At 44.7% G+C, this 144,179-nt stretch overlaps 6 protein-coding genes and 1 long non-coding RNA gene across 7 annotated transcripts; 4 read left to right on the top strand and 3 right to left on the bottom strand.

Moving 5' to 3' along the window:
* Positions 1-54,441: 54,441 nt before the first annotated feature.
* On the top strand, positions 54,442-58,955 carry LOC127302947 (fatty acyl-CoA reductase 1). The gene is made up of 10 exons (XM_051333683.1): positions 54,442-54,520; positions 54,685-54,788; positions 54,944-55,146; positions 55,685-55,785; positions 56,165-56,363; positions 57,018-57,179; positions 57,335-57,416; positions 57,545-57,811; positions 57,915-58,042; positions 58,654-58,955. The coding sequence occupies exons 1-10, from the start codon at positions 54,442-54,444 to the stop codon at positions 58,820-58,822; spliced, it is 1,494 nt and encodes a 497-aa protein (XP_051189643.1). The 3' UTR covers positions 58,823-58,955.
* Positions 58,956-76,816: 17,861 nt separating this feature from the next.
* On the top strand, positions 76,817-86,361 carry LOC127302946 (ABC transporter G family member 36). The gene is made up of 19 exons (XM_051333682.2): positions 76,817-77,212; positions 77,324-77,778; positions 78,637-78,713; positions 80,340-80,393; positions 80,490-80,580; positions 80,680-80,981; positions 81,072-81,353; positions 81,453-81,769; positions 81,875-82,035; positions 82,119-82,385; positions 82,479-82,705; positions 82,792-83,124; positions 83,204-83,494; positions 83,670-83,753; positions 83,839-83,972; positions 84,843-85,070; positions 85,160-85,331; positions 85,447-85,701; positions 85,798-86,361. Exons 1-19 carry the CDS (start codon positions 76,851-76,853, stop codon positions 86,053-86,055), a joined length of 4,350 nt encoding a protein of 1,449 aa, XP_051189642.1. The 5' UTR covers positions 76,817-76,850; the 3' UTR covers positions 86,056-86,361.
* An 11,014-nt stretch (positions 86,362-97,375) lies between these two features.
* LOC127298412 (enoyl-[acyl-carrier-protein] reductase, mitochondrial) lies at positions 97,376-99,616 on the bottom strand. The gene is made up of 9 exons (XM_051328272.2): positions 99,424-99,616; positions 99,098-99,336; positions 98,870-99,013; positions 98,671-98,773; positions 98,498-98,597; positions 98,310-98,386; positions 98,145-98,223; positions 97,800-97,918; positions 97,376-97,692 (listed from the first exon to the last, which is right to left on the bottom strand). Exons 1-9 carry the CDS (start codon positions 99,546-99,548, stop codon positions 97,581-97,583), a joined length of 1,098 nt encoding a protein of 365 aa, XP_051184232.1. The 5' UTR covers positions 99,549-99,616; the 3' UTR covers positions 97,376-97,580.
* A 5,495-nt stretch (positions 99,617-105,111) lies between these two features.
* LOC127302944 (fatty acyl-CoA reductase 1) lies at positions 105,112-109,240 on the bottom strand. The gene is made up of 10 exons (XM_051333681.1): positions 109,045-109,240; positions 108,854-108,957; positions 108,509-108,711; positions 107,851-107,951; positions 107,515-107,713; positions 106,698-106,859; positions 106,463-106,544; positions 106,059-106,325; positions 105,826-105,953; positions 105,112-105,461 (listed from the first exon to the last, which is right to left on the bottom strand). The coding sequence occupies exons 1-10, from the start codon at positions 109,121-109,123 to the stop codon at positions 105,293-105,295; spliced, it is 1,494 nt and encodes a 497-aa protein (XP_051189641.1). The 5' UTR covers positions 109,124-109,240; the 3' UTR covers positions 105,112-105,292.
* On the top strand, positions 107,708-109,500 carry LOC127302945 (uncharacterized). Its single transcript, XR_007853198.2, has 2 exons — positions 107,708-108,395; positions 108,427-109,500. It is a non-coding gene; the product is annotated as an uncharacterized lncRNA (long non-coding RNA).
* Positions 109,501-126,310: 16,810 nt separating this feature from the next.
* Positions 126,311-128,063, bottom strand: LOC127302943 (benzyl alcohol O-benzoyltransferase-like). The gene has a single exon (XM_051333680.2). It carries the CDS (start codon positions 127,971-127,973, stop codon positions 126,567-126,569), a length of 1,407 nt encoding a protein of 468 aa, XP_051189640.1. The 5' UTR covers positions 127,974-128,063; the 3' UTR covers positions 126,311-126,566.
* A 13,657-nt stretch (positions 128,064-141,720) lies between these two features.
* On the top strand, positions 141,721-143,270 carry LOC127298411 (benzyl alcohol O-benzoyltransferase-like). The gene has a single exon (XM_051328271.2). The coding sequence runs from the start codon at positions 141,743-141,745 to the stop codon at positions 143,168-143,170; it is 1,428 nt and encodes a 475-aa protein (XP_051184231.1). The 5' UTR covers positions 141,721-141,742; the 3' UTR covers positions 143,171-143,270.
* The last annotated feature ends 909 nt before the right edge of the window (positions 143,271-144,179 follow it).

Here is a 144,179-nt window from a genome sequence, read left to right as displayed (position 1 = left end):
TATATTTGATGATAGATTTTTCTAAAAATTTGATCAAACTTTACTTGGTTTGACCTTTCAAAAATATATACTACGTAAGTCTTAAGTTTTGGAATGAAGGTAGTATGTGTATGTGGTGAAACTCTACTTGATGTTAGTTCGAAACATTGATTTATGCCAGGTTCACGTCTGTGTGCAGCGCCATTTATGTGATGGCTTCGTGCAGTACATGTAAGTTGGACCTATCTTGTGTTAATGTCTAAGCTATTATCATGTCTCTTAACTACATAAAAATATTAATGTCGCAGTTAATTAAGGAGAAGAGATGATTTAAATAACATATGTGGATATATACCTTATCACAGTGCATACTATGAGAAAAGTTAATATCAAACATATCTTGTATACTACCCCATTTCAGGCTTATAAAACCGACGCGTTTACTAGGTTGTTAATTTGACCAAAAGTTTGTAATTAAACTTTCACAAAAATCAAAAGTTTGTAATTAAATTTTCACAAAAATTCAGATTGAGGCGGCTAGAAAGGATAGGGTGAGAGATAAATAGAGGATTTTGTGTCGCTGGATCGAACAAGATCAACGGTAGGTAGAGGACAGATCTTCGTACATACCTCTGGATCGATCACAACGCACCACTCCCACTTACCTAATAAAACACCTTCTACACACAAGAATAAGTGCGTTTTCGGTATCTTAATCCTCATTTGTAGTTTTTCATGGATGTAGGTCACATAAGCTAACAACTTGCGAAGGTTTCACTTTGGTTTTTTTTAATTAGTTATGCTAAATTTAATGGAATCGGCAATAACTTCCATAACTTTCTAGGACAACATAAGATTGTTTTCACAAACATGTAATAAATAATCTGTGTCGAGTATGTGGTCTATTATGTTTCTACCATATTGTGCTTCACTTTGGGTTTTCCTTTTTGGTACATGCTTTACAAAAAAATCATTACTAAGAAAATAGTATAAAATAGGTCTTAATTAGCAGAAAATGGAAAATCCCTTCGTCCAATGTTTTTTCATTCCAAGGTACACTAGTGTGAGAAATATGAACTCAATCAAACAAACTATTTATACTTAAGGCCATTAGCTAGATCATTCAAATCGAAAGGCATGCATCTTCGTATCAACTAGCTCATTTGTAAGAAGGAGTTTTCGGAAAACCTTAAATGCCCATGTTTGAATGCTTTTAGGGGTTAGGTCACATAAAATAACTTCACTTGAAGGTTTTACGTTTTTTTATTTTTTGAATTAGTTATGCCTCACCCTAGCCCTAAACCCAACAAATCGGCAAAAAACTTCTATAAATTATTATGAAAGAATATTTTTTTATCTTCAAAATCAGGGTCATATGCACACCAAAACTTGTATGCTATTTTTTGTATCTTGGGGTGTTCCTCCAGGGTACCATTTTGCTGGCCGTTTTAAAACCAAACCTAGTTTTGGCACTTAGAAGTAAAAAATGGGGTTTCCGTGCCCTAAAACACATCTTACTACCTAGATAAACATTGTTAGAAATTACAAAATACATACGTGTGTGCAGAAATTTGACTTAATTTGACAAATTGTGCTATTGTTTAGGCTATGATCTACCTACGCCCCTTAACCCTAGGCCTAACTCTAACCACATAACCCTGACGAGGGTAAAAATGAGAATTAAAATAAAACAAAGGGCAGAACCGAGCATTGCACAAGGATGTCAAGCTCATCTTCGAGACGTTATCGCAGGCGTTCGACAAGAACATCGTCGATAAGGAGGAGGAGGTAAGTTACGATTCACCTCCTCTATCCATGGTTTTCGATTAGTGTCAGATTCTTTTAATACTTGTAAGGATTGATGTGTAATTAGTGGTTGTGAGGGATTATTGCTAGCTAGGGTTTGATTAGTGTTTTCTCAATAAAAAAAGGTTTGGTTAGTGATAAGGGATTAACTTGTCAATGCCTACGGATTGTAGACTAGGGTTTAGTTGGAAGTAGAGGGCAAGTAGATCTCGAGGGTTTCAGCCGAAAAGTACTCGACGACTAGAAAACTAGGGTTTAGTTGACAATGATCTCGAGGTGGAGCCGAGGGTTTCGTATTACACACGGTTACATATTCCGGGAGACTCTCTGAGTTCCACCCGTAAATTTACAGGGCATTATTCCTATTACAACTCTATGTTTCCAAACTACCTCTTAACTGGACTTCCGGGCTTCATAAAACTTCGGGTCGTGGGCCTTCGGCAAACCCCAGGTACTATCTTCGACAGGCCCATTGGGGATGCCTATGTCAGTAGCCCCCGAGATTTTGCTTGAATCGGAGAATAGGGAAAATCTCTAACTTTATAATTTCAATACAACTTCACAACTTCTTCGAGTTAACATATATTTTTAAATATCCAATCATATATTGTACAGGGATAATGGTAATTGGGGCTAGTTCATCTGACGGATCAGGTACTAGTTAACTGCTCTTGTGGCAATCCACCAAAACCTACTTCAAGATCACGTCCCTGGACATGATCTCGGGATACTGGTGTAATTCGACATGCGCCGCTTAAGGTCTTACCAAATGTCGAATTCCAGTCATAGTTTTATCGGGTACCTAACGCGTCCGTTAAGATTTTTCTTCGCATCTATTGACATGGAAAAAAGTAGCAAAACACCGTCAGAGGCGGTGCCATGCCGCACAGGACAGATCCCGGGGACTTACCTTCGCAAAGTATTGCGGCATTCAGAGAATAGTTTGCGACTGAGGCACTCTGAGAATATATTGTCGAGTACTTTTTCGACTGTTGGAATAGCACATTTACTCGAGTCATCGATGACTCGTATATTTTTATCTTGTCCTCCCGATGGGAGTATATGAAGAGTTATTTGTATAACTCGAAATATGCTCACCATGCTTTTATAATATCATCGGGCACGCGAACAGCGTTTCCGATGGGAGTAGCCACCGAGGCTACAACCCAGTGCTTGCGCTTGGTTGTAGGCTCACCGTTTTAACATCTCTTGTCGTTATATTGATAGCCTTTCGAGATCTTTCATATTTATCGGGTGTGCGACCAGCGCTCCCGATGGGAGTAGCCCCCGAGCATATGGTCAAATGCCTGCATTTGATCATAGGCTCTCGCTTTTTCTTTCTTGCCATACTCGAGGTTTCCTTCTTTATAAAGTAGCCCCCGAGCATTTGATCAAAAACTTGTATTTGATCAAAAGCACTCGAAATTATCATCACTTCTTCATTGTCACCAATCTTCATAACACCACAGTCGAAATTTCTTCTCTTTGAAAATGACATCAGTGCTGACGATACCCACGACTGCTGTTTCGCGAGAACACGAGTTCTGTCATTTCACTGACCTGTGGACCCAAAGTCCGCTTTTCCTGGCACGCGCGCTGTAGCGTCTGTCCAGTTCCATCGCAGTAAAAATACCCTTTTACCCCATGTACCACGTGTAACGCATCAAGCACACCACCGATGCATCCAACGGTGCGTCGATTCGCAAGATTCCTATAAATAATCGTCTTCCTCCTCCGTTCTCCCCTTCGCTGCGCCGCACCACTGCTCTATCCCTCCAAAAATCCTCCACTGCAACCAAAACCTCCTGCGCTCAACCACACTCCCACTCTCGCCTTCGCAATTGTTGATGCCACCGCGGTCGAAGCTCACAAGACACAACACTCCCGAAGCAAGCATGGTGGCGCAAGATCTGGTGGCTGCTGAGTGGGAGAGGTCCAAGATCTCCAACCAGGACACCAACTTGATGAAGAAGCTTGGCCTAATGAACAAGAAGGACGCGCTGATCTTCCCCAGCGAGGAGAGCTTTCCATCACCCCCCATCCAATACCGGGTCAGTTTTGTCGACCACCTCATCCGCGGTCTTTTTGCTCCAATCCACGAATTCCTTCGTGGATTGCTCTTTGTTTATGGGATGCAGCTGCACCAGCTGACTCCCAATTCCATTCTCCACATCTCCATCTTTATTACTCTTTGCGAATGCTTTCTTGGGACCCAACCAAATTGGGCCCTGTGGAAACACATCTTTTGCCTTTGCCGCAATGGCTCCCACAACATCACCTATAACATAGGTGGTGTTATTATCTGTGTTCGCCCTGATGTCGAGTATTTCGACGTTAAATTCCCCGAATCCGTTCAAGGATGGCGCAAAAAGTGGCTCTACGTTCGCGAGGAGTGTTCCGACTCGCAGGAATACAACATCGCTCCTTTTGATGGCAGCGCCGAAATTCTTCGCTGCCACTCCTGGGATGCAGAAGCTACCGAAGAAGAAAAAATGGCGACAGAAGCGCTGATGAAGCGTATCCATGAACTGCAAAATACCCGAGGCAAGGAATTGTCGGGTATCCAAATAACTGCCTATTTCCTGAGGATTAGGGTGCAGCCTCTACAGGCTCGCAAGAACCCTATGTGGATGTATGCTGGCGAGAAAGATGTCGACCGCCTCTCCAAAGATCTTTCTATGAAGGACTTGGAAAAGCTTGTTCGGCGTGTTTCATCACTGAGCAAGAAGGACACCATTCCATCCTCTTGTCGCGTGGAGCCGTATAGCGGCACCAACGCCCTCCCCAATATAAACTCTTTGTCCTTCTGATTTTTTTTTAAAATTTGTCGACTGCTATTTTGCTAACTTATATGTTGACATATCTTTTCTGCTTGTAGAAACATCAAGTTCTATCTTCTCTTCCTCCCCTTCCTGAAGGCGGGGAAGTCGAAGAACGAACCGTCGTTACCGACGAGAACCAGGGCACTTCTCGCCCTGAGAGTGAAGTTGCGGGTTCTCACAAATCCGCGGCTTCCTCTGAAAGAGAAGTTGAATCTGAAGCTTCCGAGTCGACGCATTCTCTCCCTTCTGCTGCTTCCCCAACAAACAAGAGGAAAAGGGATGAGGTCGCAGACTCTGGCACCTCTAAAGTGGGGAAATCTCCTATCGAGGAGACTTCACCCGAAGAAGAGGGGATAGCTTTCAACCTGTACGACGATGCACTCGTTAGCTCGTAAGTCCCTGTCTTTATTTTGCACCCGATATATTGCCTGTTGAGCGTTTCTTATACTATTTCTTGATGCATAGTGGCGACGAGGAAGAAGATCCTCCTGCTAACGTGGCTGCTCTAACGAGCACGTCTCGTACTTTAGTTCTTTCTGAGACTCGGCCTATTACGGACGAAACCTCGCCTCCTCAATAGGACATAGGACATTCGATTCCTCTCGTGAGCCCCCGTGCCCCATCACCGAAGAGAGCAAGGATTGAAACGGGCAAAGAGTCGAGTCTCTTGACTGGTAGCTCTGCGACTCCTCCTATGGACGATGTAAGGGCTCTGCTCATTATCTTTTTGCTGTCGAACTTTTTCCCTATGTTGATTTTCTCATCCATGTTACTTTTCATCCTTTGATGAAAGAATTTATTCGTCTTGGTACCCAATTTATCGGGTACAGTGATCACGCTGATAAATTGAAAGGAATTCCTCTCTTGCCTCTTTTCATCGAGTAGATTTTCCTCTGCTATTTTGTCATAACATTGTCATCTTTTGTTTTGCTAGAGGCCCTTTCTGAGGCTAACAAGCGTGCCGATGACCTTGCCCTCAAGCTGGAGCAAAGCGAAAAAGCTCGCGAGAAGGCTGAGTCAGATGCTGCCGCTGTCGAGGATCTTCGAAGAAGACTTCATGACGCGGAAAATGCCTTGAGCGAGAACATAACTCGACAATCTTCTCATGAGGAAGACATCATCGCCCGCTTGGAGTCGCAAAATCGGCGCTTCGTGAGTAAGTACTCTAACCACTTTGCTTCTTTTGTGAACCTTTGCTCTTTCGTATACTTGTTGACAACCCGACATTTTGTTTCAGCAGGGAGGATGCACCAGGACTTTGAACTCGAAAAGCCCGAAGATGATCGCCTTCTTGACGCTCTTTCTCTTCTTGAGATTCATGGAGATGAAGTGCGCCAAAGCATCTGCGATGCTAAGTCAGCGTTTTCTCAGCTCTTTCCCTACTTCTTCGCGAAGAAAGAGCAGCCCGACACCTTTGCTGCCTTGGCCAGGCAATTCATTCCCGAAGAAGATCTTGGGCTTGGCGTCCGGCAAGAGGGCTTGAAGATAGGCGTTGAAGGCACCATTGCTTTGGTTGCTGAAAGCCAACAAAGCATCGACTGGGCGAAGGTTGGTGATGTCAAGAAGATGGAGACGAAGAGGTGGCAATCCTTGATTAAGGCTGCCAAGCCGAACTCGAAGAAGATCCTCTCCTTCCTTGGATGCAAACCAACTCCTTCCCCTAGTTCTACAAAGCCTGAGGTCAAGTAGATCGTCTTGTCCCTGTTTTTTTTTTTTTTTTTGCTTTTTTCTTCCTCTTTTGTTGCTGTCGCCGTAGTAGCTTTTGCGACAGCTGACCATTGGTTCACTAGGGGCCCTCTTTTGTAATGCTCATGTAAATATCTGAATGAATCAATGGAAAGATATTTTGCCAAGTTATTGATATCAAAATTTTTCCTCTCCAGTTGGTTTTTGATAACTATACTGCGGATCCTCATTCCTCGAATGTCTTTCCTGCTTCTTCCATCTCGAGAAAAACTTCTGGTAAGAATCTTGCCGGAAATTCTTCGAGTGCGGGTCCAGAAGAGGACTTGTACGAACTCCGACAGCAGCTACAGGCGATGAAGAAGCAAGCTCTTGTAGTAATGGAACAGTCGCGAAAATCATCCGATAAAGAGAAACTAGCACTTCAACAGGCCCAAGAGGCTTTATCTTTAAAGGAAGCTGCATTCGCCGAAGCTGCACAGGCTGCTTCTCGAGAAAATTATATGCTCGAGTTGATGGCTGACGCCAGTCTAGATATGGCGGGTACGTTTCTTATCTTTGAGGTTGTTTCCTTTTTACTTACTTTCTATGTCTTACCACTATGCTTCCATGAATTAGGTTCTTTTCTGGATACTGCTGCCGAAGATCAACGAGTAGAAGCCAGGTCAAATGTCCTCATCAATCTTGCTCTGGATCATGGGTCGAATTTCTAGGTTACGCCAGATCGTACCCGACAAATCGTCAGATTTCAAGATCGCGCCAGTCAGGTCCGCGGTTTTCTTGATTTCTGCACCAAGACGCTGGCCTTGGTTTTCAATGCCATGTTTCCTCGCAACTCTCCGCCGAAGACTCTTCCTGATCTGATGAACAAATTTCGGGATGCTCCTCGAATCCATGAATTTGTGAGGGCTCAACTGACTGCTGGAGCAAGGTTTGCCATGATTATGCTACAGATCAGCTACCCGAAGTTAGACATGACCAAGATTGTTGCAAAATGTCAAGCCAAACTGACTAGGAGTAGAAGAAATATCGGCAAGATCAACGACGCGGTGGCCCCAATAGCCGAAGAAATGATGGATGAATTGCGTCGACTAGACGCTGAATTCTTCGTGAGAGGTAGCTATGCTGAACATAGGAGTGGCACTGCACACAATGAGAGGATAAACATAGACGATATAATAGGTGATAACTGAAAGTTTTTTGTCGATATTTCTTGTCAATGAAGATCTGTATATTGTAGATACTATGTATATTGGAGAATATCTTAAATTTTTCTTTCATCAAGCCCCCGAGCTTTTTGTTGACCGCTGTTTTGTATCTTTATTGGTGTGCGAGGTGTTTTCCACCAGGGCAAATATCTTTGCGGATTGTATTTTGCGGAAGTGTATATATATATTGTTACTGTGGAGCGCTAGCCCCCGAGCATGTCGATAAAAAGATGTATATCACCGATATCTTTATTATATTGCAGCACCGCGAGTCCGCCTCATTAAAAACCTTCCAGCCCCACTCGGTGCCCTGAAAGGAAAAGAGTGCGTCTGAAAATTCGCGGGTGTTTCAGTACATTGTATGTTTACACAGATGACTATATTTCGACTTTAAGCGTAAAAATGCCTAAGTTGCGCCACGTTCCAAGGATTTGGCTCGACGATCCCCGTCTTCTTGTCCTTTATCCTGTACGCTCCTCCTTCAATTACTTCTGTGATGATGTAAGGCCCAATCCATGGCGATTCGAGTTTCTCATGGCTAGTTTTCGTGAGCCAAAGAACTAAATCGCCTACTTGGAAAGATCTTGGTCGCAAACGTCGACTATGGTAGTTTTTCATATCTTGCTGGTACTTGGTGACCCTTGATAATGCCTCATCTCGAGCTTCGTCGAGTGCATCGACGTCATCTTCCAATGCCTTTCTCGAGGTTTCTTCATTGAATTCCACCACTCTCGGTGACATAGGCATCCCCAATGGGCCTGCCAAAGATAGTACCCGGGGTTTACTGAAGGCCCACTACCCGAAGAATAAGAAGACTCGGAAGCCCAAGATATTATTAAGGAAAGCTAGAGTTGTAATAGGAAGTGTTATTTGTAATCTTGCGGGATGAGTTAGAAACCTTCCCGGACTCTGTAACTTGTACAATACGAATCCCTCGGCTCCGCCTCATATATAAGGGGGAGTCGAGGGGCGAGAAAGGCATCGAATCATTGTTGAGTAAACCCTAGTTTCTATTTCGTCGAGTACTTTTCGGCTGAAACCTTCGAGATCTACTTGCCCTCTACACCCAACGAAACCCTAGTCTACTACTTGTAGGCATTGACAAGTTAATACCTTGTCAATTGGCGCCGTCTGTGGGATTTAGAGGCGACAAGGAGCTGATCTCGATGGCACGTTCAGGATCGTCGACTTCATCGGCAGCAAGCAACATCATGGACAAAGGTAAACAGATCGAAACTGGTCTCGTTGATTTTGTACCTCACCCGCCCTCCCGTTTGGATGCATATACATATCTGGAGGAGCCCATGGAGATGACGTTCGGAAGGTTCCACTTTCGCGTCGGGAAGGAAGGAACGTATCGTCTCAAAATTCCGACCTTCTCGAGGTTTTCTGTGGAACACACTGAATCTTCAAGCTCGGCATCATCGGTCGAGTCAGGCGACGAAGGAACTTCTTCGCCACGCTTCATCAGCACTAAGGCAAGCAAAAAACTCACCAAGATCTTCAGCGACATGTCTTTCGAGTCGTCTGCGGACTCCTATGTAAGCAGCGATTCTGAGAGCATCGACAGCTTCGACTTCATCGACAAATCCATCACCATTGGAAAGGTTTTCACCAATCTATATGATGGTGTCACCGAATCCAGCAAGGCGCAGAATTCAAAATATCATCAAATCTACGTCATTGGAGAAGCAAGTCGTGATCAGGATGAAACGTCGGAGGCTTTCGACGGTTTGGGAAATCCATACGTCGATCCCTCTGACCTGAGGCGAGGTTTAGGCAACAAATACGTCGGGCCTACACCACGTATGAGAGTTCAACTGCCACAAGCAGCATGGGACAGAGCCGCAAGAGCTATGGATGGGTCAGAACCTATGGCGACAACCGCCACGACTGAAGAATTGCAGGCATACCAATATAGACTCGCTCGAGCTGCAAGGCAATTGGAAAAACAGACAGCTGATTTGAACAGAAGAAAGGAGGCAGCTTCCGCGTCAAGTAGGCGAAGGGCAGACCTCAGTCGACATTCAGGAACTTCGGGAGATAGCCACAGAGAAGCTCGGAACAGAGCAAGGTCAAGGTTGCAAAACATACCTGAGGCAGAAAGAGAAAATCTAGTCCAAAACCCCGACATGTCCTTTATGTCGATAGACACAAGAGGGAACATCATCCCCAAAACACCAGAAGCTGGGTATATGGCGACACAAGCCTTTATCCTCGCATCTAGGCCACCTCCTGGAGATCCAAGGGAAGCGTTGTATAACATGGCCATGGCAGGTGTTGGAGCCATGGGAACAGCGTTCGCATCGACACCTCCTGAAGGATCAGCAAGGCAAAATAGTCCACGACCTGCGGTCGCAACAGTAGTTCCCGAGAGAATAGGCGAAGCAAGGGATGCAGAAACTCAGGCAAGGGTAGACAGGGCACGACAACATAGAAGGGAACATCGACACTCTCCAGACATAGCCGAAGAGGATATGTGTGGGCTACCATGTTTTACACGAAGGGTCCGAAAAACTCGGGTGCCTTCAGGGTTTAAGCTACCCGATAATTTCAAGAAATTCGACGGGTTGCAGGACCCTGAGGATTGGCTAGTAGATTACCTCGAGACGGTGAAGTTAATAGGCGGGACCAGGGCAACAGCCATGCAAAGTATCCAAGTGCACCTGAGTGGAGCTGCGAGGTCTTGGATCAAAAAGCTTCCCTCAGGATCAATCGACAGTTGGACTGATTTTGAGGACATATTCATCAAGAACTTTCGGTCCACCTGCAAAAAGCCTGCGACGCTCGAGGAGTTGAGATCATGCCGACAAAAACATGATGAATCAATGAGGAAGTACATCCAAAGGTGGAACATCATCAAAAACTCGGCAGAGAACATATCTGACGAGAGAGCAATAGATGCGTTTGTTGCAGGAGTTCGACGAGGAGATTTCGTGGAGGACTTGGGAAGAACTAACCCAAAAACAGTATCAGCATTAATGGAGATAGCAAACAAATGGGCAGATGGTGAAGATGCTGTACACAACAAGCGACACAGGTCACCAGAGGAGGACCGCAGTCGAAATTATCAGGGCAGGCGACGATTCTCTCGATTTTCGAGTTACGATCCACCCGGTCAAATCTCGGCTGGGTTTCGAGCAGGCTCTGGAGGAAGCAATAGAGATAACTATCAACGAAGTAATGAGCAGCGAGGTGACAACAGAGATGATTCGCGAAATAACAGGCCAAACAATGGACCTAGGTTCCAGAGGCCCTTCGTGTCCCCTGAGGATATGATGAACGGTCCATGTCAGATGCATTTCTTCGTCGATAGCAATGGGGTAAGGCAGTCGGGACATTTACAGAAAGATTGTCGGAATTTTCAAGCGACGATGAGGGTTGCCGTGCAAGCCCATGCTCAGGAAACAAGTCGAAACCCCCAAGGACCTAGGAGTGAGATCCACCTACCACCTCCTCCCGCAATTACGGAAGAAAATCGACATCAGCTTAGAATAGCGGCAGCACCAGCACCACCACCAAATGTCGATCCCAACTCCCATGGAGCGGTCTCGATGATTCAGAAAGGCAGACCGTCCAATAGAGCTCAGAAAGTAATTTCGCGGCAGGTGTTCATGGCAGAGAAGATGCCTCCACCAACAGTTGAGTATCTCAATTGGTCGGGACAAGATATTGGTTTCACAATTGCGGATCACCCGCAGCAAGTTCCTCGACCAGGGCAATCAGTACTTATTTTGCCAGCAGTGATCGCAGGATTCAATGTATCTCGAGTTTTCATCGACGGAGGAAGCAGTTTAAACCTTATGTATGCAGATACATTAAGGAAGATGAACATATCCTTGGCAAACCTCAAACCAACGGATACGCGTTTTCACGGCATCACACCAGAGAAGCCAAGTTACCCATTGGGGAAGATCAATCTCGACGTTCAGTTTGGCACCCGAGAGAATTACAGGATTGAAAGGCTGGAGTTTGAAGTCGTGGATTTCCCATCACAATACCACGCTCTGTTGGGGCGCCCAGCATACGCTAGGTTTATGGCAGTACCACATTACACATACCTGTTGTGGAGGATGCCTGGACCTAAAGGGCCAATTACAGTCAAAGGAAGTTTTGCGCTTGCCGATAAATGTGATAAGGATTTTCATCGGCTCTCAGAAACCTTCGGGATGCAAGCAGAGTATATGGAGTCAAGACTCATGACAGACTACGACGTGCTACCAGACGTGGGGAGACCTAGCAAGGAGTCGACCTTTAACACTGCAAAAGATTCCAAGGAAGTACAGATCCACCCGACAGACCCGAAGAAAACGACGTCCATCGCGACAAACATGGACCTCGCATAGGAAAGCGCGCTCGTCGAGTTCCTCCGTGAGCACTGGAAAATCTTCGCATGGTGTCCAGCTGACATGCCAGGAGTACCCAGGGAACTTGCCGAGCACCACCTACAATTGGATCCAGTCGCGAAACCAATCAAACAACCTCTACGGCGTTTTTCGGAACCAAACCGCAAGGCTATGCTGTCGGAAATTAATAGACTCAGAGAAGCAGGTTTCATCAAAGAAATTCATACAGAAGCCACATGGGTAGCTAACCCAGTGTTGGTGCCGAAGAAAAACACGAAGGTCCTTCGCATGTGCGTCGACTTTACGTGCCTTAATAAACATTGTCCAAAGGATCACTTTCCCCTCCCAAGGATCGATCAAATTATCGACTCCACGGCAGGATGCGAACGTCTTTCCTTCCTGGATGCTTATTCTGGTTATAACCAGATCAGATTGAAAGAAGATGATGAGGTGAAAACAGCGTTCATCACTCCTTACGGCGTGTTCTGCTATCGAACAATGCCCTTCGGTTTGAAAAACGCGGGAGCAACATATCAACGGATGATGCAGAAGTGCTTAGCAACACAGATCGGGAAAAATGTACAAGTATACATCGACGATGTCATCATAACATCCAAAAAGGCGACACGCTAATTGAGGATTTGAAGGAAACTTTCGACAACCTCGATAAGTTCTGTCTCAAGCTGAATCCGACAAAGTGCTCTTTTGGCGTCCCTGCAGGAGAACTTCTCGGGTTCTTAGTTTCAGCAAGAGGGATTGAAGCAAACCCCGAAAAAATACAGGCCATCGTAACAATGAGGAAGCCAACGAAGTTGAAAGAAATACAGCAGTTAACCGGGCGAGTCGCAGCTTTAAGCAGATTCGTCGCCAGGTTAGGAGAAAAGGCGTTATCACTCTACGCCTTGATCAAGCAGGGAGATAAGTTCCAATGGAACGAAGAGGCAGACAGAGCCTTCGAGGATCTCAAACGCAAAATTTCGACACCTCCAATCCTGGTGGCGCCGAAAGAGAAGGAACCTCTGCTGTTATATATTGCGGCCACACCTCAGGTGGTCAGCACGGTACTTGTCGTTGAAAGAGAGGAAGAAGGGAAACTACACGGAGTACAGAGGCCAGTATACTTCGTCAGTGAAGTTTTATCGCCTTCAAAACAAAGGTACCCTCAATATCAAAAGCTAGCGTACGGAGTGTTCACAACCGCAAGGAAATTGCGGCACTATTTTTCGGCACACCCGATCATAGTGGTTAATGAAGCTCCCTTGTCAAATATACTCAACAATCCAGAAGCTACGGGTCGTGTCTCTCTTTGGGGAATAGAACTTTCCCCTCGGGACATCACGTATGAAAAAAGAAAAGCAATCAAGTCGCAGATTCTACCAGACTTCATCGCAGAGTGGATGGAGCTGCAAAATACAGGACCACCGGATTTATCGAGAACTTGGACCATGAACTTCGACGGGTCCAAGAGATTAGAAGGAGTTGGCGCAGGCGTGATACTAATATCACCTGAAGGCGACAAATTGAAATACGTTCTGAGGATGACGTTCCCAAACGCGTCTAACAATGAGGCAGAATATGAAGCCCTCATACATGGGATGAAGATGGCGAAAGCCTGCGGTGCAACTCGACTAAAAATCTTTGGCGACTCACAGTTGGTAGCACAGCAAGTCATGAACCAATGCGACGCTGATGTCTACGGGAGCTTCTATTCTTGTAGACAGTGTTGGGCCTCCAAGAGCAGAGGTTTGTAGAACAGCAGCAAGTTTCCCTTAAGTGGATCACCCAAGGTTTATCGAACTCAGGGAGGAAGAGGTCAAAGATATCCCTCTCATGCAACCCTGCAACCACAAAGCAAGAAGTCTCTTGTGTCCCCAACACACCTAATAGGTGTACTAGTTCGGCGAAGAGATAGTGAAATACAGGTGGTATGAATAAATAGTAGCAACGGCACCAGAAAAGTGCTTTGCCCAGGACAGTAAACAAGCAGTAGTAACGCAGCAGTAGTAACGCAGTAAAACAGTAAACAAGCAGCGATAGCAGTATTGGAAACAAGGCCTAGGGATCAGACTTTCACTAGTGGACACTCTCAACATTGATCACATAACAGAATAGATAAATGCATACTCTACACTCTTGTTGGATGATGAACACATTGCGTAGGATTACACGAATCCTCAATGCCGGAGTTAACAAGCTCCACAATTCAATGTTCATATTTAAATAACCTTAGAGTGCATGAAAGATCAATTCGACTAAACCAAGTACTAACATAGTATGCACACTGTCACCTTCACACTATGTAGGAGGAATAGATCACATCAATACCATCATAGCAATAGTTAACTTCATAATCTACAAGAGATCATAATCATAGCATACGCCAAGTACTAACACGGATGCACACACTGTCACCATTACACCGTGCAGGAGGAATAAAACTACTTTAATAACATTGCTAGAGTAGCACATAAATAAATTGTGATACAAACACATTGCAATCATAAAGAGATATAAATAAGCACTTCACTATGCCATTCATAACAGTGAATAAGTATTCTGTGAAATATAGCCTAAGAGACCCACACGGTGCACACACTGTCACCTTTACACACGTGGGACAAGGAGTCTCCGGAGATCACATAAGTAAAATTCACTTGACTAGCATAATGACATCTAGATTACAAGCATCATCATATGAATCTCAATCATGTAAGGCAGCTCATGAGATTATTGTATTGAAGTACATAGGAGAGAGATGAACCACATAGCTACCGGTACAGCCCCGAGCCTCGATGGAGAACTACTTCCTCCTCATGGGAGACAACAGCGTTGATGAAGATGGCGGTGGTGTCGATGGAGGAGCCTTCCGGGGGCACTTCCCTGCTCCGGCAGCGTGCCGGAACAGAGACTCCTGTCCCCCAGATCTTGGCTTCGCGATGGCGGCGGCTACAGAAGGTTTCTGTGGGTTTCGTCGAACGTATCAGGGTTTTCGCGACGGAGGCTTTAAATAGGCGGAAGGGAGGCGTCAGAGGGCTTGTGGGGCCACCACACCATAGGGTGGCGCGGCCAGGGCCTGGGCCGCGCCACCTGCATGTGTGGGGCCCACAAGGCCCTCCTCTGGTGGCTCTCGGGTGTTCTGGATGCTTCCGGGCAAAATAGGAACCTGGGCGTTGATTTCGTCCAATTCCGAGAATATTTCTTTACTAGGATTTCTGAAACCAAAAACAGCAGAAAACAGGAACTGGCACTGCGGCATCTCGTCAATAGGTTAGTTCCAGAAAATGCATAAATATGACATAAAGTATGTATAAAACATGTAGATATCATCAATAATGTGGCATGGAACATAAGAAATTATCGATACGTCGGAGACGTATCAGCATCCCCAAGCTTAGTTCCTACTCGTCCCGAGTAGGTAAACGATAACAAAGATAATTTCTTAAGTGACAATGCTACCAACATAATCTTGATCATACTATTGTAAGCACATGTAATGAATGCAGCGATCAAAACAATGGTAAATGACATGAGTAAACAACTGAATCATAAAGCAAAGACTTTTCATGAATAGTACTTAAAGACAAGCATCAATAAGTCTTGCATAAGAGTTAACTCATAAAGCAATAATTCAAATTAGAAAGTATTGAAGCAACACAAAGGAAGATAAAAGTTTCAGCGGTTGCTTTCAACTTGTAACATGTATATCTCATGGATATTGTCAACAAAAAGTTATATAACAAGTGCAATATGCAAGTATGTAGGAATCAATGCACAGTTCACACAAGTGTTTGCTTCTTAAGGTAGAGAGAAATAGGTGAACTGACTCAACAATAAAAGTAGAAGAAGGGTCCTTCAAAGAGGAAAGCATCGATTGCTATATTTGTGCTAGAGCTTTTATTTTGAAAACAAGAAACAATTTTGTCAACGGTAGTAATAAAGCATATGAGTTATGTAAGTTATATCCTACAAGTTGCAAGCCTCATGCATAGTATACTAATAGTGCCCGCACCTTGTCCTAATTAGCTTGGACTACCGGATCATTGCAATACACATGTTTTAACCAAGTGTCACAATGGGGTACCTCTATGCCGCCTGTACAAAGGTCTAAGGAGAAAGCTCGCATTGGATTTCTCGCTTTTGGTTATTCTCAACTTAGACATCCATACCGGGACAACATAGACAACAGATAATGGACTCCTCTTTAATGCATAAGCATGTAGCAACAATTAATGTTCTCATATGCGATTGAGGATATATGTCCAAAACTGAAACTTCCACCATGGATCATGGCTTTAGTTAGCGGCCCAATGTTCTTCTCTAACAATATGCATGCTCTAACCATAAAAGTGGTAGATCTCTCTTACTTCAGACAAGACGGACATGCATAGCAACTCACATGATATTCAACAAAGAAATAGTTGATGGCGTCCCCAGAAACATGGTTATCGCACAACAAGCAACTTAATAAGAGATAAAGTGCATAAGTACATATTCAATACCACAATAGTTTTTAAGCTATTTGTCCCATGAGCTATATATTGTAAAGGTGAAGAATGGAAATTTTAAAGGTAGCACTCAAGCAATTTACTTTGGAATGGCGGAGAAATACCATGTAGTAGGTAGGTATGGTGGACACAAATGGCATAGTGGTTGGCTCAAGGATTTTGGATGCATGAGAAGTATTCCCTCTCGATACAAGGTTTAGGCTAGCAAGGTTATTTGAAACAAACACAAGGATGAACCGGTGCAGCAAAACTCACATAAAAGACATATTGTAAACATTATAAGACTTTACACCGTCTTCCTTGTTGTTCAAACTCAATACTAGAAATTATCTAGACCTTAGAGAGACCAATTATGCAAACCAAATTTTAGCAAGCTCTATGTATTTCTTCATTAATAGGTGCAAAGTATATGATGCAAGAGCTTAAACATGAGCACAACAATTGCCAAGTATCACATTATCCAAAACATTTTAGCAATTACTACATGTATCATTTTCCGATTCCAACCATATAACAAATTAACGAAGCAATCAACTTTCGCCATGAACACTAAAAGTAAAGCTAAGAACACATGTGTTCATATGCAACAGCGGAGCGTGTCTCTCTCCCACACAAGCATGATGTAATCCAATTTATTCAAACTCAAACAAAAATAAAAGCACACAGACGCTCCAAGTAAAGCACATAAGATGTGACCGAATAAAAATATAGTTTCAAGAGAAGGAACCTGATAATTTGTCGATGAAGAAGGGGATGCCTTGGGCATCCCCAAGCTTAGACGCTTGAGTCTTCTTGAAATATGCAGGGATGAACCACCGGGGCATCCCCAAGCTTAGACTTTTCACTCTTCTTGATCATAGTATATCATCCTCCTCTCTTGACCCTTGAAAACTTCATTCACACCAAACTTCTCATAAACTTCATTAGAGGGGTTAGTACATAATCAAAAACTCACATTTTCAGAGGTGACACAATCATTCTTAATACTTCTGGACATTGCTCAAAGCTACTGGAAGGTAATGGAACAAAGAAATCCACCCAACACAGCGAAAGAAGCAATGCGAAATAAAAGGCAGAATCTGTCAAAACAGAACAGTCCGTAAAGACGAATTTTAAATAAATACTTCCGTTGCTCAAATCAGAAAACTCAAAACTAATCAAAGTTGCGTATATATCTGAGGAACACGCAGGTAAATTGGCATATTTTTCTGAGTTGCCTACAGAGAAAACAGCCCAGATTCGTGACAGATAGAAATCTGTTTCTGCGCAGAAATCCAAATCTAGTATCAACCTTCTATTAGAGACTTCACTTGGCACAACAAAACACAAAACTAAGATAAGGAGAGGTTGCTACAGTAGTAAACAACTTCCAAGACACAAATATAAAACAAAGTACTGTAGCAAAATAACACATGGGTTATCTCCCAAGAAGTTCTTTTCTTTATAGCCATTAAGATGGGCTCAGCAATTTTAATGATGCACTCGCAAGAAATAGTAGTTGAAGCAAAAGAGAGCACCCAGAGGCAAATTCAAAGCACATTTAAGTCTAACATGCTTCCTATGAAAAGGAATCTTGTAAATAAACAAGTTCAAGAAGCATAATGCAACAAGCATAGAAAGATAAAACAAGTGTAGCTTCAAAAATTTAAGCACATAGAGAGGTGTTTTAGTAACATGAAAATTTCTACAACCATATTTTCCTCTCTCATAATAACTTTCAGTAGCATCATGAGCAAATTCAACAATATAAATATCAAATGGAACATTCTTGTCATGAGCTTCATGCATAAAAGTATTACTCTCCACATAAGCATAATCAATTTTATTAGTAATAGTGGGAGCAAATTCAACAAAGTAGCTATCATTATTATTCTCATCATCAAATATAGGAGGCATATTGTAATCATAATTAAATTTATCCTCCATAACAGGCGGTACCAAAAGACTACTATCATTATAATCATCATAAATAGGAGGCAAAATATCATCAAAGTAAATTTTCTCCTCAATGCTTGGGGGACTAAAAAGATCATGCTCATCAAAACCAGCTTCCCCAAGCTTAGAATTTTCCATATCATTAGCAACAATGGTGTTCAAAGTATTCATGCTAACATGTTCCATGGGTTTTTTAATTTTCGGATCAAACCATCCATGTTTTAAATCAGGAAATAGAATAAGAAGCTCATTGTTGTCCATTATGCCAAACTAGTGTAAACAAGAAACAAAAAGATGCAATTGCAGGATCTAAAGGAAATAGCTTCGAGCACAAACACAATGGCGCCAGAAAAGTACTGTTACCTGGAACCGAAGTGTGAGTGCCTTTTACCTTTCCTTCCCGGCAACGGCGCCAGAAAAGTGCTTGATGTCTACGGGAGCTTCTATTCTTGTAGACAGTGTTGGGCCTCCAAGAGCAGAGGTTTGTAGAACAGCAGCAAGTTTCCCTTAAGTGGATCACCCAAGGTTTATCGAACTCAGGGAGGAAGAGGTCAAAGATATCCCTCTCATGCAACCCTGCAACCACAAAGCAAGAAGTCTCTTGTGTCCCCAACACACCTAATAGGTGTACTAGTTCGGCGAAGAGATAGTGAAATACAGGTGGTATGAATAAATAGTAGCAACGGCACCAGAAAAGTGCTTTGCCCAGGACAGTAAACAAGCAGTAGTAACGCAGCAGTAGTAACGCAGTAAAACAGTAAACAAGCAGCGATCGCAGTATTGGAAACAAGGCCTAGGGATCAGACTTTCACTAGTGGACACTCTCAACATTGATCACATAACAGAATAGATAAATGCATACTCTACACTCTTGTTGGATGATGAACACATTGCGTAGGATTACACGAATCCTCAATGCCGGAGTTAACAAGCTCCACAATTCAATGTTCATATTTAAATAACCTTAGAGTGCATGAAAGATCAATTCGACTAAACCAAGTACTAACATAGTATGCACACTGTCACCTTCACACTATGTAGGAGGAATAGATCACATCAATACCATCATAGCAATAGTTAACTTCATAATCTACAAGAGATCATAATCATAGCATACGCCAAGTACTAACACGGATGCACACACTGTCACCATTACACCGTGCAGGAGGAATAAAACTACTTTAATAACATTGCTAGAGTAGCACATAAATAAATTGTGATACAAACACATTGCAATCATAAAGAGATATAAATAAGCACTTCACTATGCCATTCATAACAGTGAATAAGTATTCTGTGAAATATAGCCTAAGAGACCCACACGGTGCACACACTGTCACCTTTACACACGTGGGACAAGGAGTCTCCGGAGATCACATAAGTAAAATTCACTTGACTAGCATAATGACATCTAGATTACAAGCATCATCATATGAATCTCAATCATGTAAGGCAGCTCATGAGATTATTGTATTGAAGTACATAGGAGAGAGATGAACCACATAGCTACCGGTACAGCCCCGAGCCTCGATGGAGAACTACTTCCTCCTCATGGGAGACAACAGCGTTGATGAAGATGGCGGTGGTGTTGATGGAGGAGCCTTCCGGGGGCACTTCCCTGCTCCGGCAGCGTGCCGGAACAGAGACTCCTGTCCCCCAGATCTTGGCTTCGCGATGGCGGCGGCTACAGAAGGTTTCTGCGGGTTTCGTCGAACGTATCAGGGTTTTCGCGACGGAGGCTTTAAATAGGCGGAAGGGAGGCGTCAGAGGGCTTGTGGGGCCACCACACCATAGGGTGGCGCGGCCAGGGCCTGGGCCGCGCCACCTGCATGTGTGGGGCCCACAAGGCCCTCCTCTGGCGGCTCTCGGGTGTTCTGGATGCTTCCGGGCAAAATAGGAACCTGGGCGTTGATTTCGTCCAATTCCGAGAATATTTCTTTACTAGGATTTCTGAAACCAAAAACAGCAGAAAACAGGAACTGGCACTGCGGCATCTCGTCAATAGGTTAGTTCCAGAAAATGCATAAATATGACATAAAGTATGTATAAAACATGTAGATATCATCATAATGTGGTATGGAACATAAGAAATTATCGATACGTCGGAGACGTATCAGACGCAGTCAATGACAGTATGATAGCATACAAGGAAGTCTACAACGAGCTCGAGAAGTTGTTCGATGGATGCGAAGTAAGTCACATCAGCAGATTGAGCAATGACGAAGCCGACGTTCTCCCAAATATCGGGTCGCAATGCCTCGCAGTTCCGCCAGGAGTGTTCTGGGAAAAGATAGCAGAGAGATCCACGAAGACGACAAAACCAAAAAAGAAGGAGAAAAAACCCTCGGGGGCTACCAAAGAAGTACTAGAGGAAGAAGAAGAAGATCAGGACCTGGTTATGATGATACAGACACCATGGATGCAGGTGTACATATCATACATCCTGAAGAAGGAAATACCCGACGATCCAGTCGAAGCAAGGCGAGTTATTAGGCGATCAAAAGCTTTTACTGTGGTCAAATGGGAGCTATACAAACGAAGTATTTCGGGAGTACTATAAAGGTGCGTCACACCCGAAGAAGGAAGGATGATCCTGAAAGATGTACACGAGGGAATTTGTGGTCACCACGCGAGCAGCCGAGCTATTGCTGCCAAAGTTTTTCGAGCTGGATTTTATTGGTTAACAGCAATAGAAGATGCAAAAGAGATAGTACGAACCTGTGATGCGTGCCAGAGGTTTGCCGCAAAACCTCACTCCCCGGCAGCAGAGCTGATGCCAATACCATTGTATTGGCCCTTTGCTCAATGGGGCCTCGATATGGTGGGTAAACTACACAAGTCCTGGCCAGGAGGAAAGGAGTATATGCTCGTAGCTGTCGACAAATTCACGAAGTGGATAGAAGCAAAGCCGATAAATTCACCGGATGGAGCATCCGCCGTCAAATTCATAAAAAGTATCATCTTCAGATTTGGGGTGCCTCACAGCATCGTCACAGACAATGGCAGTAATTTTACATCCCATGAATTCAAGGATTACTGCGAGGAAGTGGGTATCAAGCTACACTTTGCGTCGGTTGCGCACCCGCAAACCAATGGTCAAGTCGAGAAAGCCAATGGCATCATCTGCAACGGCATCAAGAAACGCTTATTAGCACCACTGGAGAAAGCTCGACACACCTGGCCAGAGGAGTTGCCCAGTGTGTTGTGGAGCATACGAACAACACCAAACACAGCGACACAAGAAACTCCGTTCTTCTTGGTCCATGGAGCGGAAGCAGTACTGCCAATTGAGATAGAACACGATTCTCCACGAGTCGTGGAATATGACGAAGAGGTGTCGAGAAAAGCATTAGAAGATGACGTCGATGCACTCGACGAGGCTAGGGTAAAAAAGTATTTTTACATTGGAGGAGTTACGGTACGTGCGCCAGGAAAAGCGGAGGACGTGTGTCCCCCACTTGCACGACGTGTCAACGTGGTAGAAAAAGAGGACCCACAAGGCAGAGAGAGAATATTCCTCAAAACATAAATCGTGGCTATCGTCACTTATAAGGTTACTTTGACCAAGGGAGAAAATTTCGACGGAGAAAATAAAGGAGATTTGGCGACAAGGAAAATTATTGAATACTTCGGGAGCCTTTGATCAAATACAAGTTTTTGCCCAAATGCTCGGGGGCTACTTCGAAAAAAGTAAATTTCGAGTATGACAGTATAGAATTTGCGGGAGCCTATGATCAAACGCAAGCTTTTGTTCATAGCCTCGGGGGCTACTCCCATCGGGAGCGCTGTTCGCGCACCCGAGAGATAAAAAAAAGAAGAAAAAAGAAAAGTTCGAGAAGGAATGACAATACAGCGATGCGGTGCACTAAAATGTTGAGCCTACAACCAAGCACAAGTCCTTGGCTGTAGCCTCGGTGACATAGGCATCCCCAATGGGCCTACCGAAGATAGTACCCGGGGTTTACTGAAGGCCCAATACCCGAAGAATAAGAAGACTCGGAAGCCCAAAGGTGTTGTTAAGGAAAGATAGAGTTGTAATAAGAAGTGTTGTATGTAATCTTGCGGGACGAGTTGGAAACCTCCCCGAACTCTGTAACTTGTACAATACGAATCCCTCGGCTCCACCTCATATATAAGGGGAGGTCGAGGGACGAGAAAGATCATCGAATCATTGTTGAGCAAACCCTAGTTTTATTACGTCGAGTACTTTTCGGCTGATAACCTTCGAGATCTACTTGCCCTCTACATTACACGAAACCCTAGTCTACTATTTGTAGGCATTGACAAGTTAATACCTTGTCAATTGGCGCCGTCTGTGGGATTTAGAGGAGACAAGGAGCTGATCTCGATGGCACGTTCAGAATCATCGACTTCATCGGCAGCAAGCAACATCATGGACAGAGGTAAACAGATCGAAACTGGTCTCGTCGATTTTGTTCCTCACCCACCCTCCCGTTTGGATGCATATACATATCTGGAGGAGCCCATGGAGATGACGTTCGGGAGGTTCCACTTTCGCGTCGGGAAGGAAGGAAGTTACCGTCTCGAAGTTCCAACCTTCCCGAGGTTTCCTGTGGAGCATACTGAATCTTCGAGCTCGGCGTCATCAATCGAGTCAGGCGACGAAGAAACATCTTCGCCACGCTTTGTCGGCATCAATGCAAGCGAAACACTCGCCAAGATCTTCAGTGATATGTCTTTCGAGTCGTCTGCGGACTCCTATATAAGCAGTGATTCTGAAAGCGTCGACAGCTTCGACTTCATCGACAAATCTATCACCATTGGAAAGGTCTTCACCAATCTCTATGATGGTGTCACCGAATCCAGCAAGGCGCAGAATTCAAAATATCATCAAGTCTACGTCATCGGAGAAGCAAGTCGTGACCAGGATGAAACGTCGGAAGCTTTCGACGATTTGGGAAACCCATACGTCGATCCCTCTGACTTAAGGCGAGGATTGGGCAACAAATACGTCGGGCCTACACCACGTATGAGAGTTCAGTTGCCGCAAACAGCGTGGGACAGAGCCGCAAGAGCTATGGATGGTTCAGAACCAATGGCGACAACCGCCACGATCGAGGAATTACAGGCATACCAATATAGACTTGCTCGAGCTGGAAGGGAATTGGAAAAACAAACAGAGGCTCTGAACAAAAGAAGGGAGGCAGCCTCTGCGTCAAGCAGGCGAAGGGCAGACCTCAGTCGGCATTCAGGGACTTCGGGAGATAGTCACAGAGAAGCTCGGAACAGGGCAAGGTCAAGGTTGCAAAACATACCTGAAGCAGAAAGAGAAAATCTAGTTCAAAACCTCGACATGTCCTTTATGTCGATAGACACAAGAGGAAATATTATTCCCAAAACACCAGAAGCTGGGTACATGGCGACACAAGCTTATATCCTCGCATCCAGGCCACCTCCTGGAGATCCAAGGGAAGCACTGTACAACATGGCCATGGCAGGTGTTGGAGCCATGGGAACAGCGTTTGCATCAACACCTCCTGAAGGATCAGCAAGGCAAAATAGTCCACGACCTGCGGTTGTAGCAGCAGCTCCCGAGAGAACAGGCGACGCAAGGGACGCAGAAACCCAGGCAAGGGTAGACAGGGCACGACAACAGAGAAGGGAACATCGACACTCTCCAGACTTAGCTGAGGAGGATATGTGCGGGTTACCGTGCTTTACCAGAAGGATCCGAAAAACTCGGGTACCATCAGGGTTTAAGCTACCCGACAATTTCAAAAAATTCGACGGATTGCAGGATCCCGAGGATTGGTTGGTAGATTACCTCGAAACAGTAAAGCTAATCGGCGGTACAAGGGCGACGGCAATGCAGAGCATTCAGGTGCACTTGAGTGGAGCCGCAAGATCTTGGATAAAGAAGCTTCCAGTAGGTTCCATCGACAACTGGACTGATTTCGAGGATATATTCATCAAGAACTTTCGGTCTACTTGCAAAAAGCCTGCAACACTCGAGGAATTGAGATCATGTCGACAAAAACATGATGAATCAATGAGGAAGTATATCCAAAGATGGAATATTATAAAAAACTCGGCAGAAAACATATCTGACGAGAGAGCCATAGACGCGTTCGTTGCAGGAGTCCGGCGAGGAGATTTCGTGCAGGATCTGGGAAGAACCAACCCAAGAACAGTGTCAGCATTGATGGAGATAGCAAACAAGTGGGCAGATGGTGAAGACGCTGTGCACAATAAGCGACACAGGTCACCAGAGGATGACCGCAGCCGAAACTATCAAGGCAGGCGAAGATTTTCTCGATTCTCGAGTTATGATCCACCTGGCCAAATTTCGGCTGGGTTTCGGTCAGGCGCTGGAGGAGGTAATAGAGATAATTATCAACGAAGCAACGAGCAGTGAAGCGACAATAGAGATGATTCACGAAATAGCAGACCAAACAATGGACCTAGGAGGCCCTTTGTGACCCCCGAGGATATGATGAACGGCCCATGCCAGATGCACTTTTTCGTCGACAACAATGGGGTAAGGCAGTCAGGACATCTACAGAAGGACTGTCGAAATTTTCAAGCAATGATGAGGGTTGCCGCGCAAGCCCACGCTCAGGCAGCAAGTCGAAACCCCCAAGGACCCAGGAGTGAGATCCACCTACCACCTCCTCCCGCAATTACGGAAGAAAATCGGCACCACTCAGAATTGCGGCAGCACCAGCACCACCACCATATGTCGATCCCAACTCACATGGAGCGGTCTCGATGATTCAGAAAGGAAGACCGTCCAATAGAGCTCAGAAGGTAATCTCGCGACAGGTGTTCATGGCAGAGAAGATGCCTCCACCAACAGTCGAGTATCTCAATTGGTCAGGACAGGACATCGGTTTCACAATTGCGGATCACCCCCAGCAAGTTCCTCGACCAGGGCAGTCAGCACTTATTCTGCCCGCAGTAATTGCAGGATTCGACGTATCTCGAGTTTTTATCGACGGAGGAAGCAGTCTAAACCTTATGTATGTAGATACATTAAGGAAGATGAACATATCCTTGGCAAACCTCAAGCCAACGGATACACGTTTTCACGGCATCACACCAGACAAGCCAAGCTACCTATTGGGGAAGATCAATCTCGACGTTCAGTTCGGCACCCGAGAAAACTACAGGATCGAGAGGTTGGAGTTCGAAGTCGTGGATTTCCCATCACAGTACCATGCTCTGTTGGGACGCCCAGCATACGCTAGGTTCATGGCAGTACCACATTACACATACCTGTTGTGGAGGATGCCTGGACCAAAAGGGCCAATCACGATTAAAGGAAGTTTCTCGCTTGCCGATAAATGTGATAAGGATTTCCATCGACTCTCAGAAACCTTCGGGATGCAAGCAGAATATATGGAGTCATAGCTCACGACAGATTACGACGTACTACCAGATGTGGGGAGGCCTAGCAAGGAGTCAACCTTCAACACAGCAAAGGATTCCAAGGAAGTACAGATCCACCCGACAGACCCAAAGAAAACGACGTCCATCGCAAATAACATGGACCTCGCATAGGAAAGCGCGCTCGTCGAGTTCCTCCGTGAGCACTGGAAAATCTTCGCATGGTGTCCAGCTGACATGCCAGGAGTACCCAGGGAACTTGCCGAGCACCACCTACACTTGGATCCAATCGCGAAACAAATCAGACAACCTTTGCGACGTTTTTCGGAACCAAACCGCAAGGCTATGCTGTCAGAAATCAACAGACTCAGAGAAGCAGGTTTTATCAAAGAAATACATACAGAGGCCACATGGGTAGCTAACCCAGTGTTGGTGCCGAAGAAAAACACGAAGGTCCTTCGCATGTGCGTCGACTTCACATGTCTCAATAAACATTGTCCAAAGGATCACTTTCCCCTCCCAAGGATCGATCAAATCATCGACTCCACGGCAGGATGCGAACGTCTTTCCTTCCTGGATGCTTATTCTGGTTATAACCAGATTCGACTGAAAGAAGATGACGAAGTGAAAACAGCATTCATCACCCCTTATGGCGTGTTCTGCTATCGAACAATGCCCTTCGGGTTGAAAAACGCGGGAGCAACGTACCAGCGGATGATGCAGAAGTGCCTAGCAGAGCAAATAGGAAAAAATGTACAAGTATACATTGACGATGTCGTCATAACATCCAAAAAAGGCGACACCCTAATTGAGGACCTGAAGGAAACTTTCGACAACCTCGACAAGTTTTGCCTCAAGCTGAACCCGACAAAATGCTCTTTCGGGGTTCCTGCAGGGGAACTTCTTGGGTTCCTAGTATCAGCAAGAGGGATTGAAGCAAACCCCGAGAAAATACAGGCCATCGTAACGATGAGGAAGCCGACCAAATTAAAAGAAGTACAGCAGCTGACCGGGCGAGTCGCAGCTTTAAGCAGATTCGTCGCCAGGCTAGGAGAAAAGGCGTTACCATTTTACGCCTTGATCAAATAGGGAGACAAGTTCCAGTGGAACGAAGAAGCGGACAGAGCTTTTGAGGACCTTAAGCGCAAAATCTCGACACCACCAATCTTGGTGGCGCCAAAGGAGAAGGAGCCGCTGTTGCTCTATATCGCGGCCACACCCCAGGTGGTAAGCACGGTACTTGTCGTCGAAAGGGAGGAAGAAGGAAAACTCCATGGAGTACAAAGGCCAGTATACTTCGTCAGCGAAGTTTTATCGCCTTCAAAACAGAGGTACCCTCAGTACCAAAAGCTAGCATATGGAGTGTTCACAACCGCAAGAAAATTGCGACACTATTTTTCGGCACATCCGATCATAGTGGTCAATGAGGCTCCTTTGTCAAACATACTCAACAATCCAGAAGCTACAGGTCGTGTCTCCCTTTGGGGAATAGAACTTTCCCCTCGGGACATCACGTATGAAAAAAGAAAAGCAATCAAATCACAGATCTTACCAGACTTCATCGCAGAGTGGATGGAGCTGCAAAATACAGGACCACCAGATTTATCGAGAACTTGGACCATGAACTTCGACGGGTCCAAGAGATTGGAAGGAGCTGGTGCAGGCGTGATACTGATATCAGCTGAAGGCGACAAATTAAAGTACGTCCTGAGGATGACATTCCCAAACGCGTCCAACAATGAGGCAGAATACGACGCCCTCATACACGGGATGAAGATGGCGAAAGCCTGCGGTGCAACTCGACTAAAAATCTTTGGCGACTCGCAGTTGGTAGCTCAACAAGTCATGAACCAATGCGACGCAGTCAACGATAGTATGATAGCATACAAGGAAGTCTACAACGAGCTCGAGAAGTTGTTCGACGGATGCGAAGTAAATCATATCAGCAGATTGAGCAATGACGAAGCCGACGTTCTTGCAAACATCGGGTCGCAATGCCTCGCAGTCCCGCCAGGTGTATTTTGGGAAGAAATAGCAGAGAGATCTACGAAGTCGACAAAACCAAAAAAGAAGGAGAAGAAACCCACGGGGGCTACCAATGAAGAGCAGGAGGAGGAAGAAGAGGATCAGGACTTGGTCATGATGATACAGGTACCATGGATGCAGACGTACATAGCATACATCATGAAGAAAGAAATACCCGAAGATCCAGTTGAAGCGAGGCGAGTTATTCGACGATCAAAAGCTTTTACTGTGGTCAAAGGAGAGCTATACAAGCGAAGTATTTCGGGAGTACTACAAAGGTGCGTTACACCCGAAGAAGGAAGGCTGATCCTGAAAGATGTACACGAAGGAATTTGCGGTCACCACGCGAGTAGCCGAGCTATTGCTGCAATAGTTTTTCGAGCTGGATTTTACTGGTTAACAGCGATAGAGGACGCAAAGGAGATAGTACGAACCTGCGATGCGTGCCAGAGGTTCGCCGCAAAACCTCACTCTCCAGCAGCAGAACTGATGCCAATACCGTTGTCCTGGCCTTTTGCTCAATGGGGCCTTGATATGGTGGGCAAGTTACACAAGTCTTGGCCAGGAGGAAAAGAGTATATGCTGGTAGCTGTCGATAAATTCACGAAGTGGATAGAAGCGAAGCCGATAAACTCACCAGACGGAGCATCCGCAGTTAAATTCGTAAAAAGTCTCGTCTTCAGGTTTGGCGTGCCTCACAGCATCGTCACGGACAACGGCAGTAACTTCACATCCAATGAGTTCAAGGATTATTGCGAAGAAGTGGGTATCAAGCTAAACTTTGCGTCGGTTGCACACCCGCAAACCAACGGACAAGTCGAGAAAGCCAATGGAATAATCTGCAACGGCATCAAGAAACGCTTACTAGGGCCACTGGAAAAAGCTCGATATACCTGGCCAGAGGAGCTGCCCAGTGTATTATGGAGCATACAAACAACACCAAACACAGCGACACAAGAAACTCCGTTTTTCTTAGTTCATGGAGCAGAAGCAGTGTTACCAATTGAGGTAGAGCACGATTCTCCACGAGTCGTAGAATTCGATGAAGAGGTGTCGAGAAAAGCGTTAGAAGATGACGTCGATGCACTTGACGAGGCTAGAGATGAAGTCCTCTCTCGAGTAACTAAATATCAGCAGGACCTAAAGAATTATCATAGTCGACGTTTACGGCCAAGATCCTTCCAGGTGGGAGATCTAGTCCTTCGGCTCACGCAAAAAAGTCATGAAAAGCTCGAGTCACCATGGCTTGGACCTTACATCATCACAGAAGTAATTGGAGGAGGAGCGTACAGGATAAAGGACAAGAAGACAGGAGTGGAGGAGCCAAATCCCTGGAACGTGGCGCAGCTCAGGCGGTTCTACGCCTAGGGTCGAAATATAGTCCTTGTAAAGCTTCAATGTACTGAAACGCCCGCGAGTTTTCAGACGCACTCTTTTCCTTTTTCGGGGCACCGAGTGGGGCCGGGAAAGGTTTTTAATGAGGCGGACTCGCGGTGCTGCAATATAGCAAAGATAGTTGAGACATGCATTTCTTCAGCAGGCTCGGGGGCTCATGCCTCAGACTTGCAAAGTATATTCCTGACAAAATCTCGCCTTGGTCCGCAGACTCCGAAGCTCCCAGATCCGCAGCGGCCATGGAGGATTCTGGTGTGTTGTGCCTGGTCAAGCGGCGCGGAGGCATTCACAATGGCGCGGGAATGCAAGGTTTGGAGAATTGGGGAAGTGCAGGAGGATTTGCGGAGGAGAGTATAGCAACGGCGCGAGCGGAGGTGTCCGAGGAGGAAGAAGGAGATCTTATATAGGGGTGCGGCGAAACGGCGGACCATTGGATGAAAAAAATGCGTCGCAGATGATAGCCACGTGGAAGCAAGGGTAAAAAAGTATTTTAACATTGAGGAGTTACGGTACGTGCGCCAGGAAAAGCGGAGGACGTGTGCACCCCACTTGCACGACGTGTCAACGTGGTGGAGACATTAGACCCACAAGGCAGGAAAATTGCGACTACTAATAGCAGTGACATAACTTCGCTTAAGGGAGAAATTTTCGATAAGAAAAATACAAGAAGATTGGCGACAGGAGAAGTTATTGAATACTTCGGGAGCCTTTGATCAAATACAAGTTTTTTGCCCAAATGCTCGGGGGCTACTTCGAAAAAAAAGTAAATTTCGGGTATGACAATATAAAAATTGCGGGAGCCTATGATCAAATGCAAGCTTTTGTTCATAGCCTCGGGGGCTACTCCCATCAGGAGCGCTGTTCGCGCACCCGAGAGATAAAAAGAAGAAAATATCGGCAAGAATGACAATATAGCGACAAGGTGCACTAGAATGTTGAGCCTACAACCAAGCACAAGTCCTTGGTTGTAGCCTCGGGGGCTACTCCCATCGGGAACGCTGTTCGCGTGCCCGATGAAAATTATCAAGAAGGAAAAAAAAAAAAGAAAGAAAGAAAAAGAAGAAGGAGCATATTTCGAGTTATAAAGATAACTCTACATATACTCCCATCGGGAGAACAATATAAGTCAAAAATTGACTCGATGAAATGTGCTATTCCAACAGCCGAATAAGCACTCGACAATATATTCTCAGAACGCCAAAAGTTGCGAATTCTGAATGCCGCAAAACACTGCGAAGGTAAGACCCCAGATCCGTTCTGTGCGGCGTGGCATCGCCAAAGACTGCGCTCTGCTACTTTTTTCCACATCAACAGATGTGAAGAAATATCCCAGCGGACGCGCTGTGGACTCGATAAAAATGACTGGGACTCGACAGAATGGTAAGACCTTAAGCGGCCCCTGTCGAAGTTTACACCAGTATCACCGAGATCATGTCCAGGGACGTGATCTTGAAGTAGGTTTTTGCGGATTGCCACTAGAGCAGTTAACTAGTACCTGATCCGTCAGATGAACTAGCCCCAATTACCATTATCCCTGCACAAGTGTAGAAATTCATGTGAAAAATATAAATAAGTTCAAGTTGTCGAGTAAAAATAAAACAGGGGAGATTTTCCCTGACTCTGCGACTCAAGCAAAATCTCGGGGGCTACTGACATAGGCATCCCCAATGGGCCTGCCGAAGATAGTACCCGGGGTTTACTGAAGGCCCAATACCCGAAGAATAAGAAGACTCGGAAGCCCAAAGGTGTTGTTAAGGAAAGATAGAGTTGTAATAAGAAGTGTTGTATGTAATCTTGCGGGACGAGTTGGAAACCTCCCCGAACTCTGTAACTTGTACAATACAAATCCCTCGGCTCCACCTCATATATAAGGGGAGGTCGAGGGACGAGAAAGATCATCGAATCATTGTTGAGCAAACCCTAGTTTTATTACGTCGAGTACTTTTCGGCTGATAACCTTCGAGATCTACTTGCCCTCTACATTACACGAAACCCTAGTCTACTATTTGTAGGCATTGACAAGTTAATACCTTGTCACTCGGGGGCTACTCCCATCGGGAACGCTGTTCGCGTGCCCGATGAAATTATAAAAAAAAAGAGGGAGAAAGAAAGTAAAAGAAGGAAGAAGGAGCATATTTCGAGTTATAAAAATAACTCTACATATACTCCCATCGGGAAAGCAATATAAGTCATCTGATGACTCGATAAAATGTGCTATTCCAACAACCGAATAAGCACTCGACAATATATTCTCAGAACGCCGAAAGTTGCGAATAAATTCTGAATGCCGCAAAACACTACGAAGGTAAGACCCCAGATCCGTTCTGTGCGGCGTGGCGCCGTCTCTGACGTCGGTTTGCTACTTTTATCCGTATCAACAGATACGAAGAAAAATCCTAACGGACGCGTTAGGTACCCGATAAATTTGACTGGGACTCGACAAAATGGTAAGACCTTAAGCGGCACCTGTCGAAGTTTACACCAGTATCCCGAGATCATGTCCAGGGACGTGATCTTGAAGTAGGTTTTTGCGGATTGCCACTAGAGCAGTTAACTAGTACCTGATCCGTCAGATAAACTAGCCCCAACTACCATTATCCCTGTACAATATAGAAATTCATGAGAAGAAATATAGAAAAGCTAAAGTTGTTGAATAAAAATAAACAGTGGAGATTTTCCCTGATTCTATGATTCAAGCAAAATCTCGGGGGCTGCTAACATAGGCATCCCCAATGGGCCTGCCAAAGATAGTACCCGGGGTTTACTGAAGGCCCACTACCCGAAGAATAAGAAGACTCGGAAGCCCAAGATATTATTAAGAAAAGCTAGAGTTGTAATAGGAAGTGTTATTTGTAATCTTGCGGGATGAGTTAGAAACCTTCCCGGACTCTGTAACTTGTACAATACGAATCCCTCGGCTCCGCCTCATATATAAGGGGGAGTCGAGGGGCGAGAAAGGCATCGAATCATTGTTGAGTAAACCCTAGTTTCTATTTCGTCGAGTACTTTTCGGCTGAAACCTTCGAGATCTATTTGCCCTCTACACCCAACGAAACCCTAGTCTACTACTTGTAGGCATTGACAAGTTAATACCTTGTCACTCGGGGAGTTGTGTTCTATCTCTATCGGCAACACTGCCTCAGCTCCATGGACTAGAAAAATCGGGGTTTCCTGTGTTGCTGTATTTGGTGTTGTTCGAATACTCCATAATACGCTGGGTAACTCCTCTAGCCACGTGTGTCGGGCTTTTTCCAATGGTGTCAACAGGCGCTTCTTGATGTCGTTGCAGATGATGCCGTTCACTTTCTCGACCTGACCATTTGGTTTGCGGATGCGCCACTGAAGCAAATTGTAGTTTGATGCCTACTTCTTCGCAATATGTCTTGAACTTCTTGGATGTGAAATTGCTGCCATTGTCTGTAACGATGCTATGTGGGACTCCAAATCGGAAAACGATACTCTTGACAAACTTGACTGCGAATGCTCCATCTGGTGAATTTATCGGCTTCGCTTCTATCCACTTTGTGAATTTGTCGACGGCTACGAGCATATACTCGTATCCTCCTGGCCAAGCCTTGTGCAATTTTCCCACCATATCAAGACCCCATTGAGCAAAGGGCCATGACAACTGTATTGGCATCAACTCCACTGCCGGAGAATGAGGTTTCACGGCAAACCTTTGGCACGCGTCGCAAGTACGCACTATGTCCTTTGCATCCTCGATTGCTGTCAACCAATAGAATCCTGCTCTGAAAACCTTGGCTGCTACAGCTCAACTGCTTGCGTGATGTCCGCACACCCCTTCATGTACATCCTTCAGGATAATCCTTCCTTCTTCGGGTGTGACGCATCTCTGTAGTACTCCCGAAATACTTCATTTGTATAGCTCTCCTTTGACCACAGTAAAGGCTTTAGAACGTCTAATAACTCGCCTTGCTTCAACTGGATCGTCGGGTAGTTCTTTCCTTAGGATGTATGTTGTGTAGGACTGCATCCAAGGAGTTTGCACCATCATTATCACGTGTGGTTCGTCCTCATCTTCCGATGATGCTGCTGGAGCCCCCGAGGCTTTCTCATCCTTCTCCTTCTTCTGCTGTTTCTTCGCCTTGGTTGATCTTTCAGCTATCTCTTCCCAGAACACACCAGGTGGTATTGCTAGACACTGCGACCCGATGTTTGCAAGAATATCGGCTTCATCGTTGCTAAGTCTGCTGATATAATTTACTTCGCAACCGTCGAACAGCCTCTCGAGTTCATTATATACTTCCTTGTATGCTATCATACTGTCATTGACTGCGTCGCATTGATTCATCACCTGTTGAGCCACCAGCTGTGAGTCACCGAAGATTTTTAATCGAGTTGCTACGCAAGCTTTCGCCATCTTCATCCCATGTATAAGTGCCTCGTACTCTGCCTTGTTATTAGATGTGTTTGGAAACGTCATCCGTAGCACGTATTTCAACTTGTCGCCTTGAGGTGATACTAGTATGATGCCTGCTCCAGCTCCTTCTAATCTCTTGGACCCGTCAAAGTTCATAGTCCAAGTTCTCGACAAATCTGGTGGTCCCGTATTTTGTAGCTCTATCCACTCTGCGATGAAGTCTGGTAAGATCTGTGACTTTATTGCTTTTCTGTTCTTATACGTGATGTCCCGAGGGGAAAGTTCTATTCCCCAAAGGGAGACACGACCCGTAGCTTCTGGATTGTTTAATATGTTGGATAAAGGCGCCTCATTGACCACTATTATCGGATGCGCCGAAAAATAGTGTGCAGTTTTCTTGCGGTTGTAAACACTCCTTATGCTAACTTCTGGTACTGCGGGTACCGCTGTTTTGATGGTGATAAAACTTCACTGACGAAGTATACCGTCCGCTGCACTCCGTGGAGTTTGCCTTCTTCTTCTCTTTCGACCACAAGGACTGTGCTAACCATCTGAGGCGTGGCTGCGATGTATAACAGGAGAAGCTCCTTCTCCTTAGGCGCCACCAAGATTGGCGGTGTCGAGATTGTGCGCTTAAGGTCCTCGAAAGCTCTGTCTGCTTCTTCGTTCCACTGGAACTTCTCCCCTTGTTTGATCAAAGCGTAAAATGGCAATGCTTTTTCTCCTAGCCTGGCGACGAATCTGCTTAATGCTGCGAATCGCCCAGTCAGCTGTTGTATTTCCTTCAACTTTGTTGGCTTCCGCATTGTCACGATAGCTTGGATCTTCTCTAGATTGGCCTCGATTCCTCTTGCTGAAACCAGGAACCCGAGGAGTTCTCCTGCAGGAACGCCAAAAGAGCACTTTGTCGGGTTCAGCTTGAGGCAAAACTTGTCAAGGTTGTCGAAAGTTTCCTTCAGATCCTCGATCAAGGTTGACCCTTTCTTTGTTGTTATGACGACATCGTCGATATATACTTGGACGTTCTTGCCAATCTGCGTGGCAAGACACTTCTGCATCATCCGCTGGTATGTTGCTCCCGCGTTTTTCAGTCGAAAGGGCATTGTTCTATAGCAGAACACGCCGTAGGGTGTTATAAAAGCTGTTTTGACTTCATCATCTTCTTTTAACCTGATCTGATTATAACCAGAGTATGCGTCCAGGAAGGAAAGACGTTCGCAACCTGCCGTGGAGTCGATAATTTGATCGATCCTCGGGAGGGGAAAGTGATCCTTTGTACAATGTTTATTGAGACACGTGAAGTCGACGCACATGCGAAGGACTTTTGTGTTTTTCTTCGGCACCAACACTGGGTTAGCTACCCATGTGGCCTCTGTATGTAACTCTTTGATAAAACCAGCTTCTTTGAGTCGATCGATTTCTGACAACATAACTTTGCGGTTTGGTTCCGAAAAACGTTGCAAAGGTTGTTTAATTGGCCTCGCCATTGGATCCAAGTTGAGGTGGTGCTTGGCAAGTTCCCTGGGTACTCCTAGCATGTCAGCTAGACACCATGCGAAGATTTCCCAGCGCTCATGGAGGAACTCGACGAGCGCGCTTTCCTATGCGAGTTCCATGTTTGTTGCAATATATGTCATTTTCTTAGGATCTGTCGGGTGGATCTGCACCTCCTTGGAATCTTTAGTAGTGTCAAAGGTTGGCTCCCGGAGTGGCCTCCCTGCATCTGGTAGCACATCATAGTCAGTTGTTAGCCTTGACGCCATATACTCTGCTTGCATCCCGAAAGTCTCTGACAATCAATGAAAATCCTTGTCGCACTTATCAGCTAACGCGAAACTTTCCTTTACTGTGATTGGTCCCTTGGGTCCAGGTAGTCTCCATAGCAAATATGTATAGTGTGGTACTGCCATAAACCTGGCATAGGCTGGTCGTCCCAACGAAGCGTGATATTGCGACGGGAAATCCACGACCTCAAACTCCAATCTCTCTATTCTGTAGTTTTCGCGGGTTCCAAACTAAACGTCAAGGTTGATCTTTCCCAGTGGGTAGCTTGGCTTCTCTGGTGTGATTCCATGGAAACGCGTATCCGGTGGTAATAGATTTGCCAAGGATATGTTCATCTTCCTCAATGTATCTGCATACATGAGGTTTAAACTGCTTCTGTCATCAATGAATACTCGCGAAACATCGAATCCTACGATTACCGCGGGTAAGATCAAAGCGGACTGTCCTGGTCGTGGAACTTGTTGCGGGTGGTCATCTATAGTGAAGCTGATATCTTGTCCTGACCGGTTCAGATACTCTATTGTTGGTGGAGGCATCTTTTCTACCATAAAGACTTGACGTGATATTACTTTCTGAGCTCTATTGGATGGCATGCCTTTCTGAATCATCGAGACCGCACCACTGGTGTCGATATAAGGTCCTGGTTTGGGAGGTGCCGCCAACTGCAACTGGTGTCGATTCGCATCTGTAATTGCGGGTGGAGGCGGAAGGTGGATCTCGCTCCTTGGCCCCTGGGGGTTTCTATTCATTGCTTGCGTGTTGGTGTGCCCTGCAAATCTATGCAGTGCTAGAAAAGTTCGACAGTCCTTCTGCAAATGCCCTGACTGCCTTTTTCAATTGTTCTCAAGGTAAAAGTGCATTTGGCATGGTCCGTTTAGGAGATCCTCGGGTGAAACATATGGCCTCTGGAACCTTGGTCCATTATTTTGTCTACTGGGACGGGAGCCGTCCTTGTATTCGCTATGCTGCTCGCTACTCTTTTGATAATCATCTTGATTGTTTACGCCGCTATTTCCTCGAAATCCAGTCGATATTTGGCCAGGAGCATCATAATCTGAAAACTGTCGAGGAAATCGTCGCATATTTTGAAAGTTTCGGCTGCGGTCCTCCTCAGGCGACCTATGCCGCTTGTTGTGAATAGCATCTTCTCCATCTGCCCACCGATTCGCTATCTCCATTAGTGCTGATATTGTTTTTGGGTTGGTTCTTCCCAAGTCCTCGACAAAGTCTCTCCTTCGAATAAGAGCCACAAACGCATCTATCGCTCTTTCGTCAGATATGTTCTCTGCCGAGTTTTTGATGATATTCCACCTCTGGATATACTTCCTCATTGACTCATCGTATTTCTGCCTGCAAGCCCTCAACTCCTCCAATGACGCATGTTTCTTGCACGTGGATCAAAAATTCTTCACGAATATATCCTCGAAACTTTCCCAGCTGTCGATAGATCCCGGAGGTAGCTTCTTTATCCACGATCGTGCGGCTCCACTCAGGTGTACTTGGATGCTCTGCATGGTTGTTGCTCTAGATCCACCTATCAGTTTTACCGTCTCGAGATAATCAACTAGCCAGTCCTCAGGATCTTGCAAGCCATCGAATTTTTTGAAATTATCGGGTAGCTTAAACCCTGACGGGACTCGAGTTTTTCGGACTCGTCGCGTAGAGCACGGGAGCCCTGATACGTCTCCAACGTATCTATAATTTATGATGTTCCATGCTTGTTTTATGACAATACCTACATGTTTTGTTCACACTTTATGATGATTTTATGCGTTTTCCGGAACTAACCTATTGACGAGATGCCGCAGTGCCAGTTCCTGTTTTCTGCTGTTTTTGGTTTCAGAAATCCTAGTAAGGAAATATTCTCGGAACTGGACGAAATCAACGCCCAGCATCTTAGAATTCCACGAAGCTTCCAGAACACCCGAGAGCCATCAGAGGGGGGCCACACATGCAGGTGGCGCGGCCAGGGCCTGGGCCGCGCCCCCCTATTGTGTCGTCGCCCCGTCAGCCTTCCGACTCCGCCTCTTCGCCTATTTAAAGGTCCCTGACCTAAAACTTCGATACGAATAAGCCACGGTACGAGAAACCTTCCAGAGCCGCCGCCATCGCGAAGCCAAGATCTGGGGGACAGGAGTCTCTGTTCCGGCACGCCGCCGGGACGGGGAAGTGCCCCCGGAAGGCATCTCCATCAACACCACCGCCATCTTCATCACCGCTGCTGTCTCCCATGAGGAGGGAGTAGTTCTCCATCGAGGCTAAGGGGCTGTACCGGTAGCTATGTGGTTAATCTCTCTCCTATGTATTTCAATACAATGATCTCATGAGTTGCCTTACATGATTGAGATTCATATGAGTTTTGTATCACTATCAATCTATGTGCTACTCTAGTGATGTTATTAAAGTACTATATTCCTCCTCCATGATGTAATGGTGACAGTGTGTGCATCATGTAGTACTTGGCGTAGTTTATGATTATGATCTCTTGTAGATTATGAAGTTAACTATTACTATGATGGTATTGATGTGATCTATTCCTCCTTTCATAGTATGATGGTGACAGTGTGCATGCTATGTTAGTACTTGGTATAATTGCAATCATCTATCATGCACTCTAAGGTTATTTAAATATGAATATCGAATATTGTGGAGCTTGTTAACTCCGGCATTGAGGTCTCTTGTAGCCCTACACAATTAGTGGTGTTCATCATCCAACAAGAGAGTGTAGAGTGGTTTTATTATGTGATCAATGTTGAGAGTGTCCACTAGTGAAAGTATTATCCCTAGGCCTTGTTCCCAAATACTGCAATCATCGCTTATTTACTGTTCTGCTGCATCTCTACTTACTGCACGCCAGCAAGCACTTTTCTGGCGCCGTTACTACTGCTCATATACATTCATACCACCTGTATTTCGCTATCTCTTCGCCGAACTAGTGCACCTATACATCTGACAAGTGTATTAGGTGTGTTGGGGACACAAGAGACTTCTTGTATCGTGATTGCAGGGTTGCTTGAGAGGGATATCTTTGACCTCTTCCTCCCTGAGTTCGATAAACCTTGGGTGATCCACTTAAGGGAAACTTGCTGCTGTTCTACAAACCTCTGCTCTTGGAGGCCCAACACTGTCTACAGGAATAGAAGCGTGAGTAGACATCAAGCCCACACATATCTTCTTCATCAACCTCTGGTGAATGCCGACGTTCCCTTCTTTCTTGTCGCGATCTATCCACCCTTGCTTGAGCCGCTGTGTCTCTTGCCCCACTCGCTCTCGCAGGATCTTGCACCGCAGCAGTAGGTCGTGGACTATTTTGTCTCGCAGATCCTTCAGGAGGCGTACTCGCGAACGCTGTTCCCATGACTCCAACTCCTGCCATGGCCATGTTATACAACGCTTCTCTTGGATCTCCGGGAGGTGGCCTGGATGCCAAGATGTAAGCTTGTGTCGCCATGTATCCTGCTTCTGGTGTTTTGGGAATAATATTCCCCCTCGTGTCAATCGACATAAATGACATGTCGAGATTTTGAACTAGGTTCTCCCTCTCGGCCTGAGGCATATTTTGCAGTCGAGATCTTGCCCTGTTTCGAGCTTCTCTATGACTGCTTCCAGAAGTACCTGATTGTCGGCTCAACTCTGCTCTTCGCCTGCTTGATGCAGAAGCTGTGGCTTGCCTTCTATCCAGCTCAATTTTCTGTTTTTCGAGCTCCCGTCTGGCACGGGCGAGTCTATATTGATATGCTTGTAACTCTTCAGCTGTCGCAGTTACAGTCATTGGCTCTGTGCCATCAATAGCTCTTGCAACTCTATCCCACACTGCCTGCGGAAATTGCACCATCTCTCGCGTTCCAGGTCCAACATATTTGGTTTCCAAACCTCGCGTAAGATCAGCAGGGTCGACGTTCGAAGTTCTCTGATGTCGCCTCCTGAGGTCGGCTTGTATCTCCGATTGCATAGATCTGATGGTATTTTGAATTTTGACTTTTAACGAAATTGGTGACACCGTCATATAGATCGGTGAAGACCTCTCCAACAATAGTGGATCTGTCAATGAAGCCGAAGCTGTCGATGCTATCGGAGTCGCTGCTTATATTGGAGTCCGCAGACGACTCGAAGGACATGTCGCCGAAGATCTTGGCGAGCTTTTCACTTGCCATAGTGTTTATGAAGTGTGGCGGTGAAATCTCCTCATCACCTGTCTCGATCGATGACGATGAGTCCGAAAAATCGGAATCGACAGCCGACAATCCCGACGAAGCCGGAACCTCGAGACGATACGATCCTTCTTTCTCGACACGGAAGTAGAACCTCCCGAACGTCATCTCCATAGGCTCCTCCAGATACGCATATGCATCCAAACGGGAGGGCGGGTGAGGAACAAAATCGACTAGATCAGTTTCGATCCGTTTACCTCTATCCATCGTGTTGCTTGCTACCGAAGAAGTCGACGATCTTGAACGTGCCATCGAGATCAGCTCCTTGTCGCCTCTAGTTCCCACAGACGGCGCCAATTGACAAGGGATTAACTTGTCAATGCCTACGGATTGTAGACTAGGGTTTAGTTGGAAGTAGAGGGCAAGTAGATCTCGAGGGTTTCAGCCGAAAAGTACTCGACGACTAGAAAACTAGGGTTTAGTTGACAATGAAATCGATGCCTTCTTCGTCCCTCGACTCCCCCTTATATAGGAGGCGGAGCCGAGGGTTTCGTATTACACACGGTTACATATTCCGGGAGACTCTCTGAGTTCCACCCGTAAATTTACAGGGCATTATTCCTATTACAACTCTATGTTTCCAAACTACCTCTTAACTGGGCTTCCGGGCTTCATAAAACTTCGGGTCATGGGCCTTCAGCAAACCCCAGGTACTATCTTCGGCAGGCCCATTGGGGATGCCTATGTCAGTTAGTGCTTAATTCATATCAATAGGTTTTTAAATTAGGGTTAGATTTGATTAATTTTTGTTGATCCCTGGATTATTGCTAGCTATGATTTCATTAGTGCTTGATTTATATCAATACGGTTTTCAATTAGCGTCATATTCGATTAATATTTGTTGATCTATGGATTATTTCTAGCTTATTCTTAGTGCTTGATTAGTGCGGTGGTATGGCTATAGTTATTGTTTTATATATGTGGACTATTCATTCATATTTCTGAATTATCTGCTTGATCCCTTGATTATTGTCTGTTATTAGCTGTCGAGTGATATATGTTGCTTCCTTTGCTAGATATTTAGTATTAGTTGCAACAACTACATATTTGATTCACATGTTTATTTTGCATGTATCAAGTTAGTACTGATGATGTTGGTAGCGATGTCGAGTCGCGTCATAGGAAGATCAGGACAACTCTCAACAAGCTTAAGAGTTAAGACCGGAAAGTTCGACAAGTACTAGAGTGAACCCTAGACTAGCTAGTGCCAAGAACAGTTGCCCATTCTACAAAAGGAGCATACGAATGGACTTCCAAAGTGTCATGCAGCATGCCGAAGGTTGTAGACCCAGCCATATGAATGTTGGGAAAAATGTCGACCTCGCTAGCTTCATGGCCAAACACACGGCCTTCGGGATCTTCCTCAGGAAGAAATAGAACTAAGCTATTGAGCTTGGTCGTGTGTCTGCTCCGACGGCCAAGTAATTATTGTGCATGTTTGTGTATGCTGATGCTTCAAAAGCAACATATTTTGATAAACTCTATGTACGTTGTTTGCTGAGAAGCATTTGTGTTGAACCTCTAGCTTAAATAGTTTGTGCTGAACCTTACTTAATTAGTTACTCATTATATGCTGGTATTTCTAGAACCTAGATGTTAAATTATATCTATATTTGTTTTTATACATGTTGGTGATGGATTTCCGATTTGGGGAAAGTTGAAAGGGTGTAGATTTTCTACCAAATTTGGCAAAATGGAAAGGATGAGGTGTGTGTGATGTAATAATAATCTTGAATAAATAAATATTAATTTTTTAATTTATATTATAATTCTTTTTAAAAAAATTTAATAATTTTTTTTGTAAACCTGAAAATTTGAAAATCTAAAAATTGGCTAACTTTATAGTTAAGTAATAGTAATCTTTATGCAGGATGCAATTATTAATTTAAAAAATTAAAAATATAAAATTCTGAATTTCTAGCAAATACTAAAACCTGAAGAAATAGGTCTGGAGACCCTTTAGTACCGGTTCTTTATACGAACCGGTACTAAAGGTGCAGCGCTGGCCTCACCTCCACCTTAAATTTGGCGCGAAACCCTTTAGTACCGGTTCTAAAGATCCCAATCGAACCGGTACTAAAGGCTGCCGGCGCCCGAATTAGTACCGGTTCGTAAGGAAACCGGTACTAAAGGTCAAATCCTTTGGCTAGTTTTCTACTAGTGTGTGACTTGTTGCATATATCTTTGCACTTTTTTTTATCTATATAGTGCTTAAATAATGTCCAGCCGATGTACTGCTTAAATACTCTCTATAGGAGGAGTTCCGAACTTTTCCGGATGTTCTGAATATTATGGTACGCATTAATAACTCTGACTCTATAGAGGTTATGCCAGGTTGAAAATTGCACCCGTCTCAGGATCCCAGAGAAGGGGGTCAACCAAGAAACAAAACAATATCTGCTATGAAAATTACTGAACATGGTGGAAAACAGGAACCGTCTCACCTGGCCATGGTAGCAGAGACGGTTTTTATTTATGGCCGACTAAAGGATCAGGGTACTAGAGCCGCTTGACTGAACCGGCTCTAAAGGTTACCGGCTTTAGTGGTGGGGTTTGTACTAGTGATTGAACTCCTATCGCGTGTATTTCTAGATGTGAGAATTTATGGCACGAGCTTTAGGTGATATGTTCCCCCGAAAAGTGGTTTCCACTAGTGGAAAACAGGCCTTTTGATCCGGGTGGTTAGGGCCTTTTGTCGCGGGCGGCCAGCCGCGACAAGCAAGGCGCGATAAAAGGGTGGCCTTTTATCCCGGGTCACTTACGACCCGCGACATAAGGTCCACCACGTGGCAGCCGCGGGGCGCGCAGGGCACAGGCCCTTTTGTCGCGGGCGGTATTACCACCCGCGACAAAAGGCCCTCTACGTGGCGCGCGCACAACGCTTCTGCTTTAGGGTTTGAGGGGTGCAGCACCCCTCCCCCCCGCCACCGACCGCCTGTTATTTCATTTTTTTCGTCCGAAAATAAAAGTTGCATATATTTGTACGCTACTAGAAGTTGTACACATTCATTCATTATATATATATATAGATCGATCAAACAAATATTGGAAGCAGAAGTCGATTCCCCTTACACATATTCGTAGGTTCCCTACATATATACATGGAGCTCACGATCGACAAACGGTACTAACGACCGTCTATTTGGAGGTAGAACAACTATCTGGACTAAACAAGCCTTTGTTGTTTATGACTTCTCTAACCAAAAGTCCCGCCAGTTCTTCCGCGATTCCTAGTGCGTGTTCCTTTGGTTGGAGTCTGTCCCGCATGAAGTCGACCTATATACGAAAATGAGATGAGTATGACTATATCAGTCTTGATAACGAAATATTGATGATAATAAATAAAGTTGTGAATGTTATTGCTTACGTCGAATTTATTTCTGTTCTGCTTCTCAGTGGTTAACATGCGAATGGACTCGCAAACGTAGTATCCACATAGATTCGTCCCTTGTGGCTGCTGGGGGCACGGTACAGGATTAAATGTTAGCTTCTTTGCAAAGGTAATCTCCTTATGAACATTCTTCAAAGCTTGCCAAGCCCTGCCATGCAAAAGAATGATTGAATGAGTGGATAATTAATTGATATCTCACGAAAGATAAAGCGCGGCGATGAAGGAAATTACACTTGGAGCAACACGCAAGTCCTGGAACCCGTCCAGGCCTCTACTCAGTGGGTCTTTTACTTCAACTATTCCCTTATCAGGTTGAATGTCTAGTAGAATCCAGTGGAAGCTGCACATGTTATGCATATACGTCAGGAATTACACTTAACATCGAGTAAGAAAAATTGAATGTGCATATATAAAAGATCATTAAGACTCTCACTCGTAGTTGTAAGGAAACAATATTGAATCACAGAAATATTGCTGCCCCAAAAACCTTAGTAGGTTTCCCCCCGTTTCTTCGCGTTTATGCTTCACCGTTTCAACATGTATTTTATCTGGGTCAACAAACCCAACATTGATAATATTATTACTTTTGCACTCACTGATCTTCAGTCTGCAAAAGAGAACCCATAAGATATAATGAGTATATATATGCAATGAAAACGAACATGAACTGAATGAAAATGAACTTATATGTAGTTAACAACTTACAAGCAATAGCAACTCATGAGAGATTTGTCGAGGGCTTCTAGATTGAATAACTGCCAGAGTTCATTCATCTCAATATGGATCTCCTCCTTTCGGTAGTAATATTCCCATGGTATACTCGCCACGATGTACATTTTTTTCTCCTTGCATGCATCAAGGTACCACTGATGCAAATTCCGCATATGTGTTGGCAGTTTATGCAGCTGCTCTCTGCTGACCAAGTCGGCCCCGTAGACAAATTTAGGAGCTATATCAGCAGTGGGTAGTGCAGCATCTGCGGCACCAAACAATTCGTCCACGGTAACTCCACATTGAGCCGCTAGAGTTGCAGCTTCTTCCATATTGACACCACCACCATGTTCCTCGTACACCTTGGGAACATTAAACACTTTGAGTGCTGGGATCGATTGTTTGGGCTGAGCACCGAGGAGGGGAACTTCCTTTCTCTTTTTGCCTTTTGTCGTTTGCTTGGCCTTGAGGGGTGCACTTGTTGAACTTGACCTTTTCTCATCTGCACTTCTAGCTGATGATTTGCTCGTGCCAGCAATGTCCTTCTCCTTAGCCTTTTCATCCTTCTTTTGGTCAATTACCTTCGCAAGAGTGCGTGTATAGTCATCCTTCTTCTCGTGTAACTCATACTGCGATGGTGTGTTCAGAAAACTAGTAGCATATTCTATTTGCTTCTCTGTGTATGGCTCTGGCGCTGGAGGTTTTGGCTTATGGAAATGATCATAGTTGTGTTTCGCAACAGCGGCCGCATTTTCCTCGACAGTAAGATCCCAAGGACGGGGGGGAGGAACCTTTGGTACTTTTGGGAGGGGCGACCTCTTGGGGATAGGACTCTTGAAACGCTTCCGGCTGGGTGCATTCCGAGTCTTAGTGGGCGGAGGCGGCGGCGCTGGAGATGGAGATGGACTACCGATGTCGTGGTCGACGTCGTACCCACGGGGTGATGGTGGCGACATGTGATCAGTAGGAGGAGGTGATGGTGGCCTGCGATCACCTGGAGGAGGTGATGGTGACCTGCTGGGACGACCGGTACTAGGTGCTACCCAGCCTGGCAGCCTGATGTTCTTCTTTTCCCAGAGAATGATTTCTCCCAGCACCTCTCTGAGTGTAAGCCCCCCATCACCTCCAGGGATATGGAGCTCCAATGTCTCCCACAGCGGGACAACTGAATCCACCCCGACACGAGCATAGCCAGCTGGAATCGGATTGCCATGCCATGTTGCCGGCTCACCTTCAGGTCCAAATGCCGGTAAGACATAGCCGACCGCCACCTTAACAGAAACCTTCCTGAACACCTCATGGAGATCACAAGGTGTTGTCTCCTTGATTCCATCCAAGGGGTCGCCAGGACCGGCATCTATCATCATCCGTGTAGGAGGGGCCTCCGAGTCGGCCACGCTGCTGTCTCGTTGCTGAGATATTTCAGCGGTATTATCTGGCGGGCGTTGTCCTTTTAGTTCATTTATCTCCCGCTGCTGCTGCTGAAGCTCCCGCTGCTGCTGGTCAAGTCGGCGTTGGAACTCGGCCATCCGGTCATTCTGCACCTCCACCGGCGTTGTTTAGCTCTCGCTCGGCTTCTATAAGTCTCCGCGTCGGCCGGAAACCCAAGCGACCACGGAACACTAGGGCCGAAGCCTCTTGTTCGTCCTCCCTTCTCAGGATTACCGAGGACAAGCGTCAGCAAGTCTTTCTCTCTATCGGGAGCAAACTTTAGTTTTCCCGCCTTTATATCTGTCGTCACTTCAATCCATTTTTGCCTGGGTACCCTAACCCTGGTGTCACTTTCAACAATGTTCCCTGTCTTCATGTCATACTCACAGCCATGCGCGAGGAACCAATTTCGAGCCCTTATGTCCCATCCTTCTCGCGTGGGTTCTGGAGTGATCCCGTTCAGCTCCATCTCAGCCTCTTGTGCATCCCACTTAGGCATGGCTCTTCCGTAGCCCCCTCGCCCCGTATGATGGTGATATTTCTTCTCGCTTGCATTCTTCTTGTTTTTCGCTGACAGGTTCACAGCCTCCTCTGATTCTTTGTACCTCACAAATTCTTCCCGCTTATGCTCCTGCTTCGCTAGGTAGTTCTCGAATAATGGAGGCTTCTTGTCTTTCTTATAATTTTTCCATAACCGGTTCTTATACGCCCGGAAAAGTTCCCCCATCTTCTTAAGAGCCCATTTCTTCACTAGCTCTCGCTGCTTAGCATTCTCAGACTCCGATCCCAAATCTGGCAAAGTGAAATGTGCCATCAGGTCTACGAAAAGTGTGTCTTTGTACCTATCGGCAACCTGATTTTCGGACACATTCTTCGTCTTGTTCCATTCTCTGACAGTGATCGGGACACGATCTCTAACCACAACTCCGCACTGATTTTTGAACTTCACTCCGACATTCTCGGGTACCACCGGTTGGCCTTCCGGTGATATAGCTTCAATTGTGAAGTGGTCTTTCTTGGTCAACTTCTTTGCCGGGCCTCGTTTCTCTATCTTATCTTCGGAGGCCTAAGAGAATACATATAGAATTGCATTAATGCCTCTATACTAATGCCTCAATACATATGTACATATAGAAATCCATTAATACCTCGTCACCGGAGCCGTCGTCGGCTTCTCCGTCACCGGAGCCGTCGGCTTCTCCGTCACCGGAGCCGTCGGCTTCTCCATCACCGGAGCCGTCGGGTTCTCCATGACCGGAGCCGTCGGCTTCTCCATCACCGGAGCCGGCTCGGTCGGCTTCTGTACCATCGCGGATTATGTCCGCGAATATGTCTTCCTGTTCCAAGTCCCGTTCGAATTGATCCATTGTTTCTGCAAAAGAATTAAATCGATAAGTAAATGTTCAAACACAAACCAAACCCTAACCCTAATCAAACACAAACCAAACCCTAACCCTAATCGGCGACACGTGTTTGCGAGAGGGAGAGGGGTGTCGGCGACGCGTGTTTGCGAGAGGGAGAGGGTCTCGGCGGCGCGTGTTTGCGAGAGGGAGAGGGGTGTCGGCGCGTGTTTGCGAGAGGGAGAGGGTCTCGGCGGCGCGTGTTTGCGAGAGGGAGAGGGGTGTCGGCGCGTGTTTGCGAGATGGAGAGTGCGCGTGTTTGCGAGAGGGAGAGGATGTCGGCGGCGCGTGTTTGCGAGAGGGAGAGGGGTGTCGGCGCGTGTTTGCGAGCGGGAGAGGGCGCGTGTTTGCGAGAGGGGTGTGTCGGCGGGTGTTTGCGAGAGGGGTGTGTCGGCGGCGGTTACGACAAAATTTAAACTACAAATTTGAACTAAGTAATTACATTTAACAAAAATAAACTAACTAATTACAACAAAATACTTACAAAATTTAAACTACAAATTTGAACTAACTAATTACAACAAAAATAAACTAACTAATTACAACAAAATACTTACAAAAATGAACTAACTAATTACATACTAAAATGTCTATATACAAAAATGAACTAACTAATTACATACTAATTATCTAACTAATAACTAATTACTAAAATGCCTATATACAAAAATAAACTAACTAATAACTAATTACAAAAATGAACTAACTAATTATACTAATTATCTAACTAAGAAAAAAATTAAAAAAAGAGGGCCGGCCGGGCGCCGCCGGCGCTGCGCACATGGCGGCCGGTTTGTACCTGCGGATCGAGGCGCGGCGGCGCGCGGCGCGGGCGGCGGGGCCGGCACGGGCACAGGGCGGCGCGCGGCACGGCGGCAATCGACGGCGGCAGAGGCGCGCGCGGCGAGAGGAGCTCGAGGAGGCCTACGGCGGCGACGGCGCGGCAGAGGAGATCGACGGCGGCGGCGGCGCAGCAGATCGACGGCGGCGACGGCGGCGATGGCGGCACGGCGATCCGGCAGCCTGGCGGCGTGATTTGGCTAAGTGCTGGCCTCCGGGAGTCGCGGGTGGGGGCTCCGCCCGCGGCGGTAGGCTTGACCCGCGACAAAAGACCCCCCTTTTGTCGCGGGTCAAGCCCCACCCGCGACAAAGGGGGTCTTTTATCGCGGGCCGTGGCTCGACCCGCGACAAAAGGGGTGGGAGGGGGAGGCGGCCGATCCGCGTGAAGCGCATCCAACGGCTCCGGCCGTTTGAATCCAACGGCCTGGAGCCGTTGGACGCGGATCAGGCCTGGACCGTTTTTGTTTTTCTGTTTTTTTCTGTTTTTTGTTTTTCTGTTTTTTTCTGTTTTTTGTTTTTCTGTTTTTTTTAATAAAAACTATTATTTCAATAACTTTTAAATGGTAACTCAAAAAGAAAAGTGTTATATATGAAAATTGATCAGAAAAATCCAATGAACATGAATATGACATCCATAGAACTATTTGCATCTCGCATATATAAATGCTGACACGTGCCTCGCCCCGCCGACGCCGGCGTGCGACGTGTAGCCACCGCTGACACGTGGCTCACCCCGCCGACGCCGGCGTGCAACGTTTAGCCACCGCTGACACGTGCCTCGCCCCGCCGACGCCGGCGTGCGACGTGTAGCCACCGCTGACACGTGCCTCACCCGCCGACGCCGGCGTGCGACGTGTAGCCACCGCCGACACGTGCCATGCCCCGCGTGCGCTATATAGAGCGACGAGTGCGGGCGCAACCACACGTCGCCACCACCTCCGCTCATTCATCTCCGGGATGCCTCCATGTCGTCGAGGGGCGTCCGGTTTCCGTGGCGTTCGAGTGCATCCGAGCGGTAGGTTCACCGCCGAGATACGCGCGGTGGCTTCCGCCTCACCCTCGGCACGTACAACACGCCGGAAGAGGCGGCGCGCGCCACGACGCGGCGGCGTGGCGCTTTCGGCGGCCAGGGCACGACATGAACTTCCCGGATGTTGAATCGCTAGAGGAGGCGGAGTTCCTCGCGCCACCGCCGTGCCTCGTCACCGACGAGGACCGTCACCGGCATCGCCAGTGCAGCGCAGATCGCCATCGCCGAGCGCGACGAGCAGTTGATGCGCCAGTGGAGGGCGCGGTCCCCCGACGCGTTCTTTGCTAACCTTAGGGCACAACGCAGGTCCAACAGGCGCCACCGTCGGGCCGTCGCCGCCTTCGAGCTCGAGAACTCGAATACAACTTGGACCGAAACGACCCTCGGTGGGATGACCTTTGGACGGAGACAACCTCCGACGACGAGTAGAGACTAGACTAGTAATTTATCTATTTTATTGTAATTTCAATAAAGTCGTTGTCGGTTCTATTAGTTTAAATTTAGTTTATAAAGTCGTTGTCGGTTGTTTTTGTTCAATAAAGTGGTTGACACGAAATTTATTACGATTGAACTGAAATTAAAGTACAGAGCTCAACCGAAAAATAAGATACATGGCCAGATTCGAATGTTGGAGCCATTCAATCATAGTCGTGCCTAGTCCTATACACGTCGCCACTGTAGTCATCAAAGTCGCCGACGTCATCGTCGCTAGCATCGGGGTCGCGGTTGTCGAACCTCGGCGGATGACCACGCGTGGGCTGGGATTGAGGGTAGCGCAGGCGGGGGCCACGATAGGCCAGGACGCTCTAGAGAGTCCGGCCGCGCCACCACATCCGACGGCCGGCCTCGTTGAAGTTCGAAGGAGGCGGGCCGTCCTCCTCGTACTCGGCAACCGCCCTCTCACGCCGATTGATGAAGAAGCTGTCCCAAGTCGGGCTGTAGTCGGGATGCCACTGGGGATTCCTCCGCTGCTCAGGCGTGAGCTCGAAATAGTAGTGGTTCGTGATGGCCATCTCGCGTGGCACACCTACAGGGATAGGAGGGACCGGTACGCCTCCGACGCTCAGCAACCAGCCGGTCGGGACGCGGTAGCCGGGCGGGCAGGGGTAGTTCGAGGCGCAAGCGCCTCCGCCTCCCGGGGTGTTAGACATACGATGGAAGCCATGGGAGAGAGTGATGAGGTTTGCAGATATGAGAGTCCAAGCCTACATATATATAGTGGAAAAATGGCGGGAATGCGGGAAGAAAATAGGCGGGGAACGAAGTGGCGCGCGAAACTTTCATCCCGGGTGGAGGCTCAAACCGCGACAAAAGACTGGGGGAGGCTTATCTAGGAGGGCCTTTTGTCACGGTTGGTGGCTGCAACCGCGACTAAAGATGTCGGCAGGATAATAAGGATGTGTCGGTAACCTTTTGTCACGGTTGGTGGCTGCAACCGCGACTAAAGCTGTCGGCAGGATAAGGATGTGTCGGTAACCTTTGTCACGGTTGGTGGCTGCAACCGCGACTAAAGGTGTCGGCAGGATAAGGACGCGTGGGTGGACGCACCGCTCGATGAGATAAAGCATGTAGCGCACGACGGCTTTGTCGAAGGAATAAGACAAAGTAGAAGCGGTGCCGTGCCTATAAAAGGAGCATCGATACGCCTTGCCAAGCAGATCAACAAGTCAAGCACTGTTTAATCTTCATTATTACATAAATGTAGAGATTGTCTTGGGAACTATATATGAAGAATACATTATTACATCGCCATCTAGTGTTGTGATCTTCTACGCCGTAGCCATGGAGAATCTTCATCATTTAGCAAGATGCTTGGGTCAATTTTCACCGTGAAGGGCGGAATTTCTTTAAACTTATTATAATCTTCTGACATGTCTGTCTTGTCATCCACTCCCACGATGTTTCTTTTCCCCGAAAGAACTATGTGGCGCTTTGGCTCCTCGATTGATGTATTCTTTTGTTGATTTCTTTTTCTTGATTTGCTAGACATGTCCTTCACGTAGAAAACTTGAGCCACCTCGCTGGCTAGGACAAAAGGCTCGTCTGTACGCAAGATTGTTGGGATCCACTGTTATCATACCGTACTTATCGTCAATATGTATAGCGCTGAGCTTCACCCATTTGCACCGAAACAAAGGGACCTTAAAAGTGGGACCATAGTCAAGTTCCCATATCTCCTCTATGTATCCATAATATGTGGTGGTCTGCCCATTCTCGTCTGTTGCATCAAAGCGGACACCGCTGTTTTGGTTGGTGCTCTTTTTATCTTGGTCGATCGTGTAAAATGTATTCCCATTTATCTCGTACCCTTGGAATGTACATATGTTTGAAGATGGTAACCTGGCCAACAAGTACAGCTGCTCCACCGCAGATGGGTCATTAATGAGATGTCTTTGCAACCAACTGCCGAAGGTATTCATGTGTTGACGTGTAATCAAGGACTCGGGCTGGCCCGGGTTTATTTCTCGTAAAACATTCTTATGTTTCTCGATGTACGGAGCCACCAAACTGGAATTGTATAGAACTGTGTAGTGCGCTTGATTGAAAGAAATCTTGTCCCTCCACACCGTTGCTTTCCTTCCTAGTGTGCTTTTTCCAGTCAGCCTCCCCTCATACCGAGATTCAGGAACACCAATCGGCTTAAGGTCGGAAGAAAGTCAACACAAAACTCAATGACCTCCTCGGTTACGTAGCCCTTTGAGATACTTCCTTCCGGCCTAGCTCGGTTATGAACATATTTCTTTAAGACTCCCATGAACCTCTCGAAGGGGAACATATTGTGTAGAAATACAGGACCGAGAATTCTAATCTCTTCAACTAGGTGAACGAGGAGGTGCGTCATAATATTGAAGAATGATGGTGGGAACAACAACTCGAAGCTGACAAGACATTGGACCACATCTTCTGTAATCGACAAAGTTTCTGGATCCATTACCTTCGAGAAATTGCGTTCAGGAATGCACATATCTTCACAATGGCTAGTCGAACATTTTACGGTAGAAGTCCCCTCAATGCAATCGGAAGCAATTGTGTCATAAGCACGTGACAGTCATGGGACTTCAGTGTTCTGGAATTTTTCTCCTTCATATTTACTATCCCCTTTATATTCGACGAGAAACCAGACGGAACCTTGATACTGAATAGGGCTTCAAAAAGATCTCCTTCTCTTGTTTGGTAAGAGCGTAGGCTGGCAGGCCCTACAAACTGCCCTGGATGATTGCCGTTTCGTCCTTTATGAAGTTCCTGGTCCTCCCGTGCTTCGGTGTATCTTTTGTCTTTCCATACACGCCCGTAAAACCTAGAATATTCACACAAAGATTCTTGGTCAGGTGCATCACGTCGATTGCAGAGCGGACTTCCAGGACTTTCCAATATTCTAGCTCCCAGAAAATAGATTTCTTCTTCCACATGGGCGCGTGTCCGTCATCGTCTTTCGGAACAGGTCGACTGCCTGGACCCTTTCCAAAGATAACATTTAAATCCTTGACCATGTCAAATATATCAGCACCACTACGGGGGACAGGCTTCGGACGGCGGTCCGCCTCGCCATCGAAATGCTTGCCTTTTTCCTTAAGGGATGCTTGCGCGGAAGGAAACGACGATTGAACGGGTACACAACTTTTTCGCTTTTTCCCAAATATTTACTTTCAGTCTCATCTAAACAGTGTGTGCATGCATTGTATCCTTTGTTCGTCTGTCCCGAAATGTTACCGAGAGCAGGCCAATCATTGATGGTTACGAATAGCAACGCTCGTAGGTCAAATTCTTGCTCCGTGTGCTCATCCCACACACGTACACCTGGTTTGGCCCACAACTCCAAAAGCTCATCGACTAATGGCCTTAGGTACACATCAATGTCGTTGCCCGGTTGCTTTGGGCCTTGGATAAGCACCGGCATCATAATGAACTTCCGCTTCATGCACAACCAAGGAGGAAGGTTGTAGATACATAGAGTCACGGGCCAGGTGCTGTGGATTGCAGCTCTGCTCCCCAAAAGGATTCATGCCATACGTACTTAGACCAAAGTATAAGTTCCTTGCCTCACCTGCAAAATCCGGAAACTCTCTCCCGATGTTTCTCCACTGCCGACCATCAGCGGGGTGCCTCAACATCGCGTCTTTCTTACGTTCTTCCATGTGCCATCGCAACAACTTGGCATGCTCTTTGTTTCTGAACAAACGTTTCAACCGTGGTATTATTGGAGCATACCACATCACCTTCGCAGGAACCCTCTTCTGGGTGGCTCGCCCTCAACATCACCAGGGTCATCTTTTACGATCTTATACCGCAATGCACCACATATCGGGCATTTATTCAAATTCTCGTACTTCTCACCGCGGTAGAGGATACGATCATTAATGCATGCATGTATCTTACGCACATCTAATCCTAGAGGGCAGACAAGCTTCTTTGCTTCATATGTACCGACGGGCAATTCATTATTTCTTGGAAACAGCTTCTTTAATATTATCATCAATTTCTCAAATCCCGAGTCACCACACCGACCTCTGCCTTCCATTTCAGCAATTCCAATATGCTACCCAGCTTTCTATGCCCATCTTCACAACCTGGGTACAACAATTTGTGGTGGTCCTCTAACATCTTGTCGAACCGCAACCTCTCCTTATCCGTGTCACAGTCTCTTCTTGCATCAGAAATGGCCCGACGAAGATCATCATCAACAGGATCATCTGATGCCTGTTCTTCACCTCCTTCTTCTTCATTGTCGTCCATTGCGGTATCAAAGCATTCAGAGAACATAGATCGATAATACTTCTCATCATTATCTTCTTCCTCATCGCCGTCTTCCATCATAACCCCTTCTTCTCCGTGCATGGTCCACACATAATCACAGGACATGAACCCAAACCGAAGCAGGTGGCGCGTAAGATCACTACAGCAAGAGGAATCCTTCGCGGTCTTACATATTAGACATGGACAGCACATAAACCCATGCTACGACTTGAGGGCCTCGGCCACACGCAGGAAAGAATTCACGCCCTCTCGAAAGCGGAGCACATCGGTTACCGTACATCCATGGATGACTCATCCGCATCATAAGCACAATTATATATGTATCGATGCAATCACCTTGCTAAAATTAATATTGTACGGACTATGCATATATATATAGTCGAGAAAATAGTTGCTAACCTTTTTGGATCAAAAAGAGGAGAAATCTTATCAAATAAAACCAAGTGGCATCCCTCTCACAAGCATTCCATCAAACACCTCTTGTGCACATGTAGAAAAAATGAGCTAGCATACACCTCCACCTTCACCACCAAGGAAAAAATGAGGTGGGGGGGTGGCTGGCTGCTTCTATATATATATATAGGGGGGGACATTTTGGCGCGGGCCGTATTACGACCCGCGACAAAAGGGGTGGCCACGTCGCTCCTACCCCTTTTGTCGCGGGTCGTAATACGGCCCGCGACAAAAGGCCGCGACAAAAGCCTCCGCGCGCTCCACATGGTTTCGGGGCGACGTGGCCAGGCCATTTGTCGCGGGTGCAGGCGCGCCCGCGACAAAAGGCTCCCACAGAAGCCCTGTTTTCCACTAGTGTTCGGGGGTACCCATTCACGTTTTCTGAAATGTGGTAATCCAAGATCTAATAGAGATGATGTAAGAGAGTAAAACACTAGAACTGTAAGCGGCATACAACTAAGCAACTAAGCTAACAATATTATTCTAATAAATATTACCAACATGACAAAAGGTAACTCCAGAATACCATTCATTCAGGGTATAATGTAATAAATAATAAACAGAAATTATACTAACCACATAATACTAATCTTCCTAATCAATAATCCTACAGATGCATAAACAAAAAACTGTACTTTTAAAACTGTTGGACACCTAGGTTAGCAAGAAAACCCCAACATAACAGATATCAGAATGATACACACCAGACTAGTCGAGGCATGAGAAAAACGACGCTCGGGGGCCAAGTCGGGGAGACGAGTGGGATGCTCTAACAGATATCACAATGATACACACCAGACTAGTCGAGGCATTCATTCCCTCATTCCAATAGTGGCGTGCACATGTCTCCAGCGATTATAAATACCAACCATACATCCCTTGCCTCAATCCAAGCACAGCCACGTACGTCCTGGCCGGCGGGTCGCCTTCTGTAGCTTCCAAGAGAGACCAATTTGCTTGTTCCGCTAACCGATCTGGATCTATACATTAGAATAGCTGGCAATGGACACAGGTATGGTGACTGAGTGCTTCCGGAACAAGACCATCCTAATCACAGGATCCACTGGATTCCTCGGAAAATGTATGCACATACTTTTATATGCACTATATACATCAATTCTTTGCCTTGCATTCTATGTACATATACTGTAAATCAAATACATACGGTGTATATTTTTCGGCCGACATAACTACGCGGCCTATCGATGAAGATGCCCATTGATTAGTTGGCTTATATACACGCAGTGCTGCTTGAAAAGATACTGAGGGTACAGCCAGACGTGAAGAAGATCTACCTGCTGGTCCGTGCCCCAGATGATGCCTCCGCGGAGCAACGTATCATATGCCAAGTAAGTCGAAACCATGTCACTGCCTCAGACAAACGCAGTCCGCAGATACAAATGTCATGCCTCATATGAGCAGGTTGCAGCCTTGCGTGTATACTTGATAATTCCTCACCTCCTTCTGTATTCATTTGTTCGATCGGTCTTAATATCCCCTGCAGGTGCTGGGGAAGGATCTGTTCAACACGCTGCGGGAGAAGCATGGCCTTTCTGGCTTCCAGGAGCTCATCAAAGAGAAGATAGTTTCTCTAGCTGGTGATGTCGGGACTCGAGACTTCGGGCTAGACAGCTCCAGAATGGAGGACCTGTGTGAGGAGATCGATATTATCATCCATGGGGCAGCAACAACTAGCTTTTATGAAAGGTAAAACAATTGTGTGGTAACTTACGACAAATACAAGTGAGTATATCATATGTTTATAAACGACACCCAACTACAGATATTTCCAGAAGAACTTCTATACATAAATTTCTATATATATATATGATAATAGTTTTTCAAGCAACATGGCATACACAAAAATTTCTTTGAGAGATTTTTGTTGTACCAAAAATTTGAAAATCAGTATGTACACATTATAGTACAAAAGTTATATTGATCTGTGAAGTTTGATTTTAATATGTTGTGCCATTTCAGAGAAACAAAAAAGACTAAATCTGATGAACTTTATATTCACATTGTATTTGCTACCACTTCTTGTTTTGTGTAGGCCACATACTACCTCTTGTCTACATATGTCCAAATTTTGACAAATCTAAGACATCTATTTATGGACAATCATTTCTAGAATTGCACTCTGCCTACATAGGTTGACATACTGCGAGGACAGAAGTAGAACGGTTATGCTATTACAGCTTTTTTGTTAACTGTTGCATGTTCATTAATTTTATTGTATATACAGGTACGATGTAGCTTTGGCAACTAATGCATTAGGAGCGCAATATGGATGCGAATTTGCAAAGAAGTGTCCTAATCTGAAATTGTTACTTCATGTTTCCACAGGTACGCATGTGTTTATTCATATCAACAAAGTTGTCCACATAGTGCTTAGTCCATTGGAGCAGAACCAAATCAATATGATAAGTATATACCCTCCGTCCCAAAATATAAGGCACGGTTTTTTTTGCACGGTCTTCGATGCACAACTTTGACAACAAATATATACAAAAATATATGGACTGCGAATGTGAAAATGGTATTGTTGCATTCATCTTTCAAAACATATAGATATGCAAATTTTGTGAACATATTATAAGTACAAATTAGAGTCAAAGTTATAAGTCATTGACTAGCGAAATGTAAGGGGCCTTATATTTGGGACGGAGGTAGTATATATATAATCAACTATAGTAACAATGTATTTTTTTTTTGTCTATATTAGCTTTTGTAGCTGGTACCCAAGAAGGACTTTTACTGGAGAAAGCACTCCAGATTGGTGAAGCACTACGGCCAGGTTACCACTTGGACATTGATGCTGAATTACAGCTGGTTGAGAAGGTTAAGACTGAACTCACAGCGGCTAAGAGTGGTAGCTCAGACCAATATGAGAAGACAACCATGAAAGAACTTGGCTTAAAGAGGTCTGACCAATCTAAATATGTTAGACCCCTTGTTTTAAGAACATATATGACACTTTGGATATCAGCATGTTATTCAACATGTAACTCTGGGACCTATGTTGGTAAAAACCATATTGCTGAATTCTGAAAAACAATTCAATGAAAAAATCAAAACATACTATCTTCCACATGACTAATGTATATAATTTTTTTAAGTGTTAGTATTCAAAGTGACCTGATCGATGATCATATTTAGGCAGAGCTGATACTAAAATTATTGTGACTGTTATGTCATTATTAAGGTAGCTGTCATGTGTGTCACTCATATCAAATGCTGCCACCTTTAGACCTCTGGTTTGAACCATTTTAGATAATGACCCATGCCAACTTAAAGCGGTAGTTGGTTTTTTATGATTGCTACAAACTTTAAGGGGCCTTGTAGGATCTCTGCGGATTTCAGACATTAATAAGTTATATGTATGATTAACCTATGCCAGGTAACACGTAACATTCACTAATTTTACTAAAACTGTATGAACTTTACACTACAAACTACTCTGGATAGTGTTATTTCTTTTAGAAAATGTTGATGAAAAGATATAGGAATCTAGTATTAGACAAAATTTATATATATGACAAGTCAGTTTGATACTATCTTGTTCGTAAATTTTGAAGGGCTTCCCATTTTGGATGGCCAAATGTATATACGTTTACCAAAGCTATGGGGGAGATGTTACTTGAGCAGAAGAGGGAAGACCTTCCTGTTGTCATTATTCGTCCCACCATGGTAACCAGCACCTATCAAGATCCTTTTCCTGGGTGGATAGAAGGTGCAAGGTACGCTCCACATGTAAACATACTAGTAATTTGCATGTATCAATGTTATATCAATCTTGTGAAACTAATTACTGTTGTAGAATTACTACACTACGTATATATCCAATATGGACATCACCACAACAGAAAATAAGTTTCTACCCTTTTATCACCAGGACAATTGATGCTCTAATTGTTGCCTATGATGAACAGGCGTTCCCCTGTTTCCTAGGTGATCTCAAAGACACAATGGATGCGGTGAGTAATACACAATGATATTCACATGTACTAGCTATTAGTGGTGTAGACATGAGTAACATAACAGCCTGATTAATTGGATTGCAAGTTAAATTTGAGAGATACTGATAGTCCATATATATATATAGGTTCCGGCTGATATGGTGGTAAATGCAACTCTGGTAGCTGGAGCTGTTCACTGGAATGAGAAAGGGCAAGTCATTTACCACGTGAGCTTAGCACTCCAAAATCCATTGTCCGGTTACGTTTTTGAGGATGCTTGTTGGGATTACTTCTCAATCCATCCACGTGTACTAGAGAATGGGAAACCCCTCCAAAACAGAAGGCCATACTTGTTCAAGAAATTGGTGTACTTCCGCGCATATTTGACCCTGATGTATAAGCTACCACTGGAGGTAAAAAATGATATATTTTATATTCATACACACATGCCAATATAGTGTCTATATGATAAAGAAACTGACATTTTTTGTCATATCTTTAATTACAACTGAACAGATGCTTCATGCAGTGAGCCTATTGTTTCGTGGCTTATTTTCACAATATTACCAGAAGCACAACCGAAGATACACTTTCCTAATGCTCTTGGTTAAGGTGTATTCACCATACGCCTTCTTCAAAGGATGGTGAGATCCATTTTCTTCCTATTATTTCATTGCCATTTTGTGCACCGACAGTCTGCCATAGCCCTGTTGGACACTTAATTTGGTTCAATGTTGCTGTTAGAGCTTATACACAGATTAGAGGCGTACTAGTAGATAGGGCTGTTATTAGGGCATGTTCAATGCTGAATGCTTAAACAGGAGCTTACTGAGAAAAAAATACAATCAAATTAAGAAATTATTTAAGTGCCGGCTTTGCAATGAGGGGCACTAATTACGGGCGCAGAACCGTCTGAGCTCAGCTCGTGTAGGGAAGAAAGGACTAAGCACTCGCCGTAATTTGCTGCATGGACCCAGGATTCAAGAACTAACTGTCGCTTCGGCCAGTAACTCAATTCTGGAGCCAACGGTAGCACCACCAGTTGTAGGTGCCCTTAGGGGTATCCGGGTATGGAAAAAACTGAAGAGTAGTATGGGCAACCAGATTGCAAATATATGCAAATCTCTACATCCGATTCACATAAACAGACTTAGTTATTCTATTAATTTTCATAAGATAACTTCTGCTGATTTCGCACGTATTTATTGTAATGTACATATGATGATGCAATTTTTTTGATGTGCTGTGTCTGAAGCTTTGACGACACGAACTTGACAAGGCTGAGGAAGGAAGTGAAGACGGAAGGCAATGATGGTAGCTTATTTAACTTCGATCCCAAATCTATGGACTGGCACCAATACCTTTTGAATATCCATGTCCCAGCTGTACTAAAGTATAGCCGCAAAAAGAAGGGAAGCGTGTAGAAACAAAAAAGCAGAAATTCCTAGTGTCAAGATAAAGGGCAGGCATCGTTCTCAAACAAAACTGTATAGATAATGCTATTCATTACCATTTGTATGAAGTGCAGCAGATGCAGCCGTTTGATATCTGTTTGTGTGTGTGTTCATAATGTTACATGAAACAAATGAATACTCCTATTACTCCCTCCGTCTCAGTTTACTAGTCTTCCCCCTCTCTAGGTCGCTAATTTAACCTATATAATTTAAATTATATAATGCAAAAATTATATCATTAGAAAATAGAACATCTAAATTTTCTAATGATAGAATTTTTATAATATATAACTAATGCTAATTTGATTAAATTTGCGACCTAGGGATACGCGCACGCCTAATAAATTGGAGAGGGAGTAGTTGTGTGATAACATGTGTCAAACAGATCATGGTCGTGGAACGCGCCACGTGTACCATATCGAAGAAGAGAGGAATCGGTTGTTCAGTCAAAAAATCATTGGAATATTTCAGCATGTGCAAGAAGAAATGCGGGATCCCCCTTCCCCCATATCCAGCAAAAAGCAAAGTTTAGATCGCTTGTCCCGCCGCCTTGCAGCACCGAACCCAGACGCGACCAGGATAAACCAAAACCCAGACGCGGATGACGAGCATGCGAATCCAGACAAGGGGCTATGGGGATTGGGGAGCAGTGCAGTACCCGGATAGCAGAAGGGGGGAAGCGGGTAGCGGTGGAAGAAGGTGGCCGCTGAGGGAGAGGGAGGGAGGACCGCCTCCGTCGGGGCCGAGGAGCACGGCGCCGGAGAGCGCGGGAGGCGCCGGCCGGCGATCTCTGCCGCATCGACCTCCATGGCAGCCTGGCAGGCAGGCAGAATGAACTGAGCTCCATGAACAGCTAAGGCCCTTTTCCAAAGCCCATGAGTCAGTAAAGCCAACTAAAAAGGGTTTTCCGCGCGGGATGGCTTGTTGTTGGTACCGAAGGCCGGCCCATGTAACGTTTTACACGTAAGACGCGTCCGGCTAATTGCTACGCGACAGCTACAACTCACACTCACACGTGCCCAAGGTGTTATGTTATGTGCCTAGTTGTCCTCATTGTTAGGAAATAAAATATGTGATCAATTGTGTATGGGAGGGATGCCTCCCAGGAGGTGTCTGTTGGGGAAGAGGTGTCTTCCCAACACACCCCTTCAGCCTGTATATAAGTGGAACTTCCACACTGCAATCATATTGTTAGATAATATGCTTGTTGTATTACCAGGGGGCCAAAGGCCACAATATATAGTACATGTACAGGTGCAAATATGCAGGAAGCCCCCTAACATATGGGGAAACTACAATGTACAGATATATACTCTAACACCCCCCCCCCCCGCAAACTCATGGTGGATCCACAACACTGAGTTTGGAGAGTAAAAAGTCATGCTGCGCTCGAGTTTGTGCCTTTGTAAAGAAATCCGCCAACTGCAAATCTGAAGGCACATAATGAACCGCAACAACCTCATCCTGCACCTGAGCACGTGTATAAAAAGCATCAACACCAATATGCTTGGTCAGCTCATGCTTGACCGGATCACGTGCAATACTGATAGCACACATCGTCGGACAAAAGTGGAGTGGGTGTCGTAACGAGAGACCCCAAAATCTGCCAGCACCCCCCGTCCCCAGGTCACCTCACCCATCAACAAACCCACAGCCCGCAGCTCAGCCTCAACACTCGAACGAGAAACCGCTACCTGTTTCTTCGTCTTCCAAGCAACAAGCGAACCACCAAGAAACACACAGTAAGCAGAAAGTGAACGACGATCCGTAGGATCACTCGCCCACGTAGCATCCGAGTAGCACTGGAGCTGGAGAGAGCTAGAACGAGGAAAGAAAAGGCGACGAGTGATTGTGCCACGAAGGTAACGAAGAACACGGAGGAGATGACTGTAGTGAACAGTGGTAGGAGCTGAGACAACCGACTCGAGAATATGAACGGGATAAGAAATATCGGGACGAGTGACAAGCAAGATAAACAAGACTCCCAACAAGATGACGATAACGTGTGGGATCGGGAAGAGGATCACCATCGGTAGGACGAAGCTTAACATTAAGCTCCATAGGAGTATCAACCGTGCGCTCATCCCCAAGAGCAAGACGAGTAAGAAGATCTGAATGTACTTCTCTGAGAGATAGAAAAGCCATCGAAGTGGAGGAAACCTCAATCCCAAGAAAATAGCGAAGAGGACCAAGATCGGTCATGAGAAACCGATCACGAAGACGAGCCTTTACAAAGGCAATATACTCGGGATCATCACCGGTAATGATCATATCATCAACATAGAGAAGGAGAAGGGTGCGTCCACGAGGAGAAGTGTGAACAAAAAGTCTTGGATCATGAAGACTAGGAGAGAAACCAGCAAGAGTCACCACAGAGGCAAAGCGCTCAAACCAGGCACGAGGGCCTGTTTGAGACCATAGAGAGAACGTCGAAGACGACAAACCATCCCATCAGGAACAGAATACCCAGGAGGAGGCTGCATGTAAACCTCCTCACTCAACTCGCCATTAAGAAAAGCATTCTGAACATCAAGCTGGGAGACAGACCAGCGGCGAACAGAGGCAACAGCAAGAAGGGTACGCACAGTAGTCATATGAGCCACAGGGGCAAAAGTCTCATCATAGTCACGGCCGTGCTCCTGCTGAAAACCACGAGCCACAAGACGCGCTTTATAGCGCTCAAGAGATCCATCAGAGCGAGTCTTAATTTTATAGACCCACTTACACGTGATGGGACGAACACCAGAAGGGGGAGAAACAAGATCCCAAGTGCCAGTGCGCTCAAGCGCAGCGATCTCCTCAGCCATGGCAAGCTGCCATTCAGGATGACGCTCGGCATCCCGATAAGAAGTCGGCTCGGAAACGACGGAGAGACCATACTGACTAGGAGATGTAACGAATCGGAGCACGACGCGACGAACAGGCCGAGAAGGGGAAGGTCATCCGTAGAAGACAAGTCATCGAGAAGAAGAGGAAGAAGGGACGAGAATCGGAAGGAGCCGAAGCCGGAGAACGAGGAGTACTAGGTGGACTAGACGAACGAGAAGATGGCATCGAAGGGGCGCATCGAAGTAGGATGGAGGGGAGGAGGGACAGCAGGGGGTGCATCCGGAAAAAGAAGAAAAGAGATATCATCCACCGGGTAAGTACCCGAGGTGGGGCGAGGATAGAAGGGACGCGTCTCATCAAATGTGACGTCACGAGAGATGCGCATCCGGCGACCAACGGGGTCCCAACAGCGATAGCCCTTATGCTCATCACTGTATCCGAGAAAAACACACTCAACGCATCGAGCGGTCGGTTTGGTGCGTTCGCGAGGAGGCGAAGGACATAGCAGACGCAACCAAATGAACGGAGAGTCGAGTAGTACGGAGAAACACCGAGAGACGCTCGAGAGGAATGCCACCTCGTAGAGCAGCGGAAGGCTGAATGTTAATGAGGTGGGCCGACGTGGCGACGACCTCAGCCCAGAAATGTGGCGGAAGAGAAGAGGCAATCATCATAGCACGGGTGGTCTCAAGAAGATGACGATGCTTACGCTCGGCGACGCCATTTTGAGCATGCGCGCCGGACAAGAAAAGCGAGCGAGGGTGCCCTCCTCGGCAAGGACACCACGAAGGTGCTTTGAGAGATATACTCACCAGCGAGAATCAGCACGGAACACACGAATAGGTGAGGAATGCGAGTGCGGACCATGGCCGCAAAACGCCGATAAATAGAGAGCACCTCATTTGCGAGAGTGCATGAAAAACACCCAGGTGTATCGTGAAAAATCATCAATGAATAAGATATAGTATCGATGGCCCCCTTTCGAAGCGAAGGGAGCCGGACCCCAAACATCCGAATGGACTAAATCGAACGGTCGCCGAGAGACAGACACACTAGTAGGATAAGGAAGCTGAATCTGTTTGCCTAACCTACAACCCCGACGGTGTAACGACCCATCTCCGCAGATGCAGACCCCTTTAAGGCCACGATGAACCAAAGACGACGGGCGAGAGTCACAAAGGTGACCAAGACGATGATGCCACTGCTGAAAAGAGCCGGTGACAGAGGCAACAACCGGAGGAGCAGCGGCAGATGAAGTGGCGACGGAAGGAACACGAAGCTTGATCTAACTCCCAAAGCCCCGGAGATCGACGGCTACGAGGGCCGGCTCCAACCAGGGCCTGGGTGCGACGATCCTGAACCGCACAAGACTCAGCATCAAGAATGACGCGACAACGAGAATCGGTGAGCTGGCTAGCGAGAAAAGGTTCATACGAAGGCGAGGAACATGAGAAACATCGAGGGACGAGAGAAAGAGGGAGTAGAAAGGGTGCTGTACCGAAACGGGAATAGAGGTACCATCGGCCGTGACAACACGGACAGGAGAAATAAGAGACCGAAGAGCGAGACGGGATAGAAGGCGAGAGGTCATATGAAAGGAAGCTCCGTAATCCAGATACCACGGGGACGTACTGTGTAGAAAGTGGTGGTCGCATGCCGAGAAGAGTCGATCCACAGAACCAGCGGCACCCGGCGAGGAAGAGTGCAGGTAGCGAGCAGACCACGAAGACCCCGAGAATGTCCCGATCGGAGAGTGCAAGCTGCAGAAGATCCCGAAGAGCCGGCCCTGGCGACGATCCTGAAACTGCTGACGTAAACTGGGATCCCGCGTCCAGCAGGTGGAGGAAGTGTGGCCAACCTTGCCACAGTAGGTGCAATGAGGACGACGACGGAGACTCGGACCGCGAGGCTGCTGACGTAAACTGGAATCCCAAGCATCCAGCAGGCAGTGAAGCTGCGCTATCTCATGCGCAGAGAGGGGCGCGACTGGAGAGGTCGACATACAATCAGGTGCCGACGAGGAGCTATCATCCACACGCACAGAGGCCACCAAAGGGGGCGACGGAGAGCACCACGCCGATGAAGACAGAGTCGGCAAAGTGCGGTCATAACCACGTGAAGAGGCCGCGAAAGTCGATGTAGAGCGGCAAGCCGACACAGACGGAGTCGACGAAGCGCGGCCATAACCGCGGGAAGAGGCCGCAAAAGTCGATGTAGAGCGGCGGGCCGACGTAAACGAAGTCGGCGAAGCGCGGACAGAGTCGCGTGAAGAGGCCGCAAAAGTCGATGTAGAGCGGCGAGCCGACGTAGACGGAGTCGGTGAAGCGCGGGCAGAGCCGCGTGAAGAGGCTGCAAACGGCGACGAAGAATGGCTAGCCGTCATACACGGAGGCAGCGGACAAATACCAAGTACCGAAGGGAGACCAAAAGAGGAGGCAGGATCAGCGGAAGAAGACATAGCTCTTTTTTTTTTTTTTTTTTTTTGCTCTTTTTTTTTTTTGCTCTTTTTTTTTTTTTTTTTTTTTTTTTTTTTTTACTGCACACGGAAGTCAACCAGACAGACAGCAGCTCCAAACGAGAGCAGAGCGGGCAAGGCTGGAGGCGGACGAGCAGCAATTGACAGCAATTGGAGAGATGAGATGAAGGAGAAGGTACAGAACGCGGTCAAGCAGTACTAGTAGCTGCTGCCTCGAAAGTGTGGAGGTCTTTTTGAGTGGAGATGGAGATCGGATCTGGCGGGGCAATGGAGATCGGATCCTTACGGGGCTGGCGGACGCGCGGGCCGGGGAAGAACGCGGACGGGCCGGAGAAGAAACGCGGCCGGGGAAGAACGATCGCGGAGGAGAGCAGCCCAGGTGGAGGACGTCGGGCAGAGAAGCTCGGCGTCGGACGGGGCGGGCGGGCGGATCAGCTTTCCAGGTTCACCGATCGCGCGGAAGAACAGGAGATCGAGCCGGCCAGATCGAGGTCGGACGGGCGACGGGAGAGGAACAAGCAACGTCGGCCGGGACTAGAGGATCAATTTTGCTCTGATACCATGTTAGATAATATGCTTGTTGTATTACCAGGGGGCCAAAGGCCACAATATATAGTACATGTACAGGTGCAAATATGCAGGAAGCCCCCTAACATATGGGGAAACTACAATGTACAGATATATACTCTAACACATATAAGAGAATCATTTGCTTCATTTCTTTGTGTCTCTTCTCTTTATACTCTAACACGTTATCAGCACGTAGATTCTACCAAGAGCATTTGGGCTAATCTGAGCATTCGTCCGCACTCGTCCAGAACTGAAACTGATCAGGACATCGTCCATTCGGTTTTGTCTTCCTGTGTTAATCAATGATCTAGAATCCAATTCATTGAATTAAACGCAGATAGAGGAAGATTGAAACGCGTAACTGCCGGCCACCGCATGTAGCCATTCGGCAGAAACAACGCATGGATTTTTCAAGCGCGGAGGACATGGCGGAGACGCCTTTGGCCTTCTCAACCGGCGGCGCGCGCGACCCTGTGTTTTCAGCCAACCGCGCGCTCGGTGGCAGCCCTCTTGCCGTGCAGCAGCGCTCATAGGCGCGGCGGCCCTTGGCCTCGTTACCGCAACAACCGGTGGCGATGACAGCCCACAGAAGGCACAAGGCGACGGACGTCCTCGACGATGTCCATGCCCATGGAAACGAGGCGATCTTCGGCGCGGTCCGTTCGTCCTCGACTTCTCCTGTATATGAAAACCGGAGACAAACAAGCATGTGTCCGCGGCGGCACGCGCGACCACGACTACACGGCGTCCGCGGCGGCGCATGGACGAAACCATCCATGCCGACTCCTGGAACGGAGGCTTGGCATGGCATACAACGTGCTCCATCCGAAGCAACGGCGGCAGACACGCACACCACACGCAGGGCGGCGGCGACGCCCACGACCAGGACCACCCGGCGTACGCAGCGGAGAAACACTTGGTCTTCACGATCGACAGCGCGCAACGCGGTCGGCAACCCATTTCCGCTACATCGGGTGGAGGCGCCTTGTCCTGCCTTTGCGTGGCTGCGCGTCCGCATCCCAGGAGGCGTCCAGGAAACTGGCGGGCTCTTGGCCCGGCGGCTTCCGACGCGGACGGACCTCGGCCCCGGCGCGGAAGCAGGCGTCCACCCCGCGCGGCCGCGTGCAGCCGTCAAAGCATGGCGCAGCGGCAGCCATGAACGGCAACTTCCGGCAAGGCCGGCCGGCGCGGGAGAGTAGAAAACTATCTCTTTAACGATTATGTAAATCGTCTCCCCTGCATTAAGTCCATAAAATATGTGGTTCATCTCTAGATTTTTCAGATCTTGAGATCTACACTTTGGACTTATGGAAATTGCAATTGAGTCTTGTTGGACTCTTGCTGTTTTCAGCAGTTTGACCATGTGTTTATTGTTATTTGCGGGGCTTGAGAGCAAATATACATAATAAATTATTGTGTCATGCTGAATCGCATAATAATTGATTATGCATCATTTTACGTGATGTAAAATGACGTATGTATTACATTAGTAATACGGTTGCAAAGCAACAATGACGGCTCCATCATTCTTATAGAATATGGAATTTGCTTGCAAATTTGGAAAACATCAGGTAGCAAAGTGTATGACACTTGCATAACTATGTCAAGTTTATACTTGTCAATTAGAAGGTAATTGATATGTGGCATCTACTACTTAACTGTTGATTATGCACCGTTACCTTAAGGTCTAAATTATGTCATTATGACATAATGACCCCTTCAATTTTGCACACAACTTATGGATTGCATGATGGCAACGAATTTATTTCGTTCTCAACTGCGAGGTCTACACCGCCATGCGGTGATTACCTTCAATGTGTTTTAATTAACACAAGGTTGAAAAAGCTCCATAAGAGTGAGGTCTACATTATTTAGTAGTGATTATCTCATGTGTTTCAAGCAAAAATGAAGGCAATAGTTATGGCATAGTATCATAGCAACGAAATATTTTTTGTTTAAAACTATGATGTCTACACATCTGGTGACTACCTTGATGAAGTTTTTCCAAGTGCTTCACAACTTCATAGCATTTGTCATTGGTTGTGACTTTACTGTCACGTACTCCATCAAATGTGGAACCAAGACATTGGCGACGATAACATCGCCATGTTATGCTCTGAAGAGAATTATGCAAAATACTTGCATAATTTGGTGATTACCTTCCATGGAAACACAACTTATGAGACGCCATCATAGCTACGAATTAATTTTCAGGCACAACTGAGAGGTTTAACACCATTTTTGTGGTGATTACCTTCATGTGTTATAAATAACATAAGGTTGTGGAGGTTATGATCGATGAGAATGTCCATAAGAGTGAGGCACCACTAGGTGGTTGACTACCTCCATGTGTTTTAAGGAAATTAAAGGTTTGTCCCTTTTGAGGTGACCGACTTTAATTTGAAGATCTACACCACATTGTGGTGTTCTGGTGGAAGGCTTGACTTATGGTCACTACGAATCACCATGACCATGATTATGCGCAGCCATAGCATTTTCATCCTACTTAATTTACTGATGGTAAATTAACGCATGAACATTCCATGCATCATATGGCTGACCTTTCTTGAAAGGTAATGCGATGAGATGACATTATGTGGGAGTAATCATTTAACATGGGTCCTGGACATTGATGATTTTGTCGACCCGTGGCCATGTCGCCACAGAAACTCCACATGTAGATAATGCCATGGCTATTTATAAGATAGCATAATCGCAATGACTCGATTCTCAAATTGAGTATTTAAATGGATGGTGAATATCCATTGTCCCTTTTGGGACCCCCCTTAATGAGATATATTATAAGCATCACACAAATGACTATTGATTCGTGTTTGGGACAGCAAGTCCGTTAAGGCTTATAAGTTTTTTTTGTCTATAAATCAACATTGGGTTGAGATTATATGATAAGGCAATTTCAGATACATATCTGATTGTAAGCCCTTACTGCACTTTACATTCTCCTATGATGGTAAATATAAATATCATTTTTATTTCAGAGCAAAAATATGATGAACTTCTTATGAAGGATCTTCATGTTCAATGGGTGTTATACCATTGCCTGAAATTCATGCTTGCGCTCTTAGTGCTAAGCAATTTAGTGGTTAAAAACCACGGAGAGTTGAATGTAAAGTGAAGATAAAATGACAAATAAAAATGGAGTATAAATCTCAAAAGGGAATGGATCATTTAAGAGAAATGATCGCAATGAAAACTCTCAAGTTTGTCAAAGGGGTGGTAGTACGAAATATCGTACAAATGGTTACCAATATGTCAAGTATTGGATTGAATCATACCACCGGCTCCTTATCGGAGAAGGCAAATGAGTTTAATGGGATAAGATTGAAGTTCAACTTCAAAGGAACAACCAGAAAATAGTCTGGCATTGTAGAAGGAAACTGACTCCTTCACAATGATGATATGCTTGTGGATGATTATGCCCAAGATGTCCTGGAGATTTTGCTTAGTTTCCTGGTTATTCCAGATATCATTAGCCTATTCTTGTACTACTACATGTAGTATAATTTGCAACATCTTGTCCCGAGGACATGATTGTTGAGAAAATTGAGTGTATGAATCATTTCATACTCAATTTTGTTGCGTACACACTAATTTTTCTTCCTTTATCACCATGGTATGGGAAGTTAGAGAAATTATTGACAATTCTGTTGACCAACACTTGACTGTTGCAATATTCCCAACAACCATAAAATTTTATGTGCACTGGATATGCCATAAGGGAATTAATTTTAAGGCACTCTCACCTTAAAATTCAGAATGAGCCACACATTACTCTTGAAAGCATTCAAGAATGTATGTGGATTACTCAACCATTGTGTGGGTTATGTTGGTGCTTCGTGGTTGCACAGATGCATCTTGAAGATGGTCTTATGTGTGTATCATTCACACAAAACCATGTGAATACTGAATTAAGTGCTCAAATTGACGAATTTAGAGCAAAGTATCCTAACGTGGGATAATGCCATTGGAATGGAATTTTCGTTGAATTTGATTCACGAACATTCAATGGTCATATTCAGTATATTTTGTACATACCCACAATGGTTTGGCTAGATCTCTTCTGAAAGAGAGTCAAAGTTGCATGGCCAATGTTACAGAATTGTGATTTGCCAACATTTAGTTGGTGGTAACATGCGAAATCACACGCCGCATGTTTAACACTGCGTCCCCTTGCAGTTTGTACGTGGAAATAGGATTTCCCATATGCGGTAATCGGTTGCATCCGATATCACCACCTCGGCGTATGTCACGGGCCCTCACATATATTTGGGATCTATGTGAGGAATAACTGTGGTATGATTGTTAATCCGTCACATACCTTAACCCTGAAAAGGGAGTTAGGGCATGTACGATGATTGCTTTTGCAATAAGGACATTTTCTGGCATTAGGGGGAGATGTGTACCACACGGAATGCCAGGAAATGGCTAAGAAGTGTCGTTGACATTTGATCCACGTACTTAAGATACTGAACTAGAGGTTCAGGTTATGAGTAATTTGCATTTTATTGCAAATAATCTGCCAATATATTTACTAGTGACAAAGGTGTCATTTTGGTCATGTATCAGATTGAGTGGAGGTACCTAATAAACCACTCGTCTCCCCATATGAGAGCAAGAGGGGGAGAATTCTGATCATACGAGACTAAGTTCTCTTTGTTTTTGTTGGAACAAAAGAGATGGTCTCCCAATCACTAAATGTGGTTCAACCTGAGGTTGAATGACACCTGAAGGATGTGTATCATCCAGGACCCAGCACAGTGCGCACACATTTTTGTGTGCTGGGACATCGAAACACCTTGACTTTGTTGTTATGGGAAGTCACAACGAGTTGAGAGGCACAATGTGAATTCCACAAATGATACCGATTCATGGGAATCGTATATGAGAAAGTCTACATATGTCGACATATAAATCTTCCTGGAATTGCTAAAATCCTTTTGAGCCCTGAACCAAAATCCATGGAGAGTGTTGTTGCACTTATATTGGTTCAAATGAAAGGAAGCAACTGAGGAAGAGTAGCGCTCGCTCATCAGAGAGAGGTATTTATGATAGTAAAACATTCTCCTCATAAGTATCTCCCATAAGGGAAGAGAGAATGAGGTGGTGATAAAGCGAGGCTTTTGTAGCACAAGGGTTTTCGCAGAAACCCGACATCAGTCTTGATGTGGCATACCATCTTGGTATGAGTGGAATTATGTTTCGATTCTAAATGTCATTGGCAGTACTGATCCATGTGGTTGATGTATGTAGTTGTGCCTGCATACTCCCACTGGTCACTCAATTTGGACTTATATGTTAAAGTCTTGAAGGACTTAATATTCTGAATCCAAAGGAAAATCGCAACATGTGTGTGTGTCAAACTTCTGGAGTCATTCTATGACTTGAAGTAGTCGGAGATAATTATGTGGTACAACCGACTGGGTGAGTTCTTCCATGATAAGGATAACTCTAATATCAATGATTGTTGATGTGTACTCATGGGTAAATCCTTAATTGGATTTTACGTCACCTAAGTGGTGTTGATGATCTTATCATCAATGTCTTTATTCGAGACATTTGAGATACACACAATCATTTAAGACGGAGATTTGGGTCGAACCAAATCATGCTTAAGTTTTTAACTTGAGCTTATTCCCCCAGGAATAAATGTATATCAGTCTTCATATATCCCGAAATATTGAATAAGTTCAATATGGATATATAATATCGGAGACACATATGGTCATATTAGACCTAATATGGGATACCAATCCTTGAAAAGGTGGGAAGATGGTGAAGTGATAGATGGAGCTGAAGTTCCATATCTACCATCGGAGCACAGAGATATCTTGCAAAATACGTCAGGCCTGACATTATGTTTGTTGGCAATTTATTGAGAGTGCAATCCCCCGAGAGGTATAAGGTTTGTGTATGGATTATTCTAAGATATATCCAAGGCACAAAACTCTTGATTAATTCTAGTATGAAAATCAAGATGGGACCAATGTGTGATATATGATAGTGGATAATTATCTGATCCCAACACTGCCATATCAAAGACTGGATTTACTGGAAGAGTATTCAGAAGGAAGTCTTCAGAATAGACTCTAAATGGATCCTTCCGGTGATCATTCTGCAGAAATCATATGAAGCATCACAAGATGTGTATGATATCGCAGAATGATTGACCACATGTGAGTTCATGTGGAGATTCATTCGAATCACCTATCATTATCTACCAAGATAATGTCACTTGTATTGCTTATGAGTTATATTTATCCTCATAAATTACATAAATGTAAGAGGATAATTTGCAAACAAAATATTGTGATATTCACAGTATCTCTACCAACAGTTGTATTTCATAATTAAGTTTGTGAAATTGGTATGAGACAACCTTTAGGTTTGCAATGTTGAGGGGGAGTAAAATCCCTAGTTATAACTCGTTGATGATCTTCCGATCACTGATATTGTACTCTTTTTCCCTTTATGAGTTTTCCCTAAGGTTTCTCATATAAGGTTTTTAACGAGACAATATAAATACAAGTGCGGACGTATGACACATGGTTTCTCCTTAATTTTTCCCACTGGGTTTTAAAGGAGTTTTCGGTGGCATATCGTTATAATATTTCTCCTCAATTTTTCCCACAGGGTTTTTTAGGAGGAGTCTTTGGATTGCAATATACAGATGACAAATTGATCAAGGGGGAGTGTTAGGAAATAAAATATGTGATCAATTGTGTATGGGAGGGATGCCTCCCAGGAGGTGTCTGTTGGGGAAGAGGTGTCTTCCCAACACACCCCTTCAGCCTGTATATAAGTGGAACTTCCACACTGCAATCATATAAGAGAATCATTTGCTTCATTTCTTTGTGTCTCTTCTCTTTATACTCTAACACTCATTATGTAACTTCGTTATGTGATAGCATGTCAAGTCCACATGCTATTAGTACGGCTAAAATCCCCTTCATTGCCCATCCAAGCCTTAAACCTCTAGGCCTGCGACGAATTCCGGGGACGCACATGGCTAGCAAGTTGAACGGGGCAGCTTATCCGCCCTCATCTCGACGCGTGGAGCAATGCGGACGGAAGAGGCAAGAGTTGAGAGCCGGGAAAAGAACAAGGGGTCTTGCAACAAGCCTGGACCGAGGAGCGGCAAGCGAAGAGCTAGCGGCCAGGAGCAAGCAAAGAGCTAGCTAGATGGCAGCTTCGGCTCTTACTCTGGCATGGTAGCTCCGCCGCCGACTCTAGCACAGCGACACATGATGCCTAAGTTTGAAGGGGGGTGGTCTTCAACTTCCATCAAGAGAAATCAGAGGTGTATTTTTCTTAACTTTGTTGGATTGGTAGCTTTTTTTTAAAAAAAAACCATCATAGAGATGCAATTGAATTTTCTCTATTTTTTGCTTAATTGCTAACTAGCATTGATCCAGCATTCGTATGCAAAATATCAGTATGAGTTCATCGGTACACTACAAAACTAGATTTGGCCTGTAGAGAAATGAGGCTTTGCGGGTTGTGAGATTGGTTGTGAATAGCAGTGAGATTGTGTCTGCTTCGCAGCTGGTTGATATTCTTCATATTAGAATTTCTTGGAGCTCCAAACAAAAGGCTAAATTAGTGTGGATGAAAAAAAATATGTGTATGAAGAACCTGAGCACTCCCATCAGCTGTTATAGATTTACGAAAACTATAAAGCTAATCGCAAATTTAATCTTTTTTTTCTATGATTTGTGATGTGGGTGCGCCAGATTCTAGTAGTGTTGATCCACATGGTGGTTCGATGGTGTTGATGATTGTGAAATAGCTGTTGCTGATCGTGATGTATCTTCTCAATTTACAAGTAGACTCTTGCATTGCAGGATTCGATGATGGCCAAGAAATGTTTGTGAGGTCTCTTCATATGGAAATCATAGTCGATTCCAGTAGGATAATTGTTGATCAGATTATTGAGGAGTTAAAGGAGAATATAACTTAAGGCTCTAATCAACACGTACATTTAAGGTGGTGGCACTTAAAAAGGAAAGATTTCATCTAATCCAGGTTCTCTGAAGGAAAAAAAAAGTTAATAAAAGGGTATTGTTCCTTCTTTGCGATTTCAAATATGGTTAAAAATGATGATGTACCTGAAGGAGCATTTTGAGCTACGTAGGTGTTTATCCGGTCCAATCAAAAGTGCTACCCAATTCTTGTCGCTGCAACACATTGATGTTATTGTATGATCCTGCCATGCCAAAGAATGGATGCTAAATCCATAGGTCTTGACCTGCCACAGTTTTAAGTGCCACACTACAGTATCTATGATGCTCTTTGTACAAACTTTGCCAAGCATACGGACAGTTCTTTTATGGCCAGTGCATGCAATCGATACTTCCAAGTATCTTAGAAAATGCTCTCGTTGCATTTTGTGGCATGATCCTTGTAGTATTTGCTTCATTTAGCCCTCTCAAATAGTCTTTCCCCAACTTTCCCACCACCACTCTACAGAATCTACACATGCGTTCGATGGCAGTGAAATTAGTCATGTGAAGGTAGTCGCCTTGTGCATCACTAGGGGCTCCATATGTAAGCCTTCCCATGCTAGCAGTGCACTTCTGGATGGACATGAAACCAAACGTGCCAAAGACCTCATGCTCCAGATGAAGTACTTTTCATACTCTATCACGCTATGAAGATCGATTTTCCATGAACATGTCCTTGCTCATCTTGTGGCAGCACTCTCCATCCCTGCTGTTACCACTTCTTCAGCTCCGCGGCTTGCATTTTTTGAAGACAAAGCGAGGATCGACAAGTGCTTCTGAACTTCAACACTGGAGGTGACATCGTCCTATTATCATCGCTATCCATGTCTACTATGCAAAAGATACCATTAATAAAAACAATGCCGACAAGAGAGGAAAGAAGCACAAGCATCGTCGCCTACAAAACAAACGGCCGAACACTTTGCGTGCATTGTGGACGCTCAGAGTAGTCGTCGCGCTCTGGCCCGATTTGGTGACCAACCGGCGGCGAAATGGTTGGCTAGGTGACAGGAGGCGTTGTGGAAGCATGCACATGTGAACTATTCTGTCGAGACAGCCAACAAAATCGGTAGCAAAGGGAGGGGAGGCGCTTCACAAAATAGAGGCGGGAGAGGGAACTGTGTCGGCTTTGGTCACTGACAGGTGGTATCCGTGTTGCTTTTAACATACGTGGCAAGGGGTGCAGTTTCCATCCGTGTCACCGAGGGCGTGCCCTCAGAGCGGACATGTTTAGGAAACTAGACACCATAATAGACCGCGCTGAACCGAAAAGACCTTTGTAACGCGCGGCTAGGCTCAGTTAGTGTCCGCAACTGCTGAACTGGGTGCATAGAAATATTTATATATATGTGCTTGCCTCCCTCTCCATTTTTGTGTCGCTTACCTGCCACTCGGTGCCTCCCTTTCGTTGCCACCCTCCGGCAGAATGACAACGCTATATACGGTTTGTAGCTATATTACTAGGATTTATTTTGTTGGTGTTCTGTTAGAAGTTAATTAAGATCATGCACGCTCTTGTCTGGATGAATGATCCCCATGATCCAGCATGATTCCTGTGAGTCCGTTTTCTTAAGACAATGAATCAATCAGTATGCATGTAGGTAGAGAGGGGATTGAAAAATCGCGACTCAGCGACGTTTGTTGGGCCAGACGACCGTTGCACTGGCACGAAACATTATTATACTCCTTCTCTGGTGAGTACTATTAATCACTATGTAGTACTAGTAGTATTTTCTGTCAGTGATCTGTTGGAAGTTAATCAAGATATTGCACGTCCTTCTCTGCACAGAATGCATGGTACCCACGATCCAGCGTGCTGCCCATGATCGAAGATTGTTCTCCCATCAGACGATCCGTGAGTATGTAGGTGCATGCAGAGAATTGTTCTCCACTAAAAAACCCAACTTAACGTCGCTGGGCAACAGAATCGTTGACCTTGAATTGGATCGATGTCGAGGATGTGTAGAGGAATCTTTCCGTCAAAATCACGACTCACCGTCCGGTTGGTAGGTGAGGGTCCGGATATGTACAGGATATTTTCTGTACAGAATAAAATCGAATCTTCAAATATATTCTGAATTTGGGGTGGCGGTGAGTTCTACTAATAATAATCTTCTGAATTTGGATACAACGATCTTCAGTTAGAAACTGCCGTATGGTAGGCAGAGTATAGCGTGAAGGGTTTCGACGACGAGTGCAGCGCCAGGTGGATACCTTCTTCCCATGCCGAAGACCACCTGACTCCAGCAACCAGCAAGCCGCGAAGACCACCTGACTCTGATGGTCACGGACAATTATCCCTGCTCGTGCTGAACTGTCGACTGGCACAAGGGAACCATCAACATTCAGAGTTAGATACATTCGCAAACAAAACATTCAGAGTTAGATTACCCTCTGACAGAGGCTTCCATCGCGCAGGAGCTGCTCTTCATATGCCTAAATAGTAAATATTCTTAACCTTGGGACTCGATTACATTTTTTCCTTTCACAATCTCTTCAGGCTGGTGGTGGCGAGGAAGTATGACTGAATCAACGGAGCACTGATGAAACCTGTCCGCCGTGCGACACTTGAACAGGAATTATAGGCTTGTCAGGCATGATTTAATTTCGGATGAACCAGACCATCCACAACATTATCATTGTATTATGTACTTTTTCTGTCCCATAATATATAGGATGTTACTATAACCAATACAGCTCCTCTAACATTCAGAGTTAGATTACCCTCGGAGTTCAGTGCAGATTTTGTGACCCCAAGCTCCGCTGAACTTAGAATTTTCAAAAATAGAAAAATGATACTGTATTTTAATGTTTTCTAAAAAATATAAAACTATTTATCCACATGTCTGCATAGTGATGCCAAATAATACGTTCTATTTTTTTGCTACACACAATTCACAAAATCGTGGTTTTTTTGTGCAAGCCATATATGAAAATAATTTCTGATGAAGATTTGGCCGTAGATACTAAACATGTATATTTTCAGAATATTTTTAGAACAAAATTTACATTTAAAAAAAACGGAGCTCAGTGTAGCTCAGGAGCCACAACCACTTTTCGAGTATATGGATTGTAATAACATGAGTGAGTATTATATCATTATATAATATAACCTATATATCAAATTGAGGGCTATAGAGAATAACACGTCTCTTGTAAATCCGTCACCCTCATGTGACTCATGAAACCCTCACCTCCATAACCCACCCTCTCATCCACCGCCCCCACCTTCGCCGCCACCGGCATTCCCTGGTTGGCAAGGCGGGGACGCGCAACCACCTCTTGCTACATTGTCAGAAATGGGGGTGAAGTTTCGCTTCAGTGATATTTTTGCGGTACTTTCGCACACGCAAAAAAGGCCGTTGTACTACGGAAATCCAATTCAGATAACAGGTGCATATCAATCTATTGAGTGAAAACTTATTTGAAATATCAGAAGAATCTGACATAAAATTCCATATGTACAGACATTCTATGTTCGCACATAATATTTTGGAGGGGGGCGGGGGAGAACATTTTTTATGTCCCATGTAAAAAGGGAAAATTTTAATGCTCCAATATGAGTTGTCAGTCTACTTTTTTGTCTTTTTTATAAAAGCCACCTAAAATATTCCTTTTCCAAGAAAATTTGTGTGCAGACATAGAATGTTTGGATGCACATCAGAAATTTTATTTGAAAATCTTTTGATATTTTTAAAATGCATTTTCTTAATAGGGTTTATTATATACAGCTATGACCCAAAAAAGCTATTCTTGCTCTAGTTGTTTTGATTGGTGGTGTACTTATACAAGTACAAAGCCTAATAGTTTCAGCTAAACTAACTCAGTTTTATATAAATAATAAACAGAAGGTGTGGTGTGGTGTGGCTTGTAGGAGTAGGCCAGCTTATACATCGTGGGCACACGCAGTTGAAAAGATGCACAATTATGATGCAATAATAAGTGAACGCGGGGGAATTTCATTGTGTGCAACAGTTAGACTTAGACGAAGAATTATGTTTTCTTCCGCTGGGCTAGGCATTGTCGCTAGCTATACCTAGCCAGCTTCGCGCGCGCGAGGAGGAGGACGTGGTGCTGCTGTGGCCAGCTTCACGCGAGAAGGATGGACGCGACGGCGAACATCCAGAAGGTGGCGAGCATGCGGCAGCAGGGCAGCCGGTCCATCTGGCGGCGCGGGGACGACATGTTCTCGCGGTCGCGGCGGGAGGACGAGGACGAGGAGGAGCTGCTGCGATGGGCCGCGCTCGAGAAGCTGCCCACCTACGACCGCATCCGGCGCGCCATCCTCCCGTTCCTCGACGGCGGCGGAGGCGATGACGAGCCCCTCGCGGCCGCGAGGAAGGGGGTAGTGGACGTGCACGGCCTCTGCCCGCGCGAGCGGCGCGCGCTCATCGACCGGCTGGTGCGCGTCGCCGACGAGGACAACGAGCGGTTCCTGCTCAAGCTCAAGGACCGCCTCGAGCGGTGCGTTGCGTTGCGTGCTAGCCTAGCATGCAGCTAATCAGCTGCTCTATCGCGCGCTGCGTCGACTGATTGTTGGTTTGGTCTGGTTTGTTTGCTTGCTTGCGCATGCAGGGTTGGGATCGAGACGCCGACGATCGAGGTGCGGTTCGAGCACGTGGTGGCGGAGGCGGAGGTGCGCGTGGGCGACAGCGCGCTGCCCACCGTGCTCAACTCCATCACGAACGCGCTGGAGGAGGCCGGGAACGTGCTGGGGGTGCTCCCGAGCAGGAAGCGAACCATGCCGATCCTCCACGACGTGAGCGGCATCATCAGGCCGCGCAGGATGACGCTGCTGCTGGGCCCGCCGGGGTCGGGGAAGACCACGCTGCTGCTGGCGTTGGCGGGGAGGCTCGACAAGGACCTCATGGTCTCCGGCAACGTCACCTACAACGGGCACGGGCTGGAGGAGTTCGTGCCGGAGAGGACGGCGGCGTACATCAGCCAGGACGACCTCCACATCGGCGGGATGACCGTCCGGGAGACGCTCGCCTTCTCCGCGCGCTGCCAGGGCGTTGGCACTCGCTATGGTACGTAGCGTAGACCCAGTTTACTTGGATTCTGGGCCTGGTTACACAGCCCAGTAGCAGCCCATGAACTGCTTTTGTTAAGCCCATAAACGAGGCCTCTCCACTGTAACTTCCAACTGCCTCCTTGCGCCGCCGCGCCATAGTACGTCGCCGGCAACCCCGTCTGCCTCACCGCAGTAAGCCAGCATGGCTCCCGGCTCCCGCTGTCGCGCGGCTCCGGCGCACGCCGCTGTTCTCCGCGCCCAGCGGCGCTTTCCCCACCATCGCCCCCGCGGCCCGCCCGCCTCGGCCACGCGCGCCGCCACCAAGCACCAATCCCCTGCCTTGCCCTTGCTCGCTCCTACCCAACAGGAGTTAACGTAATAATGTCTTCAGTTTTAATTTTCTGTAAGTTTTGGATACTCATTAAGTGAACCTTGATTTCATACATTGTGGTCTCAATTTTCATTTGTAGATGGACATATTTTATAAATCAGTGGAAAAACATAATAAATAAAAAAAAGCAACTCCACCTCCACAAATCGAACGAATTGATGTTTCAGTATTTACTTTTGGCCTGGGGTTTGCTCGAATCCTAGACCCGCCACCCTCTGCCATGCACTGAATTCATTTCTGCGGGGTTTGCTTGAGATATACTCCCTGAGGTTCCAAAATAATCATCGCAACTTTGTCTAGATGCGAATGCATCTTTCGGATCTAGGCAAAGTTGCGACACTTATTTGGGGGGAAGTATTGTGATCTGTATAGCTGGGACTTTTTATATTTTCTTTATTCATTGATGGGCTTAAATCTTTGGACGGGGCGAGCCCCACCCTTATGCTTGGTCCCTGACAAGTTCCATTTTTGCTATGTGGTTAGATATGCTGACAGAGTTGGCGAGGCGAGAGAAGGCAGCAAATATCAAGCCTGACGCTGATATCGATGCGTTTATGAAGGTACGTAAAATTTGCAAATCCAAAGTAGTAAATCAAGAAGATTCTGCCGATTCATCAGTTCGGTTTTCGTGATACAATTAAAACAATAAACCATTTATGTTGACGAGATATAATTATATTAAATATATAGAATAGAATGGCCAATCTAGCTAGTACTATTGGGCTAAGCTGTATCATAACATGTTATGAATTTCGAGAAAAGGAAACAAATTTAACCGCTTATCCTGACAAGACAATGATAGATGATGTAGATTAGTTCAGCATCAAAAAATGATGTACACAACCATTTTAGCTGAAATAAAACTGGAAAGTGGAATAGAACTCTAAATTAGTGTATCAACTTAATTTTGTTCCAAAAATCTGCAAGATGTAGCGATGCATCTATAAGATGTATGCCGCCACAGTATAATAAAGGCAATCGACATGAATTGAGTGAAGAAGAACAAAAGAATTCGTGAACTTTTTGTTGTCATCATAGCTCACTCTGACATGAAGCTATGAGAAAGTGGTAACATGGGAAAACTGTAAGTACATGCATAGTTACAGCATAAAGTGATGGAGAAGAAGAATCGAAACGCCGATACTAGACTGACGTACTCCCTTTGTTTCAATATAATCTACATTCTACAAATTTGAAGACAAATTAGAAGTCATTTAATAGTACTACTTAGATATGTAAAAATAATCGAAGCTACATTAAAATTAATGACATCCAATAGAGAGGGAGAGCAAGTTTTCTTCTTTTCTGTGTTTCTGTTGATTATCAAGAATGCAATCACTGACTAAAACCTAAAATGTAGATTATGGTGGAATAAAAATTTAATGTAGAATGTAGATTATTGTGAAATGGAGGGAGTATGCCAATGAGATACAAGTTGTGATGAGTGTATCGTAAGAAAGAAGAAACATACTGTTGGGGTAGACACACACGAACCTTAGATGTTGGAGGCAACAAATAAAATCAGAAATCAATTTTATTGTGCTAAATAATTTAACATGATCCGTGAACGGAAAGAAAAGCTATGGTGAGAGCAATGGATAGAGAATGCTTTAACAATGATCAATAATTATGTTAAACTGCATCTGTTGTGTAGACTGTAGAACATACACAACATAGTAAATTAGGATCAATACGGACATGTACGGTTGCATTCTCAACTCCTGATGCTTGAAAGTACGGTACCTGAGTGCTGTAACTACAATATCAATAATTATGCGGACGGTGTAGGAAATTATTGGTGATATGAGCATCAGTTTTTTTATTTAAGTTTTGAATGAAAGGTTCATATAAATGTGTTCTGGAATGATCGTAATAAGGTGTTCCTCCTTTGGTATCCATTTTTGTGTAAAAAAAATCTATCGAAAAAGCATATAAACATATATTGAGGCAAACGAGTAACATATCAGAAAGTAACTAAATTGGTCAAATAGATTTAGTATCATTTTGTTCTTTACGCATTTGCCTTCATAGTTCTATTATTCTTAATACTATGCATGCATCTTCTGTTTGATACAATAGAGACTGTTAAAATTAAGCCATCTGTCTCTATACATGCAAATGGCTGGGTCACTTCGTTAGTTAAATTTGAACTGAGGATTTGAAACTTTCCTGCTCATCTTGGCTAGGCATCTTCAATGGGTGGACTGGAGGCCAATGTGAATACAGACTATATACTGAAGGTGCCTGCAGCTTTGAGCTACAGTTGCGAGTACCTTTAGACTGAATTACTTAAAATATATCTTGTTCATCATTTCTTACATTACTACTCGGTGCAGATATTAGGACTAGAGATGTGTGCAGACACGATGGTAGGAGATGAGATGCTGAGGGGCATCTCGGGTGGACAACGGAAGCGTGTTACAACTGGTAAAATAGATAGGATTCCAGCTCCATGTAATATCATGAAAGTCAAATGTTAATAAACTATTAATGTTTATACTTCTACATCGATTTTTTTTTCTCTAGGTGAGATGCTGGTTGGGCCAGCCAAGGCACTCTTCATGGACGAGATCTCAAATGGCCTTGATAGCTCCACTACCTTCCAGATTGTGAACTCGCTCAGGCAGTCTGTCCACATCCTTGGTGGCACAGCCGTCATCTCTCTGCTGCAGCCAGCCCCTGAAACGTACAACTTATTCGACGATATCATCCTCCTCTCAGATGGACAGATCGTGTACCAGGGCCCTCGTGAGGATGTGCTTGAATTCTTCGAGTCTGTGGGGTTCAAGTGTCCTGAGAGGAAGGGCGTCGCTGACTTCTTGCAAGAGGTACCTACATTGGCATGAGCACCACCTTCTTACGTCTGTACACGTGGCTATTTTTATTGATAAACGGACATCTGTGCAAATACTGGACAGGTCACTTCCAAGAAAGATCAAAAGCAATATTGGGAGCGGCGCAATGAGCCCTACCGTTTCATGCCGGTTTCGGACATTGTGCGTGCGTTCCAGTCATTCCACGTAGGGAGAGCTATAAGAAATGAGCTCGCTGTGCCATTCGACAAGAGCACGAGTCATCCAGCAGCTTTGACAACCGCGAGGTATGGTGTGAGTGGTAGGGAGCTTCTAAAGGTGAACATTGACAGGGAGATCCTCCTCATGAAGAGGAACGCTTTTATATATGTGTTCAGAATCTTCCAGGTAAAATACAAATTAATACGAACACATATATTGTTTGGTGTAAGATGGATCTAAAACCAACATTGGCATAACGGACTCCTCGGTGTTCTAACATTACAGCTGATCCTCAATTCATGTATTGTAATGACGCTCTTCTTCCGTACGAATATGAAGCACGACTCCGTGGCTGATGGGGGCATCTACATGGGGGCACTCTTCTTTGGTGTGCTCATGATCATGTTCAATGGCTTTTCTGAGCTTGCACTCACTCTCTTTAAGCTGCCTGTGTTCTTCAAGCAGAGGGACCTTCTTTTCTACCCAGCATGGGCCTACGCAATACCCTCATGGATCCTCAAGATCCCAATAACATTTGTTGAGGTCGGTGGCTATGTTTTCATAACGTACTATGTCATGGGGTTTGACCCAAATGTAGGCAGGTGAGATTTGGCGGCAATCTATTTTGTTTAACAACGGTGTATCGTCACTATCCTATTTAATTTGATACTGCTCTATAATGTTCTGAGGGTACTTGTGGTTACCAGGTTCTTCAAGAATTATCTGCTTATGTTAGCAGTCAGTCAGATGTCAGAGTCACTCTTTCGATTCATCGCCGGGGCAGCGAGGAACATGACCGTTGCAAATTTCTTTGGACCATTTGTCGTTCTAATTTTTATGGTTTTGGGCGGGTTCATTCTAGTAAGAGGTAAATGCTCATCCTCTTGGCCCAGTAGTCCTTGATAATGCACCTATTTCATATCTAAGTCTTCGTTCTCTTTGAACCTGCAGAACAAGTGAAGAAATGGTGGATTTGGGGCTATTGGATATCCCCACTAATGTACGCGCAAAATGCCATCTCAGTGAATGAGTTCTTGGGTCACAGCTGGGACAAAATCTTGGATAGCACCACCTCTAACGAGACTCTCGGTGTGCAAATCCTCAAGTCGCGTGGAGTGTTCCCAGAAGCGAGGTGGTACTGGATTGGTTTGGGTGCATTGCTCGGATTCACCTTGTTATTCAACGCTCTCTTCACTCTTGCCCTTACATACCTTAAGAGTCAGTACACCCATTATTAGTATTGTGCTCAATTTTTCATTGGATTTGTGATGTAATCCATCCTAAGAATAGTTTCTTCCTGCGGTTTTTCAGCATATGGTAACTCACGTCCATCGATATCTGAAGTTGAGCTAAAGGAAAAGCATGCCAATATTTATGGTGAGGTTATGAACAATGATCACTTGGATTCACTTAGCAGTCATGGGCCAACGCCAGTTGTTTCAGAGGATACTAGACCAGTGGGAAGGGGAATGGTGCTTCCATTTATCCCGCTTTCACTCGTGTTTGATAACATCAGATACTCTGTTGACATGCCACCGGTAATTGATATAAGAATGCTTGTGTTGAATAATCATCACCAGTTATTTTCGTTAGTTTGTAACCTTGCGTATGAAATTCGTTTCAGGAAATGAAAGAACAAGGAGTAGTAGAAGACCGATTGGAGCTACTCAAAGGTGTTAGTGGATCTTTCAGGCCAGGCGTACTAACTGCACTGATGGGTATTAGTGGTGCTGGCAAGACTACTCTGATGGATGTGTTGGCGGGGAGAAAGACAACGGGGTACATTGAAGGAAACATAAGCATTTCAGGATATCCAAAGAAACAAGAAACCTTTGCGCGTGTATCAGGATACTGCGAACAGAACGATATCCACTCTCCGCATGTCACCGTCTACGAGTCTCTGCTTTTTTCAGCATGGCTCCGTCTTCCGGAGGATGTAGATTCAAATAAAAGAAAGGTCAGTCAAACATAATAGCTATAATTATTTTTGGTCAATACCCAACAGATAATTTCTTACCCCTATTCTATGTATGCAGATGTTCATCGATGAGGTGATGGAGCTTGTGGAGCTCAAACCTCTGAGAGATGCATTGGTTGGTCTACCTGGAGTGAATGGTCTGTCGACTGAGCAGAGGAAGAGGCTGACCATTGCTGTGGAGCTCGTTGCTAATCCTTCTATCATCTTCATGGATGAGCCAACCTCCGGACTTGATGCCCGAGCAGCTGCAATCGTGATGAGGACAGTGAGGAACACCGTTGATACTGGTAGAACTGTCGTCTGCACGATTCATCAACCTAGCATTGACATATTTGAAGCATTTGATGAGGTGAGTGATATTTGACATATCAGATTTCTACCAACTACTCTGTAGTATACCCTTTTCAGGAAAAGAAAAAAAGCTGTGGATAACTGGGCTAAATAATGAATTCTGCTTGATTTTTGCTGGCTGTTTAATGATCAACTATGTCGTGAGGTCTAAACTGTCTAATCAATGTTTGCAGCTTCTCTTGATGAAGCGAGGTGGAGAAGAGATCTATGCTGGTCCGTTGGGCCATCACTCTTGCGAGTTAATCAAGTACTATGAGGTAAACTGATACTACATGAATCTGAGAATACGTCAATTCAGCTTTCTTACTAATATTGATAAGTCTATGGTTTTGTATTCTTCAGGGGATTCAAGGAGTCAGTAAAATTAAAGGTGGCTACAATCCGGCAACATGGATGTTAGAAGTGACAACAGTCGGTCAAGAACAGATGCTAGGTGTTGATTTCAGCAACATATACAAGAATTCTGAACTTTACCAGTGAGTTCCTTACTTACCATTCTACTAAACATTTTATTTCGAAAAGGATCCTACTGATCACTTTGTCATTTGGAATCACCAGAGATGGTTGAGCAAACAAAGTTTTGTAAGTATGCTATATAGGTAAAGTAAGTTAGAATACTTGTGGTAAACAGAACACAATTTAACCGTAGTTCAAATTATTAGAAGTTTACCACAGGTAACTCTGCATACGAGTAGACCATATATATATATATATATTTTTTTGAATTAAGGGTCTCCCGATTTCCATTAAAGAATCCAAGTCTACAAAGTTTTCCGCCTCCACAAAGCAACCACCATATTCTTTTTTGTTCCGCCTCATACGGCAACATCATCAAGAGGGAATACTAAAAAGATGATCAGCAAAAGAGGAATGAAACCTAACTAGGGACACTTTCCTAAGGATCACTCTCTTACACAAAGATCAGGTCTTTTTTGAAGTTGAGCCCCTGTGATGAAGTAGTAAGAGTGCTCGCAAACATTCGTAGGCAGCCCCTGGAAGTCTTTTCGCAGCAGCTTTTCCGCCATTTTTCATCCTTTCTAGTCTTCTTTTTCCATTTGTTTTTCATTACTTCTTCCTCTAAGCTTCTCAATATCCTAGTCATGGAATCCACGGCACCCAGCGCCTCCTGTCCCTGAATACTTCAGATGCGACTTGCTCCAACAGCTTTGCGCCCCGCTGCAACTCCAGTAGACCATATATATCACACCAAATTGAATGACTACCAGTTGTGCTATACTTCACTAGTGCTCTTTGACTTGGAACTCAGAGATTTATGCCAATTATCCTTTCTACAAAGCATATTTTTCTCAATGACAGATGTAATATTGGTATCTTTCATTTTGCAGGAAGAACAAGGCTTTGATAAAGGAACTAAGCCAACCTGCGCCGGGTTCAAGTGACCTGTATTTCCCTAGGCAGTACTCACAGTCGTCGATCAAACAATGTGTGGCTTGCCTGTGGAAGCAGAACAAGTCATACTGGAGGAACCCTCCTTACAATGCTATTAGGTTCATTTTCACAACCATCATTGCTGTTCTCTTCGGCACCATCTTCTGGGACCTTGGTGGCAAAGTGTAAGTCATGAAAAAGCAACATTTTATAAATAAGGCAATCAGCCACAATGCATGGGAACTTTATTTATCTCGTGAGCTTATTAATCCAGGAGAAAGGCACAAGACTTGTTCAATGCCATGGGGTCTATGTATGCTGCAGTACTGTTCATCGGTGTCATGAACTGTAGTTCGGTTCAACCCGTGGTGGCTGTGGAGAGGACTGTCTTTTACCGTGAAAGAGCAGCCGGCATGTACTCAGCCTTCCCATATGCATTTGGCCAGGTGAATGTTATTCTCCCATAATATAAACTAATCTGTTAAAGGCACTTACTTTCTGAGTTGGTGGTTGCATTACTGGGAGCCGGACTCTGATAAGTGTTAAGTTTACCTATCGCAGGTTGTCATTGAGCTCCCATACACACTTGTTCAGGCTACCGTATATGGAGTCATAGTTTACTCAATGATAGGGTTTGAGTGGACGGCTCCCAAATTCTTCTGGTACCTCTTCTTCATGTACTTCACGCTACTCTACTTCTCATTCTACGGCATGATGGTTGTCGGCCTCACGCCGCATCACCACATCTCCTCGATTGTTTCGTCCATGTTCTATGCCATCTGGAATCTCTTCTCTGGGTTCATCATCCCTCGACCGGTAGGAGTCAATCATCTTTTGCAGTCTACATTTACTACTCTTTCTTCAGCATTTCATAGCCTAATTATTCCCATTTTGTCCTGAAACCATGTACAGAAAGTGCCCATCTGGTGGAGATGGTACTGCTGGTTATGCCCCGTTGCCTGGACGCTCTACGGGCTGGTTGTATCGCAGTTTGGTGATGTCATGACGCCGATGGATGACGGCGTTCTCGTGAAAGACTTCATAGAGGACTACTTTGACTTCAAGCACAGCTGGTTAGGCTATGTGGCTGCAGTGGTTGTGGCATTCGGGGTGCTATTTGCCTTCTTGTTTGGCTTTGCCATCGCCAAGCTCAACTTCCAGAAGAGGTGACAAGTTAATGGCTATAAGAATCATTGCCTAGAAAGAAGTTGCATTAGTTGGGTCACAACTATGAGCCGATATGTGCATACTGTTTGACCACATGGAGTGGTTTAGGTTCATTAGTTATCTCTTGTACATCACAGAGGCCTTTTATTTTCTCATGCGTTTGAAGTACTGTCATGAAGCTGGGAACTAGACAGAAATTGACGTTTGATACCGGGTGCATATGCCCCCTTTCTGAAGAACACATTTCAAATTGTTAAAACAGAATACGTTTCAAATTGTTAAAACAGAATACCTTCCAAATTATTTATACAGGCCACACAAGAAGTCGATTTATCGACTTCGTGTTCATCTAGAATGTGTGGTTAATTCTTGGTAGGCTTTTTTGACATTGTGAAATAAATTTCAAACACATTTCAAACTAAGGGACAAGAGCTAAATCACCGTTCTCGGAACTAGATAAGTTCCTTTCAGATCTCTACAAGGCATCACTCCTTTTGGAAGAATAATTAGATCAAAACAAGGATAATAAAAATATAATGTAAGGGCGAAAAGAAAGAAATGAAGAAAAGTGTACAACACTTGTTTAAACATCGCCAAATTAACCGTGCACGAAATCTAATACAAAGAGCTCGTCGGAGACCATGCAACGCCTAGGTTCCAACATTTATGCGCATACGGCCCAACTACAAGAAGAAAGCTCAATCCATCCCAAAAGTCTGAACAGAAGAGGAGGGAAACTCTCCCTTATAAGCTGGTCATAGCCTCTTCCCCTAGGAGAGGTAGGACTAAACTTGAACAGCCTCACTAGTCAACTGCAGCCCTAACATTCCATCCCCCCTGAGAACTAGACGTTAAACTCGGCCTAGGTTCGGATGCAACTCAATGTCTAAACACAAAATTCTAAACCCCTAAATCCTAGTTGCTGGTTCCTTTATATAAGAGACGGAAAATTAGTCAGTTGGACAGGCCTAAACCGAAACACAAAATAAATTCTAAATGACCCACAACATAACCTAGCTAAAAAAACATGGACATAAATAAAACATGCAACCGGGCCAAGTACGTATATGGTTCGGTCACCTCAATGGATCGCATCTAGCTTAGTGGAGTTGTGAAGTTGGGCTTCACCTCCTCCTTCATGGGAACACTCGGAGGTACATGGATGCCCATCTCAAGTACTGTATAAATTTAGTCAAGACTCAATATTATCTAAGAAAATACTATGTTTCTAGATTTTAAAAATCTGAAATCACGGTATTCCATTTTTCCTTTTTTACCTTACAAATAGTAAACATAAATATTCAAGTATTGCATTTTCTGAATTTTCTTTCTTTTTTCCATTTTATCAAAATGAGGTTGAAATGGTCGGAGTGGCTAATCGTAGAAAGAGGTTGAATATTTTCATAACTATGGGTGTTTTTCTACATAATAACTACTTGTGTACCTAATGTTTTTTGGGGATTTCTAGGACCAAGTTAGAGCGCATCTACAGCTTAAATTTGAATTAATGTCGGCAAATAAAAATTAAGTTATTTAAATAGGCAAAAGTGGTCTGAAATTTTGAAAAGCATTAAAATCTACTCCCTCCGGTCTCTTTTAATTGACTCGGATTTAGTACAACTTTGTACTAAATTTGAGTCAATTAAAAAGGACCAGAGGGAGTAGAAATTATCAAAAATAAGTTCTATTTATGTGAAAGCTGTGTGAGGATATTTTGCACCATTTGTTTTGTACTTCCTTTCCAAGAAAAAACACATGTTGGCAAGTTACAGTATTTCGTTAGGGTCAAGCGATGCTGAAGTTTAATCTCGTCGCGTGGCCGTTACCATATTTCATTTTTTTAGACAGAGTGCATTTGCTACCCGCATGGGTAGCTACACACCCATGCATTATACCAATATGCAAGCCATATTAACTTGTTTTAGCTCGGTTTCCTAGTAAAACGTGAAATTCTAGTGTACAAAAGTGGTTTCCGAGAATTTTGATATGAATATTTTTTGATCAAAGTCAACTCAGCAACGTATTTCATAAATAGAAATTCAAGTTACCATATTTCATTATTGGTGCCCTTATCTCTATAAAGTTCTTGTTCTTAAAACACAGGGTGTGACCGATTGCTCTTACGTCTTATACAATTTATTTATTTATTTATTTTGAAATAGTAAATTCGCTCTGTATCAATCGATGCAGATGTTCTTTTTTCAGATTTTATTCAACCAAGATCCACCAATAGCATACTCCTTCCATTCTAAAATAGTATATATTTTAGGCTAAAAATTTATTCTAAAATATTCTACATTCTAGCTTTTGGTTAATAATAACACTAAAAATAAAGTGATTTTGCTCTCTTTATTGGATGTTGTTATTTTGAATATAGTTTGGATTGGTTGTTCACGTATCTAGGTAGTGCTAATAAATGCAACACTAGTTATCTCATTTTCTCTAGACCGTAGACTAAATTAGAATGGAAGGAGTACACACAACACCTAAAAATCTACAATGGGGAAAGAAAATTGCCATTGGGGCCTTGTGCCCTAAAACCACAAACAACGCCCCACCAGCAAAAAAATAGGGGACATTACTGAGTCACCCTATGGTGAAACTAGAGCTCACATCCGGTCTAGTAGACCTTCGGCAAGCGCCTCATACCCTCGCCTCAGAAGCCATCACCACCATCAACTGCTAATCCATCTTCAGGGTAGAGATCTGCATAGCCCTAGCCATACCTGCTGTCGTTGCCGCTTGGGCGCCAGACAACCGCCGCCACCCCGTGTGAGCCCATCACACCACGATTGTCGTCGATGCCCTGTTGCACCACGCCACCGAGACTCGCTGTCGTCGACGTGATAAATAGACACCACTACACTAGATGCCTCCACCATCGAGCAGCTGCTCCAAAAAGAAGCCCCCAAGAGATAGAGCGACATCGAAACGCCTCCATCGTCTGATCCGAGATACCCGAATCTAGGGTTTCCCTAGAGCAACACAAGTGAGTAGACGCCAACTGCGACGATGATTCCTTCAACAGGTAACGGCGTGTAGACATTGCCATCGCCCGCCATGACCAGGCTTGGAGCATGGTTTTCACCTGCAACCGTGCCTCTTCAAACTCGTCATCGTACCCATCTTCCTGACCACCTCCGGTGGAGGAGGCGGCCACCACCGGCATGTTGGGAGCCTAGGACCAGGCAACCGACATCCTCTAGTTGTGGGTGAAGCCCGGGATCGCCATTAGGTACCAACGACACAACGGAGGAGATGCGGTCCGAGCCCATATGGTCCTATATCAGGCCTAGCCGTACCATGACGTCGCCTTGCAGCGCCGCCTTTGCCAACACGCCCTGGCCGTCGTAGCCTCGCTGAAGATCAGCCGGATCGGATGTCGCTGCTACGAACCGCCGACCTGCGACTGAGGAAGATCCACCCCCGGTGTCACCCCTGGCGGCGCGACGCCACCACCCACAGGGGATGGGGTCGGGGAAGGGGCATATTAAAATAAATTCAACGAATTATATTTTGGGGTTTCATATATGCAAGACAATATTCTATATCATCTGTAAAAATATGCAATATAATATATGCTCCCGATTCCATAGTCATTGTCCTGGTTTCAGTCCAAATTTATACTGCAAGACAAGAATTATGAAATGAGGGAGTACTTATCAAGGCCATGTTACAAATTTAGCGTCTTCAATGTAAATAAAAGGTTTCCTGTATAATTATAAATATAAAAAGATACCATTAATATATTTTGTAAAAAAAATCAGGTTAACAAAAGGTAAACTTACTAAGCTACTAAATTCTTTACCGACTAGGGTATTGTTCCTGCTACAAAAAAAAAGACATTGCTAATGTATGGTACCTGTCTATAGCTACATGTGTTAGCATTCTTTCGGTTGCTTGGAAAATAGAGAAAGTTGTAGACAAAAAAAGGCAGCCTTTACTTACAGTACTTGGACCAAGGGTTACATGAAATCTTTTTCCTCCCATCTCTCCTCTCAGTCCCCGCCTCAATCCTAGCCGCCTCCATTTCATCCTCCTTCATAGATTGGTTTCCCTTCTTTCGGTCGGCTTCGCCGGCGTCGGGAGGAGTGTGGAACCCGATCTATGCGTGGAGTTTCGAATAAAAGTATTGTTTTCATTAGATTATGTTAGGATTTTGGTAGCCGCCTTCTTGTTGGTTTCCCCTCAATGGAGATGGCATCGTCTGCAATAAGTGATCTTTGATCTTTCGTTCGGCGACGAGATCTTCTTCCCGGCATCAATGGTGGTGTTGAACAATCACAATTTTCTAAGTATGGGCCTTCGAATATTGCTTCGCTAGATCGATTTTGAATCTTTTGTCGTTGTTGCCGTGAGGAGGATTATCCTCGCAGTTTTTGTCCCTACTGCTACGTCCTCGACAATGGTGATTCGTACTCTCAGATCTCCATCGAAGACGACAAAGCTAGTCGGTTATTATTCCCTGACATACTGGTGTTGGTACTCTTGCCGATGTTGTATGACTGTTTTGATGATTGCGTGCGTGCACGCAGCCTTGGCATTGCGGCTCAAAAAATGATCAGAGAACTTTCGTTGCTATTTACAGGTCTATGGTTCGTTATCTATCTATGGCTGCCTTCAGAAAAGTACAAGATTGTGTTCTGGAAGAAGAAAGAAATTGAAGATTTCGAAGTTTTGTTACTATCTTTTAGACTTTATTTTGTAATCATTGGAGTCAGTTCATGTATCTCTACCATGTACTATTTGTTGCTATAAATATATGTGGTATTGATTGTAAAAAAAAGGGTTACATGAAATAAGCCCCGATGCGCAAATAAATTATAGATCAATTCATGTACTTGCACCACAACATGTCATCTAGTAATGTGAATCAATGTGATTCATGTGACTTAGTTGGACTGGTCATCATTGGCGAATGTGCGGCGATTCCTTCTTGAAGGCTTTGCCTATGAGTTGTGTATTTTTTTTTACCTTTTACTGTAGGGTTAATAGCAGTCTGGTAGAGGTACTGTCGCAAGGCATGAGACATCAGCCTTGCTTTCTTTCGTTTTGTATAGCTATTTTTATCGGGTTTTCTTATTTAAAAAAAGTAAAGGTTATATGCATCAATCAATGCAGAAGCCAGGTTATCTCTTTTTCGAAAAAAGTGAATCAATCTGATACGCAATAGTTGTTGGTACTGGATGACAACGCGCAAGCCAATAATATAGTGTGGTCTGGGACGAATATCTCAGTTTGTCAACTGCTCAACTAGGTGTGAGGAATATTTATCTATGCGCTCAGATTCTCCGTTGTTTGCTGGACTTACTCATAATCATGACCGCCACTCGGTGCCACCCTCCGACAAAATGACAACGCAGGCAGATTCGCCCTCGCTATTATATTGGTGTCCTTGTGACTTGTATAGCCAATTAGTGCAAGTATGTGTACAATACTTCATATAATATGAATGTATGATGTATGCACGTAGTAGCTCCCCAGCATGATCCCATTGACTGCCACCGAGGAGAATGACAACGCTATGGAATATAAATATTATATATAGGCTCCTGTCAAGAAACAATAAGGTTTATCTCTTATGATCTGTTAGACTTAATTAAGACAGTGGCCGTGTGCTTGTTTTCTTAAGACCATGAATCAATTAGTACTATATAGGGAGAAGGAATTTAGAAATCAAGATTCAACAACTTCTGTTGGGCCAGAGACCAGAGGACTGTTTGCTGCCCATGATCCAGTTGGTGGGGAATTTTGTACACTGAAAATCGCAACTCAACGTCTGTCGGGTGGCAGACCTGTTGACCCTGAATTGTGAGGGCGATTAGAGGAGAGGTGACGGTGAATCTCCTAGCCCACGGTACATAATTAAAATTTACACATTCACAACATGTTCAGCGAAAGAAAAATAAAACGGTGAAATATAATAAAGAAACTAACGCTTAAGAAGATGGAAGACCAATCTGTAGATCATCCATGTTGGATAAAAATACTTCTCGCTGTGTCTTTAACTTTAACTATGTAGACAGTTCCATAAATAGGTCTCGATTCTTCACACGATGTAAACAAGACCATGAACGAAAAACATTTGTGCACCAATAGATAACCTGCATTAGAGAAGAACTTCAATCACTAAAAACCTTACGATTTCTACGTAGCCAAAACAACCAAATAATAACAATCGCTCCCACCTAATATATTAGCAACGCTACATGGTGGATACAAGGTAAAACCTACTTGGATAACTAACCATATAGGTGTAGAAAATTTATACGGGAAGATTACATGTTTGATTGTCTCATCATTATGACTGAATACGTACTTTGTACTTCTATGCCAATTTAATTACTCCTCTTCTAGGATACTATGCAAATATTTTTGTCTTAAGCGGTATCTTCAATTTTTTTATAAGAATATTATTATCAACTGAATTGCATCAAAATCTGTAATTTTTTATATATATTATTTATTTTATTGTTTTGTATCTAGCAAAATTGTAAGATAGAAAACATAAAAGATCCTGGATTTCCCATTTAATTCGTAAAAAAAATTCTTGTTCGTAGAATCTCGATAAAGAAAAAAAGCCGACTATCGGATTTGAACCGATGACTCTCGTATTACACATCTGACTGAACCGTGCTCTATACATGGAAGCTACTGAGAATATACCACTCCCACTTAGGTTCCACCGAAATTTCTTGGCCCATTGCGTTAGTTGAACCATTGCCAATTGTTGTAGAAAAGCATTCCATCATGCATGCTTGTGGCCAACTATATCCACATTGAATGTCACATTTGGTGGAGAGTTCTCCAAGACCATAGATATGGTATCGCTCTTGTGACGGTCAATGTTGTTGATATTGTTTCTGGTGTGTAGAATTATCCAACCATTTATCCTCCCATAATCTAATTTCCAAGCAATCTGTAATTATTAACGATCCAAATCAGAAGAAGTATTTCTTTGTAGCCATTAGACCAACACAGAATTGTGAGTCCCCAGCTTTTGAATAGATTTGGAACAATGCATGTGAGCATATTTATTTTCCTTTAGCAGGGTTTACCACACATCATCTTTGGTAAGTAGCTTATAAAGAGCTCTATTCTTAACCTCAAGGTTATGAATACCTAGCCCTCCTTGATCTTTGGATCAGCAAATCACATCCCATTTAGCCAGCCGATATTTCTTGTTTCTCTCTATCTCCTTACCAAAATGTTAGAGATATATTCCGTGTACGTATAAACGGATAGTCTAGGATAGAGATAGGACTCTCGTGTCTTGTCTTGCACTTCAAGATGATCCATGTACGCTTATATATACTCATCCATGAGGCTCAATAATACATCCATCATATTCCGCCAATCTCTCTCCCTCTCTATCGTTCTACATGGTATCAGAGGGGCACCGATCCTAACCTAGCCACCGCCCAAGCTTCCGCGCCGCCCCCGGGGAGGTCGATCTCCATGATCTACTCCGGGGGCCGCGCAACCCGTATGAGGGTTCGTCCGCCGATCTGTTGATCCACTGCCCTCGAGTCTTTTTTTTCCAATCTGTAGAATGGTTTTCTTTTTGCGCCGCCGGTCCTCAACCGGCGTTTTTTTTTTGGTTTTGCCGATCATAGATCGGATTGAGTCGCCCACCGCCGTCGTCACCACGCGCCTCTACTCCAACCTCGGCATCGACTGCACCAGCCATCTTCATCAACCGCGCGGCACGGCCACACGCGTCACACACGGGACGCCTACGTGCGACGCAGCAGGCTGTCTCGCCCGCGTGGTCTCCATCGCTGGTCCGTCTTCGCCGTCATCGCCCGGGACATCACCGACAATGTCGCCAATGACTCCAATCTGCGGCATGTCGTCCACGCCATGGCGCGTACAGCGCCGCCGTCAGTCTGATCAACCGACCGCGCGCACGTCTCTGCCAAGCACGTCCCCGAGCACGCGCCTACCACCGATCGAGCTACAGGCTGCCGCTGCGTCGCCCCGTTGGGCCGCAGCGCCGCCGCCTTTGGTCCATGCTACCGGCCTCCGACGCGCCTTCCAAGGCGTGTACGTTGCTGGTGGCCTCCCGCCGCTGCATCGACTCGCGCCCTGCAGCTACGCCGGCCCCTCAGGCCGAGACGTCGCCGCATGCAGTCTACTTCGCTGTCCCTGCGCACCGACGTTCCAGGCTACTACCGCGTCGCCCCATCGGCGCAGGTCGCCACCGTCGGCGAAGGTCTACGTAAAGCCCCCGGGTTCCTCCTCGCCAACTTCGAGTACCGCCGCCGCACCTCCACAGGTACCCTGCATGACCACTCTGGTCGTCGGAGGCCTCGCCGACCACCTCTACAGTCTAGGCATCCAGCATGGTCACTCCTGGTCACCGCTGGTTTCGCCGCGTTCTACGTCTCCGTCCACCACGACCTCGCGGTCCATGATAGTCCCTTCCCTCGCACGCCCGGTATTGGCAACACCGACGCGTGCCTTCGTCCCCGAGCCTGGCAAGCTCGGGCCAGCGCCTCGTCTTCATCGGCTTCGACAACGTCTTCATCGGCATCGACTCTTCTACGACTGCCTCGACCGCGTCGCCGACTTCGTCTTTGCGTACTCAATTCTGGCAAAACCGGAGTATGCCTTCGTCCCCGATGTGCGCCTAGTTCTGGCAATACTAGGGCAACACCTCGTCCTCGACGGCTCGGACTGCATCGACTTCGGCATCGACAACCTCCACGACTGCCTCGACGCGTCTCCGTCACACTCCTCGTGCACTACGCGCTTGCGGCTTCATGTGCGGCTACCTCGACACCGGCACCCGACCACGACGTCGACCACAGCATCTCCTCGCGCGGCTACCCCGACCAAGGTTGCAACACCCACGCTCTCGGCTACCTCGATATCGGCACAAAGGGCTATCACCTCGCATGAGCACCTCGGCTCTTCTACAGTCCAAGCATCCGTGACGCGACATCGTCCACGACGCTCCCGCTACGACTACGGGGGAGTGTCAGCCTTCTGGGGTCCACTTCGGTTTATCTCCAGTCTGACCGTCCACGTCGTTCATGTTGTTCACGACGCTCCCGCTACGACTGCGGGGGAGTGTTAGAAATATATTCCGTGTACGTATAAACGGATAGTCTAGGATAGAGATAGGACTCTCGTGTCTTGTCTTGCACTCCAAGATAATCCCTGTACGCCTATATATACTCGCCCATGAGGCTCAATAATACATCCATCATATTCCGTCAATCTCTCTCCCTCTCTATCGTTCTACACAAAAGAATATTGATTGGGAATAATCCAACCTGTGTATTACTCTTTTGGTTAGCTGGAAGGAAAAAATCATATACAACACCATATTACTTAGTACTGAATTAATGAGAAATAATATTTCACTGAGAGAAAGTATTTTTTTCTGTCCAACTACTTACTCTCTTTTGTAGTCTCTCCTCGATGTTTTTTCAATCAACATTGTTAAGTCTATGATAATGTATCAGGATACTCAAATAGGTAATCCAAAACTGGCGTTGCTCACGGTGAAATAACTCAGTGTACAGATCAGAAACAAAAGGATAATTCACTGTTGTGAAAGTTTATTTTGAATTTCGAAAGTTGCTCGAAATCTAATAAAATTAATTTTAGATTTCTTCCCTTTTCAAAATCTTGTTCAATGAAGATGATCATATATTTGGCATAATGATAGAGTGTCCACCATCTACTAGATGCGCAATCAGTCCCTAAACTTGGCATCAATTTTTACGCGCACAATCATGGCATCTAACATATCTAGCACTATATTAAATATGATTGACAATAATGGGTCACCTTGTATTAGGGTCTTCTTTTTGTTTGGAGTATCTACAATATCATCATTGATTATGATGGAGGAACTACCTCCAGACACGAAATTATGGATTAAGGCGCACCACTCCTCCGGAAAACCTTTCATTCCAAGAGTATCAGTAGAAGTAAAGACCACTTGACCTTTGTCATAATTCTTTTAAAAGTTTATATTTTTAAATTACCCCATTCAAATTTTTGGATGAAGTTCAGAAACGGTTTCATGTAGGATTACTACCCCATATAGGATGTTTCTTGCTCACATGAATGAAGTTTGCGTGGAACGAATAACATGACCAACCGACAAATTCAGCTTAATTAATTGTTGCAGTTTTTGTAAAGATTTTGAAGCTAACATTGAGAAAACAAATATGACTGTATTGTTGGATCTTTTCAGATTCATCAACCTTAGACAAAGAAAAATATCTGACCTCAGTTTAGCGAAACAATTTTAGTTGTCCAGCATGAAGGGACCGAACACTGGAAGGTCCGTTTTAAGGACATCCTAAAAGTTATGGTACAATTCAGGTGGAAAGACACCCGGAACTAGGGTCTTATTGTGTTCCATTTAGAAAAATGCCTCCTTTATTTTGTCCTCACTATAGGGTGTAGTTAGGGAGTTTTCCTCATAAAAAACCTGAGTATATCATCTATTCAGGACTCATCGATTGAGAAGTTACCTTCTTTTGGAGTTTCAAAAAAAAATTATAGTAATTTGTGATATATTATTTAAGTTTTCTTCCGATGTATGCCATTTGCAACATTATATATGGAAGTATCTTCTACTTGAGTCCTCTTTCAGAATAAATTGGGATTTTGAGTGTTGATACCATTTGAATTCCTCTTCATGCAGAAGATGGACAATATGCATATTTAATTGACTTTTTAGTTCATTTTTTCTACGTAGATGACGGGTGTACTTCTGCTAAAGCCTCTAGATTAGATGAAAGTCAAGGCTTCACATTTTGAGATTGCCATATACTTATGACGTGCCCAACCTCAAGGGTGTTTGCGCATGTTGGAATATGGCCATAGTATGGGAACGTGAGGAAAGATCTGTCGGGGAGGGCAATCGGAGGGAAGGACCTTGCCACCCCCAGGTTTTCACCCCATCCATCATCACTTGGACCTCTCTCAGAGCAACCGGAAAGGACAACGAACAGTCTTCAGCAGTGGAGAAGTATGTGGACCCGGAGAGTAGAGGCGAGGTCGAATGGGTGGAGGGTGAACCAACATAATAGATGTCTAGAGGGAGCCCCGTCCATCGGTTTCCACCACGTCCATAATGTCTCGTTACCTCTGTTGAAGAGACTGGTGAAGAAGATGGGAATTAGTGGGTGACATAGAAACCATGGGGACGGTGTGAGGGTGTGGCACTTACTAGTTGACTGCACAATGCATGTGTGATATATGTTAGATCTTCTCCACTGGTTCATTCATGTATTTGCTGATCCTATGTGATCATTCAATATGAGCTGATACAATGAACTTTGCAATAGATGGTTGTTCACATCGACTAATACAGAGGCTGAGTTCATACTCCCCCTTTTGAAGAAAAAGTGTGCCCTTCCATTACATTATACAAACAAGTTTTCACACAGCATCTAGTATGAAATAAACATAGACTTCTATTATACTATACCAACATGCTACTTCTCGGTGGAATTAAACCTATAATTCGTTCCTTTCGCACATGCAGAATATTTAATGTATTACAACTTAGCCTTGTCCCAAAAACTGACAACCTGCTTTGGTTGGGCTCCCAGTTTACCTTGTGCCTTATCGAGTGCCAATCCGAAATCACGGAAGGGAGTCAACTCCGTCCTGTGGGAAAAATATTTCAGGTTATTCATTAATTGTTTTGTGTATATTAACATTAATGCGCTTCTTGGGTCTTTCAAGGTCCACAGAGTTTTAGAAGAACCACGTACTGATATGTTAGCTTGCCTTCCTTCACCAGGTCCAAGAGGTAGTCTATCATTTTCTTGCAATCTACAACCTTGTCTGAATTCACCCAATTCCATAGCCAGAACCCTTTGAAGGATAGATCCTTTCATATTGCAATTTGTTAAAGAAATGTCAGTAACCCAACCTGATGCATATACTAGCACGAGACAAATATGTGAAGGCTACCAAACACGCCCTATAGCTTTATGAAGGGATAGCTTGACTAGGTGATAATTCAGCACATCATGGCAATCTGGTGCAGATTATTTACGCCAAAAAATTTAATTCTGAGATTTTTTTTGACGTCTATGTTGGTAATGTACATATACCTTAAAAATGAAAGATGAAGTGGAAACATTCACATGTTCCTTGGACATCCCACCGTACGTCACCATGGTGCCTCCTTTCCTAAAGAGCCAGGTTAGAACCATATATGGGAAATAAAGACATCATATTAATTTAAAATTAGTCAAGTTTATTTTAGTAATTATTACCTTAAGACCCTCATTGTCAAAGATGCGGCGTTTCCTCCAACGCAGTCAAATCCCAACGCTGGCTCTGGTAATGTACCCTAAAATCAGAGTGGGGCAAAATCGTACAAGCATAAGAACATGGTTGAAGTGATGATATTTTCTTGTATAGTTTTGCATGCTGAAGCTAGGCCGTAAAGCAGAAGCAGTACCAGTAAACTCTTGACATTCTTTACACGTAGCTGGCTTTCGGTGAACACGAGATGTGCACCAAGCTGTGTAAGTCTGTGTTTGGCTTGTTCGGACCCGGGCCTGCAACGATTTCGTTAGATGACAGGAGGCCATTAACATGAAGCAGAAGCAGGGATAAATCTGGATATGGTACCTGTCCCTGATGATGTTGATGGTGCGAATTCCCTGCGCTTTAGCGAGCTGAATAAGGCACTGACCAACAATGCTGGTGGCACCGTTCTGGACAATGGTATCACCTAATGAAATCAAGAGTTTACTAGGAATAAGCATATACAGTTTCTTTGAAATGTAGAGCGAAGTGGATGGATGGCAAGTTGGAAGTGGGCATGCACCAGGATTCAGTTTGGTGAAGCATTGCAGCAGCACCAGTGCTGACAAGGGGTTGACTGTGACGGTGGCGGCGTATTCCATGGGCACATCGTTGCGGACCTTGTGCCACAGCTCTTGCGGTTTCACAGCGTAGGTTTGCCACGTTCCTGCACGCAACAATGGCAATGAGCTAGGTGAGAACGAGTAGGACCAGAGAGAGAGAGCTCGTCGAGGAAAGACGGAGAAGCTACCCATGGCGGTGTGCGGGAAAGCAATGACCCAGTCGCCAGGGGAGAGGGAGGCGGTGACAGCCGGGCCGACGGCCTGGACCTGTCCGACGCCCTCGATTCCGCCGACGGCGCCGGGAACGGTAGGCTTGTTGGGGTAGACGCCCTCGATGCTGTTGATGTCGGAGGGGTTGATGGGGGCGGCCAGCATCTTGACGCACACGTCCCTCGCCCCAAGCTCCACTGGCCCAACATCCGCCAACCTTGTAAAGGCAAGTAAGTTATGATTGGCACTTTACGATCATCTCTGGACTGGACAAGTAGCAATGGCGAGGGACGGAGAGAGGTACCTCAGAACCTTGTCCGGCTCGCCGTATTGGTCGTACATGACAGCCTTGTAGGGTGGGCACAGCAGCGACGCCATTGGAGGCGAGGTGATGCGCTCCTGCTCCTGCGTGACTTGAAGCGATGCCATTAGAGAGGCCAGGCGATCGATGCGATCCTGATCTTGCCTGCCTCGAAGCGTAGAGAAAGGACTAGAGCACAAACAACAGAATTTTTTGATCACAACATCTGTTTGTAAACTCAATTTATAACCATTTCTCTTTACACATAAACAAAACCGTGCACCTACCACGGCCACGTACTCCTTATCTTGAAAACAATGCATGTTCGCTTAGGCATTGATATACTACCAGTTTGCCACAATATAGTGCATCTTAGTTTTTTCAAAGGTTAAATTATGTAAATTTTAACCAAATAGTATTTTCAAAAGTTAGATCGATGATGTAAATTTTAACAAAATATGTGTAAAATTGTATCAACAGCTACAACATCAAATGAATATTACCATTCTATTTATTTTACATGCTCTTTAAGAGAAGAAAACACATCTTATTGTTATGACTGTTCTATCAATCTCTCTAAGCATTATTGGTCCAGGATGTCACAGGAACACACCCCGTTAGAAGACTCCTTGTTGATTAAACCTCAACTAAGAACGCCCCTTCTTGGCACACATCCTTGCGTCCATTGCTTACACGTGTCCACGTCCCTAACCTGCACACACAATGTATACAATAGGGAGTCTAGGGTTGGCTCTGATACAAAATATAATACCCGAGTCTCTGACATTGTTGTGGATTGTCTAATGGAACAACTATATATGTTCCTTATCAAGAAGAAAGGTCAGCTTGATATCAATTTTACCTTTTTTTCTTCTAGAATGGGGTTTCAGTTAAACTTAATGTTCACATCAAGGCCCTACAAGTAATAGCTTACACCATGTCTCTGCATAATTATGATAGACACAACTCGAAAGAAAATCAATAGAAAGAAAGATAGATTGCATAGTCTCCAATGAATAATAAGATGGCTAAGGTGACCGAAAGAGTACATCATCATTCACGTGGGATAAATATACTAGCAAACAAATACGATCATTATGAGCTCTGGTGAATCTACTTTTTCTATCAATGTCATGCAACCAATTGGCAAAAATAACTGCAACACCACATGTATGATACTACAAGTTAGAAGCCACCTGGATGATTCATACAAAACAAAATCGGAAAACTGACAACGTAAGAAGTGGTGTTTGATATTTTTGTCACGGTAACAAAAAAAACCACTTTGTACTTCCTGACCAGTTGAGTTTTGCATGCTTAGCTTTGGTAATGACGATGCAAATTCAAAAGTACCACATAAATATTATAGTTTTCAGTTTTATTTTCAAAATGTGCTCATTACAATTTTACTTAAAGGTATGGAATCCCTCAAGGTGTCATTGAGACCCTCAGCAATGGAAACATGCAAGTGTTCCTCTTTGCTACAATATAATATAGTGCATTTTTCTATAAAAAAAATCAAAATTCGTCATTGATTAAAATTATTGCAGAAAATTATCTATATCAACGATTTTAAATGTATACCATATAAAAATATACATCATGGTATTTGTATGATATTTTACATGTTGATATTTTTTCCTAAATACTTTATTAAACTTTACATCGTTTGATTTTTTTAAATCTTATATATACTATATGTTGGCAAGAGGGAGTACAACGAGTTTGGGGAACACGGTCAACACGGACCACAACAATAATAATCTTATAATTGGGGCGGACTAAAATATTTGGCCAACCGCACTATCTTAAATTTGTTTTTATTAGACAACGTCATGCATGCAGGTTTTCGATATAGTGATGTGATTTTGCTTTTTGAAATAATAACATTCCGTTGAACGGCTGATATATCCATCCCAACTACACCATAATTATGCTTGGAATGGAGGAAGAGATTAACAATTCTACAGGTTGCGTCTGCGGCTACGCTTGCTAATAAGTTGGGAGGTCGATCAGTAGTACCATGATTACTTGAAGATAATATGGTATCCACGAGATATCAAGGAATCTGCCCCAAGGCGTGAAATTTGAAATCCGGTGGTCAGACAGCAATATTTGTGTCAACCACACTATCGCTTAAATGCAGGTTGTTTTTAGAGAACGTCATGCATGCAACTACATGCAGGTTTACGGGTGAAGAGATAGTGACGTCCATGATCGAAATAGGAAATTGTGATTTTTTTGCTTGTTCACATACGCTCAATTATAGTGCATTTGTTAACACGCTCAATTATACGCTGTTGTCCAGTACGTACTCAAAGAAAAGAAAAAAAAAAGGAAAAATATACAGGTAGCATATGCGTAAAGTATCCAGGCTAATTACTTAACAGTTAACACATCTGTATATCTAATCACATCGATCAACTGAGATAGTTACAAGTTTTACAATAATATATCTCACACTGGCCGACAAACAGCAAAGAGTTAATTAATATGTTATATTTCAATTATAGTTTCATTCCACTAATTAATGAATATTTCTCTGCAGTATGGTGAAGCCACGTCTAACATCGTGGGTTTGCATTTTTTTTTGTAGATTCATTCATGTAATTAAGTCATTCTGCTCATCCAATGTTCCTCATAGAGCATCTTCTTTTTCGTTTCCCAAAAAGACTAGGATCTATTTTAAAGCTTCAGGCAAAGTAGAAAGCACCCCATATGTAATAACATGTACATCGAGGTCCTAGAACCACCTAACAGCCACTATCCACTTTTGCTTGGTCTTTCATATGATGATCTTGTCTGCTCCGGTGGGTTAGGGTCCGTTGTGGTGTACCTCATGAGCGTCGTGAGTGGCTCAACATTGACTATCGGACCCACGGCCCACATGATGGATCCCCATATAGTAGGGGTCACTGGTATCTTCCTAGGACCTACTCCCTCCGGTCGGATTTAATTGACGCTTGAGGAGTACATGCAAGGTGAGACCTGCAAGCAAGTGTGCGTCGATTAAATCGGTCACGAGGTAGTACCTTCGAATGACTCTGATATCGACATACTGGGTGCTTTGAGCACCGTGCATGTTTGTGACGAGTTTGTGTTGACTTATAGACCCTTGGCGCATGTAGTGGGCCAGGGACCACTAGGAGCTATCTATGCTAATGGTATGTCCTTGGGATCTTGGAACCGTGGGTCGGCGCCCTTTGGAGCAGACGGGTTCAAGAGCCTTCTCCATAGTGAGTGTGTAGAAGTCCTCCTCTTGATGCACCTTGATAGGTTTTCGCTACTGTGGGCCTTATATGCTATGGATACGTGGGTTCCTTGTTATGGGTATCTCCTATGATGACACATTCATGGAAGAAATCACAGAAATGATTTTTCATATGTACAATTTTGTGTTGACTTCAGGTTAGGACCAAAATTTCCTGCTACCACATGAGGCTTAGGGGGAATCTAATACAACAATTATCATCTAGAAGGTAATTTTCGTTTTTCTTTTCTTTTCTCGTTTTGTTTTGTTTCCTTTTCTTTTTCTGATGTTTCTTTTTTTTCCTTTCCATAATATTTTTTTTTCGGAAAAATTCTACTTTTCATAAACATGAACTTTTTAAAATACGAATATTCTTAAAAATGTATATTGAATTTTTTTAGAATAGTTCTCAAATTTGAACGATTTTTAAGTTTGAACGATTTTTAAATTTGAATGATTTTTAAGTTTGAATACTTTTCAAATTTGAATGATTTTTAAGTTTGAACAATTTGTAAGTTTGAATGATTTTCAAATTTGAACATTTTAAAAATTTGAAGATTTTTAAAGTTAAATATTTCCAAATGTGAACATTTTAAAAAGTTAAAACATTTTTTCAGTTTTGAACATTTTCCGGCAATAGGATTTGCCGGCAAATCCTATTCATCGCTAATTAGCGATGCGTACAAACCATCACACGTATGGTTTTCAGTTATGGGCCTGGCCCATTTAACCCCTGCACGCGTGCTGCAGCTTGCGGGCCCAGCTCGCGGGCCGCAGCCCATCTAGTCTGTTTTGCATTTTTTCGTGCATTTTTTTCTGGTTCGGTCTCCTGTTCTCTTTGGTTCGGTTCTGCTGGCTTTCTTCGTTTCTTCGGTTTTTGTGTGGGTTTTTCAAAGTAAGCAAATTCCAAATCTGAGCAACTTTTGAATGCGAGCAAATTTCAAATCCGGGCAATTTTTGAATCTGAGCAAATTTCAGATCTGAGAAAATTTTGAATCTAAGAAAATTTTGAATCCGAGCAAATTTCAAGTATGGGCAAATTTCGAATCTGAGAAAATTTGAAATCTGAGCAAATTTCAAATGTGAACAAAATCTTCAAATTTGAACTTTTTGCAAATTTCAAATGTGAACAAAATTTTCAAAATAGGTTGTCGCTTTCGTCCAGAACCAGCCTGTCGTTCGTTCCCCTTGTCAGCACTTGTTCTGCTCCCGGATTTGCCTGGAGACGCGACTGGAGATACTGTAAACCATCGCTAACGGGCGATGGGTAGCTGCTCCCGCGTTTGCTTGTAGTCCCGCAGAAAAATGGCAAAAGTGGGCCGGCCTACTGAATCTACGGCCTAAAATAACTCGCAGCAACAGAAAAGCCCATGAACTGTTCCGCCTGGTTCTCGGAAAAAAAAGACGCTCCGTTCAATCTGGCTCGGCAGTCGGCAGTCGCCACCGAAATCTTGTAGCTTGGCGTGCCTCGTTGTCTCGCATGCCAGTGTAGAAACTAGGTTGATTTTTCTTAAAGCTCTACTACTGAACTTGTTGAAAAACTGCGGGGAGACGAAATGTTAACAAGCCTGCTTATGATGTTCAGTCGGTGCATTCATTTCTGCAAGGCGAACAACTTGTTATGTGTTGTTAGTTTCGTCCTCTTATTACGTTGAGCAATTCAGTCCTCTCTTCTTCGACATGTCAGACATGACACTGTCCACGACATTGATCTACACTGTTAGCACATGGTATTGATGATACAATGATTGTTCTTCTTTTGGGTACTTATAACACATGGTATTTATGTGCAATCCAAATATCGTCAAACAGCAAGAAAAATAGAGTGAAAATCGAAGAACTAAAATATGTTCTATACATTGTTGGAGATATGAAATTAAAACATTCTCGAAAAAATTGGTGCCTGGGACCTTGGCTTGCTGATTTTTGAATGTCAAATGTGAGTGAGAGATCGCGTGGTTATGGTGATGAAGGACTGAAGACGATCGGGGAATGAGGCAGCCAAGAGAAATGGGTGAAGAAGACCTCGGGCTGGCATAGCAAAAGCGCAGGTCCGCCAAACACAGGGAAGAAGCTAACCACCTAATGGACTTGCTCCATTACAATGGGACATACCTCAGCTTTAATAGGTAATTAGAAGGAGAAAAAACCTTCGGTGGACCAAGCTATATAGATAAGAGCTACGCTTTGTATCAGGCTATCTGATCTAACAGGCTGGTACACTTCAGTAGAAATTTCTGCTAAACAGGAAAAATATGTGCAGTATTATTTACCAACCCAACTATTGACATGGCATGCTTTCATATCCTTTGTATCAGTAACACTTAAGATCTCAAATCCAACCATTTATTTTTTTGTATTGAACAATTGATTCATCTGTTCCTCCATATGTTACACATGACAATTTGTCCGGAATTGTTCTGATTGACACATGTGGCACATCCAAAAAACACTGGGATATTTGAGTATTTATTTGTTCATTGAATACTGTAAATATATATCACATAGTTGTATGTGTGCTTCACTTAATACAAATGGTAATCTTTAGCAGTATGATATACATTTTTGTTGGAGAACGATGCATGTCCTTCATCTCAAGAATATGAAGATTCCGCTCTTTCTCTACACGCTTCCCTTCTTTTTGCGACCATACTTTAGTACAGCTGGGACGTGGACGTTCAAGAGATATTGGTGCCAGTCCATAGATTTGACATCAAAGTTAAATAGGCTACCATCATTGCCATTGATCTTTACTTCCTTCCTCAAGATTGTCAAGTTCGTGTCATCAAAGCTAAACATCAAAGAAAATTGGATCAACATGTATACATTACAATAAATACACGAATAAATTTGCAGCACCTATCTAATTTAAATGAATAGTATAACTAAGTCGGTTGATATGAGTCAAACGTAGAGATTTGAATGTATTGGCAATATGTTGGTAGCTCATACCTCTTCACTTTGTCCAGAACCCTAATAAGATGCTTATGTACTAGTACCCCTCTAAACCTAAACCATGTATATAAGCTCTAACAGTGACATAGAAGCTAGAAAAATTAGGGATCTAATGGGGTTATTACACACTTTGTCGGTGCCCGAATGGCAAGTTAGAAAGTACAATAAGTTATGGAACACAGGCAGAAATTGTATCTCACCATCCTTTGAAGAAGGCATATGGTGCATAGAGTTTGACCAAAAGCATTAAGAATGTGTATCTTCTGTTTTGCTTCTGGTAATATTGTGAAAATAACCCACAAAATAATAGGCTCACTGCATGCAGCATCTGTTCAGATGTAAATAAACATATGGAAAAAATATGTGAGTGACTTTAACAGATAGACACTATATTGGCATGTGTGTATGAATTATAAAACATATGACTCTGCACCTCGAGTGGTAGCTTATACATCAGGGCCAGATATGCACGGAAGTAAGCGAATTTCTTGAACAAATATGGCCTTCTATTTTGGAGGGGTTTCCCATTCTCTAGTACACGAGGATGGACGGAGAAGTAATCCCAACATGCATCCTCAAAAACCTGACCGGTCAATGGATTTCGGAGTGCTGAGCTCACATGGTAAATGACTTGCCCTTTCTCATTCCAGTGAACAGCCCCAGCTACCAGAGTTGCATTTACCACCATATCAGCAGGAACCTATATATATAGACTATTAGTATCTCCCAAGTTGAACATGCTTTCTATTACTCTGTCTACAGCCTTAATAGGTAGTACATATGAATATCATTGTGTGCTGCTCTCCTGTCAAAAATAAATCATTGTGTATTACTCACCGCATCCATTGTGTCTTTGAGATCACCTACGAAGCAGGGGAACGCCTGCTCATCATAGGCAACAACGAGAGCATCAATTGTCCTGGTGATAAAATGGTAGCAAAAGTGCAAAACTTATTATCTGTTTCGACGATGTCCAGCTTGGATGCATATGTAGTGTAGTAACTCTACAGCAGTAATTGCTGCATAATATAGATATGTACAAATTGCTAGTATGTTTAGATGTTGATCGTACCTTGCCCCTTCTATCCACCCAGGAAAAGGATCTTGGTAAGTGCTGGTTACCATGGTGGGACGAATAATGACGACAGGAAGGTTTCCCCTCTGCTGCTCAAGTAACATCTCCCCCATAGCCTTGGTAAACGTATATACGTTTGGCCATCCAAAATGGCAAGCCCTTCAAATATTTACGAATAATTTAGATTGTGTCAAGCTGACTTGTCATGTATATCTTTTGATTAATATTAGATCCCTTTACCGTTTCATGAACATTTTTGTTTAAGAAAGAATGCCATCCAGAGTAGCAACAGGTAAAGTTCATCTACTGTTAGTAAAATTTTGTGAATTTTAGGTATTAGCTCTAATAGGTCAATCATATATATAGCTTATTTCTGTCACAAATCTACGGGGATCCTATAAAGCCCCTTCAACTTTAGAGAAACCATTATAAATCAACCGCCTCTTTAAGTTGGCACGGGTCATGATCTAAAATGCTCCAAACAAGAGGCCTAAAGGTGGCAGCGTTTGATATGAGAGCTACCTTAGTAATGACATAACTGTCAAAGTAATTTGATGTAATTTAATTATCACCTCTCCCTAAATATAGTGGCTCCATCAGAAAACTTCGACTAATAACACTTGAAGGATTATTTACGTTGCTCAGATGAAAGATGGTATGTTGTATTTTCTTCATGGAAATCATTTTCAAAATTGAGATACTACATTTTCTTTACCAAGATACCTCACAGAATGGCATGTTGAATAACATGCTGATCTCTAAAGTGTCAAATATGTCCTTAAAATAAGGGGGCACATATTTAGATTGGTCAGACCTTTTTAAGCCAAGTTCTTTCATGATTGTCTTCTCAGATTGGTCTGAACCACCACTCTTTGCTGCTGTGAGTTCAGTCTTGACCTTCTCAACCAACTGCAACTCAGCTTCAATGTCCAAGTGGTAACCCGGTCGTAGTGCTTGACCCATCTTGAGTGCTTTCTCCAGTAAAAGTCCTTCTTGGGTACCAGCTACAAAGGCTAATATAGAAAAAAGACATGGTTATTAAAGTTGATTAAGCATATATATTCTCATCATATTTTGTGATTCTGCACCATTTCTGATGAACTAAGCACTGTGTGGACAATGGGGTACACATAAATAAGTACACTCGTACCAGTGGAAACATGAAGCAACATTTTCAGATTAGGACACTTCTTTGCAAATTCGCATCCATATTGAGCTCCTAATGCATTGGTTGCCAAAGAGACATCGTACCTGTATGTGCCATAAAATTCAAGGAACATGCAAAAGAATTAGCAGTAAGACCTGGAATAGTATAATTGCTTGACTTCTGTCCTTCCAGCACTTGAATTTGCTATTTCTTTTACAGATACAACATGTATGTTCGCAGAGTTCAATTCTAAAAATTATTTATTATATATATTTTCTCAGTCCTGTTCATTTTTATATTTGTAGTGAGTCACTAAGTTTAACATTCTTGGTGATTAGACTTTATTTTGTCTTACGTCTTTTGTAGATTTACCTACCCCTTGATTGCTTTGTCTAGTATAATACAATTGTTTGTGTTAGTGTTTATCTTGGTACAACCAGTCCACCAAACATACGTGATAAAATCACAAATTAAGTTATATCACTAATTAAAGATTACATCAACACATGGGTCTGGTCGGTAAGACCATCAATTGGATGGTGGTAAAGGTAATTGATTTTTTTTTTTTGCGAATAAAAGGTAATTGATTATTTGATTGATCTTAATAGAAATGATTAAATGTAACAAGTATTTGTGGTAAGTGATCTCTCAATTGTTGTACCTTTCATAAAAGCTGGTTGTTGCTGCCCCATGGATGATAATATCGATCTCTTCACACAGGTCCTCGAGTCTGGAGCTATCGAGGCCGAAGTCACGAGTCCCCACGTCTCCAGCGAGAGGAACTATCTTCTCTTTGATGAGCTTCTGGAAGCCAGCAAGCCCATGCTTCTCTCGAAGGGTGTTGAACAGATCCTTCCCCAGTACCTGCACGCAGGAAATTATGACCAATTGACTAAATGACTACCAAGGAGGTTAGTAACTACCAACTACACTTGTAAGGTTTGACCCTTTCATATGTGGCATGACATTTGTAGCTGTGGACTGCTGTGACACGGTTTTGACTTACCTGGGACAGGATACGCTGCTCGGCGGAGGCTGCATCCGGTGCGCGCACCAATAGGTAGAGCTTCTTCACGTCCGGCTGAACCCTCAGTATCTTCTCCACCAGCACTGCATGTATACGTGAATGCAGGTAAGGAATTTATGTAAATGTACACATGCAGCATATATCTATCTTTTGTACATATATAGTCATACATTTTCCGAGGAACCCAGTTGAGCCGGTGACGAGAATGGTCTTGTCCCGGAAACACCCAGCCACCGCAACAGCGTCCATGGCGAGCTACCGTGATATGTGGATCGAGATTGATGAACCTGAATATATCGGAGATGTTGGTTTTTCTTGGAAGCTAGAGAAATGGAGTCAAGCCAGCCAGGACGTGGCTGTGCTTTTGCTGGGGGTAGCTTAATTAGGACCTTTGGATGCATGGCTGCTACATATAGTGGACTGAGAAGCTACGTGGATTAGCATTTTGGTTGGGCTTTGAGCTGTACTCAGACAAGAGACAAGTTTACGTCACTATTGGAATGAGTGAGAGAATGAAGGCCTCCCTCTAGACAGGTGCCTGTCTATGTCGTGCACTTTATAGAGTGTATTATCATGGGGACTCGTGGAGGTTCCAGATCAAGCTCCCAGTTTGTGCCAACTGCCAAGTATGTGTGCTTAACAGTTTTACACCTTTGCTATCCTGCAGCTAGCAGATTTTCAGTTAGGGCATGATTCAGATTTTTCGCCTGTCCGTTCCGCTCAACGTTGTCAGGGCATCTCCAACCCTGCGACCCAAACGGACGCGCTGGGCTATCCGTTTTAGGCCGTTTGGGTGACCGCGTGGACGGAGTCCCGCGTCTGCACGTCCGTTTGGTCGCGTGCTGTGCCCAATGCCGCAGATTTGGGTCGCGGCGCCGTATAGTAGCTATTTGCTTGTAAATTCACTATAAAAGCATAATAAATTATAAAAAAATATATATAATAGTTCAAATGCTCAAATTTTATTACATAAGGACATTGTCCACGTAATCAATGACAAAGTATTATTCAAATAAAATGAAAAAACGATACAAATGCTCTAGGCTTCGGGATTTCCTTCATCATTGTTGTTTGCAACATTGTTCCCTACATGCTGCCACATGTGCTCGACCAAATCAGCCTGTAGCTGGTTGTGTATAGCTAGATCCCGAATTTCATGGTGCGCATGGAGGATGTCCTGGAATGATGCCGGACCACCTTGAGGAGTAACCAACTCTCCCTGGCCATCCCACTCATTATCAAAGAGTGAATCATCCCGCTCTACCTCAACAATCATGTTATGCATGATTACACAAACGGTCATCACCTCCCACTCCAGGCTCTGGCAGGGTGTCTGACGATAGCCCAACGAGCTTGGAGGATTCCAAACGTCCGCTCGACATCTTTCCGGGCTGCCTCCTGCTCTTTGGCAAATCTTGCCTCCTGCTCTGAGTTGGGTTTTCGGATTGTCTTCACGAGTGTAGCTCAAGGTGGATAGATACTATCAGCAAGGTAGTACCCCTTGGTGTAGTGGTGTCCATTGATCTCAAAGTCCACATCAGGGAGCACCAGAGAGCGCTGCAGCACATTGATGTCATTGTGCGAGCCAGCCATTCCGAAGAATGAGTGCCAAATCCATGTGTCATGTGAAGCAACAGATTCAAGAATCACGGTGCACCCCTAAGAATGGCCGCTGTATGCCCCTGCCAACCAAAGGGGCAGTTCTTCCACTCCCAGTGCATGCAGTCTATGCTGCCAAGCATCCTAGGAAACCCCCTGGAAGCAGCGTCGATTGACAACAAACAAGCTGTGTCCTCTGCAGTAGATTGACGGAGATACTGTTCTCCGAACAAACCGATCACTGCTCTGCAGAACCTGTACATCGCTTCCAAGCAGGTGGACTCACTCATGCGCGTGTACTCATCTACGAAATCACCGCCAACACCATATGTGAGCATCCTAATCGTTGCCGTGCATTTCTGGTACGAAGAGAGGCCTACCTTGCCAATTATATCCACTTTCGCGCAGAAGTAGTTGTGGTAGAGCTTGACGCCATCCATTATCCTGCGGAACAACGGTCTGGACATCCGAAAACGACGGCGAAACATGGCCGGCGTGAACAATGCCTTGGGTTGGAAGTAGTCGGTGAAGAGCTGGTCGTGGCCGCGTTCTCTTTTGCGATCCAAGGCGGCCGCGCGCCCCGGCAAGGAACCCCGGTACACGGGGATCTGCGAGACAATGTGGTCGTGGATGATCAACGCAACGTCCATGAAAAATTCATCGTCGGACTCCTCGTCTGACGACGTGTCGATGAATTTCTTGAAGAAGCAGTCGTCGTCGCTGTCCACCATGATCTACAGATGGAAAGGGACAATTTTTAGTTCGCCCATTTCATCGAACACCTCGCAGGCGGAGGCCATCCAATGCGTCCGTAGGGACCTCCAGGCAATGGCCGTCCCAGCCGACTTGCGGTCTGGAAACACGGCGAATGAGAGCTCACCTCCGGCAGCAACGGCGCAGCTGCTAACGGCGGGAGGTCTCGCGACGGCGAGAGGACAACAGCGACGGTGTCTTCCGACTCTGCTACGACGTCCCGAAAGCACCGTGGGATCGCGACCTATGCTTCCGCCCCGCTTGCCGGCGTCTCGACGACGGTGGCCGGCGTCGACGCCGCTCCCAAATCGCCGGTCCTTGGGTGGCGGCGGAGCGGCGGAAGATGTGTGCGAGGGGGTTGTGTTTTGGGAGACAGACAGGCGGGCCAGGGGAGGACAAGGAGGACGCGAGTGGCCAGCCATCGGCGTCCGCGGCCACGCAAACTCGTCCAAGATTTGGGCCGGGTTTGGATTGTCCCGGACGCCGCGGCCATCCGTTTTTGGGATGGATCCACGCGCTGGGCCACGATTTGTCCGGTTGGACCCATCCGGACGTGACGCTGAAGGACGCTGGAGATGCCCTAATGGCATGATCTGGAATAGTTTGGTCTTACACGACGCCGAAGGACAGTAATCTGACCGATATCGAACTAAAAATGAGGTTGATTTAGATTTTGGCCAAGGGCGTTTAGTTTAGGCAATGGGTTGTTTACGAACAGCGATGATCTAAGCATGCACATAGAACAATATATCAATGGATTAAATAAATGCTAAATGATCACCCAACGAGTCAGACCGGAGGAGTTAATTACCTAAAACTACTGTAATTCGGGTTAGACTACTCATAGTGGGAGGAACATTGTTAGGAACATCATACAACTAAATGCATTTTAGTTACATGTCATGATAATGAATGAAGAAACAGAGTGAGGTGGTAACTAGCTATATTACCATAACATCACATACCCCAAGATGAGATGAGTTTACTGTTGTGAATGGAGCAACTGGTATTCACGTTGGGCCAAAGGCTACGTACAAGTGATACAATATGCAGGGAAGCCCTCATACAGTGAGAATATACAACCAATGAGTCTATACATCACTAACATCCCCCTCAAACTCATGGTGGATCAACAATATTGAGTTTCGAGAGAACGAAACCATGTGTGCTTTAGTCTGGGCCTTCGTGAAGAAGTCGACAAGCTGTAGCTCGGAAGGCACGTAATGAAGAGCCATAACCTGATCATGTATAACATGACGCACATATAATGCATCAACACCGATGTGTTTGGTGAGCTCATGCTTCACCGGATCACGCGCAATGCTGATGGCACCAGTACTGTCCGATAAGAGAGGAGTCGGGGCGTCAGCAAAAACACCAAAGTCCTCAAGTAACCAGCGTAACCAAGTCACCTCAGCCATCAAGAGAGCTATCGCTCGCAACTCATCGTTGACACTCGAACGAGAGACTACAACCTGCTTCTTGGTCTTCCAAGCAATGAGAGAACCACCAAGAAAGACACAATAGGCAGAAAGAGACTTGCGATCCGATGGATCACTAGCCCAGGTAGCATCTGAGTAGGTCTGGAGCTGTAAGGAGCTGGAGCTAGGAAAGAAGAGACGACGGGAGATAGTGCCACGAAGATAGCGGAGGACACGAAGGAGATGACTATAGTGGACACTAGTAGGAGCAGACATGAACTGACTCAGAATGTGGACCGGGTAGGAGATGTCAGGACGAGTGACAGCAAGGTAGACAAGGCTCCCAACCAGCTGACGATAGCGAGTCGGGTCTGGAAGAGGATCACCATCAGTGGCACGAAGGCGGACATTGAGCTCCATAGGAGTCTCGACAGTGCGCTCATCACCAAGAGCGGCACGAGTGAGAATGTCCTGAATATACTTCTCCTGGGAGATATAGAAGCCATCGGAGGTAGAGGAAACCTCAAGCCCAAAAAAATAGCGAAGAGGACCAAGATCAGTCATGAGAAACTGATCACAAAGACGGGCCTTGACAAAGGCAATGTACTCAGGGTCATCACCTTTGATGATCATGTCATCGACATAAAGAAGAAGGAGAGTCCGACCACGAGAAGATGTGTGGACAAAACGCAGGGTCATGTGCGCTAGGGACAAAACCAGGAGAGGTCACCACAGAGGCGAAACGTTGAAACCAGGCGCGAGTGGCTTGGTTAAGGCCATAGAGAGAGCGCCGGAGACGACAAACCATGCCATCGGGAATAGAGTAGCCAGGAGGTGGTTGCATGTATACCTCCTCACGTAACTCACAATTAAGAAAAGCATTCTGCACATCAAGCTGAGAGACAGACCAATGACGAACATAAGCAACGGCAAAAAGAGTACGAACAGTGGTCATGTGAGCCACTGGAGCAAAGGTCTCATCATAGTCACGGCCATGCTCCTGCTGAAAGCCGCGAGCGACAAGACAAGTCTTGTAGTGCTCAAGAGAACCATCGTAGCGAGTCTTAATCTTGTAGATCCACTTGCAGGTGATGGGACGAACATAGGAAGGAGGAGTGACAACATCCCAGGTGCCAGTACGCTCAAGAGCAGCAATCTCCTTAGCCATCGATAACTGCCATTCGGAATAGCAAGAGCATCCCGATAAGAGGTCGGCTCAAGGACAGCAGAAAGACCGTAGTGAGTGGGAGAATAGCGATCAGGAGAAGGATGATGACGAGCACGAAGATGATGAGTCGGCTCAGATGGAGAGGGCATCGCACCAGAGGTGGAGGGCATGTCAGGAGGAGCAGCATCATCCTCACGTGGACGACTGGACTAGTGAAAAGGGTAGGGAGGGACCACCGTAGGCGAGTAAGGTGACATGGGAGAGGAAGGTGTGGAGGGTGGGGAGGGTGGTGAGGGAGGAGAGAGGGGTCTGGTGGGCGAAGGAGGAGAAGGTGGTGAGAGACTCGATGGAGCAGGGACCTGCGGCACGGGAGGAGGTGAGTCAGGGAACATGAGAAACGAGATATCATCCACCGAGAAGGAAGAGGAGGAGGGACGCGGGTAGAATGGACGGGTCTCATCAAAAGTGACATACCGAGATATGCGCATCGACGACCAATAGGATCCCAACACTTATATCCCTTGTGCTCAGGGCTGTAGCCAAGGAAGACACACTCAACAGATTGATCAGTCAGCTTGGTGCGTTCACGTGGAGCAAGAAGAACATAGCAAACGCAACCAAAAAGACGAAGGATCGAGTAATCAGGAGTGTTACCAGTAAGACGCTCAAGAGGAATACCACCCTGTAAGGTTGTGGAGGGCTAAAGGTTGATGAGATAGGTGGAAATAGATACAACCTCAGCCCAGGAGTGAGGAGGAAGAGAGGCAGCAATCATCATCGCACGAGCCATCTCAAGCAGGTGGCGATGCTTGCGCTCAGCCACGCCATTTTGGGCATGAGCGCTAGGGCAGGAGAACTGGGCAAGAGTGCCCTGCTCAGCAAGAAAACCACGCAACAGCTGGGAGATATACTCATTAGCAGAATCAGCCCGAAAGACACGTATAGGCGTGTAAAACTGAGTATGGACCATGGCAGCAAAACGCTTATATATCGCGCTGCGAGAAGTCATAAAATAGATCCAAGTGTGGCGAGAGAAGTTGAAAGATCGAGATGTCGCCTAGAGGGGGGGGGGGGGGGGGGTGAATAGGCAATTACAAACTCTTTCGAATTTTGTCTTGTAAGAATGCGGAATTAAACTATCGTTTAGTTTACAAGCACAAACCCTTAATATGCTAAGCTCAACTAAGTGTAACAATAGCAACTAGAGCTAAGCAAAATAGGCACAAGATATATGTAGCACAAGTGATAGCAAGATATATATATATACTTCAAGCACGATGGCTATCACAAGGAAAGATAGCTCGGGTATAGAAATAACCGAGGCACACGGAGACGAGGATGTATTCCCGTGTTCCCTTGCTTTGCAACAAGGTACGTCACGTTTGGAGGAGTGGAGGTCCCACGAAGGATTCCCCGCGCCACGAAGGCTCACCCTATTCTCCGAACCACACCCACGAAGGATAATGGCCCTTTCCTTATGGTTAGCTTTTCCTCCGCTCCGGAGATGGCAAGCTCCACAACCACTTCACAAGCTCCACGAAGGAGAAGCCCGGGCCCCTTCACAATCTTCCACGAAGAGATCACCGGGACACCAACCAAGCCAACTAGGAGGTCACCCTCCAAGAGTAACAAGCTCACGGTCTCTCACTCGAACAAATCGTGGTGGAGAGCTCAACACTATGCAATGATGCAAAGAAAGAACACCGGAGGTGTTCAAGTCCTTCACACTCAAATCCCACCAAAGCAACGAATGCTAGGATGAGATTGGAGAGGAAGAACAAGGGGGAAAGTCAACCAAAGACTCCAAGATCTAGATCCCAAGAGATTCCCTCACTTAGAGAAGAAACGGTTTGGTGGAAGTGTAGATCTAGATCTCCTCTCTCAAATCCTCAAATATGAGCAAGAATGGTTGGAGGAATTAAGGGGGAGAGCAAGTTCTTCAAATAGCAACAATGGAGGTGAGAGAATGGGAAGAACTCGTTTGCTCAAGGTGGAAGAAGAGCTATTTATAGCATGGGAGCAAATAAAACTGTTGGGGGAAAAAGACAGAAAAAACGGGCAGAAAAACGGGCAGAAAAACGGCCCAGCCGGCCACCAGGCCGGCCGACCGGAGCAGCAGCCGGACAGGACAACGTGCAGCCCGGTCGGACCGGCCCAGCAACCGGGCTAAGCAGCAGCCGAGCTGAGCGGCGAATAGCGCAGAGGGCGCGCGGGGCGAGCGGCCCAGCTGGGCGAAGCAGCGCCCGGGCGAGCAGGCCGCGTGGGCGGCGGCGGTCCGATGGCGCGCGGCGGTGAGGCGGCCAGAGGGCAGGCCGCGCGGCGGCGGCGGCCCGTAAGCGCGCGGCGGTGAGGCGGCGATTAGCGTTCCGGCCGGACCGGGGCAGCGCCGGGCAGGCCGGTCACGGACCGGGCCTCATGACCGGAGTTGGGCCAAAAGGCCCCGGGAGGCGGCCCGGATGGCACCAGCGCCGGACCCGGTCGCGGACCGGGTGGGCCGGTGGCTGGGCCGGTCGGCCGGCCGGCTCCCTCCCCTTTTTCTCTTTTTCTTTGTATTCTTTTCTCATCTTTCCTTTTTCTTTAATAACAATTGCTCCCGAACTCCGAATCGCATGAAACCAATTTTGTTTGGAAGATAACAACGAATGCTATCTAATAGAAAGTGAAAACCCAAGAATCTGTAGGAGGGGATTTTATCATGAATATAAAAGGTAGAACCTTATATCATGAATAACCGGTAAAATCACCCAACATCGAAAACGCAATAGAAGATGCATGTGAACTCCGTTTTCGATGAACTTGAGCTTGTTGTAAAGCTAGCAACAAGCTCAAGAACCTCACACCGAGAAATACCAAGAAGCAATAAGAATATGCAACGCATGCAAGGATTGAGCTCCCTAAGACGATGTGATCAAGTTACCCAACCGAAAGCCCCTCTTGATAGTGCGGCTATCCATCCTATAATCCGGTCTCCCAACAACCACCTTGAGACCGGTAAAAGGAAAACCTAGCAAGGCCATACCTTTGCCTTGCGCATCCCGCTTGATCTTGATGATAGCTCTTCAAGCTCCACTCAAGCCGGAATGCCACACTTGATCATCGTCGCTTCGTGAAGACTCACAAATGCTCCCCCATACACCATGATGGGAAAGCTCTATTGATGCACATCTTCACATGTCCATCATCACCAAATGGACGGCAAGCTTCAAGTATGTGATCCACTCAAGATGCTCAACTTGAACTTGCCCAACTCAACCTTGTATCTTCTCATACTCACTTAAGATAGAGCATGGCTAATATTGAGTTCCACATAAGAACTCCATCTTCATTTCTTCTTCTTGATCATATCACATATATATCTTCATACCGATGATCTTGATGCCAATACACAAGGTATATCTTTATCTTCATGGCATGCATACTTGAATCCAACACATGGAGAGCAAGTAGTACCTATGGAATATTCCTTCATATAAACTCAATGAAAACATTAGTCCATAGGGGTTGTCATTAATTACCAAAACCACACATAGGGGCAATGTACCCTTATAGAAATCAACGATAAAAATAACATAGTAGCATTGGCCCCCCTTGGAAGCAAAGGGAGCGGGACCCCATACATCAGAATGGACCAAATCAAAGGGACGCTGAGATACAGACTCAATAGTAGGATAAGTTACCTGATTTTGTTTACCAAGCCTACAACCATGACAACCCTGAAGCGAGACATCTCCTGAGACATTCCCCAGAAGACCTCGACGAAGTAAAGACGACAAGCGAGAACCACAAAGATGACCAAGACGATGATGCCACTACTGAAAGGAGGCGGTAGTGGAAGCAGCAAGCACACGTGGTGCAGTCAGTGAAGTGGTGGAAGAAGGAACATGAAGCCAGTCAAGCTCCCAAAGTCCCTGGGAGTCACGGCACCGAGGGCCAGCCCCAACCAGTGCCCGAGTGTGAGTGTCCTGAATAGAACAAGAATCAACATCAAGAAATGACCCGACAACCAGAATCATTAAGTTGAGCAGCGGAAAACAAGTTCATGGTAAGATGGGGAACATGAGAAACATCAGGAACGAAAAAGGAGGGAGTAGAAAGAGTGGCACGACCAGCAACAGGAAGAGAAGTACCATCGGCAGTAAGAGCACGAACACGAAGAGGAAGATGATGAAGAGAAGAAAAAGAGGAAGAGTCAGGAGACATGTGAAAAGAAGCTCCAGAATCCAGAACCCACGAAGAGGTATCTGACTGTGTAGAGGAAACAGCCGCGGAGGCAACAGTACCCGTCGAAGCAGAGCTGGCGGAGGCAAGGAGACTAAAGTCTCGCTATATCCAGTGAAACCGGTGGTGACATGCGCTGAAGGTGGAGCACGAGGAGGCACACCCCGCTGCTTCTGATAGCAGTCAGACTCAAGGTGACCAGGCCTCCGACAATGAGTGCAAAACCGAGGAGGACGAGGGCGACCCCCACCGCGAGAAGGGCGGGCTCCTCCAGAAGCAGCAGGCGCTGGTGTGGGTAGAAGCGGCGGTGCAGATGCAGTGGGAACTCGAGCAGCAAGAACATAAGGTGTCCCAAGCGGTCCAGCACCGTGCAGACGAGTCTACTCGGCACGAAGCTCAGTCAACACCTCTGAGATAGGAACACGGGCTCGAGCAAACAACTGAGCACGACGAGGCTCAAACTCTGGACGAAGTAGAGACATGAACTCATGGAACCTCTGAAAGTCCATATCTGAACGTATTGTCCGGCAACACTGGCAAGTACCACAGACAACACTGCGAAGGGAGTCAAGCTGGCGCCAGATCGCCGCACTCTTGGTGTAGAACTCATCAACAGTAGAGTCACCCTGCCGAAGATCATGCTCCTGACGTAACACATACAAGTACAGAGAATCCCCAGAAGGCTGATAGCGCTGACGAAGGTGAGACCACATCTCAGCAACAGTAGTGAGTCCCATAAACTCAGAAGCAAATTGTGGCTGAACACTCTGCGAAAGAACATCGACAACTCTAGCATCCTCATCACACCACTGAGTATAAGTAGCCAGACTATCACGGTAGGAGCCAAGAGCCTATGAATAGGCAAGTACTTGCTCCTCATATGCCTCATCAGTAGCAGTCTCGGCGGACTTGGCTGCGTCCCTATTAGCCTGAGTAGCGTCCTCAGCAAGGGCTTGTGGTAGGGTAGGAGGCACAAGAGTAGTGGGGTGCGGCGGACAAGAGACCTTGCTGGTAAGAACACCTCACAGCCGAATACCACGCATGTGAATGCGCATAAAGGCAACAAACTCTCAATAGTCGTTGGTGTCATCAAAGATCACTGGAAACCGAGGAATACTGACATAGCCAGACGCGGAAGATGCCATGAATTTTTTTTGAACCAGATCTAGATCTGGCCGAACTGGACCGAGTCAGCACCCGCTGCAGCGAGATCGGCCACGGGCGGGGCGAGCCGGGGTGGAACAGGGCCGGCCGGAGGTGGGGCGAGCCGGGGAGGAGCCGGCTGGAGATGGGGCCGACCGGGGCGGATCCGGCCGGGGCAGGGCCAACAGGGGCAGAGCCGGCCGGGGCCGACTGGCCGGAGACGGGGGCCTGCCAGAGCAGCTGCTGGACGCCGGGGAAGAGGGCATCCGGGGCGGGAGCAGGTTGGAGGCGAGCTGGCCGGAGGCGGGGGAAGGTTGGAGGCGAGCTGGCCGGAGGCGGGGACGGCCCAAGCTCGATTTGGAGCTCAAACCAAGCAAAAAATGGACCCCGACGAGAACGGGAGAGGAAGGAGGAAGTGGAGCAGCGGCGGCCGGAAAGATCATCGGTTTCGGCGCGGACCGAGCACGGAGTTGCAGCGTGCAAAGAGCTGAACCAGTAGCTCTGATACCATGTTGTGAATGGAGCAACTGGTATTCATGTTGGGAAAAAGGCCAATACATGTACAAGTGATACAATATGCAGGGAAGCCCTTATACAGTGGGAATATACAACCAAGGGGTATGTACATCACTAACATTTACAACATAATAAATAATACTCCCTCTGTTTCAATCTACAGTGCCTATAGATTTTCTGCACGGTAATTAGTGCAACTCATCTTTTAACACAAAATCCCCTAAAGAGTCGAACCACGATCTCAGAAATACTCCCGATCTGACGATTCCACATATAAGTTATTACCCACTATGGAGGTAGTAAGTTGAACTAGTAACATATCTAAGTTACTCCCCACTATGATTAGCCTTAGGATAACAAGACGATACTTATTTTGCTATTTTAAAAAAACTACCAGCCGTGGTTATACAAATCGCGCCATTCCTAGCTAAAAATGTTTTGATACCAAGTTGGGCCCATTTGTAGGGGCTGAGTTGGCAATACATGTCGAGATGGGGCTGAGGTGGACACGGGCCCACCTGTTAGCCCCCACTCTTTCCCCTTCTTCCTCCTAAGGTCTCTCTCCTTTTGGCAGATCTTCACTTATGTGTCCAATGGTGAGGCCACGAACAACGGACCTCTGCTGCCCCCTCTCTGACGGCGAGATCGATCACCCGCCCACCTGGAAGATTGACTCCCTCAACTGCATTGTCACTGTGCGCCTCGGCCGATGCCGCACAGCCCCGATGCTCCAATGGATCGACCAGGTCTACGTGGACCTCCTCGTAGGCCACTACAGACCCCTTCGCCCCTCCCCTGTCCTCCGAATCCGCACTCGTCAAGAAGCTCAACCGCATGGCTGCCGCCACGGTGGAGCTCTACGCCAAGTAGAGCGCGGAGTGGCGCCACCACAACTTGCACAACCTCCGAGGTGCCTTGTCCACGTAGCACACCGCCATCGTTGTCGGGCCCTCGCACTCGATCCACGTCCTCAAATCGTCATTACAGCACCGATGCAACATGAGGAGAGAGAAACATATCTACTAGCGACAGGTGGCCCCACGTCCACCTCATGCTCCATCTCCACATGTGATGCCAACACAACCCTTACAAATGGACCTAACCAGGTCAAGTCTGCTATTAAAATGTTTTAGACGGAAACTAGCATCAGGACTGGTAGTTTTTTGAGAAAAATACAAAATATGTAACGATCCGTTATTCTAATTTACTCCGACCGAAGGGATCCATACACGTATTCTCTACGTTCGAAATTAATCGATGTGGACTCCTGTGGACTCAGGCACAACGACGTACACAACGGCCTGGTACTGTCCTGCGTCGAATAATTCCGATCGGATGTACGTAGTAGATCACAGTACATCTTGTGTTTCAAAAAAAGATCATCACACTAGTAGATAGATAAAAATGGATCACGACAGAAATAAATATAGATCACGATGGATGTAAATTTTCCCAACTTCGAGCGAACCAGATCTTCCCTTATATTGGTTGGTACCCATCATTATCGCTCCATGTCGGAAAACACCGGATGTCCTACATAAAACAACCAGATTTCGATGGCTACGCACACTAACACGCTACAGTTTATTCCATTAGACAGCTACCGCACACCCAACAGTAGGTAATGAAGTATCGGCAGATTTTGGGCATGTTTTTACGCCAGTTTGATGAGCGTGGCTGTCGTGACCTTATTGCGATGCGTCTGCCCTGCTGCCCTAAAACTGACCCACCACGTACTACATTCTCTTGTAGACCACAAGTTCAGTTTGTTGGTTGACCAGCTGTGTCGTCACCATCATGGAGGTTACGACTGGGCATCAATCATGCTCAGCATTTGCTATTTTGCCGTTGCAGAAGCTATAACAAAGCCAATGTTTCTGGCCAGAATTTCCAGTCTAGCTCTCCAAAATAGTGTACTTCCTCCATCTTTACTTCCTCCATCTAAAAATGGATATCTACATAAGAATATATCTCTAACTAAAATGCATCTACATACATCGGCCGTATCTAGCCAAAATTAAGACACTATTTTTTAGGCGGAGGTAATATTTCTTTTTCTCCTTTCTGGTGGCTTTGGTGGCAAACAACATACATACTCGTTGATAACAAAGTAGCAGTAACAAAAACTCGGACAAAATATAGCAGTAACTACATCACAAAAACGAACTCCAGTGATCCATGATGTCGCTGGCGCCCAACCAGGAGAACTTGCATAAGCTTCTCGGATCACCCACTTCAGCAGGTCCACGCCATTTTCAATACTTATATATTTGAAACGGGGCAAATTTTTTACCTCAATCTATTAATTAAGAATAATAACTTTGACAAGATAGTCCGAACAAACAAGTAAAGTACAAGGGATTATTATCTCGACATTATTTCACCCAAGTATTTAGCACCCGCGATAAACAACAAGCAGGCTTCCTTTTAAATAATATCCAACATAACGTAGGGGGACGCATGTTTGTTGCGGAAGACACGAGCATCTCTTCCATTCCAAATTTTCCAAATGACAAGTAATAAAAGAGAGGCGGTGGCCTTGCTGTTTGGTATTGAGCCATCCATCATCATGCTCCACCAAATTGGTGTCTAAGGGCAACTTCAACGCGCGCGCTATCAGGCGACGCTAGGATGAAAATCCCGGCCAATCGACAGTTACGTTGCAAAATCCCGGGAGCAGGTTTAGCATCGATGCAAAAGTTTACGTCAGGTGCTTGCCTAGTTTTTTTACAGCAAACTGCTTCTCTTTCCTCCTTTAGCACCCATAAATTAGCGTTTAGCATTGGGGACACAAATTCTTTTCCCGGCGCTAGGTGAGCCTGCATCGGTTATCTAAGCTTAAGCACCTACATAAGAGTCCATGCATTGTACATGTCCTAAAAGACACATCCATTGGGTTGGTTTGTTCTCGGCAATGCCCGTCCAAAGCTTGATGGATTGCCCAAGGTGGATGGTTAAGCGGCAATGAACGAAAGGTGGCAAACTGTTTCCGTCTGTTTCTTGCAAAGAGGGCAAAGGCTGTAGTTTGGCTACCCATGCTTTTGTAACCGGTCCGTCATATATATTTTGTTCTGTGTAAATAGCCAAGCAAATATTTTAACTTTGGGAGGTGCCCAAGCTTTTGCTGAGGTGGATCCTAAGAATTGCACCTCAGAGGTGGCAGTGTATTCCTCATTTGCCATAAGTCTCCATGTAATGTCGTCCTCGACATGTTCATGTACTTGCACATTTTGTAGTTAACCCAAAGCTGGACAAATTGCGTGAGATGCTCCAAGGAGAAATTGTCTCTTGTGGCAACTTTTCTTTTACCCATGCGTTATCTTTCAGGGCTAGATTCACTTAATTTTCACTTTTTTTCTCTTCGAAATGGTGAAGATGAGAGGCGCAATATATTTACACCTTCTCCCACGCAACCAAGGAGACTCCCAAAAGGGAGTCTTGCAACCGTTTCCAACAATAATTTGTGTGGCGGCAAAAAAGATTTCCTTGTCCTCCATGGAACATGGGTTACCAGAGCCAACCCGAATCATTGTCGGGTCTTTCCACTCAAACCCCAAGGCCAACGGAGGTGTAATATTGTGGTGAACTTGTCCAAATGCATTACCCCAAGGCCCGCCAAGCTTCTTAGAATGGCATACAGTTTGCCAATTTACCTTGCACTTTGTGCCGTTGGTGGTGTCCTTTGCCGATCAAAGAAAGGCCCGCTCAATCTTGTTAATGAATTGTAAGGTGACTATAGGGACAACGAGCCGAGTAAGTAGTAGCTTGCTTGAGAGGTTATGACCAACTTGACAAGGGCGGTGCGGCCGGCCATGGTAACATAGTTCCCGTTCCAAGATGAGAGCTTCCGGGCGCACTTATTTTCGAGATGTTGCAGTCGACCCTTTTTAATTGCCACACTTGGGTTTTCTGCAAAGTCGCTCAGGAGCTAAGGATGTTGCACAACTTATATACAACACTTGATGGTCAGGAAATCGTCGTTTAAAGCAAACAACATTTCTAGTATTTCAAATGGTCCAGCAAACTACATCCTTGCGATGTTTGAGTACACTCTCCTGGAGTTTTGGGCGAACACCTCGGTGCGTGCATGCGTTGTACAAGCAAGCTGTTCTCGATCTTGTTTTGTCTGGAATGTATGAACATGCGTTTGGTTGACGAGTCAATACTAAAGAGCGTTTAAGGATGGAGCCATCGTCGGGGGCTGGCTGCTGGCTAGCACGCGAGACTGTCTTTGTCTGTGTTGCTGGCTTGCAGTTGGGGACGAAGCCACCCAGGAGTAGGAGGAACTTCCTCATCAATACCAACCAGTCTAGATCGAGTGTTCTTTTTGTCTGGAGGGAGAAAAACTGGTCCCTAGAGTAGTGCAGGAACTTGTCAAGCGAATTGGGCTTCCATGGCAAGAGCATGTGTGTGCGGATTAAGATGCGCGGCCCACCCTGTTGTTGAAGCTCATTGTTTGGCCCGACATTAACAGGGCAGCGATTAGGCTCTCTCATTGGGCTTCCTTGCCATTCAGTGGATTCTAAACAACCTTTAGTAGTTCCATCTTCAATCGAGGAGGCCCAACGGTGTTTTCTTTCCAGACAAAACTAAGTTGATGCTGATATATTTTTCTATAAGCTCGATTTGACAAAACTAGAAGTTCAATTACTTTGAAGTTTTTTTTTTGAGAAATTACGAATCTCCAGGTCATTGCACGAGAATCCTGTATGAAAAAAATAAAATCGCATGCGATGCAATCACGCAGTTTTACGAAGGTGTACGATATAGGAGTAATCACACAAGGTTTTAAAACAATAAATCCGTGCAATGAATCATAAAAATATTTCCATCATAATTGGTCCATTTTTTCCACAAAGTAGTCTTTTACTTATTAAACAATAGTGTCAAAGTACAAAAATAATTTTCCATTTTCGAAATGCCAAAAGGGGGCATTTCCTGTGATGCATTGCACACAGTTTTTCCTAAAAATTGGTATGTGATGTACAAAGAAAAAAATCTCACACGTTTTTTTTTGTTGAAAAAGTGTCCGCGATGTCGGTGGCGGTTTTAAAATAAAATTGTGTGTGATGCACCAAAAGATAATTTTCGCCATGATGGGTCCATTTTTGCAGAAAGAAGAATCGCATCATTCTACACAATAGTGTCAAAGTAATTTCAAAATTATATTTTAAAAATATGTTTTCATTTTCTTAACGCCTAAGTTTGGGAATTTCATCTGATGGATTGCACATGGTGTTTGTAAAAAAGATGTGTGATGTAGACCATATGTGATAGATGTTTTAACGGGTAAATTGCACAATGGTGCATCTTGGAATGTTAACGAATATTGCAAGATGGAGTTTCCAGATTTTGTGTACAAATAAATCATTTTCCAGTTTCTAACTGCTAAAATGGATTTTTTTATAAGCATGTAGAAACAAAATCATGCAAAATTATGACTCTCTAATTTCCTCAAAATGTAAACTCTATATTATGGCTATTTTCCTTATATTTTGAAATTTTAGTTATTTTAGGCTATTTTCGCCTATTTGAAATACCTTATCTCAATTTTACTTAATTAATTAAGATTTAACTACAAGTGTCTGATAGTTCGCTCCTATGTTTAAATCATTTTAAGTTACACACAGTATTCATTATATAAAATAATCGTTGACAGTTTGGAAAGAGTTAATCACTTGCTATGAATAGCTATGTCAGCCATTTCATATGTCTGCACAGCTGTCATTACTCATTTGCGAACTGACTCTTTTTTTTTTGTCAAATCCCTTTAATTCAGAGTTTGCAACAGTCTTGAGCAAAGTTCAGGCATGTGTAGGCATCCGATTCCATAGTTGATATTATTCATCTCCGATCTCACGCAATGAAGTTTGTGAAATCTTTTAATTTCTGAAAGTTGGGATCTGGTATAGATGTGTACGTTCCTGCATGCCGAGATGTGCCATCAACCAGCTACAGAAAAAGCTCCAATCGCTTCTCAGCCGGACTGACGCTCTAAATACAGTAGAAGACAACTGAACTTCAGGCGCCACGCCGACCACAAAGCATTGACAGGCGCAGGATGGAGCTAGACCATTACCGACAGTTCGATTGACACTGAAGTAATCTGACCCTATGAACTATGTGGGATCCTGGGATCTTTACAAGTCTTCCTCCTACAGGCTACAGGCACTTCAGGAATTGGTTCAGTTAGATGCGCAAGTCACATAAGCAGAAGGCACATGACGCAGGTCGTCGGTCTCCGTTGCTATAACTTAAACTAAGACAGTATATTTTGTTGTTCAAAAAAAAAGACTGTATATTTTGTTGCCCAACTGACCCCACGCGGTCAAATCTTTCCAAAATCATTCAAATTCTCTCGAATTCTTCCACTTTTGACTAATCTGCACCCGGGTTGCAAGTTCTGGGACTGCTTTCGTCACATTTGCAACATGTGGGACTAAACTGCTCCCGGGTTGCAAGATGTACCTCTAAATATTACAGATTTTGACATTGACAAACCCAGAACATATGGTAACGAAAAACGGAGGGAGTAGGTGCATGATTGAAATTATCCAAACATAAGAACGCGAGTGAATGGACTTCTTTGCAAAGGTGAAATTATAGGAGACAACGTACTTGTGAACAGTAAGAAACTTATTTTTGGAAAGATGCTGTAAGTTACTATTACAGCACAACACTTGCACTCTTGGGAAAGGAAAATAAAGACACGCATTATATTTGTATTTGGCCGCCTTAACCAAATAATGGAAAATAAAATCAAACAGGTAAGCAAATTATTTTTTTAGAGAGATACAGTATAAGCCATAGTATGGCGCGCGGTTTAGGGATAATTGCTGCAGTAGATAATTGCTCCAGTCTCCGGGTTTAGGGATTAATAGCGGGCACGCAAGGCGGTCTCCGTGGGCAGCTTGGTGATGGTGGTGGTGAGGGCCTCCACCTCCTTCATGTACCTTGCTACGCAGTCTTTTGGGAGGTAGATGGCCCCGTACGTCTCCTCCTCGCCGCTGCCGTTCTTGCGGCGCCGGAAGAAGGTGGCACCGCCGGGCAACTGGTAGAGAGCGTTCATGGGGGGCCCGCCGTAGACGGCATTTCCCCACCCGAAATCGACGTCTTCCAGCCCAACATTGCTGAGGTCGGACACGGTGAAGGTGCGCTTGGCTTCGGGCACGGGACGGCCCTCTAGCACCATCCTGTCGGCCAAGGACTGCATGTACTCGTAGGTGACCATTGCCTTGGCCTCCCTGATGAGCCCGACGGCGTAGCCCAGGTCGCGGCCACACAGTTCCTCGGCGGTGCAGCACGCCACCGTGCACGCGATCGCGTTGCCGTAGAAGCCCTTTGGGATCTCGCGGCCGAAGTCCGCCGGCCGCCTCCCGCGCGCGTCCACCGGCATCCCGCACCGCACCTCGTCCCCGGGAGCGTAGCCCAGCGCTGCCGTGCGGCTCCGCCACAGGCAGGCCGCCACCAGGTCGAACCGGGATACCTTCTTCCCCGGCGCGGCCCGGCTGTGCAGCGCGGCGATAGCCTCGGGCCCGAAGGAGAACTCGACGCGTTCCAGCTCATGCGGTGGTGTGTACATTAGCCGGTCGTCCCCGCCGGCCGGCTCCTGGAACTCGGGGTGCGGGAAGGAAGGGCATGGCGGCTGCCGCGCGTTGAATATGTCCCTGGACCAGACGGGCGGCACGCTCGGCGAGGTGGCGCCGCGAGCGAGCTCGCCGACGGACTTGAGGAACTGCGCCACGCCGGAGCCGTCGGTGAGGCAGTGGCAGGTCCGGGTGCCGACGATGAAGCCTCCGCACGTGAACCGTGTTACCTGGACGTACAGCAGGGGCTGGCCGATGATCTCGGGCAGCAGCAGGCCCGGCGGCAGGTTGGCCATGTAGACGTGGTCGTCGTAGACGAACTCCTCGGAGCGCGGGAACGGCGGGTACCGCACCTCGCCGAGGTCGTCCAGCGCCATGTTGGCGTCGGCCTCCACGAAGGCCACGCCCTGTCCGGCGCAGTCCACCACCAGCTTCCGTCCGGCCTCCTCGCGAAGACGGCCGGCCAGAGGGTAGTAGTGCACCAGCGCCTCCGCTAGCGCGCCCCGCACCACCGCGGCCGGGTCGACGCCTTGCCTGGATGCGTGGCCACGGAAGGCGTAGATCCCGACGAGGTAGATCCGCATGCAGTTCTGGTCGTCGAGGTCCGACAGTGGCTTACTCTCCCGCGGCGTCTCCCGCGCAGGCGCCACCAGTGATGGCGTGCCCCGCCTCACCGTCAACTCATCTTGCACCATCCTAGCTAGCGTTTTCTAGCGAGATATGCTGGCAATGGAGGCAGATGGGTGGAGTATTAGTGTAGCGCTATTTGTTGCCGCCTCTGAGTGATATCCGTAGCTTCCATTTATACAGCAGCCGAGGCAGACCAAGAGGGAAGATCGCTCAGGCTATTTTTCCGATTCATCTCTCTAAATGCAGTAGTTTTCTAGCACTACTTAATTTAGCACACTTAAACAATCATGTAGAGAATGTCCAAATAATATGCATAGAGAACCCCTATCACATGCACCAACCATAGGTTGGGTGATCATTAGAGGTGATTTTGTTCTATCTTTTCACTTCAGTGTGTTTGAACTTGCAGGTTCTAGATACTCGTTTCAAAAAATTCGATGGGAACAACTTAGTAAGAAATGAGCGTACTCAGCAGCCAATAAGAAATCGGCGTAATCAGCAGCCATCACCCATCCATTTGCTTCTCAGAAATGGAATTCTAGAGACGCCATAGCCTATCGGTCAAATATCCACTATCGAAAAAAAAAGTATTTCAGCACGACTTACCTTGTGTGGTTTGACACATCTATGTTAGCAACGACATTGTGGAATTGCATTCCTTCACTACCATCTTTGTTCTATCAATCATGCTCAGCGCGTATCCATTTGAAAATGAAAATTGATTACAACGAAGAATCCGTTAGCTGGGAATTAACAAACTCTCGCACACCTTGAGCACACCTTTTTTTTTTTGAGAACATACACTCACTCCTATGAACGCACACACGCACACCCTACCCCCTATGAGCACCTCCGGAAGACCGAGCCGGCGGATTGGATCTTGAAATTGACGAAGTCACCACAGGCGCCTCGCTATCGACGGGAACGTCGCCTCCCACTGAAAGAATATTCCGCCTTTATGAGACACACAGATATCAAACCTGGGGTTTTGAACTCTGGTGGGCTGGGGGTACAACCACCCTCCTAACCACCCAACCTCAGGTTGGTTCTCAGCACACCTTTGGTTCAACTACAATATAGTACTCTGGAATATTTATTACAACGTAAAATGCAAATCCGTTCCAGTTGGTCTTATTTGCAGAGTCTACTATCACAGCTATGTTAGCAACGAGACATTGTGGAATTGCACTCCTGCGGCACCATCTTTGGAGTATCGATCAATCATGCTCAGCACGCGCGTATGCATTTGACAAGTTAAATTGATTACGAAGATCGAAGAATCAATTAGTTAAGATATACTAGCAAGCTTGCACACCTAATGTCCAACTACAATATACTCCAGAATAATTATTATTACAATATAAACCTGTACATCCATTCGAGTGATCTTATTGCTGCAGAGTCCATTATCACCAGGTAAGCTATCCACGACGGTTCAGAGTTCTCATTCCGTCATTCTGATATCGTTCTAAAGAAAACCAAGTCAACGATGCCGCCGGTGCCAGATAGGAAATCGGGTCAACTTTGGAAGGTGCGGTACCCTCCGCATGGCTGGTCGATTGGTCGCTGTGCTTGCCTGGCCGGCGACGAAGCAACAGAGACAGGTTGACAACAACATAGAGAGCAAGTTACGACTGCACATTCGACTGCGGTCAAGAGGATTCTAAGTATACCGATCGAATTCTGACCATGGTTTAAAACACTAGAGTGGATTTTAAGGACAGGGTTAACATATTTTCAAGATCTCGGTCGTGGTGCAGTTCACGATTTGCACAGGAAAGTCTCTTGTAACATGCCCCAAACTTATATCATACTTGTGTCGCAATGAAAGCTTTGAGTAAGTTTGCACACTCAAGATCTATGTACGCAATTTTTAATTCAAATTTTATAAAACTAACGAATACCGTATCTATTATGCTAAGATCTAGAAAGTGTGCTCATAGAAGCCTATTTTTTCAGTTTTAGCATATAATAATATAATACTATATATGAGAACCAACCTGAGGTTGGGTGGTTAGGAGGGTGGTTGTACCCCCAGCCCACCAGAGTTCAAATCCCAAGTTTGACATCTGTGTGTCTCATAAAGGCGGAATATTCATTCAGTGGGAGGTGACGTTCCCGTCAATAGCGAGGCGCCTGTGGTGACTTCGTCAATTTCAAGATTCAATCCGCCGGCTCAGTCTTCCGGAGGTGCTCATAGGGGTAGGGTGTGCGTGTGTGCGTTCATTGGGGTGAGTGTACATGCGTGTATGTGAGCGTCTGCGTTTGTACTGTGTTTCTCAAAAAAAAAAAAATAATACTATATACTCCCTCTGTTTCATTCTATAGTGCCTATAGTTTTTTGGCACGGAAATTAGCGCAAGAGTATTTTTTACATAAGACCCCTAGCTGAACGATTTGAGATCAACGTAAAATTTGGAAAATCCATATCTTACTAACTTACCATAACAAATTTGGAAGCTGAACGATTTGGGAGCTTAACGGGGAGGGGGTAATTGAAAAAAAGCTAAGCTACAACCTTATGTTCTGAAACAAATGCCAGAAATCTATAGGCACTATAGAAAGGAACGGAGGGAGTATAAAAGTTAGAGCCTTTTGTTGCTCCCTGAATGGTTTGCTGTTCACAGACACTGACTTCATTTTCCGTTTTCAGGAGTGATGTTTTGGAGTATGGGAGCATATGATCCCTTTTTTTTAATGCATTTTACACATATTTTCAATTTTTAAAAATTGAAATGAAAATTTCGCACATACATCTTCACGTGATACACGCTCACAAAGTTGTTTCATAAAAAATTGACTTATCATGTGACGTGTGTAAAAAAGATAAAATTCAGTGCTAAAATAATGCTTTTTACAAAATAAATTTTCTCTTTTTTTACGTATGCCACAAAAAATATTGGTTTTTCGTAAAACATGATGAAGGCACGTATATTATGAAGATGTACGTGTATATTTTTTTGTCAAAAAATTTCGACACTTAAAATATGATTTTATGGTAAAGGGAGCATACGCACCCAGGAGCCGAATTGAATTTTCGGGTTTTGTTTGACCTTATTTTGAATTTCTTTTTAAAAAAATTCCAACAATATATTTATAAGGATTTTGAAGGTAATTTTTCACAGTAAACCATCCATACAAATATTCAGTTTATGCTGTAGTTTATCGCATTTATTATTACGCGGTATTTTTGTGTGGGGTGGTAACTACCTACATTTTCTCAAAAATTATTTCTCGGTACAAATATTCAACGCCAAAAGTTATTTACTGTGTAAACTATGAAACATATCGTTAACTAACGACCTAATATTAGTTGATACCGCATATTTCTGCGATAGTAATTTCTTATCGGCGCACCAGCATGGTAATTTTAACTTCAACCATAGTTCCGTTAGCAATTATTCACGAGGCGGTAACTACCATTATTTTTTCCAAAAGTAATACCTCGGTAGAAATTTTCATATTTAATAACTTCCCGATGTCAGCTATGAAACAGGTCATTAATGACCTAATAGTAATTATTTGATGGTTACTGTCCAATGGCGCACAAGCATGGTAAGTTTTACACGAATCTTACTGTGGTTCTGGATAGTAATTATCCACCGGTATTTCTTCATGATTGCATAATTTTTGAATGGTACTTCAGAAAAAAATGCTACACTTGTGCACCCATTTTTACCCGTGGAAAATAATTCATGTTCTATTACGACATCTAAAAAACATACTTACTTCACCGTACATTGGCTCTTTCAACTGAAAAGAATACTATTACATTCTTCTATGGTATATTTAGGAAGATATACTTACTCCATCACCCGTTGCCTCTTTCAGCTAAAGAAAATACTACCGTTTCCTTATGTAGCAATGTCGGAAACAAAAGTAATTCACCATCCACCGCATCTTTTGGTCGATGAAAATACTATTTCCTTCTTTCTTGTACCTCTGATTTTTTTTGTTCTATCGTACATCACATCTTTCAATCGGTGCTTGATGGTGCTCCAGATACGGCGCCTTAGTGTCGGTTGTAGAAGCGGTTGGGAAACCCCAAGAGGAAGTTGTGATGAGCACAACAGCAAGTTTTCCCTCAGTAAAAAACCAAGGTTTAATCGACCAGTAGGAGAAAGGCGTGACTTCTTATGGTGTTGCTACCTGACTATTGGCAGGGCGCACTACCGGCGTCAGCAACAACGTGAAGCCTGCGCACAACACAATAGCAATACTTCGCCTCAACTCACAGTGATATTGTCAATCTCACTGGTTTTGCTGATGACAAAGGGTTAACCTTATGGTGTGGAAAGAGATGTTTGCAGTGAAACATTATGAGAACAGTGCTTGCAGTAAGAAACAGAATATGATGATTTTATCGGTGTAAAGGAAAGGATCGGGGTCCACAATTCACTAGAGGTGTCTCTCCATAAAGATAAATAGCATGTTGGGTGAATAAATTACAGCTGAGCAATTGACAGAATAAAGACCATATATGACAAGATGATTACTATGAGATTAGTTTGGGCATTACAACATAATACATAGACCGTAATCCAACTGAGTCTATGACTAATAATCCACCTTCCGGTTAGCATCCGCACCCCTTTTAGTATTAAGTTGCAAACAACAGATTATCGCATTAAGCAATATGTGTAAAGTAAACAATAGAATTACCTTTGGATAAAATATTGTTGTTTTCTCCCTAGTAGCAACATCACATCTACAACCTTAGAAGTTATTGTCACTCTTCGAGAAAACTAGATGCATGAACCCACTATGGAGCATAAATACTCCCTCTTGGAGTCACAAGCATTTACTTGGCCAAAGCATCTACTAGCAATGGAGTGCATGCAAGATCACAAATAACATATTGACATGAATATAATCGATCTCAACTATAGTATTCAATATTCATCGGATCCCAGCAAACACAACATGTAGCATTACATAAAGATGATCTTGATCATGATAGGTAGCTAACAAGATCTAAACATGAGGCACAAATTGGAGAAGACAACCATCTAGCTACTGCTATGGACCCATAGTCCAGGGATAAACTACCCACGCATCACTTCGGAGGCGAGCATGGCGATGTAGAGTCCTCTGGTGATGATCTCTCCCTCCGGTAGGGTGCTGAGATGAGCTTCAGAATCCTCCCGAGATGGGTTCTGCAATGGCGGCCGCGATGGAACTATTCATGGATGGAGTCTCGGGTATCCAGGGTTTTCCCGAGATCATGAATAAATAGGCGGAAGGGCGAGGTCCGTGGAGGCCAGGGGGCCACACCTAACCTAGGTGCGGCCAGGGCCTGGGCCGCGCCTAGGGGTGGCTTGGGCGCCCTGTTGCCCCTCTTCGACTCCTCTTCGGACCCTGGCTTCGTTACGGTAAAATATTGACTTCGGCTTTTGTTTCGTCTAATTTTGAGAATATTTCCTGTACAACTTTTCTGAAATTGAAAACAATAGAAAACAATGAACTGGAACTGTGACATCTTTTCAATAGGTTAGTGCTGGAAAATATATAAAAATGCAACGAAGTGTAAGTAAAACATAGTGGAATTGGTGTAAAACAAGCATGGAGCATCAAAAATTATAGATACGTTTGAGACGTCTGATGCATCCCCGAGCTTAAGTCCCACTAGTCCTCGAGTAGGTAAGTGATAACAAAAAATAATATTTGAGGTGACATGCAACTATCACAATCTTGATCAAGCTTTTATAAAGCATTGTAAGCTGGAATCAAAGTACTCTAAACATAAGCATGATAAATGTAATTCTAACAATAGACCTTAGCAACTATGTTATAACATGAGAAGTAAATCAAACAAAGGAATATGAATAATTATGCAACATAGAAAAGTGGTATTCATGTTGTCCTTTATGGAATAACAAAACATAAATGCTGGGACACCTTTAAAGTTCAGAGGGTGACTAGATACAAGTAATTTAAAAACAAGCAGTAGCATAATCACGAATCAATCAATAAGTCCTGGGACTATGCACATTATACTCAGAATGACAACTATGCTCTCTTAATTGGTGCATAAAGCAAGAAGATGAAGACTCAACATAAAAGTAAAAGAAAGATCCTTCGAAGAAGGAAGTAAGGATCATCAATTTTTATAAAGCTTTCAAAATGGTATGGTACTTATTAGCTTTGAGCTCTCATTGCCACTATCGTATGCATCTTGAATGGTTAAAGTTAATATGAGTGCAAAAATAAGTCATATGCTTTACAAATCATAAGCTGAAAATCTCATGCCCCCTGAATACGAGTACCTACATCTCATGCTACTCAACTTAGGTCCCAAATAAGTTCTTGTCATTGTAAATATACATGTATTATTAAGAACGCAATAGGGGTACCTTCTACCCCATGATATGGAAGTACTCTTTCATATAAGTGCAATCCCACACCAAAATGACAAGACAAACATACAATGAGCATCTCAACAATCCTTTTATTTACTATGTGTATAGCATTTTATTGAAGATGCTTCACAGAATGCTCACTATGGAGTGTTGTAAACTTCCACAATGAATGATGCATGACTTAGGTTAGCGGCCCAGCGTTTCTCTAACACATATACAAACTTTGTGGACTTACAAGTTTATATTTTATTTCACATCGATAGGCATCCATAAATAAAAGATCATGACATCAACTAAATATAAGTGCAATGTTGAATGCATGCCCTATAAAAACATGGTTGTGCTAACTCCAAACTTACAACTTGTAAGCATATAATCTACATAAGATAGTCACAATGGTTCAAGTTTATTAAGTGCAAGAAACTAATTGTGCCATCAAGTTTGTGAGAGATTTACTGACTATTTTTCCCATAATAAATTTAAAAGATAGATAAAAACATGATGAATATACTTGGAATAGCAATAATGCTAATAGGTAGATTTGGTGGAAACAATTGGCAAACTTTGGGTTTTAGTGGTTGTATGCGCGAGTAGAGCTTCATACCCAGTACAGGCGAAGGCTAGCAAGACTGAGAGCGACAAACTAAGAGAGCAATAATGGCCATAATCATGCATAGCGACAAAACGATATTAATCAAAATATAAAGTGATATCACAAGTCAAAAACTAAATGATCATAGAGCCTTTAGTTGACTGGTTCATAGTCATAACATGGTGCAAGCATGTGTCATGTCAACCCAATAAAGCATCAAAGGAGAATATCACAATATTATGCTTCTATGATAGAAACAACACATGATTCTTTCAATGGCACATTAAGCACTCTCAGATATTTGAGACAAATCATGATGCAACAATAAATACTAAGCATAACATAAAAATAACATCCAACATGACACGCTAAAGTCCATGCCACGGTCTAGACAAGCTTTCTTTTGCATCACTATAAGCATGAAACATTTTACTCGTCTCCAACACCAATTAATTTATTTGAAACAACTCTCATAGATAAAAATCAATGTGGACCAGAGAACCAATCATTCATGAATAAAGAAAACTAACAAGGTCTGACAAAAATAAAAAGTGGAGAAACCAGAGCTAAACGCAGTACTATAAAACTAGAACATTCGTAGAATAGTAAAAGTGAAAACTAGAGTGTTCTATGCAATTAAAATGGAGTGTGTCATTCTCCAAAACAAATATGCTGGGATCCAACCTTATTGTACAGTAAAAAAATAAAAGAAAACCAAAAATAAAAATAAAGACACTCCAAGAATAACACATATCATATGAAGCAATAAAAATATAGCGCACATAAAGATGACATATTGCTTTGTTGATGAAGAATGGGACGCTTGTACCTCTTGGATATTTCTTGTGGTGGTAGGGGCATTCCCAAGCTTGAGCTCTTGTCCATTCTTCATATCATTACATTATTCTTCTCTCCCTACACTTGAAAACTTCCATCATACAAAACTTCACACAATTCTTTAATAGCAACGTTAGTGCAATTAAAATAAAAAATCCACTTGGGTTCAGTTCTAATATATATCAAACATCCATTAAAATATTAGTTACTATTGAAACTATTTCAAAAATATTTTTCTCTCAAAAGAACTCAAAAAGAAAGAGAATAAGAGGCAAATGCAAGTAGTGGCAAAAATTTGTCAAAACAGAATAGCAGGTAAAGATCGATTTTTTTTCGAAAATCCTCTGTTCCTCATATTGAAAAGTGCAAAACTAATGAAAGTTAGATAATAACTCGGCGCATATGCTCAAAAATTAGCAGCTCAAAATTACGTATTGTCTGCGAGTACGAATTTTTATGGTACGGCACAAAATCTATTTCTGGACAGCAACTTCCACAAATCTTACTTTCTTCCTATTATAGGCCACTCTTGGCACAAAAACGAAATAAAAATGATAAGAAGAGGTTGTTACAGAGGAAAAAACTTCCAAGACTCAACAAAAGAAAAACTTCAGAAAATAAACATGGGTTGGCTCCCATAAAAGCTTTTTTAAAACGCCGTTCAGCTAGGCACAGAAAGTATTTGCATTAAGTATTATCAAGCGAAGAAGCATCAACTTCATAAATTGTCCTAATAATAGAATCAAAAGGTGACTTCTTTCTATTTCTAGGTAAGTGTTCCATACCTTTCTTGAGTGGAAATTGATATCTAATAATTCCATCTCTTATATCAATAATAGCACCAACAATTATAAGAAAAGGTCTTCCCAAAATAATAGGACATGAAGCATTGCATTCAACATCCAAGACAACAAAATAAATGGGGACAAAGTTATTATTAACCATAATAAGAACATTATTAACTCTCCTCAAAGGTTTATTTTTAGCAATATTAGCAAGATGGACATCCAAATAGCATTGTTCCAATGGTGGCAAATCAAGCATGTCATAGATTTTTCTAGACATAACAGAAATACTTGCACCAAGATCACATAAAGCATTGCAACCAAAGTCATATAATCTCATATTAATGAACTCCCAGCAATCTTCCAACTTTATAGGAATAGAAGCTTCATGTTTTAACTTTTCTTCTCTAATTTGCATGAGAGAATTTGTAATATGCTTTGTAAAATCCATATTTATAGCACATGCATTAGGACTTATAGCAAGAATTTGAAAAAACTTTATTACTTCAGAGATATTGCAATCATAAAAATCAAAGTCATTATCATCAATGTTAAAAGGACAATTGTTTTCCATATTGCGAAAAATTTCAGCACACTTATCGAAAATAGTTTCAGCGGTTTTAGGAAATTTTGTAGAAGGAGTAGGGATTTTCCTACACCAATTATTTTACCATTAATATTAGGAGGCTTGCTAGGATTTCAAGGTACAGTATTACAAGTGGTAGTAATGGTGGAAACTTTAGTCAAGTTATTATTTCTAGCAATTTCATCATCTCTTTCCCATCTACCATGCAATTATGCCAACATCCTAACATTTTTATCAATTCTAACTTGAATGGAATTCAAAGTTTTGATTTCTTTAATATTAGGGAGCATATTTAATTTAAGAAATTCAACATCATGATCAAGGCTATCAACTTTAGAAGCAAGAACGTCACTTTAGCCAAATTTTCCTCAACAGATTTATTGAAAATAGTTTGTTTACTAATAAAATCCTTAAGCATAACTTCAAGATCAGAGGATGCACTTCTATTGTTGCTATAAGAATTACCATAAGAGTTGCCATAAACATTGCCATTATTAGAAGGATATGGTCTATAATTATCGCTACCAAAATTATTCCTACAAGCATTGTTGTTAAAATTATTGCTTTTAATGAAGTTCACATCGACATGCTCTTCTTGAGCAACCAAAGAAGCTAAAGGAACATTATTTGAATCAACATGAGATTTACCATTAACAATCATATAGATAATAGTATCAATCTTATCACTCAAGGAGGAGGTTTCTTCAACAAAATTTACCTTCTTACCTTGTGGAGCTCTCTCGGTGTGCCATTCGGAATAATTTATCATCATATCATCAAGAAGCTTTGTTGTAGCCCCCAAAGTAATGGACATAAATGTACCTCCAGCAGCTGAATCGATTTCTTGAAGAAAACTTCAGTCCTGCATAAAAAGTTTGGATGATCATCCAAGTGGTCAGTTCATGAGTGGGAAAATTCTTTACCAAAGATTTCGTTCTCTCCCAAGCTTGAGCAACATGTTCATTATCAAATTATCTAAATTTCATTATGTCACTACGCAAGGATATAATTTTAGCAGGAGGATAATACTTTTCAATGAAAGCATCTTTGCATTTAACTCAAGAATCAATACTATTTCTAGGAAAAGATAGCAACCAATCTTTAGCTCTTCCTCTCAAAGAGAAAGGAAACAATTTTAGTTTTATAATGTCACCATCTACATCCTTATATTTTTGCATGTCACAAAGTTAAACAAAATTATTAAGGTGAGTAGCACCAACATAAGTACTAACACCAGAAAATTGCTCTTTCATAACAAGATTTAACAAGGCAGGTTTAATTTCATGGAAAGCTGCTTTAGGAGCAGGTGGAGCAATAGGTGTGCATATAAAATCATTACTATTTGTACTAGTAAAGTCACACAACTTGGTGATTTTAGAAGTACTCATTTTAGCAAGATAAAAATAGAACAGCGGAAATAAGAACTATAATAACAACTAATTTTTGTGTGTTTTTGATATAAAGAAGCAAACAATATAAAATAAAGTAAACCAAGCAAAACAATAACAAGTAAAGAGATTGGAGATGAGAGACTCCCCTTGCAAAATTCCTCTTTCTTCCCGGCAACGGCGCTAGAAAATATTGCTTGCAGTTGGTGAGGGAGTTGGCAATCTTTGTGATGTAACTTTTCTTTAGGTCCCTGGTAACGGTGCCAAAAAATCATGATGGTGCTCCAGGTACATCGCCAGAAAATCTTGGTGGAGGTTGTCGAAGCGATTGGGAAAACCCAAGAGGAAGGTGTGATGAGCACAACAACAAGTTTTCCCACAATGAGAAACCAAGGTTTAATCGACCAGTAGGAGAAATACATGACTTATGAAGATATTGCTAGCTGACTATTGGCAGGGCGCACTACCGGCGTCAGCAACAACATGGAACCAGCACACAACACAATCGCAATACTTCGCCCCAACTCACAGTGAAGTGTCAATCTCACTGGTTTTGCTGATAACAAAGGGTTAATCGTATGGTGCGGAAAGAGATGTTTGGAGTGAAAACTATGAAAATAGTGCTTGCAGTAAGTAACATTACAGGATGATTTTTAACGGAAAGGACCGGGGTCCACAGTTTACTAGAGGTGTCTCTCCATAAGGATAAATAGCATGTTGGATGAACAAATTACAGTTGGACAATTGACAGAATAAAGACCATACATGACGAGATGATTACTATGAGATTCGTTTAGGCATTACAACATAATATATAGACTGTAATCCAACTGCGTTTATGACTAATAATCCACCTTCAAGTTAGTATCCGCATCCCTTTTCGTATTATGTTGCAACCAACAGATTATCGCATTAAGCAATGTGTGTAAAGTAAACAATAGAATTATATTGGATAAAACATTGTTATTTTCTCCCTTGTAGCAACAACACATCTACAATCTTACAAGTTATTCTCACTCTTCCAGAAAACTAGATGCATGACTCCACTATCGAGCATAAATACTCCGTCTTGGAGTCACAAGCATTTACATGCCCAAAGCATCTACAAGCAACAGAGAGCATGCAAGATCACAAATAACATATAACATGAATATAATCGTTCTCAACCATAGTATTCAATATTCATTGGATCCTAGCAAACACAACATGTAGCATTACATAAAGATGATCTTGATCATGATAGGCACCTCACAAGATCTAAACACGAGGCACAAATTGGAGAAGACAACCATCTAGCTACTGCTATGGACCCATAGTTCAGGGATGAACTACTCACGCATCACTTCCGAGGTGGGCATGGCGATGTAGAGGCCTCCGTTGATGATCTCCCCTCCGGTAGGGTGCAGGGAAGAGCTTCAGAAGCCTCCCGAGATGGGTTCTGCAATGGTGCCGCGACGGAACTTTTTGTGGACGGAGTCTCGGGTATACAGGGTTTTCCCGAGATCGTGAATAAATAGGCGGAAGGGCGAGGTCGGTGGAGGCCAGGGTGGCACACCTACCCTAGGCACGGCCAGGGCATGGACCGCGCCTAGGGGTGACCTGGCCGCCCTGCGGCCTCTCTTCGACTCCCCTTCAGACTCTGGCTTCGTTACGGTAAAATATTGACTTCGGCTTTTGCTTTATCCAATTCCGAGAATATTTCCTGTACAACTTTTCTGAAACCAAAAACAACAGAAAAGAGGGAACTGGCACTGTAGCATCTTGTCAATAGGTTAGTGCCGGGAAATGTATAGAAGTGCAACGAAGTATAAGGTCTAAACCAATCACTGTCCTTCTCCACGACCCCACATACGCACCCTTTTGTAGTCGTGACTAAGTTTAGGTTGTACCTTCATATTGGTCTCTTACCACTCACACTCTTAACCTCCAGCCAAATTCTACAATCCTTCATAGACTACCAGTACCATGGGAACTTTACGGGGTCCCACCTAAAACCTGTCACCGCTGTCGTGCTCCTCTGGACCGCAACGCCCCACTGTCCTTCTATGGCAAGATGCAGGTTATGCGCCTTCATGCTCCTTTTGACCGCCCCACATTGTTGCAAGCCGCGAGTTTTGTGTGCACCTCGAACTCGACCAGGGCATCCGTGACGCCTCCTGCGGCACTAGCTATCACCGACCAAGACCTCTACACTGCCCTTTTTGAAGAGGTCGGAGCTCAGCACGCTTATTCGGAGCACTATTATTCCAAATGGCAGAAGGAAATGGATCATCTAGGATGGATCCAACGACCTCTTACTTGATTTTTTTCCCGTTGAATTTGTCGGAGTATGTGAAATTTGCAGGTACAAAAACACCTACGCCAAAAGAGAATATGCAAAATCACCTCCAATAATCACCAAACCTATGGTTGCTTCTACTGCCTCCGTCCCAAAATATAAGGTGTCTAAGATTAATCAAAAATTAAACCTTATTAGTTCTGATAAAAAAAATTAGAAAAAAATGTGTATCTATAATATTAAATGGATACTTTAAAAAATATACTTTATGCTGGATCTATTGATATTGATTTTGTATTATAGTTTATATTTATCTATATAATGTTGTTTAAAGTTTGAAGAGGTTGATTTTTAATAAAGCTTAGGTGCTTTATATTTTGAGACAGAGGGAGTTGGTTGGTTTTCTATCCATATTTGGACCATTCCTTACATGATTGTGCAAGCATAACAAAAAAAACAGATGGAAAATAAGAGAGACGAACTAGAAACAAAGATTTGGTGTACATAGGCACCATCGATTTTTTATTTAATAAAATTAAAAACAATAATATTTCTAAGTTTCAAAAAAGTTCTAGGAAAAACATGATGTAGCTATAGTAATATATCTCAGGAACATGTAAATTTTCAATTGGAAATAATGTGTAGTTTAGGCTACACAAAAAAAAAATGATAAAAGTGTAGGTCTAAGCATAGTGATTTCAAATCATCAAAAAAAAGACAGACTTTGCTATTATTGTGTAGCTCAGAATACAAAAAATTGTAATTGAGATTTTTCAAGTTAGTGGGACATATCATTGGCTACTTTTAAAATTTCGTTTGATAATTTTTTGAAACATCTAAATATAAATTTCAAATTTTCTACTATGCCAAAGCACCTGTGCTGGGGAGCCAAGGAGTAGTTTCCCCTTGATCTTACTGCGTACCTCATGGTGCTGCTGCTGCTCAATAAGTAGACTGCCGCACATCCATCGATCACCCCATCTCCCTCCCTTGCCGCCACAATTCAAGAATGGCTAAGACGACGCTAGATAAGCTGACGGTGGTGCGGGGCACGCCATCGCTGGTGGCGGCGGCGCGGGCGACACCGCGGGAGAGCAAGCCGCTGTCGGACCTCGACGACCAGAATTGCACGCGGTTCTACAGCACCTCCATCCACCTCTACCGCGGCCACCCGAACAAGCAACTCATCGACCCGGCGGCGGTGGTGCGGTGCGCGCTCGCGGAGGTGCTGGTGCACTACTACCCTCTCGCCGGCCGTCTTCGCGAGGAGGCCGGACGGAAGCTGGTGGTGGACTGCGCCGGACAGGGCGTGGCATTCGTGGAGGCCGACGCCAACATCACGGTGGACGACCTAGGCGATGTGCGGTATCCGCCGTTCCCGCGTTACAAGGAGTTCGTCTACGACAACCACGTCTACATGGCCGACTCCCCGCCTGGCCTGCTGCTGCACGAGATCATCGACCAGCCCCTGCAATTCGTCCAGGTAACGCGGCTCAAGTGCGGAGGCTTCGTCGTCGGCACCCGAACTTGCCACTGCCTCGGCGACGCCCCCGGCGTGGCGCAGTACATGAAGGCCTTCGGCGAGATCGCCTGCGGAGCCGAGGAGCCGAGTGTGCCGCCCGTCTGGGCCAGGGAGATATTCAACGCGCGGCAGCCGCCATGCCCTTCCTTCCCGCACTACGAGTACCGGGAGCCCGACGGCGACCACGACCGGCTCGCCTCCACGCCAGCGCACGAGCTGGCGCGCGTCCAGTTCTCGTTCGGGCCCGAGGCCGTCGCCGCGCTGCGCAGCCGGACGGCGCCGGGAACGGCGGCGTCCCGGTTCGACCTGGTGACGGCCTGCGTGTGGCGGAGCCGCACGGCGGCGCTCGGCTACGCCCCGGGAGACGAGGTGCGCCTGATGATAGACTGCAACGCGCGCGGCCGGCGACTGGGCACCTTCGGCCGCGAGATCCCCGCCGGCTTCTATGGCAACGCGTATGCCTACGCGGTGGCGCGCTGCACGGCCAAGGATCTCTGCGGCCGCGACATCGGCTACGCGGTGGGGCTCATCCGGGAGGCCAAGCAGAGGATCACGTACGAGTACATGCAGTCGGTGGCGGACCTGATGGTGCTGGAGGGCCGCCCCGTGTACGCGTGGAAGCGAACGTTCCACGTGTCCGACCTCGGCCTAGCGGGCTTCGACGACGTCGAGTTCGGGTGGGGGAAGGCCGTCTACGGCGCCGCCGCCGACGACGCCCTCCACGAGTTCCCAGGCGGCGCCAACTTCTTCCAGCGCCGCAAGAACCACAGGGGCGAGGACGAGACGTTCGTCGGCATCTACCTCCCCGAAGATTGCACGGCGAGGTACCAGAACGAGGTGGAGGCCCTGACCACCTTCACCAAGCTGTCCAGCATGGAGTTAGCTCCTGTTACGGCCTTGCGTGCCCGCTATTAATTACTACTACTCAACCCTAAACCTGGAGTAATTTTAGGGTTGATCGGCCATCATCGACCTAAAAGCCATACGCATTGTTTGATGCTTGATTTGCTTGCTTGTGTTTATTTTCCTTTCCAAAACAGGCTGTGAGCGTGTTGTAAACTTGTAATAGTAATACATGCATGTGAGGTGTATAGTTTCACCTACTCTACACAATTTCTCTCCGTATCTTTCTACAATATTTTGCTTGCTATTTAACAGCATATATATTTTTAATTTTGTCGCACTGAATCAGTGCAATGTATGTATTGTCTCCTGCGCTTCGACCTTTGCAATGTAGTTTATTCACTCTATTTTTTTTTTAGGGCGAGTCTAGGTCTCAGGCGACCGAGACATAATATGTCTCATGTCTCAGTCGCCTATGTCATGTAACAAATCTCAGTTTCAATATAGTTGTAACTTATAAAGATAGTACTAATTATCAACTCATTAAATTATTAGTTTCAACCTAGTGGAAACTCACTATGTTCTCACACTGCACAAATCGCGAGGTAAAATCCAAAAGCTAAAAGCGTCAACTGATACATACTAAAAATCAGGCGTCTGATTTCTAGCCATTCGGTTTTTTTTATCTTGGAAAGGAGGTTAATTGTAGGAAAACACGCTCCAACCTCTGGCTCCGTGGCCGTCGGATGGCCACCATTGGGCGCACGCCCTAGCGTCCAGCACCTTATTTTCTTCCATATCTCTCTCTCTCTCTCTCTCTCTCTCTCTCTCTCTCTCTCTCTCTCTCTCTCTCTCTCTCTCTCTCTCTCTCGCAGCTGTTGTTCATACATGGAGAACGAGAAATCCACGACACCGCTGCGCCCCTGCCACGTCACCGCGCCCCGGTCGCATGGTCCTAGTCGTTCGCCGCCCCGAGCTTGCGCACCTCGCCGCCTGAAGGTCGCCACGTGGTCGTCGACAACCGAGCTTCCCGCATCTGCGCCGCCACATCCTCGTCGGCGCCCACGCCGAACTCGGCCCC

The sequence above is a fragment of the Lolium perenne genome, chromosome 5 (assembly GCF_019359855.2).
Source record: "Lolium perenne isolate Kyuss_39 chromosome 5, Kyuss_2.0, whole genome shotgun sequence".
Classification (NCBI taxonomy): Eukaryota; Viridiplantae; Streptophyta; class Magnoliopsida; order Poales; family Poaceae; genus Lolium; species Lolium perenne.
This window is presented reverse-complemented; position numbering and strand designations above follow the sequence as displayed.

Bases quoted from the DNA above. Each gene is read 5' to 3' on its own strand.
- LOC127302947 (XM_051333683.1), top strand. From the start codon at position 54,442: ATGGACACAGGTATGGTGACTGAGTGCTTCCGGAACAAGACCATCCTA. The intron at 57,180-57,334 runs GTACGCTCCACA...TTTTATCACCAG, and splicing joins GGGTGGATAGAAGGTGCAAG to GACAATTGATGCTCTAATTG. The intron at 57,417-57,544 runs GTGAGTAATACA...ATATATATATAG, and splicing joins TCAAAGACACAATGGATGCG to GTTCCGGCTGATATGGTGGT.
- LOC127302946 (XM_051333682.2), top strand. From the start codon at position 76,851: ATGGACGCGACGGCGAACATCCAGAAGGTGGCGAGCATGCGGCAGCAG. The intron at 83,754-83,838 runs GTAAACTGATAC...TGTATTCTTCAG, and splicing joins AGTTAATCAAGTACTATGAG to GGGATTCAAGGAGTCAGTAA. The intron at 85,071-85,159 runs GTAAGTCATGAA...TTATTAATCCAG, and splicing joins TGGGACCTTGGTGGCAAAGT to GAGAAAGGCACAAGACTTGT.
- LOC127298412 (XM_051328272.2), bottom strand. From the start codon at position 99,548: ATGGCATCGCTTCAAGTCACGCAGGAGCAGGAGCGCATCACCTCGCCT. The intron at 98,774-98,869 runs GTGCATGCCCAC...TGATTTCATTAG, and splicing joins CTTCACCAAACTGAATCCTG to GTGATACCATTGTCCAGAAC. The intron at 97,693-97,799 runs GTACGTGGTTCT...TTTTTCCCACAG, and splicing joins GAAGGCAAGCTAACATATCA to GACGGAGTTGACTCCCTTCC.
- LOC127302944 (XM_051333681.1), bottom strand. From the start codon at position 109,123: ATGGACGCTGTTGCGGTGGCTGGGTGTTTCCGGGACAAGACCATTCTC. The intron at 108,712-108,853 runs GTAAGTCAAAAC...TCCTGCGTGCAG, and splicing joins AGCAGCGTATCCTGTCCCAG to GTACTGGGGAAGGATCTGTT. The intron at 106,326-106,462 runs GTGAGTAATACA...CTATATATATAG, and splicing joins TCAAAGACACAATGGATGCG to GTTCCTGCTGATATGGTGGT.
- LOC127302943 (XM_051333680.2), bottom strand. From the start codon at position 127,973: ATGGTGCAAGATGAGTTGACGGTGAGGCGGGGCACGCCATCACTGGTG.
- LOC127298411 (XM_051328271.2), top strand. From the start codon at position 141,743: ATGGCTAAGACGACGCTAGATAAGCTGACGGTGGTGCGGGGCACGCCA.